The sequence below is a fragment of the Scardinius erythrophthalmus genome (genome assembly GCF_964197995.2).
Source record: "Scardinius erythrophthalmus genome assembly, chromosome: 8".
Classification (NCBI taxonomy): Eukaryota; Metazoa; Chordata; class Actinopteri; order Cypriniformes; family Leuciscidae; genus Scardinius; species Scardinius erythrophthalmus.
In genome coordinates this window covers 45,840,484-45,984,662 of record NC_138228.1, presented here as the reverse complement: position 1 = coordinate 45,984,662, position 144,179 = coordinate 45,840,484, and the positions used below count along the sequence as shown (strand labels likewise).

At 40.1% G+C, this 144,179-nt stretch overlaps 2 protein-coding genes across 15 annotated transcripts in view; one reads left to right on the top strand and one right to left on the bottom strand.

Moving 5' to 3' along the window:
• fli1 (Fli-1 proto-oncogene, ETS transcription factor) overlaps positions 1–25,696 on the bottom strand; it is a 38,664-nt gene extending 12,968 nt beyond the window's left edge. Inside the window, exons 1-5 of one of the 6 annotated variants that reach the window (XM_081371817.1) lie at positions 25,632–25,696; positions 18,303–18,417; positions 9,566–9,777; positions 9,274–9,425; positions 7,770–7,973 (exon numbers count right to left, since the gene is read on the bottom strand). In XM_081371817.1, the coding sequence (XP_081227943.1) occupies positions 7,770–7,973; positions 9,274–9,425; positions 9,566–9,777; positions 18,303–18,417; positions 25,632–25,669 (721 nt within the window). In that variant the 5' untranslated portion in view covers positions 25,670–25,696. Of the gene's footprint in view, positions 1–7,769; positions 7,974–9,273; positions 9,426–9,565; positions 9,778–13,247; positions 13,520–13,592; positions 13,811–18,302; positions 18,418–20,670; positions 20,809–25,631 lie in introns of those variants that run through there. The other 5 variants (XM_081371818.1, XM_081371819.1, XM_081371820.1 and 2 more) reach the window with 5 other exon arrangements.
• A 20,238-nt stretch (positions 25,697–45,934) lies between these two features.
• Positions 45,935–99,593, top strand: ets1 (v-ets avian erythroblastosis virus E26 oncogene homolog 1). 9 transcript variants are annotated; one of them, XM_081371977.1, is made up of 11 exons: positions 45,935–46,050; positions 48,010–48,108; positions 58,712–58,853; positions 85,649–85,768; positions 85,999–86,028; positions 86,793–86,993; positions 87,882–87,956; positions 88,679–88,924; positions 90,503–90,763; positions 95,443–95,561; positions 96,723–99,593. In XM_081371977.1, the coding sequence occupies exons 2-11, from the start codon at positions 48,040–48,042 to the stop codon at positions 96,936–96,938; spliced, it is 1,479 nt and encodes a 492-aa protein (XP_081228103.1). In that variant the 5' UTR covers positions 45,935–46,050; positions 48,010–48,039; the 3' UTR covers positions 96,939–99,593. The 9 variants fall into 9 exon arrangements, with proteins under 9 accessions (XP_081228103.1, XP_081228102.1, XP_081228105.1 ...); XM_081371976.1 differs by having other exon boundaries at positions 87,879–87,956; XM_081371979.1 differs by lacking the exon at positions 85,999–86,028.
• Positions 99,594–144,179: the final 44,586 nt, after the last annotated feature.

Genomic DNA, 144,179 nt, shown 5'->3' with positions numbered 1-144,179 from the left:
ATTCAATTTAGTGAAGTTAAAAAAATCAGCCAACAAAATCAAATTCAGTTACATTCTATGAAAAAAATAAAAAATAAAAATAATAATAATATATATATATGGATGGATGAATAGATGGATTATTGTTTTCACAGGATACTTTTTTTTTTACAAATGCTAATATATATATATATATATATATATATGTGTATGTATGTATGTATGTATGTATATATTTAATGTTCTGCTTTTGCATAAATTTAGCATTTGTAAAAAAATGTTGGCCATGAAAATTGTACCTATTAAGCTTATGTCTTAGTTTTTGAGGTGTATAAACATGTAATAACTATGTAATTACATTGTAACAAGTTATCTAATTGCATATTATATAACAAGGCACTTAATCAAGCGTCAGACATCTATCATTGATTCCTAACATTCATTTCTCTTCACACAAGCTCCTCGGTTTTGTCATTACAATCCAAACACAATCTACACTTCGCACAGAGAGAGGCATTCATGTGCAGTCTGAGAGTGTTTCCAGTGAGCCGTCCCTGAAGCGCTCTCTTAATTTTAGCTGCTTTAACTCATAAATCAGCGCAAAGGAAAACAGAAGGAAAAGTGCACTGGCAAAACACGAGTCTTCCTTCTCCGGACGGAGAGCTGATGGTTCAAGCGCTGGGATTTCAGCAGATGCAAAAGGAGGGATTCATTTTTTTTTCTGAATGAAGAAAAGGAAGGGGTGATATTTGTCGTTCGTCTTTGATCAGCTCAGAGAAGATGGTAGGGTGTTTTAATAAACGTGCGAGTGTGTGTAAGTGTGTTTTTACGGGGGAGGAGAGCGCATTGAAGACATATTTTAACCTCCAGGCCCCTAAACCCCCCTGAGCGCTGCTGTTGGGGCCACAGAACAGGGCAGGCTTTGTGTGGGGTGCGATCCGCACATGGCAATCAAAGACTGCTGTTCCTATACTAAAATAACCCCCCACAAATCCATGAAAGAAAGAGAGAGAAACTTTTATAGGAAAACCAGCATGAAAAATAAAGACAAATCTTTGTTAAGCAGCAGCTGAGTTTTACAAGCACTGTTTTTGTGTTCAGTCTGTTGCAGTATTTATCCATCCCTCCATCCATCCCTCCACCCCTCCATCCATCCATCCATCCATCCATCCATCCATCCATCCATCACTCCAATCCATCCATCCCTCCATCCATCCATCTATGCCTCCATCCATCCCTCCCTCCCTCCCTCCCTCCCTCCATCCATCCATCCATCCATCCATCCATCCATCCATCCCTCCAGCCATTTATCCATCCATCCATCCATCCATCCATCCAACCATCCATCCCTCCCTCCATCCCTCCATCCATCCATCCCTCCATCCGTCCGTCCATCCATCCATCCATCCATCCATCCATCCATCCATCCATCCATCCCTCCATCCATCGCTCCAATCCATCCATCCCTCCATCCATCCATCTATGCCTCCATCCATCCCTCCCTCCCTCCCTCCATCCATCCATCCATCCATCCATCCATCCATCCATCCATCCATCCATCCATCCATCCATCCATCCATCGCTCCAATCCATCCCTCCCTCCCTCCATCCATCCATCCATCCATCCATCCATCCATCCCTCCATCCCTCCATCCCTCCATCCATCCATCCAACCATCCATCCATCCATCCATCGCTCCAATCCATCCATCCCTCCATCCATCCATCTATGCCTCCATTCATCCCTCCCTCCATCCATCCATCCATCCAGCCATCCCTCCAGCCATTTATCCATCCATCCATCCATCCATCCCTCTATCCATCCATCTCTCCAATCCATCCATCCCTTCATCCATCCATCTATGCCTCCATCCATCCATCCCTCCCTCCATCCATCCATCCATCCATCCATTTATCCATCCATCATCCATCCCTCCCTCCCTCCCTCCCTCCCTCCCTCCCTCCCTCCATCCATCCATCCCAATTCACTTTACAACTTTTTTTACATTCACAATCGAATTGCAATCCGGTATCCTCTTTGCTACCTCAATTCAAATTTAAATCAAATTTTAAATTCATTGCATGATCAAAATTAGGATCATTGCATTAGTGTTCATCACACAACACATATAACATAGACCGCAAACTCATCAGCACAGAAAACAGAAGAACAGCCGATGTGAGCCAACAACAGCGCTCAGGTTTAATCCCAGACTTTTGAGCTGCTTTATAAGTTATGACTCAATCTTCCAGAAGCTGTTCAGTAGAAATGAAGATCCAGAGATGCACACAATCCCACGACAGTATTTACGAAGGTGCTGAAACATCCAACATAAGCGATAATCCACCACAAATGGAGGACAGATCAATAAAAGCTTGTGGGAAAGGGAGAGAGAGCTAGAGAGAAACAGAGAGAGAGAGAATAGGCTGTTCATATGTTTATGGTCTGTGTAAACCATCAACGGTCTCTGAATGTCCCACTCTGAATTATCACTGTGACCAGTCTGTCTCATAACTACAGCCAGACCAGCAGCAACTGTGTGTGTGTGTGTGTGAGAGAGAGAGAGAGAGAGAGAGAGAGAGAGAGAGAGAGAGAGAGAGTTAAAACCATTAATTTAATGATTATGAATTTGTGGTATAACCAGTAGGTAAAAACTACTGAAATATTTCCCTTTCACCTTAACTGAGTATCTAATTTTTTCTTTTTTCTTTTTTAAATGGACACATTACATTTACATATACATTTCTGATTCACAAATTCTATCTATCTATCTATCTATCTATCTATCTATCTATCTATCTATCTATCTATCTATCTATCTATCTATCTATCTATCTATCTATCTATCTATCTATCTATCTATCTATCTATCTATCTATCTATCTATCTATCTATCTATCTATCTATCTATCTATCTATCTATCTATCTATCTATCTATCTATCTATCTATCTATCTATCTATCTATCTATCTATGGCAGTGTTTTCTAAATGAAACACAAGAGCTGTTAGTTTTGAATGACGTGTTTAATGTAGAGAACTGTTTAGCATATTGCAAAAAGTTTGTTTTACAATTGCAAACTGAGTATAAAGCAGATATGCTTGCAGTTTTGCAGGCTTGGTCTGAAGATTAGATATATGAGTAAGTGGACCTCAAGTACCACTTTTAGTGTGTAAGCAATAAAAAAAAAAAAAAAAAAAAAAAACTAATAAAATGTAGGAATTGAATTAGAGTTTGAATTAAGCATTCTCAATTCAGTTCTAAATGTCAAACAAGCCTGTGTAAACTGTAGAAGTTTCCATGATATTAAAAACACAATTTTAATTATATTCTTTTTAAAAGATTGTGCTAAACTGCTACTATTTCAGCATTATAATTGATTAGGCTTCTTTCCTTAACACAACTACCAGAAAGTTCCCCTTTTTTATTTTAATTAAACAAAATAAACTGAATTCAGTCACTGAAAACACAGAAGAGCTGCAAGTGATTCAACAAGAGCATCACATCTTTGTGAGCATAAGTGTGTATTTCTGTGCACATACAGTCTTACTCCTGGAAGCGTTCTAACACATGCACACACACACACCTTTCCAGTCTGTACAGTGTGTAAGTTGAGCTAAAGGCAGCAGTTCAGCACCGCTCCCCTCCTGCAATGAAATTCCAACAAATTCTCAAATTGCAGCCAAATTGAAAGCACATTGGTGAGGGGGCGGCGATCGCTAATAAAATCTGAATAACTGACCAACTGCGAAGTCAAAACAAAACCTCCTACAGATATCATCACCATTGAGCTTCAGCATCACCAAACACGTTGCATATTGCATATCAAACACTGAGCATATTCACCAGCTCTGCATCTTCGGCTGGTTATGATGCGTGTGTGTGTGTGTGTGTGTGTTGTATGAGTCAGCGTTTGCCTGCAGTTTGACCAGAGGCGGTGCCCGTCCCTGCCCTGCTCCGCTGTGTATAGACTTAATAACACACAGGAATGTTAATCAGACTCACCACAGCATCTACATACGTGTATGAAACCATTACACTGCGGACTGTCACATTCGCGGACAGCGGACAGCGGAAACACGCAGCAGGCCGAGGCAAGCAGGGTGTGTGTGCGTGCGTTTGCGGATCCAGACCGATCCAGCCCGGCTTTATTGTGGAGGGCTGTGATTGTGTTTGTTTGTGTTACAAGAGGAACATGATCATCTCTGGTTTCTAACCCTGAGCCCCGGGGCTCAAAAGAAAGTTAAACATATGGTCCTACATACATGTACACACATTCCCACATGTAAACTACATAACACATGGCACTCTTAAAGGGATAGGTCACCAAAAAATGAACATTCTGTCATCATTTACTCTCTGCCCTGTATATATTTTGAAGAATGTTTCAACTCTTAATGGTAAAAGACTGTAAAAATGATTTCTGTTAAGTTGCCTTACTCTATACGGAGACAACTGTAATATATCCAATGAGACATACTGTTAAATTAACAGTTTTTGGAAGTGAAAAAGAACAAGTCATCTTATAATTTACAGTGAACAAAAGCACAAATTGACATACATTTTCTGTGTATTTTTACAGTAAAGCAGCCACATCTTCCTTTTTACTATTTACCATGAATATCAGATTATGTGAGTTTTTATTGTTCTTCTCTGGAACACAAAAGGAATATTTTTGACGGGATACTGTTTTTTTTTTTTTCATACAGAATTCAATGGGGTCCAATGGGTTGCTTTGGGAACACTGACATCAATTGTATTTCAAAGTATCTCCTTTTGTGTTCAGGAAAATAAAATAATTATAAAAAAAACAAGTCTGGAATGAAATGAGGGGGAGTAAATGATGACAGAATTTTAAATTTGGGGGATGAACTAACCCTTATAAAGTCACAAACAGGTAAAAGGAACTCAAATATCTTTTGGCGGAGAGCGAGTATAGCCTCTGGTAGATGGGACAAGACCATCTCTCTTATTATTATTTGATTTTCACTCGGGACGCCTTCCAAGGCAATACAAATGGTGGAGTGGAGGATTACGAACTTTTTCTTCTGTTTCCAAAACACACAGGCTAAATCAAAGAAACAGCAGAAGGCAGATCCACAATGCCCGGCGCGTAAGCTCTGGCTCAGTCCCGAGGCAATCGTCCCTAATGAAAACTCAAAAACCCAGTTCTCTTAAAAAAAAAAAAAAACACCTGACAGCTCGCAGACAGGCCGGGATCTGCCCTACGACTCACAATGGCTCTCTGTTAAACTGCGAGTGTGTATGCAGGCCCACAGCCTGGCCACCAGCACAAAACCGTTGACACCCACGGAATAAAGTTCCCATTACCTCACAGCAGAATCCATCACTGTTTTTTAAGGACCGTTTTTAAGCACTCGGCCCTGTTGGGACCCCACCCACCTCAGAGGCGAGCTGCTGTCATAATGTTTGGACGGGCCAGCTGCTCTCACCATCCCAGCAAACTGCATCTAAACGCGGCCCTTCAGAGAACGCGAAGCTTCTGTTTACCGACGCGGTTCTCGTGCAAACAAAGCGACGGTCCACGCACAGATGCGCCGCGTCCTCCCGACATCTCGCTTATAGATGGCACTGAAGTATTCAAGTGGATGAGTGGACTTAGTTTTCGCCAAAGCCACGGGATTCTTGCCAAAGAAACGAAGGGAAATAACATAAGAAATCCCTTGGAAGAGAAATGGGGCAAGATGCCTCTGTTGTAAATTAGGGATAAACTTTACCGTGCAACAGCGTGCATGCATGGGCCTCGTCTCCTGAGGCCATGCACCTGGGCTTCATCTCTCGAAGTCTGAGGCCCAAAGCACTCAGGGGGAGATGCTCGGGATGGGATGCTTGCTGAAATTCATAATCATAGCGACTCTGCCAAACCAAATGCGCCCAGTAAAAGTCGAGCAGGTGGAGCGAGACAGGAGCTCTCCCTACTAAAACGCTCATGTGGAATAAAAGCGAGCGTAATGTGCAAACTATCTTATAAAATATTGTTGTTAACTTGATCTCAGTGCGGTTTGAGTGACTGTGCCACGGCGTGGTCAAAAACAATGACAGCAACCATGTGGAATAAACTAGACCACTTTGGCTCCATCTGTCGCATGGATAGTCATGCATTAAACAGTTACAATCGCTTCCAAACTTTTTACTGTTGTGGTGCAATTAATACAAGCTTTTTCAAACTAGTTTGGAAACAATTTATTGGTCAGTTGCTTGGCACTTCATAAATAGTCATAAACAAATTATAAACGCTACTCTAAAAAAGGCTTTGGAGTGATGTTCAATGAAATTGCAATTAATTTGGTTTGGTTTTGAAGTTATTAATGCAATCTGTCATCAAAGATAGTCAGACCATTTCAACTAGTGTGAGATTTTAAAAATGTACAAAAGCTGTCACTGGGGCAGTATTCTTTCAAAAGGTACAGTTTTGTTCCTTATTTACCCCTAAAGGGTGCATATTAGTACCTTAAAGGCACATGTTAGGGGCACTGGAGGAACAGCAATAAATGGGCCGATGTCAAAGTCACTTCTCAACCTTTACCCTACGGAGGAAGTTCAACGCAACTTTGAAGGGACCAAGCGAAACATGATTATGTATTTCTGCTCAGCTAACGCCATCAATCATCAACCACACGGCAAACGCTATAATACTTTTTTTTTGTATACCGTTTACTTTCTTTGTTTAACAATTCTGTCCAATAGCATATTAGATTAGCCGAGAAATCTAGACGCACCCTAGCGGCAGCAAAATTTATTTTGCAGCCAGTGTGGTCTAGCAACTCTCCGTTGACTTTCGAGCTGGAAAAAACAAACTCCAGGCCAATCACATTGTGTATAGAGTAGGCGGGGCGGGCTTAACATAATGACGACAGAGTTGTGACGGTTCCCTGCTACTTGAAAACAAAGAATGGCTGCTGCTGCTAGCGAACAGCGGCCTTTCGAATCGTCTTTGGCCGCGACTCTGGAGGACTTGGAGTTAAGATTTTCTTTGAGAAAAGAGCACGGCATTTAAGTCATTTTTAAAAAAGGAAGATGTGTTCGCAGTTTTGCCGGCTGGATACGGCAAAAGTTTAATATACCAACTAGCCTTCTTCGTTGCTCTGATTAGTTGTAGCTATCCTATTGCGTGCAGAGGGATTTTGAGAGACAAGCGTTTATCCCGCCCCTCGGATTGAGCCGTGCCAATGGTGAGTTGGTGATCTTGATGTAGGTCTGGCTTGCCAGGCTAATATTAGATCAAAAAACTAATGAAGACGGAGAATGGGAGCATTGTGTGCTCTGGCAATCTCAGCACCGTCAAAATAAAAGTCCCGCACAACATCCAGGGCTGCGTTTTCCAAAAGCATTGTGAGCCTAAGTTGGTCGTAGAGACCAATAGTGGCAATTGCTCTACGATCAACTTAGGCGTATGATACTTTACATCACTTCAGAGATCCTTTTGTCAGTGTGAATGCAACCAGGAAAATGGCACTAGGGGAACATTTAGTTTTCGGGCGAACGGCCTAGTGGTTAGTTCCCATAACGAGAGCAAAATCCCCTATTATTCCCTAAAGTGTACATATTAGTACCTTTTGAAATGGTACAACCATTTTTTTCTGACAACAATATAATAATATTATGGTTGAGATATGTTGCAATATATATATTGACATCATAAAGCAAGCCATAGAATAAAACAAGTTAACACATTTGTAGGCACACAAACCCACTAAGAGAAATGCAGCAAAAGTGAAAGACCCAAACTAGCCAATCTCAATCGAATACAATAAACTGGGTGGACTTACTTTCCCTGAGGTAATTGAGATGTGAGAGCAGGACCTCCGTGTTATAAACGCTGGTAAGTCTCAGGAAGTCCTCTTTGCTCATCTTGCAAAGCTCTTTTCCATCTGTGTTGTGGAACATGGCTGTGTCGATCTCCTGAAGACCATACTCTTTAATGGCCCAGTCTAACCATTGCCGCACATGGTCCGGAGACCAGAGAGAAGGGTCTGAAATGGCAAACACAAAATAAAGCCACAAATTAGCTGGAGACTCAAGGTTTAGATATAGCTTACAAGCAGCTTTCATTGGTTTAAGTGTTTTAAAGCGAGCACTAAAGCAGAGAACAGATCTTTTACTGCCTTGTTGTACAGAAACATTCTCAGATAAACTAAGTAATCATTTCTGCAACATTAGTGGCACCAAACAGAAATGCAAAAGTTATGACTCCAAACATCCAAAGGCCATGCATCATTATCTTATTTTCTCCAGATATAACAAGCATTAGGATTATAAGGGAAAATCAATCACAATCTCAAGAAAACAAGAACATAATAATAATAATAACAATAATGCATGGCCACTGCTGGCTTCCTTATGTTTGGAAACATAATGTCAGTTTGGTGCAGCTCACACACCTTTAATAGAACTGAACATTTGATATTCAACTATTTTATTTTAATATCTTTTTGGTATTTATGTTGTACCACTGTAGCATTCAATATGTTGTATATTTATGCTGACTAGGGGTGTAACAATATATCATGTCACAATGTATTGCAACACAAAAATTGCAACAAAATGTATCATGGACAGTTCTATGGAAGCTTGTTTCCGCCACTGAATAAAACATTTGAAAAGATAATTGCGACTTTTAATCTCACAATTGCGAGTTGACATCTCGCAATTCTGACTTTATTTCTCAGAATTGCGAGATATAAAGTCAGAATTGCGTGAAATAAAGTCAGAATTCTGAGATATAAAGTCAGAATTGCGAGATGTAAACTCGCAATTGTGAGATAAAAAGGCGCAATTATCTTTTATTTTTTTTTTATTTTGTGGCGGAAACAAGCTTCCATACAGTTCACTCAAAAAAAAAAAAGGAAAAAAAAAAGAAGTATAATATTGCAATGGGGGAATATTTGTGGGTCCTGACAATGCCAAATGTCTGATGTTACCAGTAAAAAGTGTCCTACATTATTTTAAATATATCTAGTCAGTGACAGAGTGCAAACATGTTAGTCTAAAATAATTCAGTATTTTCAGCTTCAGAATCATGAATATTGTTACTCTGGTGTCTCTATTGTCCTGTGCTTTGGGTTTCAGCTCCAAGTCCAAGCCTGTTCATTTACACCCACAATGTAAAACCAAATTTAGCATTTTAAATCAACAGTACATGTTTTGTTAACCTTTTATAATAAGTCTAGGAGTCTCGCAATAATATCATATCGTGAGTTCAGTATCGTGATATGTATCGAATCGTGACACGAGGGTGTCGTTACACCCCTAATGCTGACGAACAATGAATACCTGCTGGGACGATAACTCTCCTCTCATTGGTTGTCATGTTTGGAGGCGGAGCACACTTCTCATCCATGTAGCCAGTATAGTTCATCTGAGATGTGTCGGTCCCACCCACCATTTTATTGCATTTACCCACACTACAGTCCACCGGGGACTCTCTGCCAGGGTGAGAGAGAGAGAGACAGAGAGAGAGAGAGAGAGAGAGAGAGAGAGAGAGAGAGGTTATTGCTTACTAATGCTCATCTCAGACAGAACAACTCTCACAAACACAGAATAATGGTCTTAACAAACGAGGTACCTGGATCCGTTGATGTGGTCATATTCTCGTTTGACATTAACTCGCACAGGCTGGCTGATCCACTCCTGCTGAGGAGGAATAGGGTTGATCTTGTGTGTCTGAGCGTAATCCTGTGTGCCGGACGCAGTCATGTCCGTCTTGGGTAAAGGAGCAGCAGAAGCGTATGGAGGCTCAAACAGAGACTGGTCTTCACTCACCACTGACAGCGCCTCCTGGAGGATTGTAGAGCCAAAGCTATATCACTGTTTCTCATTAAAGCACATGACAAATGACTTTCAGTTCATCGTGTGTAATCAAGCAACACAAATTTCTAAATTGTTTCTTGCTGAAGGGCATTAGAAACACAGATGCTGAGTGCAAACGAAGCAGTGCAATTGATTGCTTTCATATATTAAATATGCGAAGTCAACATGAAACACAGTTGTACTTTATTTGACATAAAGTATGACAAATTGACATATTCAATCAATTTTTTTTAATAAAAATGTAAAAAAGGACCACTGGGCATTGATGGGATTGTGAAGAGTAGGAACTACATACCAGACTGAAGTCAGGTGTTTGAAGGGGAGGAGTTAAATAAAAAAGAGGGATTTGTGATGTCATGTTTCAGAGATGGAGAAATGTATTGTGTTTTGATAAAATATTTTTTGTCTTGGAATATTTTGCACCAATGATTTGTGGACACTAAAATCAGGAATGTGCACTGGAAAAGTAAACAAAGTCGCACATTTTGATTTCATGTTGACTTCACAGTTTTATGGGTGAATAGAATTACAAAATAACAACCACAATAATAATAATAATAATAATAAAATTCAACCATTTACTTCAGAGTTATCATAAAAAAAAACACACAAAACCCTTAAACTTAACATTGACTTTTAAACCTTTTGTTTTCGGGAAGAATTTTAAAATGTGACTTTCAATAAGCAGAAGATTTCTTGCTCATGACTCATATGAGAGACGGAACAGAGGCAAGGTCACTTCTACATTTGCTCTCGTTGCAGGCGCTCAGCTGGGGTGATGTAGTTTTATTAAAGAAAACAAACGCGGCAGACAGGCTCCTCTGGAGAGATCCGCGTCTACACGCGCACGTGATCGTCTCCATTCAGCTTTCTTTCGGTTTTATGAAGACTATCTCCAATCGGTCGCCTAGATTTCCCTCTGTTATTTCAGTCACAAACACCTGCAAAACTCTTAACTTTCACTGAACTTTATACTCAATAAATGTGAAAATTCACCATTAAAAAAAACAAACATTTAGGCTAAAAGACTCAGAGGGTGATTTTGGACATTTAGGCTTTGATACTGTTCGATAACAAAATAATGCTTCCTCTTTGGCATTTTTTTAATCGAAACATACATTCCATAAAGCATGTGTGCTTTACAATTAACCATTCATTCTCTGGCTAAGGGGATCTTGTTTTTTCCGAACTTTGCTGACAGTCGTCATCAATTTGATCAGTGTCCCGCGGACAGTATCGGGGCGACCCACAGCAGCAGGCCGGTGGCATGATAAGTATGGCAGAGTTAAGGAATGCCTTCACGCTGCCAGATAAGGCCAGAGCTGCTATTATGACTTACACGTTACTTACACGCAGACATATCAGCCTCCACCATATAATTCATGATTGGCAGTCAGTCTTTCCCAAGATTACAGAGGGCTGTAAAAATAGGAAAATCTAATTCCACACTCACGCTCGTACATACGTACAGACAGGCCTGTCAAAAGGCGAAATTCCTTCATCTCTGTGAAATCGAGTGCTAAGCAATGGTCAGCGCACAAGTGCAAGCTTCTTCTTACAACGAGGTTAAAATACTCACAAAGGTGCCAATTTCCTTGAGCCATAAATTGGCCGTGTCTGCGCGGCTCGCTCAAACCATCCAGAACCACAGGGTTACACTGGTTCGGCGTTGTACATTTATAGAGTGAGCCGTATTATATTAGAAGTTATCTCTAGAAAAAGCTATTTTGAACATTTGCATATGAGAAATTGAATGGCCACAATCACCATTGCTTGTCCCACAAGATGCGTCATTAGGTCGGGATGTGCAGACACATTAAAAGCACAGTGCTATTTTATACAGAGGCCATTCCTGTCTTTTGTTTAAGGAGGAAAAGGAAACCTGACAGGAAACCAGATTGTGTGGAGCAGGAAATACCCATGGATTGAGACACCCTCCTCATTGTCGACTAAAGCGAACAGTTAAAAATCAATCAAGAGAGCTATCGGAGTCAAATTCCAAACACACAAATTCATGCTAAAGAAGATGCAATTATAAAAACGAATAATTGATGACTACATTTCCAGATAATTACGGGTCACACATTATATTAGTTGTATTTTATACACTATGTACTTCATTTAAAGTCGAAAGGATAGGTTTAGTGTTATGGTTAGTGTCACTGCAATATGTTGTATATGTATATATATATATATATATATATTTAATGTTCATGCATTGATTTGACACTGATGACTGGAGTATGGCTGATCAAAATTCTTTGCATCAGATAAATACATTATATTTTTAAGTATATTACAAGAAAAAACATTATTTTAAATCAATAATATTTCACAATATTACTGTTTTTCTGTATTTTTGACCTTGATGAGCATAAGAGACTTCTTTCAAAAACATTAAAAATAGTAATATTTCCAAACATTTGACCAGTGATATAAATATATATATATATATATATATATATATATATATATATATATATATATAACACATGAAATTACTGTTCATCAGAATATATTAGCATGTTATTATTTCCAAAGATAAGTAGCTACAATTGTAAAGTACATAGAAATTAATTATATGTTGGAATTGTTATAATAATAATAATAATAATAATAATATGATATTTTAACAAGTAATGACAACAATTACCATACAATAACATACACTTCTCAATGCTATACAATTTCCAACAATAATTTTATGCCCAGCATTAAAATCATCCTCCATCTGTCCTCAGTCACCCCACTGCAATCGAAACAGTCTATTTAACATGATACAATCTAAAACAAGCATAATGTGTACAGCCCCAAACATATACCACACCCAAAACCACTTATATGACCGCAAAAAAAAAAGGAGTGTTTGAATGTGCAGCCCTCCCCTCCAGAGGAGAGTCCACAATTAATCAGTGATCATTACCTTATTTGATGCTCATACCATTTTAATTCAAATATTGATAGTTGTTTTTAATCAGAGATTGTATATGGGGATTATCCATTTAAAAATAATAAAAATATAAAAAATAATGCAAGATTATTCTAAATATCGAGATGCACAGAGCAGTGGCGTGGACCACACATCACTTATTATTCCAAGTAGAGCGCAAGTTTTTTTTTTTTTTTTTTTTTTTTTTTTTTTTACTTTGTGGACTGTAGTCTTTGTGTAAACAACCCATTCAAGAGCGCATTATATCAATTATTATCAGTTATCAGAAGAAGGGAAAGAACGTGGAGTAATATTTTACTGTGGGTGGGCTCGGCTTTTGAACTATATGAATGGTTGGAAAACCTCGGCACGGTGCCACTCCAATTGCGCAGCCACATCTCCAGCCTAAAGCTTTATGATTTATATAAACCACTGCACTGCATTCACACACACACACACACACACACACACGCGCGCGCGCGCGCGCCACGATATACTGAAAACTCACAGCAGCCTCGTCGAGCACCGGACGTTCGCTATTCTAATCTTTAAAACGAAACGATTTTTTTTTTTCTTGACGAAACATCTTTACTCCATCACAAACAGCCCGTGCGTTTTTACGAGCGTCCAAGAGTGCGCGTCGAGTCCGTCTGAACGCTCGTATCCTCCGCTACAGTTTTCAACTTTCACCAAAGTTTCGACGAAAAGGAAAAGGAAACTTGGAGAGAGAGAGAGAGAGGGAGCGAGAGAGAGAGAGAAGAGGAAAAGCGCAACTCATAGCGGCTGAAAAGTCCCAGACTACAAGCTCCCAAACTCTGTCCATCTCAGAAAGATCCCTCTCCTCCGCTCTTACCTTAATAGTTCCGTCCATTTTGCGCAATTTTCAGTGGAGCCCGACAATATTCCAAACATGACACGCGTCTGAATTAATTCCAGCCCCGATATGTGGCGGAGAGACAGAGACAGTTTCGCCGGATGGTTTTTTTCCTCTAAATTTGGGAAGTGAAGTCACCGCGCTTGAGAAGGAAGCCGTGCGTGCGTGTGTGTGTGTGTGTGTGTGTCACTGGCCCTGCCTTCATTACGGCACCCAAAGCAGGATATTTGTCCCGAGAAGATAAGACACCAAAACAATAGTGTTTCTTTCCTTTACATGTTTTTGCCTGGAAATATTTACAGAATGCATGCCAGCTCTTTACGTTTGTTGCGCTTTTTCCAACATTAAAATAGACATCGATTTGGTAGAATCACTGAATGTTAAATATAATAATTAACAATAAAACTCTAAAAAGAAAAAAAATACAAACACTAAGCTGATAGAAAATATTATAATAATAAAAAAAATAACTTTATAAATCTTTTGACCATTAATGCAGATGGTTATTGTCATACAGGTTTAAGCGAATGCATAACGGGATAATATTATGATCGTTATTCCGCTATAAACGAAAACGCGAGTTGGATGTACCCATGTGAAGTGAAGAATGTGACGAGTCTGTCCGAACTTCTTTCGCTGCTAATATGGGTTTTCATTAATAAAAGCGAAGCCCGCTGCGTCGAGTCTGTCTGCTCCACACGTGTGCGCGCTTCTGAATGCACACGCATAGCATTTCTCCAGAAACACTGGCTGTATATGGATCATATAGAGAGGCTGATACCTCTCGAGTGCTTGCTGTTCAACATTTCTCCAAATCAATAGCACATGGCCTCACATTTTTTTTTTTTCATGTCTTCATATGCATTGAGGGGAACAGTCTCTATTCTAGACAATATTTATACAGTAAATATTTACTTTCGTTCTGGAAAAAGATTGAAATACACATTATTTATCACGATATAAACATATTTTGTGTCAAAAATTCTCATTTTAATAAATATTAGATTCTAAAAAAAATGCTGGGTTGTTTCAACCCATGTTTAGGTCAAATATGGACAAAACCCAATGGTTGGGTTTAAATTGTAAAATATTAAATAAATAAATAAACCAACCGTTGGGTTTAACATATTAAAACATTTAAACCATCCGTTGGGTTAAAAAAAAAAAAGTAAAAAGTTCAAACCAATCGTTGGGTTAAAAAAAAAAAAAAAAAGTAAACCAACGGTTGGGGTTGTTCATATGTGACCCAAACATGTTAAAACAACCCAGCGGGTTTTTTTAATTTTTTTTTTTTTTTTGTATACCATTCTCTAAAAATGCGAGTGAATCTCCACCCCTACGATTTTTATTTTTATTTTCTTATAACGTATTACCGAGCACACTCTACGCGCAGCCAGACCCCCGGATCCTGAGACCCCCTGACCGAGAGGGCCAAGCCTCGGGGAGCGAGACTGAGTCTGCGCCGGCTGACTTGCACTGTTTGCGACATGGGGGTCTGGGAGGGGGTTGGGGGGCGGGGAGGCCCCCTCCAGAGCTCCACATCTGGATCCTGCTAGGGGTCAAGGCTTCTCCTGCCTGAGGCCTGCGCAGTAATTAACGGAGACACCTTGTTTAACCATTTCGAGTCTGTGCCTCTCTCCTGCACAAAACAACCCTGATTTTTATTTTATTCAAATAAACGGTGTTGGCATATATATATATCAATTCCTGTGTTCTGCGTTCTGGATTGAGTGGGGGATATAAGACAACTAGAGGGATCTGACAAAGCAGAAGGAGAGGAATTGGGTTTTAGTCGGAACTAACCGTACATTAGGCTATTATGGTTGAGTAATGCAGATTTGGATCATCATGTCAGGTTTTGGGACATGTGTATGCGCGTTGCAGTGGAAGGGTGGACATCATTTTCACAGAGCGTGGGACTTGATAGCTGAAACATATGTTTCCCTAGAGGGGCCGCTTAGACTCCACAATTCTTTTAATTAAAACACCATTATCTCTGAGCGCATGACGAGACGGAGATCTGGCGGAGAGGGGTCACTAATGACAGTATAATTATGTTTTATGGTCTCTATTTCGATTATTATAAATGAGACGTCTCTTTACTCGAAGCTAAACTATATATCAGATAAATAGCGAACACGGTTTCATTCAAAGTTACGAACCGCGTTTGTAGTGAGCAAACATTTTGTAGATCGTTTGAAGACGAGATTATCTTGCTCTAGAAATCCACAATGTAGACATCATCTGCTTATCTAAACCATGGTTCCTTCCAGATACAGTGTGTTTTCAACTTTCAAGATGTAATGATAACAAGTCCAAAATAAATTATTTTTTATTTATGGAGCAAACATATCCAAGAGGTGCATCATTAAACCAAAAAAAATAAAATCAGTCTCTTTTCCCGCGTGGCACTTGCCCAGGTCATTATGAGTCCAGCGGTAACAAACATTTTGGAAGGCCAATAAACAAATGCATGTTGGTTTATGTAGTGAGCCACAGAACATCTGGCTCGACGCTTGCGCTTGACAGCCAGGCATTTCTCCCAACCACGACCTGTGGGAAGCCAGTGGCCCAACGCTACTGGAAAAACCCTGAAGTGCCTGAGTAAGACTAACCCAAAGTGAGGCCAGAGGCTTCCTCTGGTGGTAAACGGACTTTCGACCATACAATTACATAACTAAAGGTTGATCTACAAGTAGCCAATATCTGTCTATCTATCTATCTATCTATCTATCTATCTTACGATTTTTAGACAAATATTCGACACATATTACTGGTAATGGCGTGGTGCTTCTCAGGTTGCTCGAAACCGTCACGAGCCCATTTTCCTCTCACGCGCTGAGAATGACACGCACATCGAAAAAATAGAGACTGCAGCACACAACACCAAACTGTCTGGCCTCCAGCCCCGGGCCATAATTAATTTGAGATTTATTTTTATTGGAAAGCTCCAGTCTCGCCCGGCCTTAACCAAACAAAAACCTTAACCCATGGCTTCGCCTGAATGAGGCTGAATATTTCTCTGAAACTTGCCTTTCTTGAGGCGTGCTGAGGTAAATACATTTCCCGCTCAAATTCTGCCCGGCAGCAACAACATTCAAATCTGAGCGTTTAACTGGCTGACCCTTTTCACAGACTGTGATGACGCGTTTTAACGGTCATAAATCATAAATCCTGCAACGTTTATATATATATATATATATATATATATATATATATATATATATATATATATATATATATATATATATATATATATATATATTTTTTTTTTTTTTTGTATGTAAGTATGTAGCCTACATTTATAACAATAAAATAGTTAATGCTGCTGTGAGGGTGTTCAGCCTCTCTCTATTTTTTCCCCCTCTTTTTGAAAGTTGTGAAAAGTTTTTATTTTGCTATTTGAGCAAATGGGAACACTTTTCAAGGTAGTCTCTCATTCACTGCTATAGAAGTTTCCCCAACTACGACTTCCGCTTCTGAGAAACCCGGAAATGTGAAGGAAATGGGTTACTTCTGGAACACATTTGTTAAATATTTGTAAATTTTGACCAAAACAAAAACTTAGTTTTGGTTTTGTGAGAAGAATGTCTTAACACAGACACTTGTTTACTTGTTAAAAAAATAAGAATAAATGCAAAATGAAAGAATTACAAGCATAAAATAATAATAATAATAATCTTCTCAAAGACTCTTTCTTGCTGCATTTAATTGTTGTTTGTACGCAGCCCAACTCCACTGCCATGCACTGTACTATTTATTATTCAGTCTGTGGAGAGAAAGCTGGATTTCAAAGAGAAGGTTTTCCCTCAACATTCCTGCGCTGCTAATGTCTCGAAACAAATCGAGGACTGTTCGTGGGACTGTGAAACGCAGCCCTCTGTGGAGGAACACAAACTATAGCGTCTGCATGAAAAGCTCCCTTATGCAGGGGGGCAATAAGTCTCCATAACATAACAACTCGGCTCTGGAAAGTATGCTGATTGTAAAGATATAATGAATGACTTTAGCAGGCACAATACTTCATTTTCATGGCTCTGTCTGTATGCTGTGCACTAAGCCTTCTGATGCATTAAAGTTATTGCTGTGGCACTTTGCCATAAATAACCATCCAAATATGCCAATTTCAGCCTCTAAAACAATGAACAGTGATAATACCTTTCATAGAGAGGTATTTAACCATGTTTGTATCAGAAAGAGAGCAATTCAGTAGAAGTGGCATAATCAATGTCAGTCTGAATGTGTTCAGTGGCTTATACAGTGGACTCAAACCCATCAGAGATTCCTTAAACAGCTCGAGTTTGAATAATAAATGGAAACTTCCCTGCTTGGTCGAACCTAGTTCATGCAAAAACAGATGTCTGCCATTTGCAATGTTTACATTCTTTAAAAGCATGTAGAGAGAGGAAAAAAAGGGCACCATGTCAAATGCAATAATGTACATTATAAGTAACATTTGTGAAGGTCATATGGCCTGTCCCTTCATTCAATGTTCAGATCAAGTTAGAGAGATGTGTTGTAAACAAATGAACCCAGTCGTCAAACTAAACGCTCATTTTGCGGCAAACATGACGAGGGGTGAATCTGCATTTTTACAAACCATTTTACGTCAGTCATCACCAACCACCATGCAACTTGTAAGAGGAAAAAGGCAATTTAGAAGTTCCAGTGTGTTTCCTCCAACATTACCTGCTCGTAGTGACGATGTTGTCTTACCTTGACGTAAGACGAAGTGTCGGGGACGGTCTGAAACATTTTCATTGGACAGAGAGCCCGGAAATGTGTGATGTTCACTTCACGGCCCCTTCAAAAAACAAGTCCACATGTCATCTTAGAGGAAACTAGAGTTTGTCCGGTGCAAAACTAACAAATGAACAAATACAAAACATCTATATAATAATAATTAGACAAAAAGCCAATTTGTGCCTTAATTCTGATCCCCATGCCAATACAATTGTCTTAAGCTCTAAAAATGAACTTGATTCTAGTCTACTGAAATTCATTCATTATATTCATTCATTAATTCCAATCTCTCACAAATCTGCACAAAAAATATTTCATTTATTTCTCTGAATAAAACGAATTCTCCTCCACAAGCATATTTCCCTTAGCTAAGCCATTTCCTCTCAAAATTGATTTGCATCTCAGATTCTAAGAAATACATTTCTTCATCCACTGCAGAGATGTTTTCATAGATAAAACTCATGCATCTGCATTTTCTGTATACTTGCATCGGGTATAAATGGTAAAATCATTTGCAACGCAGCAGTTATTGTGTATATTTGGGCACCTTGCTTTCAAGCCCGTAAAACCACATCCAGCCAATCTAAACAGAGAGGTCAGATCTGGTTCATGAGCTTATGAGAGGCAAGACTGGAGCACAGTGAAACAGAGCTGCATTTATTCCTTTAAGAATTGTAGCTTTTACCTTTCATCCCTCCAGAGGTTCAAAACTTTTTTTTTTTATTAACTACACAAGCCTCTATTTCATGAAGTAGGCAATTTTGGCAAAGGTGGCAGTGAAGCCATCATTAATAATAATAATAATAATAATAATAATAATAATAATAATAATAATAATAATAATAGTGAATTTTTTTTTTTTTTTTTGCATCGTTATGATTATATAAACAATGCATCCGTTTAATCTATATCATGCTTTTTCTTTTCTTTCCCGTTCTTCTTTCGTTTTTGGATGTGTTTATATATGTGTTATATGAGATAAGTCAATTAGTGCAGTATATAGGCCCAGCCCCTTCACTTCCAGACACACATTGAAACACTTTTCGTTTTAATAAGTGTAGCTTACAGAGTCTCGGGTGAAAGGGCACCTCGGGGACGGTGTCTTTTGCCTTTCCCTCGGCGTGCAATTACAGAGCAGACTGGCACTAGAATTATTCAACATTCCTCAGCAGTTCAGCAACACAATCAAAATAACCGATGGCCATATCAGAACACAAGAGAAATAACGCAAACGTTAAAATTAAAAAGAGTGTTTATCCTTCTTTAGAGGCTTTCATTATTTAATGGTGATTTTGTTTGGAGAATAACACGGTGATGAGTTGCATCGGTAGCCTATAATAATAAATAGGCTACAACTTTTTTTTTGTTTAAGCCTTTCTTGATAACCAGGATAGCTCACTTTCCCGAACCATCAGTGTAAAAAACAGGCATTATTTTATATTCATACATTGCGTATCAGCTTTGTTTCAATCCACTACTTATTAAAGTCATTTCTGCATTTCTATTTATTTTTCAGAGCGTCAACGCGACTTTCTTCATCAATCGTAATTTAAAGTAATTTAAATGACTGCAGGTTGTCACGTTGTTAAAAAAAAATGCAGGCGAAAATTCACCTTATTTTCAGTTCTAGTTGTAATTTCATAGCATACATTGCACTTTGAACACATTTCTTTGAAATCAATTTGTGCATAAAGCATCAATGCTATGTCATACGGGTTTACACATTTTACAGTTCAAATGATGCAACGATAAGCAACACGCTAATTATGGAAATTAAAATGCATTCGTCAGTTGCCTGTCATCGCGATAAGGAACGAGATGTTGACGTTTCGATACCTGAACATACTGACCGTAATGAATAAATCAGGAGTCTTATAATTCGCTCGATTTATATTCGCAGCGTCAGACCCCGGGCTCCTGCGGGCGAGGGCTGGGCTCGCCTCATAAACTTTCCCAAATGCATCCAATTTCTAAACGGTAAAAGAGCATAGAATTCCGCATCTGTGGCCAATTAAGTGACTGGAGGCTCAACAGGACTGTTAAGTAACTGCATCGTCTCTCCCCCGAAGAGCGTCTAGTGTTGCATTTAAAGCGTGTGCTTGTTATCCATCAAATAGCTTTTCTCTCGACTGTCAACACATTGGAAAAGAGCAAAGAAGCGACATAACAAAATGCACAAGGATTCAAAATAAAAAGTAGCTCCACGTGCATGTGTTTTTATTCAAGAGCGACTGAACTACTGCGGGTCAAACTAAATACAGAAAGAACACACAAGCTCAGCTTTCTGAACCTCAAACACCGCATACAAACTCACCTGTCTGGACTTTGTCTCTCGGTAACTTTGAACTCGTTTCCAGTCTTAAATAATTAGTCCCGTCTATGAGAAAGTGATTGTCATGGATAAGTGTGTGTAATGTTGAGGAGGAGAGGAGGGATGTATGAATGGGGAAAGAGAGATGGGAAAGAGGCGGCTCGCTGACCAATGAGAAAGCGCGAGCTCACCCCTGTACATCCACTGAACCGTGAAATAAGGGAAATCTGACTGAAATGAGCGCAAGACCATAAAAGAGAAGAAGGAGAGAGAGAGGGGGGAAAACGTGAAGCTTACTGGAGGACATCCGAATATCTTCTGCAGACACTATAGGCCTATTAACATTTAAAAACATTCGAAGTTTTCAAATTTCATTCATTCAGTACATTTGCTGATTCAGTTACGGAGCCCCTAAAGGGACATGGTGAAGGAAAAAACATGAGATGGAGGAAAAAAAAAAAAAAATTATCAATGCTTTTGAGTCCCCTCGCAAATGTTTTGCTTTCCCCGAGAAACTTGAGCTCAAAAGGTTTTTGAACGCAAAACATTTGTGAAAGAACGCAACAGCATTGACTTATCATTTATTTGTGCTTGGTGGTATTTTTACAAGAAAAAAAAATGCATTTAAAAATAATAAATAGCATTTATGTTTTGGCTATTGTGATATGTTTTATTTTTTTAACGATGTCTCCCAGAATCCCCGTCTGTCTCGTGAGGATCATGTCCCATCCACGCGTCACCCGTAAGCGTCTCTTTCCTGTTAGGTTGACCCTGTTCACTTCACTAACTCCATTTCCTCCACCAGAAAACTCCTTCAAAGAACCAGCGGCAGGTTTACAGTGGGGAAATCTACTGATGCGTGACGTCTGAATATCAGCAGGGAACCAAACACTTAATATAGACCCCTCATTGATCTGAACTGAAGGCGGTTCTCACATTATCTGACAGTTTTTAAAAGCTGTTGATTTGAAAGCTTGATGACACTTATCATCGTTACTAGGGTTAGATTTCAGCATATAGGCTACTGAGTAGTTTACAAATTAACAACACTTAATATGTAGCCAAATCTAATTATGCACAATTTACTGTTATTACTATGGTAAGTACATGTAACATGTAACAAGGACACTAAATAAAGTGATACCCTTTATTTTAAGGGGACGTTGTTACATTGTACGTATAAGTAATATTAATTTACTACATGTACTTACAATAGGGTTAGGGTTTGGTTTAGGGTTAGTTAATTATGCATAATTTATTGTTATTACTATAGTAAGTAAATGTAGTAACGTGAAATGTCACCTTACAATAAAGTGTTACCATACAAATTGCTCGCTTTTGTAAACAATTATTACACAATGTAAAATGTATTGCACAAGGATTATATGTGTTGTTGCTAAAGGATTTTTGTAATAATTTAATTTGAGCTCAAAATTGCTATACAAATGTGACAACTAATAATAAAATAGTATTGAAAAAAAAAGAAAAGTTTTTCCCATGAGTCTAAATTCACCTGACTGATTTAGGTAAACCCATAAACTCTGAGATAAACAGCATTTGGAATAGCACGCCACGTTCTCGTAAGATCACATACATTCTTTTGAACAATAGCAGGAAATTGCCACCTTAGCCAGACGGGAAACATGTCTGAAGGCAACCGTCACTTTACTTGCAGTGTTTGACTGTCATTTACAACATGTAAAATGCTAAATCCTTGCAATCTTTAACCAACATAGAAAAGTTTTACTTTCTTCACCTCTATATGCAGTATTATTTTTTATTTATTTATTTATTTCTCAATATATCCTGTCTAAGTAACTCCTGGAATTTTACAGATGTCGGGATTGAGAACACATCAATGGCTGGATGACGCACTTCCATCCAAATGCCTTATGACAGGAGTAAAGAACAATAAACATTGCCAGTTAGTTCTCAGAAAATGTTTCCATTCCATTGTCTTGTTGCTTTAAAACCGTTACTGTAGCTACTCATATCAAGATCAGCAATAAGGAACAGGAGTATAAATGTTAAAGGAATGAAAATACAAAGATATTCAAACAACTGTTCTCAATAGAAATGGCCTATGTCCTCTCTTGACAAACTTAGGGTCCGTTTACACAACACCGTTTTCAACTAAAAACTGAAAACTTTATAGCCTGGCAAGCCAGACTTACATCAAGATGTTAGGTCTGGAAACTCACCATAGTCACGGCTCAATCCGAGGGGCGGGATAAACGGCTGTCTTTCAAATTCCCTCTGCACGCAATAGGACAGCGCTTCAACCAACCAGAGCGTTTTCCCAACAGCGGAGCTTAGTTGATAGATTCAACTTTTGCCATATCTGGCCGGCAAAACGACGAACACATCTTCCTTTTTTTAAGAATGACTTAAGTGCCGTTCTTTGCTCTTTTCTCAAAGAAAAACTTAACTCCAAGTCCTCCAGAGTCGCGGCCAAAGCCGATTCGAAAGACCGTTGTTCTCCATCAGCAGCCGCCATTCTTTGTTTTCAAGTAGCAGCAGCCAGGTAACCGTCGCAACTCTGTCGTGTATGTTAAAGGGGTGGTTCGGGATTTTTGACATCGGACCTCATTTTTAAGTCAGCCTGGTTGTTATTCATCAGTGGAGACATTTTTTAAAAAAAATTATCCAGTCCTTATATTTGGATAGTTAGCCGATGCTAGGCTAGCGCGAGTCAATAGGTATATGTTAGCCAGCCATTAAAAACCGTTTTACCCACTCCACAGTGCACCAAACGCAAATCAATTATAACACTAGACTATCGATGTATATGTCCGTTGAGAGAATAATGTTAGAAATCAAACATTACCTTTCATCTCAATGATCCCAAAGGAACTAGTTTCTCAGCAGCTGCGGAATTTTACTATGCTCCGGTTAGTAATGCGGCAAAAAGTAAACACACAGTGTGCCTGCGGCAGGTAAATGCCGGTACTCTTGCATCATGTGTGGACCGGCTCACTCGGTTGCCTAGGTAATCAATATAACTCCGCTGCTGCTGTAGACAAAGGCTTATGATTACAGGGAACAAATTATAACTAATGCAATGTGATGAAAGGTAAGTTTGATTTCTAACATTATTCTCTCAACGGACTAGGGCTGTTTTCGACTAAGGATTTTCATAGTCGAATCTGATTCGTTAGATTTTGCCGTAGTCGATTGATAGTACAACCTTTTTTTTTTTTTTTTTTTTTAGATAGCAGCTAGATTTTTTCCATTTCAAACAAAAGAGCTAAAAAAAACTAAAAGAAAAACATGGTGTGTAACAAATAGCCTACCTTTTATTCATTTAAAGCCAGATGAACAAAACATATCACACATATATCATAACATTTCATAAACATGAGGAGCAATATGAGAGAGAAATTTGGTGATGGTTGTTTAGGTACATTAAATCACGTAAAGCTTTTTCACGTCCATGAGAACTGTGTGGAGTCAACCCACAACCGCTCCGCTGCCCTGCTGAAAATGTGAAGCAGAAACGCTTAATGTCAGATAACGTCCATAATAATTGGACTCTGGGTTCGATTTTTTGACCATTTTCAGTGGTTATGAGGAGCAATATGAGAGGGAAATTTGGTGATCGTTGTTTAGGGACATTAAACCACGTAAAGCTTTTTCACGCCCATGAGAACCGTGTGGAGTCAACTCAGCCGCTCCGCTGCCCTGCTGAAAATGTGAAGCAGAAACGCTTAATATCAGATAACGTCCATAATAATTGGACTCTGGGTTCGATTTTTTTGACCATTTTCAGTGGTTATGAGGAGCAATATGAGAGGGAAATTTGGTAATCATTATTTAGGTACATTAAACCACGTAAAGCTTTTTTCACGTTAGCCCATGAGAACCGTGTGGAGTCAACTCACAGCCGCTCCGCTGCCCTGCTGAAAATGTGAAGCAGATTTTTGAATACATTTGTATTTATTTACATTAGTAAGCTACAGGACATCATCTTTCAAATCATGACCTGCGCGAAAGCGAAACATTTTTTTTTGTACCCAGCCCTTCTGAAAATGCGAATGCGTCTCTGTCCCCAGCACATTTCAAACCAAATTGACGCCCATGTAAATTCGACTACGAGGTTCATAGTCGAATCAGACCTCTCCGAATCGAATCGTCGAATCCTCGACTATTAGAAGTCAGCCCTACAACGGACATATACATCGATAGTCTTGTGTTATAATTGATTTGCGTTTGGTGCACTGTGGAGTGGGTAAAACAGTTTTTAATGGCTGGCTAACATATACCTATTGACTCGCGCTAGCCTAGCATCGGCTAACTATCCAAATATAAGGACTGGATAATTTTTTTAAAAAAATGTCTCCACTGATGAATAACAACCAGGCTGACTTAAAAATGAGGTCCGATGTCAAAAATCCCGAACCACCCCTTTAAGCCCACCCCCGCCTACTCTATACACAACGTGATTGGCCTGTCCCAATCTGGGTTTTTGCAGCGAGAAGGTTTATTGAGAGTTGCTAGACCCACCTGGCTGCAAAATACATTTTGCTGCCGCTAGGGTGCGTCTAGATTTCTAGGCTAAAAACTTTATGTATTTTGGCCATTTATTTACACAACAACAGCATTTTGGGGGCCTGAAAATGCAAACTTTTGAAAACGGGTTTCAAAGAGTGAGTTTTTGAAGACTATACTTCTGTCAGGACCACTATCGTCAAATACCATTGACAATTAGCGTACAGTTTGGATTGGCTGTATGGTTCTGTTCTGGGCGAGAACTCCCTGCACATCCATGCATGGATAATAGTAGGGAGAACAGCAATAACCCCCCAAAACAAAACCATTTGCCAATATCCCCCAAATCCAACTGCTTTTGCAGTTACCTGAGTGAGCCAAGGCAATAAGCATGTTGCCAATACCTGAAAAGCTTGAGCAACAGCATGTTACCAACAATACCGGAAAGCCTTAAGCAACAAGTATGTTTCCCTTACCTGGATGACCTAAATGAGGATGTTGCCAATGCCCGCATCAGCCATGGCAACTCGCATGTTGTCAATACCCGAGATGCTTAAGCAGTAAACATGCATCTTGCCATGAATGACATGCCGTCTGAAATGAAGAAGTGAAAACTGAGATATCAAAATGAATCAGCTGCCTGCTTGTGGTTGTTTATCTGCAGTCTAAATCCAGTTTCTTTTGAGTGACGACTGTAAGCTAGAGATGAGAGATGGAGATTTCCTTTTCAATTATCCTTTTCATTAGAAATATGTCACAATACTGAGTAATGTTGGTGAAAACTTCCAGTTCACGCAGAATTAAGCAACATGTCATTAATACAGCTGGACGGTTTAATGCAACAAGTGTGATTCTGATACGTAGATATGAAGTGTACAGTAGTACATATGAAAGCGCTATATAAATGCCTCATTCTATTCTATTCTATTCTGAAGAGCTCAGATGCAAAAGCCTCTAAGTGCCATCTGAAATTTTCTTCTAGAATGATCATTTTTATAAAGCTTGTATATTTAAGTTTAGTAATTTCACTTAAATGACAATTCATAGGTAATTTGCATTGCCATTTAAGTGAAATTATTGAACTTAAATACATGAGCTTGATAAAAGTGATCATTCTAGAAGAAAATTTCAGATGGCACTTAGAGGCTTTTGCATCTGAACTCTTCATACATTTAAGCACAAATAGCCTATGTAGGTTTGCAAAAACTGCATACACTGACACCTGTCAATGATGTCCTACACTTGTTATATTTGCTTGTAGTTTATTTCTGTAGAAACCAAGAAGATATTTTTTTTTTCTTTTTTTTTTACACACTACCTCGAACCCGACTTAGGCTGATAGAATGGTTAATACATCCTGATGTTAGCTTATGAGGGAAGCATCACCCCAGCTGGAGCAAGCAAGGACACATTGCAACAAGCGTGTTGCTGTAGCCAATTTATCAATTGTATGGGATCTACTGGGGGAAGCTTACACCCCTAGCGGAAGCAAAATCTGATACATGTTGCATAATCACGGAACTAATGCTAAAACTGGTGTAGTTTGGTTGGGGAAGCATACAGTAGGCCTACACCATGCAGCACTAGCTCAGACTAGCGACAACACAATCTGATACAACCATCATGTTTGTATAACCATAGGACTATTATAAAACTAGTGCAGTTTGGCAGGGCAAGCCTAAACCCTGTAGCTCTGAGTCAGATGCAGTGCGCAGCTAAGCTATGAATACAGTGTGCTTCCTCAGTCATGAGCATGATTTGTGCTCCCTTCGAACTGATTCCATCTACGATGTTGTTAGTGTTGAATAACAGACCTCTGCGGTGAATGTACCTACTGTGTATTTTGCATAAGTATGTTACAGATAATCTAGATAGCTTTAGCCACAAGCATGTGCTAACTTTAACACAGCATGTTGCAATAATCAGATATAATAAAGAACCAGCATGTTTCCAATGCAACCCGGTATGCCTAAAACAACGCTTGATTACCACAGCATGTTGCTTCAGACAGTATGTGCTAGGAAGTTATTGTTATTGTTACTTAGAAGCCTAAGTAACAAGCATATATTCGATAACATTTGCGCTAGCAACTACCATAAAGTACTGATAGCAATGTTGCTGAATGACAGCATATTGCTGATACCTGATAAGCTTAGCACAGTATGTGATAATGACACCAGATATAAGCCTAAAACACAGCTATGTTCCAAATAACAACTGGGCTAAATAACCTTAAAACATGTTCCTAATAGCAACTAACAGCTTTTAGAGCAAGCAGTGACAACAGATAAGTAACACACATTGCCAATATGATCGCATGAACTTAGCAAGAGCATTTTAATGAAAACTACTAGATAAGTCCAAACACACGGATAGCATTAGCAACAAGCATGTTGCCAATACCGTGTTAGCTTTTAGCAATGAGCATTAAAAAGGAACATAGCTTAGCTTCGTGAAGACTTTCAGAGATGAATGGAGAGTGAACCACATCGAGTCCTGTGTCAATAAGCAGCGATGCAGACTGAGGTCACTTCCAAATCAGGGCAGCTTATGATCAATGCGGCGAATCTCGTGTTCAAGTTCACAAACTTAAATGAATCTGAGGTGAAATCCTTGTGGGGAACGAATTCCTCTCGCTAAATTCCCAATTGTACGATTCCTTGTGAGATGATGCGGTTTGCCTACTGAATTTCGCCATTTAATTAGCTCCTGAGAAACGCGATAGCTGCTGGTAATACTGAAGGATCTTATATATGTATACAATGATAGGCGTCATATTCTTATTGGTAGACGTGGATCAGCTGAGAGTCAGCTGATGCGAGCTTGACTAACGTGACCTGCCGCTACGCTTGATCGTTATCATGTAAATGACAAAAACGTGAATTTATGAAAACGGTGACAACATGCTCATGCATATCAAGTGTTCAGTCTATAGATGCGTAGTGTTTCTTTACAAAGTGCCATCTACTGACCTGGCAGAAGAGTACAGCGATTTCCGTCGTTTCTGTGTGATCCGTGTGTACGGGGATCATTTTGACAAAGTTGTCATCTGTACACAAAACTTTTCAAAAATGCAAAGGAAAACCTTTTCCGTTTTAAGTACATCATTGTCATGTAAAAATATATGGCAAGCCGTTTTAGCTTAAATTGTACACAGGTTATTCGTCGTAATTGCAATTTTACTAGTAAGAATTCAATTAGAGAGCTCTACAATTCAGTTCTTACTAGTAGCAATTACAATTAGAGAGCTCTCCAAATAAATTTTTACTAGTCATATGTCTCCATTGACTTCCATTCATTTTTAATTACGGAGCTCGACAATTGAATTGTTACTAGTAAGAATTACAGTTAGAGAGCTCTCTTATTAAATTCTTACTAGTAAGAATGCAATTACAGAGCTCTCTAATTTAATTAGCCTATTCCTAGTAAAAAAAAACAAATTAAAGATATGTACAATTGCAGAGCTCTGTAATTGAATTAAAGAGCTCTGCAATTGCATTCTTACTAGTAACAAATGAATTTGAGAGCTCTCCATTTGGTATTGTTACTAGTAATAATTGCATTAGAGAGCTCTCTATTTAAATTGTTAATAGTAAAAATTGAATTAAAGAGCTCTGCAATTAATTAGCTCCGTAATTAAAAATGAATGGAAGTCAATTGAGACATATGACTAGTAAAAATTAATTTGTAGAGCTCTCTAATTGTAATTGCTACTAGTAAGAATTGAATTGTAGAGCTCTCTAATTGAATTCTTACTAGTAAAAATGCAATTACGATGAGTAACGCTGGGTACAATTTAAGCTAAAACGGCTTGCCATAAACATACCCTAAACGTCCCAAACCTATAGTGTTACATTTTAACTCTTTCCCCGCCATTTACGGAAATTTCTGGCTTTCTGTGTTTTCACTGTTATAGGGTTAGGGGGCGCTATTACACATCTTCTGAAAGAGTACTGAATCTTCTGATAAAAAGAAGTGTGAAGAATAAGCAGAAACAAGCGATATCATAAGCAGATGCATATGTAAAATAACACGATTATCAACATTAAACAGCATATAAATCAAACCTGCCTAATGTTAATGAATGAAATGTTGACCCAGGACGAGCTACAGGACTGTGAAGCTTTGAGGGTGTTGATGGACTCGATCTACTCCATGTGTTTTCTGATAATCGTTCTGAATCTGATCTGCACATAGTTTTTGACAAAATGCGTTTTTATCAGCTTTTTGCTCAAAGTATTGCTTTTTTATGATTTTTTTTTTTTACTTTAAAAAACTGTCAACTTTCGAACATGACAGTTTATATTTTATGAATCACTTGGTATTACTATTCAGAACCGAATGATGTTTAACAATCAAAGGTTGAAAGGGATCAGGATTACACTCAAGAAAAGGGCATATTTGAACCAGATCTGTCTCCATAAAACGGTTAAAAATGTGACTGTCTCTCACAAAGAGACGAATTCCTGCATCCCATCTAGGATCAGCCCCCATGGCTGGTGTTCGCAGTCGAGACTTATCTCAAAGGTCCAACTCCACCTCCTGGGACCTCTCTAATATATGTCTATTTAGAAATATGCAGAAACATACAGACGTGTCTGATTACATCGAGTATGTAGTAATGAAGGCCTGGGTCCTCCAGCGTAATGTCTTATTTATTTAACTGGAGAAGCAAGAGAGCAAAAGAGATGAAGATAGCTCATTTTCCACATCTCTCTATGTTCTCAGGGGGAACGGGAAAATGAGATGCCGGCACCAGTGAAGGCAGGGCAACTCTTTTCACGCTAACCCCGTCAAGGCCCACACGCAACAGGACAAACCCAAGGGCTTTACTAAACTCAAATCAGACTCATTCGTACTTAAATGTCAGTAATTTCAGCTCTGGAGATTGGAAGAAGTTCTGCAAAATCGTGTGACTTAATCTTATTCTCTACTCCCTTAGCCCTCATAAAACTACTAGTTATGAACACCTGGAGAAGGCTGTCCGCTTTTTCCTGTCCTTATTCACAAAGCCTCGCATGGATTTCATGTGTTGAGTCCGAACTCTTTAGATTCATGGTTTGTAATATGAATTTCACAGACAGGTGAAACTGGATCTGGAAATGTGTCTGTATGCAAACAGCAGACCACTCATGCGTGCCATTAGAATTTGCAAAGGGAAATTAAACCGCTGTGGTTGGTTTATAAGAGAGCATTTGTAAAAAGGTAAGACCTTACCAGTGGCAGTGAAAGTGCTGAACTTCCTAATAAGACTCCAATCATCACGACTGTTCCCTCCATCCAAACGAAGAAATAGATGACCTTGCACTAATGTCACACATCTGGTTTAATCGGACCTCAGGTTGTCTTTCATTCAGAAGGATTTTAGTGTATACCTCCAGAATAGCAAACTATAAAGTTAGACAACTCATTTAGTTAATCACAATATTAACACGCCATCTATAAGGACTTCCTGGTACATTTCAGAAATGTTCTCATTAAGACTGTAAATTATACAGTAGCCTATATTGTTTCATAGAGATTTCAAATTCATAAGTTATTTTCGGGAATGTGTCTCGACTGGTCGCGCTGATTCACTAAAAAAAGAATGGACTCATAAGAGTCATTTGTATTCTAATCGCTCACTGTTCGCACTGTGTGTTACGTGCAGTTTGCTAACAACTTAAAATAAATTCTTTTCTTTGATTTATTTCACAGTACACATTATTTGTATTGCATCGTCCTGTTTTACGACACATGGGTGAGTTAAAGGTGTTTTTTTTTATCATATTTTATATTTTTTTATAAAATATTTTTATCACATTTATCTAATCTTTCCTAACGATCCACTAGCTGCCCGCCCCATAAGCATGCCGTCAAAAAAAACGCGTCTCTGTAGGCAGCCTAGGCTCTGAGATCTGCACACAAAAACAAATGGTTTAGCCAAACACTCAAAACCAAAACAAATAGTGTTCCAACCAATCACCGACAGGGGGAGGGTGTTGTGAGGTTTTGAGCCAGCTTCTTCTTCAGCTCTGACTTCGCGTGCAGCCGTGCACGAGCACAAAACCTCACAACACCCTCCCCCTGTCGGTGATTGGCTGGAACACTATTTGTTTTGGTTTTGAGTGTTTGGCTAAACCATTTGTTTTTGTGTGCAGATCTCAGAGCCTAGGCTGCCTACAGAGACGCGTTTTTTTGACGGCATGCTTATGGGGCGGGCAGCTAGCGGATCGTTAGGAAAAAAAAATATATATATTTTTGGGCCTGAAATCACTGATACCACCTTTAAGTCCACTGTATAGGCTGCACTTAGTTTAGACGCGAATGATTAGCATATTCATACAACCGAATCGAATGTATAAAGCAAGTCGCATCTGCGAGCTGAGCGTTCAGTAGAAAGGTGGTATAGCCTACTCCAGTTTCCGAGTTCTGCTCCATATTGCGCAAAGTTGACTGCATGAGCGGAAAGTGGATGTTTTTTATCATCTAAAAAGTGCTGTGACTTATATTCCAAAGTGACTTATATGCAGTAACATTAAATAAGCAAAAAATAGACACTTAAAGGCCCCCTGAAATCAAAATGTAAGTTTTTTTTTAGCTTTTAGTATGAATATGTTAGCCTTAAGGTTATGAATAAGCTGGTGTGTTCCAAAACAATGACAAAATTCGCATTTAGGAAAGAACAGTCTCTCACTTCCACTAAAAATAATCACAGATTTTTATGACATCACCGCCGACTTCAGCTTCTCATTACATCTTCTGTCCAATCAAATGCTCTCTAGAATTTAAAGCTCCGCCCCCTATGCTATAAACTCTACCCGGCCAAAGGGAGCGTTGACACGTCACAGAGCAATATGGGCTGGAGAAGTGTGTTCGGTTGATGTGTGTTCGGTAGCTCAAATGCTCGAGTTTTATTCCGTTTTCCAACTACATGTTGGTTAAGAATTAAATGGCTAGAATTTATTCTCACCTCTACTATTGAATCCAACGTATCATCAGCACTCGGATTCGCTACCATGGTGCTGTCAAGTATGACTTGCAGTCTGTGAGGGAAACTAAACGCTATTGGCTATTTGAAAAGGGGGAGGAGCCATTCAGTATGTCCCGCCTTAGCTTCCTGTTTCAGTGGAAATTACGAGATTAGGCTACAACGCATCCTGTTTGTTTTGTTAGTTTACAAAAGCAAACGTTTTGATGTTATTTTGAATGTACAGTTTTAAACGTTGTCTTACTCTTATGACCATAAATGACAGAGTACTATTTTCAGTTGTTTCAGCTGCTATATGGAAAAAAAATAAAGTGATTGCCCCAGCGGCTCAAGCGTGCACAAATAACATTTCAGTTAGCATCTCTAAATGGATATCACAGCCTATTCATCAAACTAAAAAAAATCTGTCATCTAAATATAGAAAAAGTTATTCGGCTCAATTTAAATAGTCAGGCTGTGCCGGCCATGAGCGTCCTACCATTGCACTGTTACTCCAAACAATTTTTGCGCATGTGAAGTATGCTGTATTACATGCATATTGGGATAAGAGTGATTTATAAAGCCTTGTTTACATAATAAATAATAGTTAAGCATCCAAGTACATGCGAATATGGAAATTTTTGACTTTTGCCGAATAAGAGAGGAGCCCAACACCAGTTTCAGTTTCGCTTTAAATAAATTAGTTTAGGCTGAATGCCACTATCAGGCTATTTATGTTTATTATAAAATAAAATACATGTTTATAATGTGTTCATAATGTGTGTTATATACGTTTTTATGAATGTTTTATTTAACAGGTCACATTTGACTTATTTTCCGGATAATGCTGTATTATTGAAAAGTGCATTTTTTACCGATGGGGACCATTTACGCCAAGGAGTCAAGCATACTCCCATCCATATTTATCACTGTTTCAATTATGAGAGGATCCTGGGACATTTTTCTGCCCCAAAAAACTTAGTTCAGCGGGACGAGATGCGCTGTAAAGGTTTTCAGGGTAAGGTTTGTTCAAATGACGATTGCATTCATCTGAAACCAATATTTTTACCCAGACCTAGCACCAAATCACAGCTATTAATTATATCGGTTCTTATTTAATTCATCGGCCTTCTATGAAACAGCAGGTATTAATATTACCATTTAATACTCGCCAGGGCCATGTAGATGAAAAAAAATACCTTGGTGGAAAACAGCAAGTCAAGGCATATGACTGCACACCTCGTCTAAGAAAATTTAAAGTCATCTCTCCTCAATAAATCCTCTGACCACTCATCATTCAACAGGCTTTTAGCGGGCCCTTAAAGAAAGCAGCAACTGAAATGAATACGCTGTCACCTCTCATTTCTGTCCACAGCCCGGGCCTGTGAGAGAGCGTGTTGTTCCTGGGGAAGCGGGACAGGACTCTCAGGTTTACCGTGCCATGCTCTTTTTCTCAGGCATTTGCTCTCGGGCCCCCCTCTGCTCCCCGAAACCCCCACCAGACGTGTCTGACAGCCTGAACTCCACGTGAGCCGCTCACCAGACTACAAAACTCATTCATCTGTGCCTCCGACGCTCAAATCTGGATCCAATAAAGCAGGATACTATTGATCCCTTGTCTCACTGAAACATGCTGTGGTGGTTCTTCACCACTAGGGGGTTCTTTGAGCTAGTTTTGAGGCAAGAAAGCCAGAACCATGAGACAAAATTGTGCAAAGAAAGGTTGACATAAAATGAGTAAAAAATTGGGCACCATTTAAGTCACTAATCAAATGTGAATAAGTGACATTTACAAGGACATTCAATGAAACTTTCCGCTTAAGTAAATTTGACTTAATCAGCAATGTCAGGGATGCAGGAAAGGACTCATCCGGACAGTGCAACTGCTTGCAGTTGTCCATATCTCAGCCGCTAGACTTTCAGCCTTCATTTCAATCATCTACTATCATTTTTGCAAGTCACTTTAAAGCCTAATGTGTTTGTATGCACAGATAGGCCTTTTTGGGAGGCACAAAGTGGACCCCTCCTTCTCCCATGTTCCCTGGGGCAACAAACAAACAAAAGAAACTGGGAAACAGACCAAGCCACACACAAATGTTACGTTTGCCTGATAAGTGAGGGGGTTTGCTGAGAGAATTACCTAAAGAATAAATGATCAGATGCACAACATGACATGGGATGCCTGTCTCAAAGGATGGAGTTGGAAAGCAAACTTCCCAAAGGAGAGACAGGGAGTTAGCCTAAAAACGGTGCATGTGTGACTGACTGCAGGGGCACTGCTCTAAACGCCCTGGCAAAAACCACAGCATTCTTCCTCATCCTTAAAGAGACAGAACATTTTCCGTGGTTATGTGCCAAACACACACACACACACACACACACACACACACACACACACACACACACACACACACACACACACAGAGAGAGAGAGAGAGAGAGAGAGAGAGACTTCATAATACATAAAGTACTGTAATAATTTCCTTTGACTGATAGAGGGCAGAGTTGAGCTATGGAAGAGACCAAAAAATATATACATAACCATCAGTGTCTATATATATATATATATATTATACACATAGAACACAAATATTTGCTTTTCTAAAACAGAATAAAAAATAATTAAATCATGACTGAAAATGTGAGATGTTGTTGACCATATATTATCCCAAAATTGTGTTTTGTGAATTTGTTGCCGCTCTGATCCAATTAATTACTAAACCTAAATATATATTAAACACTTTATTGTAGCACTAATTAAAAAAGAAAACATGTTTTTTTGTTTTTTTTTTTACCAATAAAGGTCATTAGTGTGACACTGTTATGTTCAGTTCCATGCTATGTTTATCACAAGCTCTGACTCACACTTGTCAACATCTGTAATTGAGGGAGTGGAACTCATAAGCACAAACACACAGACATGTACAGCAAAATTCACAAAAATACATCTAGAGGCAAAGACGAACACAAGCGCTCTGCACCCACACACTGACACACATCCCGCACACAAACACCTGTATCTTCATCCTTACATCTGTGTGTTACAGTATAGATCCACAGAACTTCATGGATCGGCAATACAACGTGTCTCTCTAGTATCAAACGTTCACTCACTGTGGTCTCTGCATATTAGAGTATTTGAACATAAGGACAACAAAAATAACATTCTTTTAATGGAGAATTCTGTCATTATCTACCCACCCTCATATTGTTTGGTAACTTTTTTTCTCATGGAACGCGAAGAAAACGATTAACAAAATGTCACAGCTAAACAAAAATACATGGCGATCACTAGATTTAGTGACAGTTTACTAAAAACCCTGTGACGTCCCTACTGCAATCTTCCTCAGTTATCATGTAAATTTGATCTTATAAGTTTAAAATAAGTGAGCGTACGCAGGCAGACAGAGGCAGATAATGTGGGCAGAGGTGAAGGAGTCTTTGGGACGAGAGGCTTGCATGGGGACGCTGATTTGAGCTCAGATTAAATATAGGACAGGAACAAACCACATTCACTAGACTGCTGATAAGAGCAAATAAGGGTTTTAATCACCAGCAAAGAAAAAAGAAAGAGGGAGTAAAAGAAGTAGAGCTCAATCCATTTCCTCACTGAATATCAGACTACAGGATAGACGCTACTTCCTTAAACCACGTCTAAAAATACTCCTATTGTTTTGTGGTTGGTGTAGTCTAGTTTTGTGTATGTGGTCATACTGTTGTCTGGTTGGCTGTAGATAATAAGCACACTAGCATTAGTGAGTGAGTGTGTGTGTGTGTGTTGTGAGAATCCGGGAGTTGTTCCATTTTAGAGTGAAGTTTGATGGGAACGAGGGCTGATTATTTATGTGTCTGTAATCTAAACCCTTCAGCTGAACCCAGATCTTCTCCATCTCCCAACGGTCAGCCATCAATTTCCATCCGGAAACAGCAAATACAGCCTCAAGATGGTCTGCAGGTTATGACACTCTGCTTACATCCTTACGTAAGCTGGAACACCTGAAAGCCATTGTGGGAACTGTTTTGATGGATGTACTAAATGGACATTGAACATCACAGATATGGGACCAGGTTTGGGCCTAAGGGTGTGTTTACACGATATAGCGATATGCTTAAAACGGAGAAGTTTTTCCTTTGAGTTTTCAGCGTACAGAAGACTCCATTGATACTCCAAAATACTAAAAACGCTGTTTTCTGCTGCCAGGCCATTAGATGGCGATGAAACACTATAGGTTGAACACGTAATACGCATGTGCGTGATGTCATCGTCTTCAGAGATTTGCGTTTTTGTTGTTTACTGTAGCCGCGTTTCCATTACCCTTCAAATTGCGCAAATTGAAATTGCGAATTGAAAATACGCCCATTTATGGAAACACGTCAATTTCGCAAAAAAGTTTTTCCGCTCGCATGAGGAGGTTTTTCAGGCAATTCGAAAAGAAGAAATATTTCGCAAAACTGCAATGGAAACAGTTTTTGCGCATTTACAGGTCAGCTGACGTAGATGACGCGGTGTGTTTGGACAGAATACAAGACTTTCTTTATTAAATTCATGTAAGACAAAAGAATTACAGGAATAATGGATTCTAAACCTCAAATAAATGCCACAATCAAGACCTCGGAGCAGATATGAGGGAGAAACACCCAGAAACTCCTCATATGTGCCGCTCACAAGTATAATAAGGGTCGTTCCTTACCATTAATGCTTGGAAAACACACATACATCTCCTTCAATTAATAATAATGGCCAGTGCAGTGGCCGGGATATAGTACAGAAACCTACCAACGTCCGTTGCCATGGTTTTTGGATTTACTTATCACGAGAAGAAGTTTTAGTCGCATAACATCGGTTAATGGAAACGCCGCCATTTCACAATAGTTTTTTGTCGACATTTAGAAAAAATCACAAAAGTTTGGCGCAAATCTGTAATGGAAACGATTCGTTTTCAAAAACTTGCACTTTGAAACCCGTCTTCAAAGTTTGTGTTTTCCGGCACCCAAAAAGCTGTTGTCGTGTAAACGAACGGCCAAAACGCATAACAACGTTTTTTGTTGAAAACGGTGTCGTGTAAACAGCCCACGGGATTATTATTTAAAAAGGTTATAGCCTCAATACCTCATTATATATGCTGATATATGGTCATAACACACTCTCGTGAGTGGATATTGCTATGCAACAGATATATGGACTTGGACTATATGTAAACAATTAGTGTCCAGACACTGTTGTGTTTGTATGGAACTTCTTTATTGCAAGATCTGCTATTATTAGTTCAAAAGATGTAGGCTTTACAAATCTGCCAACTTCACCAATGAAGGCCAACTTAGGCAGAAACATACAATAGTGGTGTTTTGTTTATGAATGATGCTGTGTTTTTGAACGAATCGGTTGAATGATTCAAAGACTCAATCTTATTAAGCCACTTGTTTCCTTCCTGAATGAATCATTTGAATAAATGAGTCAACGATTCACTTATGAAGTCAGTAAACTGTCGCCACCTACTGGCGTAACAATAACCTGCAGAAGGAGTCGCACATATCCTTGCCCCTAATTTAATCAACAGTCATAATCCCTACAGCCTATTTCTTTTGAAAACTGTACCTTTTACTGTGAGTGATGGGGCTCAAAATAACTGTAATTCGGAGCTGAATTTTAAAGTAATTTTTATTGAAAATTCTGAATGATCATACAGCTTGGCTATCATTATTTTTTTATATGTTCACGAACAACATTACAGTCTGTCTGGAACAAACCAGACAAGCGGAGTGATACAAACCGCGAAAAGTCCCATTGTTGTTGGACGTTTGGAACAATGCTGCTCGACCAATCAGATTTGAGGACCAGAACTAATGGCTCATTCACGTTATGATGGAATTAACATAATAACGAGATGAGAGTTGGAGCTCTAAGTCGAGGACGTGAACGCTTTTTACAAGCACGAATCTCTATGGTAAGTTTCAAAAAAAAAAAAAAAAAAATTATATTAGAAATGTATAGCCTAGCTTATGCCAATTGTGATATTCAGAATTGATATGAATCTGAGTGATCGCTTAAAAACCAGTATATATCAGTTGGAAGTTTTGGAACAGTTTATCCCTTATCCTTTTGGTGGTTTTCTAATTTGCCGTGAAAGCTGTGCTATAAACAGAGACCATGACAGCTGGAGTCACTCAAGTCTTACCATGGCCCATCAGCACACACACGGAACAGGCCATTTTAAGGACATTTCTCTCAAAAGCCACACAAACACACACAGGGGTGCACTAATATTAATCTGTGTTTGGCACTTTTTCTTGTGAAAAGAGGAGTAACAGAGGAAAACTGTGATCCACACAACTTTTCCCTCCTAATTACAGTGTGTGTGTGTGTGTGTGTGCGCGCGCTTTAAATGTCAGATTCCCGAGCACTAATGAAGAGAAGTTCTGTGCTGTTGGATGTGGAGGCTTGTTTGTTTTGGACTGATCCCAGTATCTTATCAAGACTGAGAATTAATTTTTGCTCCATCGTTGGATTGCTCTTATTTTTAGTCTTCTTTTCTTCCTTTCCAAACAGACAATCTGCTCCACTGGCACACATTAAACTGCGCTGTGATCCATCTCCATAAAGACACACTCTGAGGTGAAACACCTGCAATAGCAGACCTAAGAGAAGATTTATTTGGTTTGATATACTCAGTTTGAATAATTAGTTTTTTTTTACACTCTCTCTCTGCTGAGAGAGACACCCCAGAGCTGTGTGGAGCCCTTTTATGACGGATAGATGCACTTTTATGATGGATAGATGCACTTTTATGATGGATAGATGCACTTTTATGATGGATAGATGCACTTTTATGACGGATAGATGCACTTTTATGATGGATAGATGCACTTTTATGACGGATAGATGCACTTTTATGATGGATAGATGCACTTTTATGACGGATAGATGCACTTTTATGATGGATAGATGCACTTTTATGATGGATAGATGCACTTTTATGATGGATAGATGCACTTTTATGACGGATAGATGCACTCTTATGATGGATAGATGCACTTTTATGATGGATAGATGCACTCTTATGATGGATAGATGCACTCTTATGGATAGATGCACTTTTATGATGGATAGATGCACTTTTATGACGGATAGATGCACTCTTATGATGGATAGATGCACTTTTATGATGGATAGATGCACTTTTATGATGGATAGATGCACTTTTATGACGGATAGATGCACTCTTATAATGGATAGATGCACTTTTATGACGGATAGATGCACTCTTATGATGGATAGATGCACTTTTATGATGGATAGATGCACTCTTATGATGGATAGATGCACTTTTATGATGGATAGATGCACTCTTATGATGGATAGATGCACTTTTATGATGATAGATGCACTTTTATGATGGATGGATGCACTTTTAAGATGGACAGATGCACTTTTATGATGGATGGATGCACTTTTATGATGGATAGATGCACTCTTATGATGGATAGATGCACTCTTATGATGGATAGATGCACTTTTATGATGGATAGATGCATTTTCATCATGGATAGATGCACTTTTATGATGGATAGATGCACTTTTATCATGGATAGATGCACTTTTATAATGGATAGATGCACTTTTATCATGGATAGATGCACTTTTATGATGGATAGATGCACTTTTATGGACTGCAAAACAGAAACGACCATCACTGCCATTAAAACGCTTGGAAGATTTTTTTAATATAACTCTGATTGTATTCGTCTGAAAGAAGAATGTCATATAAGACCTAGGATGACTTGAGGTGAGTAAATCATGGGCTAATTTTCATTTTTGGGGGAACTATCCCTTTAAGGGAAATCAATTATTTTATGTAATACAGCAACACATGTCTTCGTAACACCGTACTCAGTCCATGCAGGGTTCTTGAGTCATTTTCTCACTGTTGGCCAAGGTTCACACCTCCATGGAGCAAAACTGTATCCGATTGTGGTCAACAGGGGCCGAGCGACACTCCCTGCTCCCAGGTTGCCTCGGACAAACAAAGCTCCTCAGAATGAGTTCCGGCACAAGTGTCCCGACCAGGGAGCGTATCGGAGGTTATGAGGCCCAGCGAAGCCCGGTGGAAGGGCAGAAGTCCTAGCCTGGCCTTTGTGTTGCTAGAACCTTAGAGAAACTTGAACATCTGGAGAAAGCATTTTCCAAGGCATCAAATACTGGGGATGATTGTATGACTTAGCAGGCCTCGTACAAATGATTGGTGACTTAATTAAAGATAATATCAAGGGCTAAAGCTACTCCTTAAGAATGGGGCTTCTCGAATTATTGGCACCATTGCATTCATCTTTGAGAAATCTCCCGGTCAGCATTAGTAAAAGATCCAGTAACACTTTATTTTGATGGCCCACTAAATAATAACTAAAGTAACTTTGCAACTACATGTCAACTTATTCTACTAACCCAAACCCTAACCTAACAGTCTATTAATACTCTAATGAGAGTTCTTAGTAATAAAAGTTAAGTATAGTAATGAAGCACAGTTACTTAAGAGCTTTACCCCGATGTGGAGGAGTGGAGACTCATATAGCAGCTTGGTTTTGACTTCTGAGTTCTACTAATACTCTAATAAGAGTTAGTTGAAATGTAGCTGCAAAGTTACTTATATTTAGTAGAATGTCTAAAATGGACCATCAAAATAAAAGGTCCACATTTGGTCCAAACATGCGATGTCTTTACAGTACCAACATTTCTTTTTATTCCCATGAGCTCCAGTTGTAGAGCTTTTTTGTTGTTAGGGCTCTATTGGGTTTGGGTGATCAAGAGTCGATACTGTCATGAAGAATTATGCGCTCTCTTTTGTCATCATATCCATGGCTTTTATCTAAAAATACCTCAGCAAGAAATAAAAACAAGGCTTCAGCAGAAAAGATATCAGGCCCGTACCTCTCGGAAACACGGTGGCCTAAAATAGACTCTGTCTTCATAAAGTCCTCCTTCTTTGTAGTCGCTGGAGCAACATCTGTAGGGCAGTTTCTTTAGGGAAAGATCCGGGCAGTGAATCAAAGAACCGAGAGATCTCCTGCGAGAGATGAGTGGGAGGACTTTCTCTCGCTCTTCCCCTCCTCAAATCGCTATAGAAACCTGCAGTAATCGGGATGACCGTAACAAATGCTCATTAATATCACCTGTCTAAACTAAAACTGTGCAAGCAAAATGTTTATTAATCCCCAGGATTGACAGACAGACTCTGATAGATAATAAAGCATTGATGTTGTCGTGATTTATTTTTTTATAAGGTCTAACAGCAACTATTCAATTGACACCATATTCCTTTGCCTCCGGAAGACTTTGCAATCCAATTATGCAACAGTTCAGTGTGTGTGAGGGGTGATTCCAGAGCGATTGAATGTGCAGGACAGTTTCAGATCTGTGAGATTTGGTTTTACACAGAGCTTTGCACTTGCACGCTCCGTGACGACAGCAGAACGGACACGAGCAGTAAAGCAGTCAGACGCAGAGAGTGATGAACGCTTAGAGCTGGTGGCGAGGGAAAAGTGCTCTGTTTAATGTATAGCGTGACCTGGAGAGAGAAAGAGAGCGAGAGCGAGAGACGTACAGAGAGAGCGTGAGAATGGTAACAACAGAACGGGGAAAGTGATAAAGGCATGAGAAAAAAAAAAAAAAAAAAAAAAAACTGCCTTAACAATTTCCTGAAATGATTTCCATGGTACTATCTATAGATCTATGTATATATCTATGGAAAATCCATCCATCCATCCTCTATCTATCTATCTATCTATCTATCTATCTATCTATCTATCTATCTATCTATCTATCTATCTATCTATCTATCTATCTATCTATCTATCTATCCATCCATCCATCCATCCATCCATCCATCCATCCATCCATCCATCCATCCATCCATCCATCCATCCATCCATCCATCCATCCATCCATCCATCCATCCTGTAAGATTTAAATTTGTGCCTCATCTGATTACTTGAAAGCTTGAAAAAACATTTTAGCTTGTAGCTAGCAGTCAATTAACTTTAAAATAAAAAAACAATAAAAAATACAAAAATACAAACAATTATTTATATTAATGTCTCAGATCAAAAATAAAATGTGTTATTTTTACAACTTTTTTAATGTTTTTTCTCTAAAATGCTTAACATGATAGTAATGATTGGGAGCACATTCTCTATCTTAAGTCATCAAAGAAATTTCTGAAGATGTCTCATCCCAATCCTGATTTTAAAACTTTTTATAAATTTGTCATAGAGAGGAAGTTAATAAGTCAGGGAGCGAACGATCACAAATTCAGAAATTCTGCCAAATGTAACTTTAAACAATAACACATTTCCCTTAAATATAACAAAAGCGCCCCCCAAACAGAGGAGGGAGTGCGGAGGGAAAGAGAGGAGGCTGGATGAAAGGTATGGAGTGATAAGGAAGGCGTGAGGCTTGGAAAGCTGGATCGTGTGCAGATCTTTTGAAGCACTCATCATGTTAATTGAAACAGTATTGTGGGCACATGAGGAAGATCTGGATCACATTCACTGCCTTTTTTTCAATTTGGCTCATCAGAAGGGGTGCATCTATTCTCCTGTCTCTCAGCACATGGCCATCAGTCACGCATCTACCCTTTTGCCCCTGATGTGTTGCCCCTTCCTCGGCCCTCTGGGATTGCTCTGCCCCGCAGCTTCAGAGTGATCCCCCCCCGAGACATGCCACTTCTTCACGCTTCTCACCTTGGACTTGAAAGCACCTCCAGATTTACTTTCAAGGAAGATCTTTGACCACGCACTTTCTAATTCAAACAAATGAGCGCGTGGGGCAGCCGTGGAGGTCTTATCACTCATCCGCAAGGTGTTTCAGACGAGATGCGAATGGCCCGCTGATAAAAACTCAGCACTCTCGTGGGCTGTTTGAGTTTGCTGGTGGAAAAAAATAATTGTCTGGAAAATGATTTTACTGAAATGATGCTGTTTATTCACCAGGGTTACAGTTAACTAAAATAAAATAAAGTATTACAATTTTTTGTTATTTTATTTTATTTTAGCTATTATTTTGTCAAGCCAACATACTGAAATCCTATTTAAAGGGGTGGTTGATTATGATTTGACTTTTCTAACTTTAGAATAAACAACATCTGCAAAATTACAACGCTCAAAGTTCAAAGCAAAGGGAGTTATTTTCTTTTAAAGAAATCACTTTTTTAGGACTACAACAAACGGCTGGTAGAGACTACACCACATTCCTCCCGGGTTAGTGACATCACCAACCCTAGAATTTGCATTTATAGATTATCAAGACAGAATATGCTAATCAATGACTGGAAGATAACTACACATAAGCTACATAAACTCATCAACTAACCATTCAGAAATGTCCTGTTGCTTCTACATATTGTCACTTCTTCTCGAGTCTCTCCATCATTGTCTGACTTCGGTTTGAACGTAAAAGGCTAAAAGTTTTTGAAATTTTCAGTGCATGTGTGTGTGAGGTAAAAGGACACCAGCTGTTGAAGCTCCGCCCCCTGGGCCGGGAGCAGCAGCTCATTTGCATTTAAAGGGACAAACACAAAACAGTGCGTTTTTGCTCACCCTCAAAAAGTGACAACTTTAACATGCTATATAAAAATATCTGTGGGGTATTTTGAGCTAAAACTTCACACACACACTCACACATCAGAGACTTATTTTACATCTTGTGAAAAGGGCATTATACCATCCCTTTCAGCACATTCTTCTACTTCTTCTACTTCTTCTGCTTCTTCTGAGACAGAGGGTGATTATACAACAACGATGTTCTAAAAACTGAAAACTTTTTCATTTTCATTTTTCGTGAAACATGAGGACATGAGGGAGGGAAGCACGGTCATTCGAAAATACTACCGGGTTTCTACTGATACAAAGCTTAATGCTAATCGGTGAAGTATCCCTTTAAGCTTCATCCACCAAGTATCTATCTCTAGCAGAGCCTAAACTAGCATTGGACATGCTAGAATTGTGCTAAAACATACTAGCAACTTGCTTAATAATGTTAGCAACGTGTTAAAACATGCAAGAAGCATGCAAAATCAAGCTAACAATGTGTTATTTCATGTAAGCAACATGCTAACAACATGTTAAATCAAGCAAAATAATGTGCTAATTTATGTTAGAAACATGTTAATTCATTCTAGCAATATACTAAAACATGCTAGCAACATGCTAAAACACTATCAATGTGTTAGGGTTAGGGTCAAAACATGACAGGAAAATACAAAATAATGCTAGACACAAGCTAAGACATTCTAACAACATATGTTAGGACTCTTATAAACCTTTCAAACTTAAGCCAACATAAGAGTTTGTCCTGATGACCTAATTCAACTTTACTGAAATAAGTAAAACTCAAACTGAAATAAAACGTTAATAAAAACCATTCAGACAGAAAAAAAGGACAAAAATCACACAACAAAATTACTAAAACTGAAAATAGAAAATGACAAACACATTCAAGCTATTAATAAAACTATAATAGTATCTTAATGATGCTAAAATCACTCTTTATTCAAGCACATAACAAACAGACACAGATGTGCTTACACACTGTCACTTCTGAGTAAATAAGCTGTTGTTTCAAACAAGGCCAGATCCGATCATAAAGAGTACAATCCACGCTTTCTCTCGCACTGTATTCTGTCACACACAGGTGGAGTCTCTCTCCAATACACACATGATTATACAAACACACACACGCACACACACAGGTCACGGCCACCCAGGCCTCATCATTTTTTTGCTCATCTGGTCAAAGTAACGCAGCTGTATTTAGGAACCAGGCACGATAAATAGCCTCTTTTCTCCTATCCAGAACTCATCCTCACTCAGCAGCACATCATCGCTCGGCCTGAAGCTGGCTTCCTCCCACCAGCAGCATAAAGAGGGACCTTGGACAGTGCGTCCAAACAAAACCGCTCCCTAAACCTCTCCCTGCCCTCAACCTGCTGGACAGACGTGACCGACCGGAGGAAATCCACTCATTGTGACCCCCGGCCGTCTCTCTCTTCCTTTTCCTCTCTATATGGACATTTTCCTCCACGCCATAACAGCGCGGGCTGTTGGACACCGTCAGCCACTGGCGTACGAACTGGGAAAAGTCATTCGCTCCACTTCCTCTTGAACCTTTGTTACGCCGTCAAGTCCAGGAAGAGCTTGTGTGAATAACTAATAAACACTAACAGCTCATATCATGTCTGTAAAACAAAAACAGTTGCTGCCTTTAATTTGTAAGTACAATTAACTTGGCTGTTTGTAATTTCAACTTAAAATACATTAAACTGATATATATATATATAAAAAAAGTTGAATCTTGGATAACTTATACATTTATAAAAGTTAAAGCAATGTAATGTTGTCATAACTTATTTGTCATACAAGTTTTTACAGTGCAAGTACAATGTGACTGAAGTTGTTTCTACACTTTGTCAAAAGTATCTTGTAGAGAAATATTAGGACTTTTGCTAACTTAATTTTAAGGTGATGTAGTTGCACGTTATGTTATATATATATATATATATATATATATATGAACTTTTTAGGCAATTGACCCAAAATATGAATTTAAACGTTCATTAATGTCTATTATTGTGATGAATCTGAATATGACAATTTTGTCAAAGGAAAATGTGTTTTAAAGAAAGACAAAAAAAAAACAAAAAAAAACGGAAGAAAATAAATCTAAAGTCAATATCATAAGAATTGTTCTCATCTACAGTCTTGCTCCCCACATCAATCGCTGGACACTTGTTTGATGTGGTAAAGTCCTGAATGTTTTTGGAGAGGAGCGCAGACAGTGATTGGAGAGGGTGGGACTCCAGCAAGTGCGCTTTATCCTTCCTCTCCAAAGACGATCCAGGTACACACCGATCTGACAGCCCACCGCAGACAGCCTTCAGCGAATCCACCGAAGAACGGTAAGACAAAAGTCTGCTTTCATTCCTCTACTGATGTTTTGCTGTAGTAAACGGGTTTATAGTACAGTCTCTGAGCGCGTAAAACCATCAGGCACTCGTGCGCTTCGCTCTCAACTCGCTTTTTGGATCAGGATGAATCGCGCCGTTTTTCACAAAGCTCAAAACTGACACACTGTGAGGAATCTGAATGTGACGTTTTGATAATAACAACAGTCTTTTCATCTGAGAAAAGTTTATTTTTGACTTTTGAAGTCTAATATTTATCTTTGTAAACTTTATGAAGAAAAGGGAAAGATGTTTTTCGATTTTACATTCTGTGTTCTGTCTGTTTAAAGTGCTATTAAAATTACATGAAATTGATATAAAACGACTTTGCATAGTTTATAGGCTACTAACACAGAAAAGTTAAATTCTTTTCTACATTTGCTATTTTGAATAGTGACATTAAATAAGAGACTGTTGTGGTAACCTCGGGAAGATCAATCTGTGACAGTCAACTCAACCTTTGACTGAGAGTCACATCAGTTGCCACGCTCTCTAAGCACTTCAAGATGTTCACTCTCTCTCTTTTACACACACACACACACACACACACACACACACACACACACACACACACACACACACACACACACACACACACACACACACACACACACACACACACACACACACACACACACACACACACACACACACTGCTGTTTTAGGTGAATCTTCAGTTGTTGGCCAGCTTGTCCATGTGTGCATCATGAACTCCCTCCAGAAACTGAATCCTCACAGCTGGGCTCCAGCTCCCGCTCCTGCTAATGCCCAGTTACTCTAGTAAAACAGTGATAACGGGGTGGCAGTGAGAGGACACTGACAGAATGAGAGGGGAGGGGGAAGAAGAGACACACACCAGGCACTGGACTGTCTCTGAAGAGGTCAATCTTTAGCATTGCTCTACAATTTAGCGACTTTGCCATGATAAAAAAGCGACTTTTTTGACTGATCTGTAGCCAGATCACCACATCATACTCCTTCCATTGTCTGACAGAATATATGTAAATGAGAACAGCTTTATTGAGCATTTGGATATACCCTATATTAGAGTAAAATACAGTATGTGAGCGCAGATTAGGAGAGAAAACGAATGCAAAGTGCAGAGAGTAGCGTCTTTTTTGAGCAGATTTCCATTGAAAGTAGTTGGCAAAGTTACTATTATTATTTATTACTACTATATTGAAACCAATTAATCCTTCCATATCTGGCTGTTTTGATATAATCTGCTTGGTGATGAACAAGATCTATTCTGTTTTCAAAAATTTGAGTAAATATTTAGGCTAGTATATACTCATAACTGGTTATATGTGTATATTTTAAATTATTTTAAAATTAAAATATGTATATATGTTTGATATCCAATTTTTTGTTTTGTATGTAAACTAAAACAGATTCCAGGTGTATTCTACAGTTGAGTATACAATAACGTTTTCTGTTAGGGTTAGGTTATAGTACTGCATTTAAACCCTAAAAGAAGATTAAGCAATGTAAGATAGCTAAGCAAACTTCTGTCAGGATCAGCCACTAACCAGCTTACCACTATTTTTATTAATTTATTATTACTTTAAAATGGACAGAGTCACTAAACAATTGCACAATCACTGAGTGTTTTCTTTTGCTGTCATGTAAATCTAAAACGCATGATGACTTTGCTTTGATTCTTCTGATCGCCACCCAGTCCGGTCGCTTAAGCAACATAACATTGCAATAGATTAACGCTCTATCGCTTCACCATCAGTTCCCGCCCTTCTGCTGCGTTCGGGTCGCCTCGTGTCATTTATATGTTTGAGTGGCAGGTTATTACTGATCCAGGTTAACCGCACGCCTGGCGGAGGCTTGTCTCTTGGATAAACAGTGTGTGATGGATTGAGGTCCGTGCCCTCTCGTGTGGTCATGTGTGTGTCTTGTCCGCAGGCCTCCATCACTGCAGCTCCAGCTCGTAGAATGAGTTACTACTTGGATCCAGTTTCCTCCTGTCAGGCTCTTCACCCGCCTGACTGTCTGGGTGTAATGGTAAGACCCCTCAACCTTTCTCCATAAATCAGCCCTGTTTGGCCTGAGCTGCCCACCACACCAGCCGTGTGTAAGAAGCAAGTGAACACACACCTCTGTTTGAAGGATTGCTTGACTCTGCGTTACAGCAAACATACACCCAGAATCTGTTTGCATGATTCAGTTCCAGTTAATCGAATGTATCAAACAGCATTCGTGGCATAGTGTTGGTTAATACAAACATCCATTTCCACTCGTTCCTCTTTTTCTTTAGTTTAGTGATGCACTTACAACGGAAGTGAATTCACACGCATTAAGATACTTCAATAGTATGGCCATAATAAATTAACTTGATGACTTATTTTTGGATAAAATGACGAGCAATTTTAAACCTTGAAACTGTAGAAAATAAAATAAGTAAACAAATATAATTTAAATTGTTTTAGAGCTCAGATAATACGTTTAGTAAGTATTAATTTCATTTTCAAGGTCTGTTTCTCTTCAGTTACCCTCTTTCCTTTGTTCTAGTTTTCCCGCCACTACCAGTTGTCATGGATACTCATTTAACAAGCACACCTGTTTGTAATTAAGTTCGTCACCTTGTGTATTTAAGTTCCTCTTTTCCTCACAGTCATGTCAGTGCATTGGACACTGTTTCATTTGTGGTCGTTGTTATTGCAGTGCCTGAGTTGTCGTTAATAAATCAAATTATATTTGAGTCGACTTCGCAGAGGTAGGGTACGTTTGCACGAAAACGGAGAAGTTTTTCCTTTGAGTTTTCCTTGTACATTCGACACCATTGTCAAAACGATCCCTGTTCACATGGATCCGCGAAAAAGACTAAACACGCTGAATTCTGCTGCCAGGCCATTAGATGGCGATTGAAACACTATAGAGATCTTCAGAGACTCGCGTTTTTGTTGTTTACACGGAGACCGTTTTAAAAAACTTGCACTTTGAAACCCGTTTTCAAATTTTTTTTACGTTTTTAGTTGAAAACTGTGTCGTGTAAACAGACCCTTAGTGTAGTCCCCTTAATTATATCATCCAAAAACTGGCACCATTTCACCATTTTAACTGCATATTTGTAATCTTGATTTTTTTTTTTTAAGAAAAAGAGGGATGGATCATTTTTTTTGGTGTAATCAATGCCACAAATGCTGTCGATTGAGCTTAGCATACAGAAAATCCCTTTAAATGTTCATTTTCAATTAAATCAAAAAGCTAATTTAAAGCATATATTTATTTTATGCATCATGTCACAAGAGTAATATTCTAGCCCTGTCACTTCACGTTTCTTGCATCCACGGCTTTCATATGCATTTATCAGAGCAGATGCAAAAGCAGCAGACAGGTGAATAGCAAAGCTGTTAAATGAATGTGAACCCAGGGGTGACACCAAATCTGCCCCTGAACGCTGAACATTGTTTGAACACAGAACGCTGCGTGTGGCTTCGAGCGCTACGGGCTTTTCTCGATGACAACATTTGAATAAATGCACAATACACAAGGTGCAAGAAGAATTAGTATGGGAATGCTTAAAGGGAAAAAACATTTACCTCCCTTTAACCCCCATCCACCCCGTCTAGGGGTCAGTGGGGTCGAGGTAGTTTGTTGGGCGCTTGTAAAAAGGCAACATTTTAACAGTCCTGGCGAGGAGTCAGACGGGGCATATTGGGATTCTGCGCAGGTGAGCGCAGAATCAAAGGTGTCTAATAAAGATTCAGGGAGGACATTCAGCCATCAGTATGCACAGACAGGGCTGTTAGTCTTTGAGCCGGAAAGGGTCGCATGCTAATCCACAGCGACTCAGCGTTCAGCTAATCTGCTCAGGTGGCCTCGTGGCTTTTGAAATCGAGACGCTTGTCTCCCTCTGTGGTCAAAGGCTATGCGGAGGGGGCTTCCCTCCCGGTTCATTCATTTACATGCGGCGAAGAAGAAAAGACATTCTCTGATCTCCTCTCCCCTCTGAACATCCCCTCCACCCCTCTCTCGCTCATGAAGAACCTGAAGAAGACAGACACATATTGTTGGTGTCATTAGCACTACAGTCTAAAAGAACAAGATTGCCTGGCGTTGTCGTTTCTGCTGAAGTGTCTGTTAACACGACACACTTAATTTGTCTTGAGGGTCGTACAAGAGCATTCTATAAAAATCCACTTCATCACGAAACCCACTCTTCAGTTCAGATGTGTCCAGTGCTTTAAGTGGCCCAAAAGAGGTGCCGGTAATCTGTTTTTTATTTATTTATTTTTTTTTTTTGCTGACTCCCCTCCTCCCCTGAGGTAACTATGGAAGCTTGTTTCCGCCACTGAATAATAAATAAATAATAATAGTTGCGACTTTTTATCTCACAATTGCGATATATCAAGTCAGAATTGTGACTTTTTTTCTCAGACTTGCGAGATATGAAGTCAGAATTGTGAGAAATAAAGTCGCAATTCTGAGATATAAAGTCGCAATTCTGAGATATAAAGGCGCAATTGGGATATATAAAGTCAGAATTGCATAATATAAAGTCGCAAAATACGTGTTATAAAGTCAGAATTGTGAGATATAAACTATTCTGAGAAAGAAAAAAAAAAGTCCGTCTTTTTTTTCCTTAGAATTTGACTTTATAGCCTATCTCACAATTGTGAGTTTATATCTCACATTTCTGAGAAAAGATGTCAGAATTCTGACTTTATAACATGCAATTGCGACTTTATTTCACGCAATTCTGACTTTATATCTCGCAATTCTGAGAGATGTAAACTCGCAATTGTGAGATAAAAAGTAGCAATTATCTTTTAAAATGTTTTATTCTGTGGCGGAAACAAGCTTCCATAGGTAACAACAACTATGAAGGTTTTATATACAGCAGTCAACAGACGACCTTGTAAAAAATAATAAATCCTTTATTAGTTTGTGGATTTGCTTGAGCTAGAAAGAGCTACTGAACATAAATAAAATGTGCAAAAGGGTATTGAAAAAATACCCTTAGAAAGAGCTACTGAAGAAAGAGCTACTGAACATAAATAATATGTGCAAAGGGGTATTGAAAAAACAGAGTCTGAAGCCAGGAGAGCATATTAAGTGTTCATATTTGTATTTTAACCGAGCAGCTATGGTTGCGTGTTTCACACACCCTCTCCGGACGTTGAGTTGTTGACAGCGGCAAAAGCGACGCATGCGCTTTTCACTTGTAAAACTCAAGGGTGTATGGGACGGGTAATGTAGTCTCTGCTCTCGGTGGGTCGAATTAGGAGGATAGGAAGCGGGCATTGTGAAGGGCGCTCTGAAAAGCGGCAGCGCAGCCAGAGGATTAAAACAGATGTGCAAATGAGCGTACCGGTACGCTAAAAGCACGTTCTGGGCGCACAGAGAGGTGGCGGTACGCTCAAGAGCTATATTTGGAAGTGGCGGTACTGAGTACCGGCGCGTACCGGCCCACTTAAAGCACTGGATGTGTCACATTTGCATTCAGGTTCTTTGGGTTGCAAAGCACATTGTACAAATAGTAAGTTACCTCTGGGATACTTGTGAACTGCATCCAAAAAGCGTGCAAAAATCAATCAATCAATCAATCAATCAATCAATCAATAAATAATAATAATACAAATCGAAAATAAAAAGTGTTTCTTTCACTGGCATGTGCCTTCTTTCACTGAAACGGATGGAACACATTATACAAAAATCAATATACATCAATGCTGCCACACCACTACTGCATCTATAGTGCAAAACAGACAGAACAACCACTGGAGTCCGATTCCGATTCAATTCCGATTCAAATGAGTCAGTTCTTTTAAGGCCCCATCCACACTACTGTGTTTTAGTTTAGAAACGGAGAATTAAAACGAATACGATCTCCGTCCACACCAGCGTTTTAGGCCATGTCCACACTAATACGTTTTCGTTTGAAAACGCATCTTTTTCTCTCCGTTAAGGCCTTCCGTCCACACTGAGAACGCACTTTTTGAAAACACACTCCAAAGCGTATACATTTGAAAACGCCGTTTTTGCATTGTAGTGTGGACTGTGAAACCGGAGAGATTTAAAAACGATGACGTAATTTTAGTCATGTGACGCATATTGTACCAATAGGTATTCACGTTTATACCAGTATTGTGCCTGTTATGTGCTATTCACTTTCACACTATTGCTAAAAATATTCTACATTGCACACTCTTCATATCACAGTCCTGCAAAGATGACAGAATTTACTCACATTTGCTGTCCTGCGGTAATACATGAGAACAGTCGCGTTTTAGACCAAACATATGGTGTCTGCGTGCGACCTGGACGCATCAGTGAATGGTGAGATATTTTACTAAATAAAATTATCCTGTCAGAAGAATTGCGCGATAACTTTATTATTTATTTTTCCATCTGAATCATATCAGTGAGCGTTTGTGGGGTTTTACACATGCGCAGTAAAGGTGAATTTAGCGTTTTCAGGCGTTTTTCAAAAGTTTCTCATCCACACTGAAACGTCCGAAAACGCTTGAAAACGCTATGTGGACGGAGAGAGTTTATAAACGAAAACGCCGTTTTCAAATGTATCCGGATTAATGTAGACGTAGCCTTAGCTGCGTATTAGACTTGATCTCCATCCACATTAAAACGACTGAAAACGCGGATCACGTGACCATTCACCAACACTGGGCATGCGCATGCCGGTGTGAACCTAGACACTTTTAAACATAGACTGTAAAAAATGCTTTCAAACATCAAAATGTCATTTATTAATATGTATTTGTGTCAAAATGACATATAAACATCTTTTCCTATTCTATTTTACCTGGAAACGTTTCCAACACACTTGCGTGTCGCATGAAAAATAGGCGTCGGTTCTATTTCTAGCATGTACGCATTTACCGCGTGAGCCGCGCCTGAGACGCGGCAGTTTCTTACTGTAAGAAACTGTTCCAGCGGGTGAAGTTTATTGGTACTGAATATTACCCGTGTATACTCCATCACTGATGACACCCAATCATAGAGCCGAGCGTGAGCCTCTGCGTCATCGTTTCTAAAGTCCTCCGTTTTGACCCGTCCACACTAAAACACCCTCCGGAGATTCAAAACGAAAAACGGGTCGGCAGCGTTTCTAAACTTCTCCGTTTTGGGTCTCCGTTTTTGCCGTTTTAGTGTGGACAGGAGGTGCAAACGTAGCAAAAGGTCTCCGTTTTTAAACGAAAACGCAGTAGTGTGGATGGGGCCTAAGTCTGAATGAAGTTCCTTTCTCACACCAACACTGTAATATAATAGGCTACTCCAACAGAGTTTCCAGCACTACTGCACCTACAGCGCGAAACAGACAGCACAACCTCTGGGATTGTGAACTGCATCCACAAAGTGTGCAAAATCATTATTATCAATCAATAAATTAATAATAATAATAATAAAAAAAAAACGACATTTCTTTCACTTGCATGTGCATTCTTTCACTATAACTCAACGCTCTCTCACAAGCAATTCATACGATTTGTCTAAACCCCAGTGATGGGTGGGTTTAGGGGCGGGGCCAGGGGTAGGTCATTGTATGAATTCATACGATTTAGCCACCTCGTAAAATACGTTCGAATTGCCGTTAGAACGGGTAAATACTCCATCAATGCTGCAACAACACTAGGTTACTGCATCTACAGGACAACCAGTGAAGTCCGACGATTCCCCAACAAATGAGCCAGTTCTCTTAAGTCTGAATGACGATTCTTTTATTATTTTGCCAATGCGGATGGAACACCGAATTAAAATACTATGACAGCGGGAAACAGACATCACAACCCTTGCAGTAAAACTGTCAAAATAATTGGTTTTAATATTACTGTTTAAAAAAGAGTCGTTTTTTCTTATTAGTGAGTCAAAGAACACATACAACACATGGCACTTCCCCGCCATTGACAGAAACTTCCGGCAATCCATGTTTTCACTGTTATATGGTAGGGGGTGCTATTACACATCTTCTGAAAGAGTACTGAATCTCTGGATCAAAACACAGGCGAAGAAAAAGCAGAAACAAGCGGTAGAAACATTGCTTATGCACATGTGATGTAAAATAACACCACCATCAAACAAGGACTGTGAATCTTTGGTGGTGTTAATGGACTCGATCTACTCCATCATCGTTCTAAATCGCAGTCTTTGAAAAAATAATTTCTCAGCTTTTTGTTCAGAATGTTGCTTTTTTATGAAGCTTACCCACATTCAAGTGTTGAAAAAAAAAAAAAACAACAAAAAACAATACAAATGTATTAAGCTAGAATAACAATTATTTATTTATTTTTTAAAGTAGAGGTTCAGATCTTTCTTTTGATATATTGCATGTTCAGATATTCATACAACAAAATAATCTGGGGGCCATGAAACTTTTGTGAAAAAAAATACTGGCAGTGGTTGGAAACGTTTTTTTTATTTTTTATTTTTTATTTTTTTACGCTGGTAGGGAACGAGTTAATGCACAAATAGTTTAATTGTTCCAGAATGAATGATGAGTCCGATCTTTTTAGTGAAGTGCACAAGACCGTAAGTGCATATGAAGTGTGTATTTTGGACTGAGCCAAACAGAGAGAGCAACCAGTGCAGTCCGATTCACGAACAAATGACCCTTATGAGTCGGTTCTTTTAAATGAATCAAAAAACTTAAAGCTCAACCAATGTAGTGATTCCTGAACGACTGAGTCTTACGAAATGCTTATTTTAGCGAATCAAAAAACTTACAGCACAACCAGTATGACTCTTACAAGTTCGTTCTTTTTAGTGAATAAAACACGTCCCAACTAACTAAGATCTAAATTAGTGTAGTTACTGGTTGTTCATATGACAATGTGTCGTTAAATATGCATTTAGTAGACATATTCAAAGATACTTGCATTTTATTAGTTCAGTATTGTTAAGGGACAATTATTAGATTGCGTTCATGCTGCCTCTAAAAAAAAACTGTGAAAAGTTTTGAGTACCAAACTATGCCTTAGAAAGTTCCAAATGAACAGTTAATGGATATGTTAAAGAATCTGAATCATTTTTGGAATCGGAACCACAATCACCAAATTCTTTCCGATTCCCATCCCTAGTTTTCTCTTTCTATAACTTGCGTTATCTTGGCTCCCTGATTTAGCCATGTCAATGGGGGCAGGGCTGGCATTGCCCTTTGCATCCCTCCTGTTCCTCATAAATCCTCCAGCCGTCCTCCCGGCTTCCTCCGTCTCTCCCTCAGCCATCATCTATATCTCTCTCCGCTCTCGACTTCTCGTCTCCAGTCCCCCTGACTCCAGCGGTGGACTCTCAGACACCCAACCATGATCCCCTCCAGCCCCCCGCCAATCCTCCACCGAGCACAGCTCTATAAAGCAGGACTTGGCTGATAACCTCAGTCTTGCCTGAACAGCAGCTTTATCAGATGAGCAGTCAGTCAGGCTGTAGACGCTTCCACGCACTAAACACAGCGCTGGAGACTCAGAGACCAGCGGATTCTGGCACCTCACACATCTCTCATCTGTTGAAGAGCCTTATAATAGTGGACACACTTTCTCTTTATTCTTGTCTTTACATTCTTCAGTATACAGGGACACTTTTATCCATCTCTTATGCCTGAAGATTTAGATATAGTTCACATGAAAATGAACTTATTTTAGGTAAATGCGGACTGGGTCTGTCAAGCTCCAAAAATGACCAGAAAAGCAGCATTAAAGAATCACAGAAGTGGCACATCTGATCTGTGACTCATCCAAATCTTCAATAGTTTCGTGTGATGAAAAGATTGGAATCTTTGTGGTTATTCATTGAAAATCTTGACGTCATGAAAAGTAGCCGAACAAATCATTCTTTTCTTTCTTTTTACTTTTTGTTTTTTTAATCCAGTTCTTCAAATGACTAATTCAAAATTGAGTTAATGGTCCGGTGACTGCATTTAAAAGGACACGATTATTAATGAATATGTCTTAAATGTTGGTCTATCGTATGACTTTAGATGATTTTCAGTATGCTGCAATACTTTTAAAACTCCAGTCTATTTAACACTTTAATTTAAGGTGATATGGTTACACATTGCTACATGTACTTTGTGCATATTTACAAGTAACTAACCCTAAACCAAACTCTGTAACTGTAACTCTAGTTAATTCATATTACTCAGTACTTTCTAAGTACAATGTAACTACGTCAACTTAAAATAAAGTGTTACTTCATTCTCAGATCATTGTGATTTCATGCACTGAAAAAAGTGTAAGAAATTGTTGTAAATTTCACAAATAATTACAAAGAAACAGCAAGTAACACATTTAATTAAATTAACTATTTATAGATTTTGGGTTTTATAAATGTTATGTGTAATTTATAATGTCTGCTATGCTATAAGTTCTGTTATTCAATTTTGAGCTTTAAATGACTACATGCTGTATCTTTAAAGGGGTGGTATAATGCCCTTTTCACAAGATGTAAAATAAGTCTCTGATGTCCCCAGAGTGTGTGTGTGAAGTTTTAGCAAATGAGCTGCTGCTCCCGGCACAGGGGGCGGAGCTTCAACAGCTTGTGTCCTTTTACCTCACACACACATGCACTGAAAATTTCAACAACTTTTACCCTTTTATGTTCAAACCGGAGTCAGACAATGATGGAGAGACTCGAGAAGAAGTGACAACATGTAGAAGCAACAGGACGTTTCTGAATGGTTAGTTGATGAATGTATGTAGCTTATGTGTAGTTATCTTCTAGTCATTGATTAGCATATTCTGTCTTGATAATCTATAAATCGTGTTCAGGGGGCGGGGTTTATGTAAATTTTAGGGTTAGTGATGTCACTAACCCATGTAGTCCCTACCAGCCGTTTGTTGTAGTCCTTAAAAAACAATTTCTTTAAAAGCAAATATCTCCCTTTGCTTTGAACTTTGAGCGTTGCAACTTTGCAGATGTTGTTTATGCTCAAACAGCAACATTACACACTAACTAAAGTTAGAAAAAGGGAAATCATAATCAACCAACCCTTTAATTTTACAGTTCCACACAGATGCTCTAAATGAACTAGCCATGGCATCTGTGGCAGGACACACGTCAAATTACTATTTGCATCGCAACCAGTCATGCTGAACACTTTGGTCTCGATAAATCATATCAAAGAGAGCTCGCAGCTTCTTTGGAATGGAAACCTATCTTATTTGCAGACAGATAACATTTCAGACAGATAAATCTAGAGCAGGCGTATGCGCTTGCCCTGCATTAATGCTGATTTATTCACCACAAAGATGCTTTAGATATGCTGATACCAGTTAACCTGTTCCTGTACCCAGCAGCTCACAACATGAATCAAAACCCCACTGAAAATGGGACATCGTTTTCGAGTCATGCGTGTGCCTCTAGATTGCATATCAGTTTTCTAAAGCAGAGTGAACAAGAATGCACAATAGTTATGCTTTGGCCACAAAAACCGCATTGTTTCGTCAATCTTAAACATTCTTTTCAAGAAGTTGACCGAGACTGTCAACAACCCAAGGACAATGAGTATTTACTGTACACTCACAATCTTCTACACAATTACATGTGATGGCATGTGCTTTAGGCCAAAGGAAGTTGATTCGACTATTTCAATGGACCTTTATGTTACAAATTGATTTGTATGAGGTATTTTCCCTTAGAATAGCCCGTATTCGGAAAACATCCCGCAGATGAAGAACTGTTCGAGGTTGGCTGGATGTTTTAGTGGACAGCGTGAATCAACAATTAGCTTCTCCATGTTTACTGGCTTCTTTATTGGTATATTAAAGGCCAGAGTTGATCCTTGATCAGCATACTTTCTGTAAAAGAGAAAACATTGATTGATATTTTAGTTTAGACTCATAAATAATCAGCCATTTGTTTTGTTTTGAGTATATCATGAGAAATCAAACTTTCCTCTGAGATAAAAGAGCTTGATGTACTATGAAAACATACAAAATGATAGAAATGTGGTTGACTTTGTTTTAGGAAAATGAAATCATTACAATCCGACTTTAACTGTTGATGCGCCAGCACACGCAAAGAGCCTGTTATTGAAGAAAAGGGCGTTTGAACACGACATTGGAGCTGACAGAAAACCCTACAGCCTACATTTACATATGCAAATGTTTCTTAGAAAAGAAAAAAAAACTTCACTAACATTATAAGAGGACTTCAGGAAAATCCAAAACTAAACAAAATGTGGTATGACCCCAATAAGGAACCGGTTGACTCAGCAGTTCTCTAGTGTGTCTCTTTCTTTTCGTCTCTTCTTTGAGTGTCTGACTTCCCCTTCTCCTGGCCTGACGTCAGAGTCCCACCGAGATCAAACGAGCGAAAATGCTTCTCAAGCGCTTTGCCTCAACAGAAACCCAATCTGTCTCGGGCCACACAGGGAATTTCATATGTAAAAATCTTTGCTGATCACCGGTGGCAATCGGTCATGAATGAAACCCCTTGAAAGACAAGAGAACCTTAAGGTTTTTTTTACATATGATTTTTAAATACTTTTTTTTGTGTGTCAATTGATGTGTGTCAATATATATATTTCCATCACGATTCTGTGCTTGAAGTGCTGCAGAATTAACCGACCATCTCTGTGGCTTTCCCAGTAAAAATGAGCATCGCAGCTTTATTGTTTGCAGTAGTTTGTGCGTCTGTTTTGTCTCCGTAGAGGACGAGTGGCGGGATGGCAGTTTCTCTGGTCCCACACACACAGTCTCCCGCAGTTTTCCACCCGGCTCCACCCAGACCGCTGTACGCCCATCACATCACCCTGCAGGAGGTGCCCAACGGACCCGAATACGGCCAGAACGGTGAGAGACTTGTGCTGGGATGAGTGTGTGCATGCAGGATATAAAGGGGGACAAGGGCAACGCTTACCATATATTTTCTGAAAATTATTATCAAATGATGTTTGGACAGTAATCTTCACATCATTTAATATTTTATACTTTGTGTATGATTTACCTGTCCTGGATTATGAAGTCAACAGTATACAGTAGGCCTACCGGTCAAAAGTTTGGAAACATTTCTATTTTCAATGTTTTTAAACCTTTTGTTACAATATTCACTACCGTTCAAAAGTTAGATATTAATACTTTTAGTCAGCAAGGATGTGTTAAATTGATTAAAAAAAAAAGTTGTTAGAAAATATTTTTATTTTGAATAAATGCTGTTCTTTTTAACATTTTATTCATCAATGTATCCTGAAAAAAGCATCACAGGTTTCAAAGAAATATTAAGCCGCAGAACTGTTTCCTACATTGAAAATAACTGAGTTCAATTCATCATATTAGAATTATTTCTGGAGGATCATGTGACACTGAAGACTGGAGTAATGATGCTAAACATTCAGCTTTGCATCACAGATATAAATTGTATTTTAAATTATATTCAGATTTTAAATTGTAATAATATTTCACAATATTACAGTCTTTTTCTCTGCATTTTTGATATAATAAATTCAGGCTTGATGAGCATAAGAGACTTCTTTCAAACATTAAAAATAGTAAGGTTTCCAAACTTTTGACCGGTTCTATGTGTGTGTGTGTGTGTGTGTGTATATATATAAATGTTAAATTAAATATATAATTAAATATATATGTTAAATTATAAAAAATGTTATTAATTATTTAATAATAATTCATTAAACCAAGTATTTAAATGTATTATTTGAATTATTTAAGGTATAAAATATTGAATTTAATTTATTATTATTATTATTTTTTTATCTTCTTCTGTTATGCACAATTCATCGATTCATGTAATTTCCAAATTCCAGGTTTTATTATATACTTGCTCTACTTTTAAAATGACTTTCCTTTTCGGGTGACATCACAAATCTCTTTCTATCGGTCCAGTCATTTCCTGATCGATAAAATCACTCCATCCAACACTTTATCTCATTGAAAATCCCGTTTCACTGCAAAAGTTTCATATTTGAGAAGTGAATTGTGCTGCGAGTTTCACGCCGCTGCACGGCTCAGAACGAGGTCAATACACTCTTGACACAATATAAAGTTGAGGACTGTTTGGCGTAAAACAGATCTTTGTGTGTGCAACTGTGCAACGTGCATGTGCGCGCAAACACACACTTCAGTTTTTGAGGAGGAGGAAACTGTGAGGCATCTGGTAAAAGCATCTCTTTGGGGGTCAATGTCCCTGTCATCCCCCAGAGAACAATGTTTTCTCTGCCACACTCAGTGTGTGTGTGTGTGTGTGTGTGTGTGTGTGTGACGTTAGATGGGGGAGGTGACTGCATGCTCTGGATTTTTTGTCCTGGACATTTTTTTTTTAATGTTTATTCAAAATGAGTACATTCCTCCCAGTGTTTGACATCAGCCTCCCTGCTTTTTAAAATGCTGGAAAAAGTGGCGACATGCACCATCTGTATGTATGTGTGTGTGTGTGTGTGTGTGTGTGTGTGTTGGAGTGGATACAGCAGTGGCACCAACTGTCAGTTGACACCTCCCCAAACGGGACACAAGGCCACAAGGGTGCAAGGGCGCAAGGGCTCAGTCCTTTTCCCAAGCCTCAGGGCCCCTCGGGGAGCTCGAGTGGGATCGGACCGGGTCGGGTTTGATGGGATTTGCTGATGTTTGTTGCTGGAGACACTCACTAAAAGCCTCAAGCTTCGCCTGAGTATGTTGCACCATCATAAACATTGTCAACTGGAAAGAAACGACCTCTTGAACTTTTCCTCGGAGGTGATGCGTGTGAGGGCCGAGCGCTGTGAACGCTCTGATGTTCGGTGTTTTATTTAATCCGACGGCCCCGTGTGTTTAGAGGGTTTTCAGGAGGCAGAAACATGCCAGCAGAATCCAGAAATGCCGTTTCTCGGTTGTTTCTTTAGTCATGGGCGAGGCACAGTTTAGTCAAGACTAAACCAGCGAACGAGCCTGTGTGAGACGGTAACCTCAAAACACACTCTTGAACTGTCATCCAAGCCACCGCATGCAGAAACCGTTGGACTGCGACAGCTGTTAGTCAGACTGAAACCTCGTCTGGAGCCGTTACTCTGACTTCTTACCTGATACTTTCATCTAAAGTCATCAGACAAGCATGAAAACAGTTGGAATAATGCAAACTTTGTTTTTTTTTAAAGAAAGGGTTGTTACTTTAATACACTTTGTGTTGGACCATTAAGCGTGTATTTAAATACATGACATACAGTAGTAATCAGAACATACAGTAAAGTATGTTTTAGTTTCCCAGTCAGTACATTTGTATATTTTAACCATTTTTCAAAGTAGTTTTGTCAAAGTACCAACTTCGATATCAAGTCTGTTCTGAAATGAAAAATAATGTGATGATCCCAGCTCTAGCATTTTGAGCGCTGTTGAGCGGGTTCTTAAAGGTATAGCGGAGGATCTTTCCGAATTTTAGATAAGACCCGCCCTCTCCACTTTTTGAAAAGTTTGATTGATTCACCAGAATGATTGACAATTAGGAGGACCAATAGTATAGGTGATCCACCCGGAAGTAAAAAATCTTTAAACACCTCTGATTGGTCATTGTGTTCACGTGTTCATGTCTGTGATTGGCTACAATGATCAACGCTTCACCGAGCGCTTACACAGATTCACTCGGGAGCGTTTGAAAGCAGGCATCTATCAGCAGATCCCTAATATATCCGCTGATAGACGGAAAAGACTAGGGGTGTAACGATACCCTCATGTCACGATTCGATACATATGACGACAGTACTGAACTCACGATATGGTATTACTGCGATGCTCCAAGACACATGATAAAAGGTTAACAAAAAATGTACTGTTGATTAAAAGGCTAAATTTGGTGCTGAAAAAAAAGCTTGGACTTGGAGCTGAAACCCAAAGCACAGGACAATAGAGACACCAGAATAACAATATTCATGATTCTGAAGCTGAAAATACAGAATTATTTTAGACATGTTTTGCACTCTGTCACTGACTAGATATATTTAAAATAATGTAGGACACTTTTTACTGGTAACATCAGACATTTGGCACTATCAGGATCCACAAATATTCCCCAATTGCATTATTATACATTATATTCAACATTATATAGTAGTTTAATGCAGTACTGACACTAAAACTCTGTAAACTTGTACATTTCTTCTCACACATACATTTTAATTTTGGGTGAACAATAGGATACATATTGATAATTGTTTTTATTGCAATATATTGTGACACGATATTGTTACACTAGCCTAGAAATCTAGACGCACCCTAGCGGCAGCAAAATGTATTTTGCAGCCAGGGCAGTCTAGCAACTCTCCGTTGACTTTCGGAGCTGTATAAACCTAAATTGGGTCAGGCCAATCACATCGCATATAGGCAGGGCGGGCTTAACATAATGACGACAGAGTTGCGATGGTTCCCTGCCACTTGAAAACAAAGACGAGCTGCTGCTGGCAAACAGTCTTTCGAATCGGCTTTGGCCGCGACTCTGGAGGACTTGGAGTTAGGTTTTTCTTTGAGAAAAGAGCAAAGAACGGCACTTAAAGGGTTAGTTCACCCAAAAATGAAAATTCTGTCAGTAATTACTCACCCTCATGTTGTTCCAACCCCGTAAGACCTTCGTTCATCTTCGGAACACAAATTAAGATATTTTTGATGAAATCTGAGAGCTGGCTCACTCCTCCATAGGCTTCTAAGACACTATAACTTGCTGGCCCAGAAAATGTATTAAAGACATTGTTAATATAGTCGAAGTGACTCCAGTGGCTCAATCTTAAGTTTATAAAGCGATGAGAATACTTTTTGTGCACAAAAATAACAACTTTATTCCACTTTTCATGTCCTTCTCTCTGGACCTTGAGTTTTTTTTACGTAGTGTAATAGCGTAGCGCGTCTATGTTGCACGTCACCACGTATCACACATGACCAGAGTCGCCCAATAGTGAGCCTACGTGGTGACGTGCAACACAGACGCGCTACGCTTAAACACTACGTGAAAAGACTCGAGGCCCAGAGAGAAGGAAATGAAAAGTGGAATAAAGTTGTTATTTTTGTTTGTTTTTGTGCACAAAAAGTATTCTCGTCGCTTGATATACTTAAGATTGAGCCACTGGAGTCACTTGGACTATATTAACAATGTCTTTAATACATTTTCTGGGCCAGCAAGTTATAGTGTCCATAAGCCTATGGAGGAGTGAGCCAGCTCTCAGATTTCATCAAAAATATCTTAATTTGTGTTACGAAGATGAACGAAGGTCTTACGGGGTTGGAACAACATGAGGGTGAGTAATTACTGACAGAGTTTTCATTTTTGGGTGAACTAACCCTTTAAGTCATTCTTAAAAAAGGAAGATGTGTTCGTAGTTTTGCCGGCCAGATTCAAAAGTTGAATCTATCAACTAACGTAAGCTCCGCTGTTGGGAAAACGCTCTGGTTGGTTGAAGCGCTGTCCTATTGTGTGCAGAGTGAATTTGAAATACAGCCGTTTATCCCGCCCCTCGGATTGAGCCGTGACTATGGTGAATTGCCAGACCTAACATCTTGATGTAGGTCTGGCTTGCCAGGCTATTGTTACACCCCATCAAAAACGTTGATTTACAACATATTTTTGATGAGTTGATAAATAAATCCTGTAAGAAATCCATACGAGTCGAACGGTTTAATCCAAGACGCGATTGTGAGTTTGTAACACCATGAGGTTGAGTAAATGATGACAGAATTTTCATTGGTAGGGGTGAACTATATTAGTGAAGTATATTATTTCCATTATAAGCACTCTGTTTAAAAGAGTATCCTTCTTTTTCACAAGTAAAATCAGTTTGTTATTTTAATACCCTTTTTAATGGCCTCGCCACACTAAACCGCATTTGATAACTAGATTAAACTCCAGCAGCATCAGTGATTTGGCTTCCAGTTGCTTTTCACCCATCATTTGCTAGAATTGCTAAGCATTTTGCAACTTTTTGACGCTCTCACTGCTGTCCTCCCCCATAGAGAACGAATGTCTCCACTTCTTCCACGCTGTGGTCATGCACGGTTATAACTAAATCGGTGCCTGACGTTATGATGTTAAGCGTTACCTCAGAGCTGACAGGCTGTTGTTGGCTTTTTCATTCCATAGTCATGTCTGTTTTTCCATAATTTTCACAACAGCAAATATCTAGCAAGGCGTGACCAAGTGATGTAATTTCCAATAAGAAAACTGACTAAAATTATTTTGACTACATGACTTGGCTTTCCGGACGTCATTTTTTCCTCTGTCATTGTTTTGTACGATCCATTCACATGCACCGACTTGTGTTTAATGAATCAGTGCCATATTGTTGCATATAAGGTGGAATTTACTGCATGATTGTTGTAACAGCAGTCCGGCCTCTGGTCTCCAGGTGTGCCGTGTAACACACATAGACACGCGCAGACGCCCACATGTGTTCAGTGAGCTTCAGCGCTGCTGTACTTGTCCTGAATCTGCAGGCTTTCAGCGCAGGTGCAGGCAGTTACACCAGACACCAGCTCTAAACGGCTTTTGTGCACTGCACATATGGGTCCTGTACGTGGAGGGAGAAAACTTTCTGTTGCACCTCAAGTCCATCAAGAAGGGAATGTTTTTCTGTACTATATGGTGCTTTAGTAGACTTTATTTAGCATGCAAGCAACCATGTAACACAGTAGAGTAGACTCTTGCTCTGTTCAGACCAGATGTGAATGATGCTTGTCAGAGAACACACATTGTGCTTCCAAAGATAAGATATGCAACCATTATGCAATAACACTTTATTTTGATAGTCCACTTTAGACATTCTACTGACTATAAGTAACTTTGCAACCTAATGTAAACTCTCAGCCATTAGAGTATTAGTCTGCTTAATATCTGCTAACTCTTTATTGTGATACTCCTCAACAGACATTCTACTGACTACAAGTAACTTTGCAACTTCATGTCAACTTATTCTAACCCGAACCCTAATTTGATGTCACATTTAAAGTTAATATTTAAATGTAGTAATTCAACTACATCTATGCAAATAAGTGATTGCAAAAATATTTAAATACATGGCCATGACATACAAGTTTCAATAGAAATGACATTAAAGTGTATTTTTGTTTCCCATTAATACTTGTCAGTGAATTCAGCAGAACACTTTAGTCATATTTCAAAGACAATAGAAATAATTATGAAATGACATATAAAGATGTACTGAAGTGCTGAGCAGAGCATTTAAGACCCTAAATGTGTCTCATAAAATGTATTTTATTTCATATTAGGAAAGAAACAAAGAAAAAGTATTTTATAAAAAAAAAAAAAACTAATTAATTTAGAGTATGCTAAGCTAGTACGCTGAACAGTTGGCTTGCAAATAAAAAAATCAATTTCACACCCGATAGCTTCGGACTGAACTCAGAACGACTGCGTTCGTTTTACAACCACTTCTCTAATTCAGACTTTGTTGATCAAATTACACTGACATACAGAAAGACCTCTGACACAAATGTACACACATATAAATATACTTTCTCACAGTTCCATCCATTAAAACCACACAAGCACAAAAGAGAGAGAGTGTGTGTGTGTGTGAGAGAGAGAGATAGAGAGAGACATTTGGCCACACTGACAGCTGTGTTGTGCAGCTCTGGCACCTCTGGCTTACATTGTATATGATTTGACAACTGGACATTTGAATTTAGGAAAACACTGCAGAACTGAGATTGAGAAGTTTGTGTGTGTGTGGGTGTGTTTGTGTGTGTGTGGGTGTGTTTGTGTGTCTACACGCATTGATGATGTTGTGTGGAAGCACCTTTCAGTGTGTGTGTGCGCGCTGAGCCAGTATCTCTGTATATAGATGTGTGTGTTTGGAGGAGAGAGCTGTCTCTGATGAGGGGCACGTCCTCGTGGGCCAAGGCCCATTTTTTCTGGGTTAAAATAAACAGACGACTGGCGGGGGTCTGGGGGTTATGGGAAAGGAGGAAACCGTGATGCTAATCAGTCCTACACACACTTCCCCCAACTGTAAAACAAAACAAGAGAGACCGAGAGAGAGAGAGAGAGATAGTTTTAGCTATAAGTGCGCATGAGCAAAAGTTTAGGACTACAGCTCCGCTTAGCAAGGCCAAGTGTCGAAACCAACAGAGAACCAGTTCCTCTCCAAATCATTTTATTTCTTCATTATGATTTTCGCAAAGCCGATCCATGTAACATGATGTTACAAAATCAAATGTTTAGGCAACAGTTACACAAGCAGAACATTCAGATTTGCATAATTAAAGGGACAGTTCAGACAAAAATGAACATTTCATCATAGACTCACCTTCGAGTTGTGTTATATGTGGAATATGAAGGATTGTAATGTTAAGTTTTAGCGTGTTTTCTATACAGAGAAAGTCGATGGATATTTATTTATGTTTTTAAAATGTAAAAAGCACCATTACTTCAATGAGGAACAGAGAAAATCTAATTTTGTGGTTGTATTGTTGGGCAGGTGCTAGTGATGTCGAAACTTGTGTGTCATTGATGTTTTAAAGGCAATTTTAAGTGAGCAAAAGAATTGAGTTCAGTCTGCTTTCATTGTATGGGATAAAACAGATCATGCATACTGTGTAGATCTAATGCTTCGCAAGTGAGAGAAAGTCATACAGATGTGGAATAACACAAGGGTGATTTAATGAATACAGTGTTTTAAAGGCACACGGCCTGTGTATCACTGCATTCCTGCAGTATATGATGGATTCAATAAGACAGCCGACCTCTGACCTCTCAGATCAATGGACTGAGGAACGGCAGCACTGCGGCCTGCTGTCAGTCGAGAGTGTGTGTGTGGCAGAATGGGGGGCAGAGACGTCTAGAGAGGGGAGGAGGAGACGGGGCGAGATGGAGGGATGTAATTTAATTTGCCACACAATGGGGTGAATAGCAGACACGTGGTGGAGCTAATGGAGGAGAGAGATGTCCTTTTTAGCCGTGCTAATTGATAAGAAAGAGCTTAGCCTTTGTTCAACCAGTTCCTCATCGGTAAAACCCCCATATGCTTTCCAGGGTCCTCATTAACTGTTCACCACACACACACACACACACACACACACACACACACACACACACACACACACACACACACACACACACACACACACACATACGTTTTATATTTATGTGTGTGTGTGTGGAAGTGTGAATGCCACATTGTTTAATGATCAGTATCACTGTGAGAAAGTCCCAAATGTTGCTTTTATATTGCAGCATTACAGTAAATACAACGGGGTGAACCGTGACAGCTATTTACCAGCTATTTGTTAAATTAAACATTAAATTAAATTAAATTAATTTAATTATTTATGTTTATGGACTATGAATTTAGTTTTGTTATTTATTTTATAAATTATTAAATAAATTAAATTATATAAAAAATATATATAATTTAGTGTTTACTTTTAATTCATATAGAGAAAATTCAATGAAAAAAAATTGTGTAGAAACGATTTTCACTCAGAAATTACTTGTACATTTATTTTCACAAAGAGTTACAAAGAATTGGCAAGTAACATTGAATAAAACGTGAAATTTTGATGTAGAAAAACTTCAAACACACTTCAATAATTTCTGTTCAAAAAATCTTTTTTTTTTTTTACATTGTGATATAGAATTTGAACAATTGCAATTCGTTGGTTCTTTGCCATAAACAAATTACAAAATGTGAAATGTTTTTACATTAGTGCCATTTGCTAGAAATCTCCAAATATAATCAAGCCAGTGCCTCTCATTTTTAAGGTATTTAATGTATTAGTTATTTTTTTATTTTCTTTACATTTTGTATTTAAAAAAAAAAAATACCATAATGCTATGACAGATACAAATTATTCCTAGCATAAAGGCTATTTCATGTCATGCATAAGCTCTCCCTGTTAGCATCTATGGCTTGTTTGTTTCATTATTCTGATGTTGTGCCGCTCAACTCTCACCCGGCCTGATCTGATGCCTCATAACTGTCGAAACCATGACAACAGCACAGTGGAGATCAGAGAAGCTGTGTCTTCCACCAGAGAGGGTGAAGCTCCATGATTGAAGCTTAATGAAGTCCTTAACACAGCCTGACTCTCTCCTCAGGGTAAATTCCCATACAACTATGAAGAGTTGTGAGGCAAAGCACATGCTTCCAGTAAGTGTGACGGGCCAGAGAGAGTTTTTCCTTCGCTGTATCCTGGAGACTGCTTGTTTTGGGGAGTCAACAACTTAAGATGTCTCTTGCGATCCAAGTTGGAGAATGAATGAATTTCAATTTTATGAATCAAAACCAAAACTCCCTCGTGTTCAAGCAGAATGTCTTATAATTCCAGAAGCTTTGGCTACCTACATTGTAAAGAGTGAGAAGCTGTGTTAAAGATCAATTTTTACCTAATTTAACCCATAAAAATTGGTTTCTTTGTTGCTAAATTAATGTATTTAGGTTGATTCCGTGATGCAATTATTATTATTATTTATTTTTTTTATTTTTTTGGACTAAAACCAGTTAATTTACCCTACAGTTCAGAACCAGTTGTTAGCCAAGAACTTATTCTGGTCAGGACCAGTTGGTAAACAATTATTTTTGATTTACAAGATTTTCCATCATATAATTAAGTGCAATGATTTAATGATGGCGAACATTAGGATATCTGACCGCTGAATTAAGCAATTGGCCACTTGACACTACAATTGAAACCTTTGTGGATCAAATACACTACCGGTCAAAAGATTTGGAATAATTATGGTTTATGTTCACCAAGGCTTCTTTCAAAAACAAAATCTTAATTATTCCAAATTAAAAGAATAATGAAAATCTCATAATTTACTTTCCCTCAAGCCATATGACTTTCTTCTTTCAGGCAAATACAATCAGAGTTATATTAAATAATAATCTGGCTCTGTCCAGCTTTGTAATGGCATTGAGTTTTGAAGCTCCAAAAAGCGCATCCATCCATCATAAAAGGGTTTCCCTTTATTTTGATGGTCCCTTTAACACATTCGAATGACTATAAGAAACGTTGCACCTACATGTCAGCTAAATCCCATTAGAGTATTAGTAGACTGGTAGGGTTAGGGTTAGAATAAGTTGACATGTAGTTACTAATAGTCAGTTGAATGTCTGTTGAGGAGCATCAGAATAAAGTGTTAGCAGATATTAAGCAGAGAGTCTACTAATACTCTAATGACTGATAGTTTACATGCAGTTGCAAATAATCAACAGAATGTTCAAAAGGGACCATCAAAATAAACTAAATATCCATATTTAAAAACTTTATAAACTATAATTACTGGCTTCCGCCAATGGCCGTACGCACGTTCAACAGAGAGTCGAGTTCCGGCAGAAGGGTGACCTCTGACCCGACATATGTCGCAGCTCCTCTTCTCTTATATCGAAGTCCTTCGACATTTTTCTTCTTTAAAACTTCTAATTCGTGAACAGCGTTTTGTTTTGCTCTAGTCTCTGAGCTTCCGCTTTTAGCAATTCTCACCTAAGCTGACGCTACACCTACGTCATACATCTATGCCTGTTGCCGGAAGCCAGTGATTATAGTTTATAAAGTTATAAACATATATTTCTTACAAAAACGGATCACTTTGCTTCAGAAGGAACCCCGTTATTAACCCCGTGGAGCCGTACGGATTACATTTATGATGGATGGATGGATGCACTTTTTTGGACACTATTCAATGCCATTGAAAAGCAGGGAAGAGCTAGGATATCATTTAATATAACTCTGATTGTGTTCGGCTGAAAGAAGAAAGTCATATACACCTAGGATGGGCTTGAAGGAGAATTTTCATTTTTGGTCAAACTACTCCTTTAATAGATTCAAAAACAGCCATGACATCCAATCAGAAGTGATACAACAGAATCAAAAGAGATGATTAAACTGGTATCAAAATAGCAGTGACAGACTGCAGGCCGAGAGAATAAGAAGAAAAAGGGCCACTCAGCAACCTCTGGCTCTGATATTAGTCAGCAACCCCATTAGTCTTAATGGCCGCCTCTGGGCGCAAGGGAGCCTGGTCTATCCTTTTAAAACTACATGCAAGGAGCTCATTAAGACTTAAAACAAAGCGGGTAGTAAGAGGGGGTCGAGCGGACGAGTGAGTGAATGAGTGAGTGACAGAAGGGGGAGACGTGAGAGATCCCTCCTTCCATTAAGATCCCTTCCCCCTTCCAGCTCTCATTGACGGGTTCTTGCGACCACAGAAGCCCCATAAAGGCTCAGCCATTTCCATAATCGCTCATATCTGTCGGATGAAACACTATCCAGACGGCTTAATGGACACTCTGTAGAATCCCTGTTTCAAAATCCATACCTAATCAATAACGCTGGCTCCCCGGCCTCTCAGCAGCACTTGCAGATGTGCACCGTCGTACTCGCAGCCTAGTATTGACCTGGCTAATAGGGTTATTCTGAATACAGAGACCTGAGCTGGTCGCATTTCTTACATCAGGTTTCCATCGCTGAAGCTCTTTGTGGAAAATACGGTAGGTCAGAATTAGTTTTACGGAAACGCAGCAATCGGCGATGACGTGGCTAAGTGTTCTAGGCAGCCGTTCCCACAGTTGTCAAAACCGTTGGGCTCCACTTAGGAAACGAGCGGATCAGCACATGAAAATTGCTAAGGCAATCTGTTACCATGGCAACTAATTAAGTAAAAGCAGTCACAGGCCCTCATCCCTCCACCTCCATTCACCTCCTTTTAGACACGAGTCAATCTTTCCTCAAATCCATAAGTAGGGTGATCTGATTAATTAAATTGAATTTCAGCTGTTCACAACGTGAATCAAAACCAACCGTATATACACTCATTGAGATTTGAGCACGGTTTTAAAGGGACACTTCACCGATTTGCATTAAGCTTTGTATCGTTAGAAACCCAGTCATATTTTTGAATGGTCGTGCATTATTCCCTCATTTTCCCCTGAGACGGGAGAAATACGGATTTCAGTGTTGCAGTTCCTGCTTATAATGATGTAAAAATCGCCATTTTGCGTCATTCTAAGCAGGAAGTCCCATATCTTTGTAGAGGGGTTGAGACTACAAACACTTGTTCCTCATTTTTCCAGGGGGTGGGACGCACTCACAATACAGATCTATTACAGATCAGTGGGTGGGACTTCACTTGCAGAAACTAAAAGCAATATACTCCATCTTGTTTGGAAGCTAAGCTAACAGGCGCTGTGGAGCCAGATGTGAAGTTACGACAATGGCGGAAGGTACTCAGTATGATATGGAAGAAGAGGATTTCGAAATTCTGATGCTCGAATCAGATGTTCGTGGCTACCTTTACGAGCTGCAGTATAGCGAAGAGCAGCCGAGGCTGATGGAGGAACAGGAGGCGGAGGCAGAAGACCTGCCTGTGGCGGACGAGGAGCCCGGACTGGCTCAAGCTGGGGCGGACTGGTGGTGCCTGTGCTCTCACTGTGCGCCTACGGACACAGAGATAGAGTCCGACTGCTGCAAAGAATTTCAACGATGCCAATTTCTCCTGGACGAAATCTCTGAATCAGACGAGGACACGGACGTTTGTGTTGTGAAAATTAGTGGGAGTGGCTTGCGGAGCTGTGCAATGTGGTGCGTTGTGGGAGTTGTTGTCCTCCATACAAATGCGCCCTAATGTTACTTTCTGTCTTTCCTCGGTCAAGAAGGCACCAAATTTTAAATTTGTGTTACTTTCGACTACATATATGACCCACTTTCAATAAAGATAATGTTCCCACAGGTGAAATGCCCCTTTAAAGAGCAGCAGTTATGCTTTTCTTGTGTAGGACAGGTGTTTGTGCACGATTAGCAAAGTTACACAAAGTCCATGCCAAAGAGAGTTAATTTCTCCAACAGAAAACATTTGCCTGAAATGTCTCGTTTGTAGGCCTGACATTATTTCCATGACTTATACGTCACCATGTTGTACATTTTTGACCTGCCCAAAAAGAACAGTTGGGTAGATTTCGCTATTTTAAGGAGATGCTGTTTTATCACTGCAAGGGCAGCAAAAGATTGTATGAACTTCCAATACCAAGGCCATAGTTATACACCGTAGATATTATAGTTCACAGCTGCTCATGAAGCATTGGTAGCTGAAATGCACCGGCTATGGTAAGGGGCATTACACAGACTGGACCAGCTAACCAATCAGAGCAGACTGGACCAGCTAACCAATCAGAGCAGACTGGACCAGCCGACCAATCAGAGCATACTGGACCAGCTAACCTATCAGAGCAGACTGGACCAGCTAACCAATCAGAGCAGACTGGACCAGCTAACCAATCAGAGGAGACTGGACCAGCTAACCAATCAGAGCAGACTGGACCAGCTAACCAATCAGAGCAGACTGGGCCAGCTAACCAATCAGAGGAGACTGGACCAGTTAACCAATCAGAGCAGACTGGACCAGCCGACCAATCAGAGCAGACTGGACCAGCTAACCAATCACAACAGACTGGACCAGCTAACCAATCAGAGGAGACCGGACCAGCTAACCAATCAGAGCAGACTGGACCAGCTAACCAATCAGAGCAGACTGGACCAGCTAACCAATCAGAAGAGACTGGACCAGTTAACCAATCAGAGCAGACTGGACAAGCCGACCAATCAGAGCAGACTGGGCCAGCTAACCAATCACAACAGACTGGACCAGCTAACCAATCAGAGCAAACTGGACTAACTAACCAATCAGAGTAGACTGGACCAGCTAACCAATCAGAGCAGACTGGACCAGCTAACCAATCAGAACAGACTGGACCAGTTAACCAATCAGAGCAGACTGGACCAGCCGACCAATCAGAGCAAACTGGACCAGCTGACCAATTACAACAGACTGGACCAGCTGACCAATCAGAGCAAACTGGATCAGCTTACCAATCACAGCAGACTTGACCAGCTTACCAATCAGAGCAGACTGGACCAGCTGACCAATCAGAGCAGACTGGACCAGCTGACCAATCACAGCAGACTGGACCAGCTTACCAATCAGAGCAGACTGGAACAGTCAACCAATAGGAGCAGACTGGACCAGCTGACCAATCAGAGCTGACTGGATCAGCCGACCAATCAGAGCAGACTGGACCAGTTAACCACCCAGAGCAGACTGGACCAGCCGACCAATCAGAGCAGACTGGACCAGTTAACCAATCAGAGCAGACTGGACCAGCTGACTTATCACAACAGACTGGACCAGCTAACCAATCAGAGCAGACTGGACCAGCTGACCAATCAGAGCACACACACACATATATATATATTATTATTATTATTATTTTTTTTTAAGGTTTTTGTTAGAAATGTATGCCTCCAAAAGTTGTCAACGATTCAAATCCCTCTCTGTGGGTGTGGCGAGAAGATCCTCTGTAAAAATCCTGGCTTGGATTTTTACTGATCTAGTCAAGGTGGGCAGGAAATACGCTGAGGTGTTTATGAGGGCAGGGTCGAAGTTATGAGAGCACTCGTTACTTTCAGATCATTTGCAGACTATTAGCCAGACGGGAGACATATCTTTTTATCCTCTTTAGTTCCTTGCATGATTCCCGCGCTCCGGTGAGAGTTCAACCGAGCATAGCATCAGCCATTCACAATGACAAATGAGATACTAAAACACGAGCCAGCGCGGAATACACTGTTTATCAGTGTTTTTAAATAGACTGAATAGTTTTCTTGTCCTTGGCAGCTTTTCCTTGAGAGAGTGAGGTGTGTCGCAGCCATCATTTGGAGGTCAGCTTGTCTTGGCTTTTAAAGAACAGCGCATGCAAGTACATGGACGTTTGTGAACTATTATGGTGATATGACACTTTCAGCGGTAGATTGCATCAGTGGAGTTAGGCAACTGTTTTCATTAAGATGAAGAAATTGCTCAAGACTATTCACACAGAAAATGGACAATATGTGATCTCTGTTTCTTTGTGAAACTGCTCTCTTTGTCAATATCAGCTTCTCTGTGTGTAGCAGTAAGTGAAATTAACAAATGGGAAGTTCCCAGTACTATTTAAGTGGCCATTGTGCCCAAGAAATGAGCAAACTCGATTCCAGGTCAGATGTAATCACAGCTTTGTGATCCAACACACCGTCTCATTGGTGGTGGTGGGGTGGAGTGGGGTGTGGGGTGGAGTGGGGTGGGGGGTGGGGGGTCTTTTTCAAATGCAAAAGCCACATTTGAATATGAAAAGGGTGTTTACACAGATGTTTTTTCATGCACAGTGAAGGCATAACTGTACAGTATTTACAGTTATGCCTATTTACTATGTCCTATTTACACATGACTCACAATCTTGGAAAACCATGTATCATAAGCTGAGTGCTGAGTTTTGTACACAGCCAATGGAAGACAAGATGTGTGCTGATTGTAATGACTGGTAAATGTTCACCTTGCTCTTAAAGATGCAGAGCTAGAAAAAGAGTTGACAGTGCTGGCAGAGACTGAAAAGCAGGAATTCATAATTTTATATATAAAAAAATGACCATCTTTATAATTGTTTTTACTTACCAAATATATTCTTTTTTTTTTCTTTTTTTTTTATTCAGTATGACTGTGTGCCATTGTGTGTGATCGTTTTTGTTATTATAAAATTGTAAGTGGAATCCTTCCGATAGATGATACCTAAATACTTGCATTAATGAAAAATATATAACATATTTAATAAAAATATATATACAGTTAATTTTAAAGTTAAGTTAATTTTATTGGATTTCAGCTACAAATTGATACATATTAAGGCCAGTTATTATTGTTGCTGAACTGTGAGCATTGAGCTCACAGATGATTAGTCTGTTTGGTGAACGTTTTCATATGACGAGCAGCTTCGACGCTTCCAGTGCCGTGGCGTCGCGTGCGTCCCGTGCGTCGCGTCCAGGGAGAGACAGCAGAGAGTGAAGTGTAATTGAATTGAATTGAATCAGCGAGTAACACCGCCCCCTTTACGCGGGGATCAGCCTCTTCCGTGCCGCACACAGAACCGCCCTGACCGGGGTAACTAACAGAGGAGAGGGAGGGAATGAAAGACTGATTGAGATAGAGCGGAGAAAGAGAGAGGGAGGAAGAGAGACACTTCAATACTTCAGAGGTCGGATCTTGTTAAGGGAAAACCTGTGTTATTTCTAAGATACTCCCGGCACATAGACGGACTTTGGAGGAGACGTTTGGGACTAAAAACATACAAACAGACTTTGTACACTGAATGCGTGACCATGACGGCAGCTGTCGATATTAAGCCGTTAACTATAATAAAATCTGAAAAAGTAGACGGTAAGTAGCCTACGCTTTCTCATTGTTATCGTTTTGATTTTGCATTGCAAAACGCGTCTTCGTCACTTGTCCAGTCAGTTATGAATAACTTTTGTGCATGATGTCTTGCCTTTGTGAAATGCATTGGAATCGAGATACAGATTTGATGACATTTCCGAAACTCGTTGCAACATAAAATGTGTTTGATCAGCTAGTGATAGACAGGTATCACAGCCTGCGTGTGGCGCTCCAGATGTGCCAGTCATTGATTTAGTGCTATACAAATACTGTAGTCTTTATTATGTGATGTTGTACTATTAATCAATTTATCGCAGATTTGTACCCAGATAAGTGAGCACATGTAGTTTACTCATTGGAAAGCCTAATTTCAACCAAGTCAGTGAATATATGTTTTATATGTGGTCACAATTATAACCGGTGGGGGAAAAATGCTGAATAAGACCCAATAAAAAGTTGCATATAATAGGCTAACATAATGTTATACTGTCAGGCAGTTGTGGGTAAAAGGTATTGATGATGCAATAATGTTTTGTTTGTTTGTTTGTTTGTTTGTTTTTTTACTTTTTTTATATTTAATGTAAAAATAGTTTTGATTATTTTTTTTATTTTTTTATTATGTGAATCAATTAGTTATTAATTCAGAATGGTGTTTATAGATTATTCATACACTTTTAAAATGTTATAGTAATCAAATATGATTTACATGATGTCCTTTTATGGATATTTCTAATTGCAATTAACAGCGCTGGTCATGTGACTACCTACACCAGTCTTCACTTTTATAGTTGACAACTCTGTAAATGTCACACATGTTATCAGCAGGATTCAAAACTGTGGTGTTGTATTAGGATATTCAGAACATATTTGTGTCTTTTTATTGTCATTTTTGTCTGAATATTGTCATACTGGTTATGTTAAAAACTGGACTCTTTTATTGCTACGTTGCAAGAATGAGAGCAACATTCATTTAGCAAATACTGTACATGAAGAGTCTGACACAAGACTGATGTTGACTGCCACACATGGGCTCTCATGACATGACACACTTTACCGCTTCACGTAGTCGTGTTTCATTTCATGCATGTCCAGCAGGCTTGAATTTTAACTACAAGCGTCATTCATTTTATGTCGAGCTGGCTTTCAGAAAATTGCGTCATCTAATGTGCGTGTGCATTTAGTGTAAGTTCATTATTTGGTCATTGGCTGAGCCCTGGGCTTTCTTCTCTTTGTATGCAGATATTATGGGGATCCTTGTTACTTAGTGATTAAAGTTACTTAGTCTTTCTTTCTTTCTTTCTTTCTTTCTTTCTTTCTTTCTTTCTTTCTTTCTTTCTTTCTTTCTTTCTTTCTTTCTTTCTTTCTTTCTTTCTTTCTTTCTTTCTTTCTTTCTTTCTTTCTTTCTTTCTTTCTTTCTTTGTGTTTTGATGCCTGTGTGCTTGTGCAATCTCATGCATGCTTGTCATGGCAGGGAAATTCCCTCTTGGCTAAAGAGTGGTCAATGTCAACTGAATGAAGTTTGTCATGATGCTGCTTCACTGTCCATTCATACCACATCCATTAACCCCCACCGCTGCTGACCCAGCCTGCCTCAGGAGGGGCCGCATGCCTGACCAGGGCGAACGGAGGGAGAGAGGGAGGGAGGGAAGATGCCATGCTGGTTAAGTAGTCAGCAGTCTCACACTCCCCCTCTGTACTCCTGAGGACTGAAATAAAGTGACGAGTATGCAAGTGGGATGTTAGTGTTAGCACATGCCTTGGCCCGATGTACTTGTGCTCTTTAAGAATACGACCCTCTTCCTTGGCCCGGAAGGGCAGGGTGAGTTCAGTGGCCGCTAGTTTCCCTATGATAAAATGCTGACTGGCTTCAACCACAGCTGATGGCTATACACGCACAATTCTGACTCCCTAACTCTTACACAGACTCACACACCACCAGCTGTTAATACATCATGGAAAAAAAGGCATTCACCTTTGCATGTCAGAACGAAAGCTAAAACATAATGACTTTAGTGTGATGTGCAAGATGTGGTATGAATCATTACCACACTTGCATATTCTCACATGCACACGGACTGGCTCTCTTTTCACACTCAGTCGCAGAGTTTACATTTACAAATGCACTGGCACATGAACATGTGCAAACACTCACCAACACAAAAGCACAAGCTTTCTCCTTGCATGGAAAAACAGTTGCGTGCTGTTAAAAAAAAAGTGCTGATACTTGCAGCGGGGGTTGCCAAAATATCGTGCTATCTTGCAAAACAATTTCTCAAGACAAGCTCCCCCGAGTTCAGTCAACCGTGAGTGTTCAGGCCAGGGTGAACGCATCTCACTGGCAAAGACCGTAAAATCCACGCAAGACATGTTTACTGCTTGTCTGCTACTTTAGTCTTCTGGAAAAATGGATATGTGCACCTTGTGGGTCCCATGTTCTGCACAAAGTGCCTGTATGAGTGTAAAGCTCTGACAGACTGGCACAGATGATAGTTTCTAACGTGTACGCGTCAATAATGCGGAGAGGCCGTAGACATTAAGCACCTGATCCCGGATTGTATTGAGTCTTAAATCAAGATAAGCAAGCTGTGTCTTGAAGACAACGGCTAGTACAAAAACAAGCCCGCCTTCCCTGCCCCCATTTGCTTTTTGACTCTGTTTATACAAAAGTGATGAATGGTTGAATTCAATCAAGAGTCACACAAAAGTTGTTTAGAGTTCAGTCTAGATTATCTGATTTACCCCGGAGACATGTAGTGCATGAAGAGACAATAGGACCAACACAAGAGCAGGACAGCCTCGATAAACACACTTACATTCATTAATTGAATTGCTAAAATAAGACTGCATATATGGAGTTAGCACGAAACGATCTCCAAGTACCCACAGCGAGTCTGGAAGCAAAAGTGTTTACGTAAAAAAATTGACTGTACGAGCTCAAGTCATTCACAGGTATGAATCATGTGTTGTGGAGCAGCACAGATGTTAGAACGGCCTTATGGCCAAAGATAATCTGCTACTAAAACGGCTAATGCTGTTCCAACCCAGCCAGTTTTGCTGTTCCAGAAGTCTTCAGCATCTTCTGAGGGCTCTGCTGAAAGGGGCGTAGTCAAAATGCTTGATAATTGGGTCACTCCTTTCATCTTTGCCCAAAGACTACTTAGCACAGTGAAATGAGTCAGCAACAACACGAGAGAGCCAGGGGTCACCTCCCACTCATTTCGTCCTAGAGAAATAGGCCTTGATGAGGATATTTCGTCTTCCCTTTCTCCTTCATTCTCACTCTTGCCCTGTGTCCGTCTCAAGGTTCAGTGAGTGACAGGAATGTCTGAGGATTGGGTGGGTTGCCTATTGCCCACTTTTATCTGATTAAGACACTGCACTCTCTCATCCCAAACCCCTGCTAGGCCCCGCTCACACACCCTTGCTTTAGATACCAACACACTGGGCACTAGTGCAAAAGAACTTTCCACGCATTATTAGGTGTGTGAAGAGATTATAATTCAAGCAGGCAGTCATGTTTGCAGCCTTTCGAGATAATGTTTTTGAATATGACTTAGATTCCCAAGTTACATAACAGATATGTTTCTTTTGCCAGGCCTAAGCATGCCTTGCTTACCTGACAGCTGTGCAAATACAGACCTAGGCAATCAAGGTTAGTCTGATGTGGGTCTCTGGATGTGGGCCAAACAAATGACTCAGCCTGAACGCAATTTTTATAGTTTGTGTACGAGTGTACGAGTCACTTCAGAAAGAATTTACTAACGTGAAGTGTAGGGCATGCAAAAGCTTTAAGAGGTGACTGGGTTAATATTTGAAACTCAGAATTGATTCATCAGACTCAAGCCTTGAGACAAAGATGAAACACTGTTATATCAGAAAGTCTTTCCTACTGTTCATGAATGACTCCCCCTTCACAGAATGTCCACTGGTTTAATGACTCCCCTGTCAGAAATTCTTTCTGGTGAACACACATTTTTATTGTTCCCTTTAAAGTGTAGTCATCAAAGGGTAAAGGCAGGTCCTAGCCTTTATTCATTCAAGTTATTGGCACAAGGTAACAGCACAAACAAACTCTTTCCGAATCGTTACATGCGTCAGAATGACTGAGCGATACGTCAGAGCCGTTTTCGCTATAGCATACTTGCGAAAGCCGTCCTGACCCACTTCACTGTGTTTCAGTTTGAAGTCTTCCCAACAGTTATCTCTGGCCCTGCTTCTCTGAACTTCAAAAGACCAAAACAAAAGCAAAAGACACAGCATGTCCCAGAGCAGGGAAGAAATAACAACCACAGTGTATTTTTTTCCAACATTTTACAGCACCCATTTTCTCCCCTATGTTCCATGTCTCTCTCTCTCTCTCTCTTTTTTTTTTTTTTCTTGAATTTGTCTCTCTACCGTCTGTGGGCCACATGGGCTCTTGCCTCGTCTCCCTGGCCCCTGATGTGGCGTCTGCCTAGTGCTGTCTTCTCATCCCCGCCGCGTGCTACAGGCTAATTACTGAGTCACAGCCCCTGCCGAGCTGACTCCAGCACCCACCCCTCCTCCCATAACACATTAGCCCTTCCCAGTCCCTCTGACGCTCTCTGGTGGGCTCCAGACCGCCTCCTGGGTGGTGGGAGGCCCTTGAGGTGAGTAAGCCAGCCGGACCGGTGCCTGTCTTTCCATGCCACTCTTGTTTTTTTTTTGATGTGGCTGTTTTGCAGATGTCTACCGAGTACAACGGAGAGACACAGAGTGTGGCGTTGGGTCTGGTTTTGAGATCAGAGCGGCATCCCGACTGGTTCTGGCTACGTGTCTCACAGTTTAGGGAGGCAGAAGAAGACCTGTTCCCAGATTCAGCTCTCCCATCGGTGTATGCTCTTTCACCAAGTCACCTGTTTTAGGGCTCAGTAGTCAGAGCTGGTTTTGTAATTTTCCTACTTTTGTCCCACCTCTTTGAACACATTTCCTACCTTAGAGGCATATTGACGGAACGCTTCTGGCTACCAGTCCGGTTACATATGGGATCTTAAGCTGTTCTCTGAGGTCCAGGTGTTTGGCTGTAGCTAGGTTTACAGTCTCTCTCAGTTTGCGAGTGCTACTTGATGTACAGCTGAATAGAAGGCACATGATCCTTGGCAGTCACAAGAGCCGCCACAGCTGGGACGCTTTCTCGTTCAACCTTCTCCCTGCTATCTACATACTTCTGACAGAGAGGCTCTGCTCGGGTGATTTAGGGATGAGGCAGTTAAAGGCGTTTTGTGTAGGTGTCTGGACCGGTTCCAAGAGGCAGTCATAATGAGGGCTAGTCTTTGACTCTGTTCACTTACACAAGTAGAACATGGTGGAATTCGACAACTCGCCCCTTTCTCATAAAACCACATAGCAGGGTTAGTCTGATTTCTTTTTTTCTTTTCTTTTTTTTACTTCTGAGAGTGTGCAAATGGAACCTGTTTAAGACATTTAACTATTTCTTACACAGTTACAAACTGCTGAAACTTAATTTGTCATGCCACTCTGCTTTTCACTGCTTCCGCTTTCTGACACATTTGATGTTGACATTTGTCACCATAGAGAATTTTACTGAAAAGATGTATCACTTTGATGATGCTTTAGCACACCGTTGTGTTCTGCAGTGTGCTGTGCATTTCAGAACATTGCATCTTCTTTTCCAGCCTTCCATTCATCTATTTTGGGCTTGTGAACTCTCTTCATTGTTGCAGCTGTGGTGCTTTACTCTATGTACAGTTAATTGTGTAATTGGTCCATTTAGAACTGAACTCAAAGGCACATTGGTTTTTAGGTCACAAATACAGAACAAGCTCACAGAAAAATCCCATCCACATTAGCGATTGTAAAACAAGGCAGGAATGTGTGGTTCGATACATAAAAACAATGCGGTCTTTGGGGAATTCATTTACCGAGAATGCATCTGTTGGCCATTGGCTGGATCCACAATGGCAGACAACATTAGCCATTAGCTTGCTAATTGCATGCAGAACTTTCCTTCCTTCATTTCCCTGGTTCTGAGAGCTGCTTGCTCATAAACTTAGCTCAGGCATGACTGACTACTCTAAATGAATTCACTTTGATCAGAAATGCTTTTGGACTTATTTATATCCAGTGCTGGAAACATGTCTTTTTTTTCCCCCTCATGAAGTGCTGCAATTTCAGGTACACTTAGAGGACGTTATTGGAGGTTTCTAGGAAGAATGTCGCTGAAAGTAAACTGTTTGTCAAGATCATCATTTGTTTGTTCAGAAGTCTAAACAGTATGATTCACTGATCCATGTGCTCTTATGGTCTTTTCGAGGTGTTCACTCCTGCAATGCAGTTATGCTCTTTCAATTTGCATGCTGCACACTGCCTCCGCTTTACTCTGCAGTATGCATAGTAGCATTGCTATACGTATCTCTGTAATGCATCGCATGCCAGTTGCGGACAGTTCAAAAGCATGATTGCAGACGGAAAAGAAGTTGATAAGAGCTAGGTTGTGGTAGAGCAAACGGTTATGGCTTGTCAGCAGCAGATCTATAGGTACCAGTAGTGGTATCGTTTCAACCCTACTAGACTTAACAATTAATTGTTTAAAGCAAGAACTTGTTGAAGAATGCCCATTTTACAGTGGCTCCTGTCAGTCATTGTGATTTGAATGCTCACTGTGTGATTGGTGATGATTATGATTGGTGGTGTTGGGTATTTATATGTGTGTGTGAGTGGGTTAGACCATCTAGTGAACCCGGGGCACCCACTGGCTGGGTCTCTAAGAATAGCCACAGTGTTCCAGGGCGGGAAAGCCCCCGACTCGTGACCTCGACAGGGTGGACGGGCTCTGCGTGGCCTTTGGGAGCTCGATCGTGGGCCGCTGCTATTCCTGTCTCGGCCCGGCCCGGTCTGCATGCTTTCAGATGGAAATCTAAACAGTGGGCAGAACAAGCACTTCTCTCACTGGATCCCCCACCCTAGGCCGTGCCTTGTTCAGCACAGACCTGCTGTGTGAATGGCCCTCCTTCATGCGGGCCAGGTTTAACAGTCTTGCTGTCTAACACTCTGTGAAAGATAATGCGAGAGATAAAGAACTGAGGGTGTTTTATGGCCCACCCTGACACCCTGCTGAGACACACATTTGTCAAAGGCCAGAACCTGACTTTTTGCGGGTTGAAATTTTTTTTGTTCTACACCCACGAGCAACCTTATTTTCAGACTGGACTTTGATGGCATATGCATTTCTGAATTGAAACAGAAAGAAAGAAACATGTGGTGAGATATGCTAATTTGGCATACATGCACAAAGACACAAAGCACAAAAAACATTTAGAAGCTTTAATACTGCCCAGACTATTGAAGGACTCAAATGAGCTATTTGGCTTTTATTACACACCCACTCGCTGTCCCTCACACACTTTAGACAGACCCCGGACACACACACAAATGCGGACACACACATAAATGCAGACACATTCTTTGAAGTGTGTCTAATTTTAGAACGAACCATTAACACTGTCATCAATGTGTGATCTGTTAGGCTGAAGACTAGCCCTGGCTAGATGTGTGCAAGTCATTAAACCTCTGAATGTACCATGGAAAACACTGAATGGACTTGATTGGCGGGACCCTGTGGTCATGCCAACAGTGATGTCATCCCTTTGGGGACTCCATTCATGTTGTCTTGGATGCTCTCACATTACAGATAAGTGAATCATCCGACCCCACCCCACCCAACTCCTTGAGACCACCAGGGCCTCATGACCATAATCACAATTTCACAGCCCTCTACTAATGCACAGATGAGACCGGCGGATTTGTACTCAACCCCACCACCCAGTACACACCTGTACCTTTACTGTACGTTAAGAAGGCTTTCAGGCCCAAGATCTATTGGGCCTAATGTGGTTCAGTAGAAAGAATCACCATGGATTCATATTTACAGCTATTAGCGATGTTTAGTTACTCTCTATGGAAATTGATATAATCATCATTTCATTCATTGAACTTCACCTGCTGAGGTATGCATTTGCTTCTTAGACAGATAGTGTTGGTTCCTTCAGTAAAGTGCCATGTGATAGCACGTGGAAAGCTGAATTGAAGATTATCACCATTTATAGTAGTCAAGAAAGTTGGCAAAAAGTAAAACAAGTTTACTACATTTCAAGTATTTAAGTGAACAATATCTTTATATGAATGTAAGTCTTGAAATGGATCATAAATCGAACTAAAAACAAATCACAAAGCAATGTGATGAACATTTAATTCAATATTTGCCTTCAACAAAAAAGACACAGGAGTTAAAATGAATCTGTGATTCATTTATTTAATCAGTTAATTTTATATTTAATCAGTGAATCATGTATTGGCATGAACTACGAGAACTGGATGATTAGTAGATTGACTTCCAATTGTATATAAAAGTGGACAGAGCATGTTTGATTGTTGCCTCAGCGTGATTGGTCAATGATAATTCGAGTTTGCAGAATACCCACAGAATATCTTCCAGCTCTCTGTGCATGCAGATGAGATCTGTTGATGAAAAGCATGGAGATTAGAGTTTTTCTTTGAAAACAACTCACTATCCTTTTGTTTCAGGTTGCCTTGCAGATACATGGTTTTTGCCAAGTTACATTACATTAACAGAAAAATAAACTCTTGATTTGATTTTCATAGCATGCTCAAACTTTATATTTTAATACACAGCTTGTAAAAGCTGTCACTTTTTGTCATCTAAACATATAACCATTTCAAATCACTTTTTTATTGTTCACTAGGCACTTTGCATTTGTCAGTAATATAAAAACCTGTCATTCGTTAAGCTGCTGTGTCATATTTAGTCCAAGTAAAACATGTTTCCTTTACCAGGGTCTTTTTTTGGCAGTTCTGGTCTTGTATCGCCTAATGTGAAAATGGGCCTCTTCTCTAGTGAATGAAGCCTCTGACGTCCAGATGGCTCTAATGCGCAATTAAACACTGTAAATGGAGACTGCAGCATCTCGCTCTAATCCAATCACACAAGAGCACTACATTGTTTTTCTCCATCTAGACACTCTGCATAATGCATCACTGCAAATCCTTCCCTGTTCGAGTCAACCAGGGTAGCAGATCGCGAGAAGGAGAGGGAGTGAGGTTAGGAGGGACAGCTGTTGTGCATTCTTGGCTGGGTTATGTCGTGATGTGGATCGACAACACCGAGTGCAAACCCATACGGCGCCCAGGGCTGGCAGTTTAAAAACCGCGCGGAGATGCCAGAACATCTGGGTGTCAGTAGAAAAGCAGTCGCAGACAGTGAAAAAAAGACACACGAAGTGTTCGCTCTCCACAGTCTGGACTGTGCATTTAGCTCCCAGACGAATTCATTGTGCCTGAGTCACAGTCTGACGTTTTCTGACGGCCACCAGTAATAGAATAATCGCCCCTCACCGTACATCCAGCGTGTCTTTGATCGCATTACGCTCCTTTCGGCGGATTCTTCGCTTGGCTCTTTGGCATTCTTTAGACCCTTAGGGGGTTTTCTAGACCCTTTCTTTCTCTCGAACTGCCACCCCGGCAGTCCTAATTGGATCAGTGGAAGTCATCGGGTACTGTTTAACTCATCAAAGACCTCTCTGTGTCCTGCTGGGTGCCCACGAGCAGAGAGGGCGAGCTTTCCAACACTGCAGTGTCTGTTCGACACCCTGCAGCCTGCTGTGACATCATCACCCTCTGCCACGACCTCTGACCCCTAACTATTGACCCCTGCCAACACAGGCCCCTCTGTCAATGGCTGGACATGGAGATGGGACAGCTTGCTGGGCAGAAGGGATTGTGGGAAGGTGATCATTGATGTAGAATCTGACCCGTGGCACACGCTGTGTGTTAGCAGACCCTTGGCTCTGAGAAGCAGTCTAGGAGGTCAGGTTGGAGGTGGATGGTGTGCATATGGCCAGCAGACATGCAGGACAACTACAGTCAATTGTGTGATGCTGAGGCTGCTGGTTTTCTTGCGGTATATGATTATGTAGCTCTTGCAGTTCTCTGATTGACTAGCATTACCTCCGGAGATGAATTTTGTGGAATTGAAGCTCAGGCTGCAGACGTCTACATGTATGAGATGCTGGGATTTTATTTTATTTTATTTTATTTTATTTTATTTTATTTTATTTTATTTTATTTTATTTTATTTTATTTTATTTTATTTTATTTTATTTTATTTTATTTTATTTTATTTTATTATTTTATATTTAAATATTTTATATATTATATATATTTTATTATTTATTCATTTATTTTTATTTTATTATTTATATGTTTTATATATATTTTATGTTTTCATATAGTTTATGTATTTTATTAGTTTTTTTTAGGAATTATTATTTTTTTTTTTTTTTGTGAAATGTAGTATATCTGCAGTTAATCTGATTTGGGAATGTGTGTGATGGACAATGACACATGTTGTCTGTGTTTGGTCCAACAGATCTGGAGTGTGCGGATGTTCCTTTACTGACTCCAGGAAGTAAAGAAATGATGTCACAGGCTCTTCTGGCCACATTCAGTGGCTTCACCAGGGAGCAACAGCGACTCTCCATCCCTAAAGGTCCTAAACTCTAAAGCACTTATATATATATATATACATGTAAAAAAAAAAAAAAAAAAAAAACACCTCTCTAACTGTTTTTAGAGTAAATCTTATATTAATTTTTCTTATCTTATTTCTGTTGCTCTCTCTCTTAAAGGGAAAGTTCACTTAAAAATGAAAGTACTGTCATTATTTACTCACCCTGTTCCCAACGTGTATAACTTTCTTTCTTCCATGGAACACAAAAGGAGATTATACGGGTTTGGAAAAACATCAGGGTGAGTAAATAATGACAGAAGTTTAATGTTTTAAGTGAACTTTCCCTTTAAAAGACATGCTAAAAACACATTTGAGAACTCACTGATTATATTAATGACATTGGACATACTTTCCTACTTGTTCTTATTTATCGGATTCATAGGAGGAGGAAATAAATGATAGATAGAGAGAAAAGAAGATAGAGGAAACATGGAAAAGTAACGTATTTTCCTCGTTTCTGGCCCAGTATAGGCTGTTTTTGAAATGGCACAATCAGATTGCCTAAAAAGAGATCTTGCTAGATAGACACATTGCACCCTGAAGCAGCAGAGGTTATGAATTATGCTTCCCAAACTATGGCAGACCGCAAGATGGCTTCGCTTGCGGTGTGTAGGGTGGCTGAAGTCTGTGTCAGGTCTGCGTCTGTCTGGAAATAGCTGAATGCAGTGAGCATGTGCACAGTCGAGAGAATGAGACGGACAGAGATAGAGATAGAGTTGGTGTGCAAGCTAAAATTACAGGCGTTTCAGTTCCTCCCATCATGGCATCAAATTTATAGCGAAGTCAGCTGATAATTTCCCATGAGCCACCAGACCTGCGACTAAAATATTGTATGCATCAGCATGACTAGTGCACAATATTAGACCGTTTATAGTTCTGAGGCATAGCAAACTTACTTAACAGACTCTTTCTGTAGATGTTTATGAGCAATAAGTATATAATATATGATGCAGTCTGCATATGCATGTAACTCTGAGTTGTCTTTTCACTTTGACTACTCTAGATCCCCGCGAGTGGACAAACGCCCATGTGAGAGAATGGTTGACCTGGACGGTAAATGAGTTCAGTCTGAAGAATGTGGACTTCCATAAATTCAGCATGGACGGGGCCAATCTCTGTGCGCTGGGAAAAGAGCGATTCCTGGACCTGGCTCCTGACTTCGTGGGTGATATCCTCTGGGAGCATTTAGAGATGCTGCAGAAAGGTAGACATCCTCACCGCCTCCACATCTGCAGGACCGCCAAACACACCAGTCACATTTTATAAATTATATATTTTTTTATATGTCTATATAGTTTTATAAAGTTTTTTTTTTTTTTTTTTTTTTTTTAGTACTTCAACTTTAAATGAGCAACTAGCTGAAATAAAACATATTTTTTATATATTTTATTTTAGTTAATTATTTTGCTTCAAATAATGCATTGTTTATGGTTTTAGTTAATGATAATAACCCTGTCTTCAAGAAATTATTATATTAATGGCAGTAATCTGAATGTTAGATTCAACCAGTAATATCATATTAATATTACATGAATGATTGTTATTTTATTATGATATTATTTTGTATATTAAAAAATATTATAACAATTTAAATTTTTATTTTATATATATATATATATATATATTCATACATTTTATTTTTGTTATACTATAGCTCCACCATTCATTAATTAATCTGACTGTAGGCTGTTTATGGTTGCCAAACAACTTGACACATTAATATGGAGTCCATCTGACGTAGTCACGGGTGTGAGTCTCTCCAAAAGCTCAGAATGCAGTTCATCCTATCAGAATTTTGAGTTTTGTTTTTTATAAAGTGACTTGTACAAAAGAGTAAGCTAAGCAGTACAGTAATTCATCTTCAGCAAAAAAATATAAATGGTAGATTCAGTTTTCTAATCCATGCTGTGATTTGTCAAGAGGTGTAAGAGGTGTCACATTTAGAAAAACCTGTAAAGTAAACGCCACACTGACATGCAGATCAAGGTAGTTTCTGTTGCATTGCCTCGCACAGTCGAATCTGTTGTTTAACAGCTTGGGCTTTCGAAAGTGTTGCATGGTTTCAGTGTGTGTTGTTTTCTTCACACAGAAGACCCGAAGCATTTCCCTGTCAATGGTCTGACCTCCAGTTTCCAGGAATCCCGCTACCCCTCAGACTACTTCTTCAGTGAGTATCTGCCTTTTCTTTCAGTTTGCGTCATCACAGTGCCCGAGTACACGTTCACCGCTTCTGCCATGACTATAATGGGAGATGATCTAATGATCTGTGTGTGAAGGAGATTAAACCGTCCTTAATGCCTTCCTTAAAGGAAGAGTTCATCCATAAACGTAATTTCTACCATTATTAACCCACCCTTATGCCATTCAAACATGTATGATGTTAAGTACACTCAAAAAAGAAATTCACATAAACTTATCCATACAGAAAGAGTTGTTACTGTCAAGCAAGTAAATACTATAAAAGCAGCATGAAAGTGGTTTCAACAAATAAATTCAACACTAAAAACTAAAATCAGTTGTTTTCAATGTTACAAGTGAATTTAGGCATCACAACATTATAATATTTTTTTATTCACTAATATTAGTATCAGCATTTGCAGTATTTTTATATTTAAAAAAATAATTATTGTACTCTAAGTGAGCGTTACATGTAAAACATTATGCAATGAGTACAAACAATTAAATATCTAATATTGAACGATGCAATGAAACAAAAAAAGAATACTGTTTGATAACAAGAATGCTATCTGCTAATTTAATTTTTTTTTTTTTGCATAATAACCCTGGTGCAGACAGCCTTTGGTCACTATGAACTGTCATTTTATGGAAAAGGTCTATGTAAATCCTCTTCTTTTCAAATCTTTAACTCTTCGTCTTCCTTTCCTCCAGACTATGGCATCGAGCATCCTCAGTGCGTGCCTCCCTCCGAATACTCCGAGCCGAGCTTCATAACCGAGTCTTACCAGACCCTTCACCCGATTAGCTCAGAAGACCTGCTGTCACTCAAATACGAGAGCGAGTATCCAAACGTTATTCTGCGAGACGCACCTCTCAATCCACTGCAGGGAGACTATTTTTCAGTCAAACAGGAAGTCGTGTCACCTGACAACATGTGTGTGGGTCGCATTAGCAGAGGTGAGTATGGGCCAAAGGTCATGTGTTTCGATGCTTTTGAAACTGTGAGTTCATGCGAGATAAAGTTCGAGGCATCGTTAAACGGTCTGGGAGACAAAAGCGAATTCCTCTCGTCTTAGATGCATGTTTACGATCTCGCATCGGGGCTTAAATGTATCCCATCAACCCTCGCAGTGATCGGCAGTGAAAACAAACTCTTCTCATCTCGCATTACTGCAGTTAATGCGCCAATTGCCAGGGAATGAAGTAGACCGTTGGGTTTATTTGTGGTCCTATCACACACCATCTCAAGATGCTCTCGACTGCCTGCGGTGGGGAAAAAGGAGAGAAAAACAAAGATGTTTGCTTCAAAGTGAGAGATGTTTGAAGCCACAGAGCGCTGGTAGCAGTCTTTTGTGTCAGCGCGTCCTGGTGAGGTTACGGTACTGGGGTAGGAGGTGTTTTTGTGAACCTTAGGTTCTCGTAAGGAGCGAGAGGTGTAAAGCGTGAAAAGAGCGTTCCGGTTTCTCATGAAGTAACTTTACCTCACGTACGTTTGGTTTCACTCCCACTCGTCGAATAAACAGCCTGCCTCGCTCTTCATGGTCTAAGCGTCACGCAGCTGAACAAATGATCCAGATTTGGATTGGACATTGAGATTTGTCAAAGGCGCTTGTATATTATTGAACAACGCAGAGATTTAGGCTTTCGCCCTCTAGGTACACGCAGGCTTTATGTGCAGTAAATCCCAGCTTTGTGTTTTTTTTCCTGCGTGGGAAAGAATTTGTGGTGCCACCAAACTCGCATGTGGCTTCAATTTTTCAATTGAAGATTTCAGGATCAGGCCCAGCTCTGTATTATCTTTCATTCTGTAATTGACATTCACTCGAGGACTGGGCTTTCATCTCCAGTTTGGCCCAAAATAGAGAGAAGCAATTTGTTTTGATTTTCTTCCAATTAGAGAAAACCCAAATATTTCCACATGGATATTGTGTAAGAGAAACACAGTGTGGTGTGGAGCGGTTCTCGATTTTTCCACGTGGTTGGGTCTAGACCGCTTGTGAACTTCCCTGGCTGGTGTACTCGCGAAAAACTTTACACCCTCTCTTTGGTTAGAAATATAAGACCAGGGTCCTCATTTATTCGAGCCTAAAGTTCAGGAATGCCATCTTTCAGCAAATGAGCACACTGTAAACAACATTGTTGGTTTAGCTTAAAGTACGTTACCTGGTTGCCTTAACATTTTGAGTTCATTGAAATGGTTTAATCAACAGAAAATCGAAATATTATGTTATCTGAACCACATTAATTACCTAAGTTGATTTGACAAAAGAAAAATAATTGTGATGATAAATCATGACAATAATTTTTTACAGTGCAGATGCTTTGTGATTTGACATCACTTAAAGTAATTCATGGATAATTCTGTGTACATCTTTGTAAACTCTTTAAAAGAAAAGTTTGTCATAAGTCACTGTTCTGTGAAGATATTTTGAAGCATGCACATGCTCCTCTTTTCCATGCATTAGGTCTGTTTGAATTTGTGGATTGGAAAATGCCCGTGAATAATGTTTAATGACTCTGAAATCTCCATCTCAGGTAAGCTGGGAGGTCAAGATTCGTTCGAGAGCATCGACAGTTTCGAGAGCTGTGACCGGCTGACGCAGTCCTGGAGTAGCCAGTCGTCGTTCAACAGCTTACAGAGAGTTCCCTCGTACGACAGCTTCGACTCGGAGGACTACCCCACTGCACTGCACGGGCACAAGCCAAAGGGAACCTTCAAAGACTACGTGCGGGAGCGCTCGGACCTCAGCAAGGACAAGCCGGTCATCCCGGCAGCTGCGCTCGCTGGGTACACAGGTCAGCATTAACATCTGCCTCTCACAACCTGCAATTTGGGTTCAGTGCATTAGACAGAGAGATATCCAAGCTAATCAAAGCCGCCAAGAACAACTTTATGGAAGTTAATGTGGTATGTTTCAGTGGTATTATCGCTGCATGGCAATACAGTGGTATTTTGGTCATGTACAATGGTATTTTTGAAGCATGGATTCAAATATGGCACAACTCACTTCTATCATTTATAAATGGTGATCACACAGTCTCACAGTATATATCACCATCTGATGCCATATCATGGTCCTGCCACAGTAATTTAAGGGATAATGCATTATATGGTATAAATCATATCAAAAGCCTTATATGATACATCTATAATATATAGAATATTGCATACCATGTCATATCAAAAACCGTATGTTTTTGTTCATATATCATACCATAAATCATACTGTTTTTCATATCGCATACCATATAATATCAAAAACCATATGATATGATATATGGAATATTGCATACCATATCATATCAAAACCCATATATGTTATTCCAGACGTTATACCATAAATCATACTATTTATCATATCACATATCATATCAACAACCATATAATATGATATATGGAATATCACATACTATATCATATCAAAAACCATATGAAATGATATATAATATGATATATGGATTATTGCATACTATGCCATATACTGTATACCATGTCATATCAAAAAACCATATGTTATTCCATTTATCATACTATAAATCCTACTATTTATCATATCATATCATATCAAAAAACATATGATGTTATTTAATATATTATAATATGTACCATATCATATTTTATACCATATATGTTATTCCATCTATTTTATCATAACCTGAACCCATACCATATACTTACACACGTCAAATAAAATGAAATCTCTTTAATGAAAAACAAAAAAACAAGAAAGAAAACTGCCATTTTGGAATCGCAAGTACGTGTGTGTTTCCTGCTAATCGAGGCGCCTTGTTTTGTCTTTCTGGGACGTAGTTGCTTCTGGATCAGTGACAGGGTTTCGTGCACTAGTTTTGATGCATTGGTGCACTTCGTAACCGCAGAGCCACATTTGTTACAAGACTGTAAGAATGTCATTGCAATCTTTTTCTCTGCACAACTGCTGCAGTGATCAACCTTATGAACCAGCTAACATGCCACACCCAGGCTTTCTTCAAGCTCTCTCTCTCTCTCTCTCTCTCTCTCTCTCTCTCTCTCTCTCTCTCTCTCTCTCTCTCTCTCTCTCTCTCTCTCTCTCTCTCTCTCTCTCTCGTCACTGCCACCAGCTCTCCGTTTCTTTCTCCGCTGTTTTCATCTTGTTCTCCTTATCTGCGGCCCACATCTCAACCCATTTCCCAGGTCGTCTTGGCAACAGCACAAAGTGATAACAGCCCTGTGCACTTAAGATGAGAGCTCCTTTATCGGCCCATCTTCGAGGGGCTTTTTTAACCTTGTGCCTTATGTCTCAAACCTACCTGCTCATGTCATATATCTGAGCAGAAAAAAAAAAACACTCCCCTACCCTAAAAGAAAGAACACAGGGCCCACTTACTATGTGTGGCACATTTCATTTCTATTTTAGGTTCTTTTGAACTTATAAAGAGCTGTGTTGCACACACCTGAGTTGGTTGTCATGTGGAATTTTCTATACTAGATCCGAGCTTAAAAAAAAAGACATATTATGGATATTTTATGCAGCAGACTGTACATTGTGCATTTATTTGTACCTGTCTTGTTGGGGTGTTTCTGTGTATGTGCAAGAAAGAAAGAGAAATAGATATATATAATTTTTTATTTTATTTATTTATTTATTTATTTTTTATATGGACTGAACTACCTGTTTTCACTAGTGTTACCCGCAGTGTCAACAAAACAGGCTTCAGAGTTCAGAGATGAGGTAGATAAAGCCAGCTAGTGACAAAAATGATCCACTTGCTCGCAGAGCTCTGAGGTTTTCGTGTTTGTCATCATTAATCACGTATGTAAGTACAAATCCATCAGATCTGTGAGGAGAGCAACATAACCACAGCACCGCAACACTTTCTTCAGCGACGGCTGATTTTTAACTTTATAGAGCGGCTTCCTCGTACAGACACGCACACATTAAAGGCACAGTTCACCCCCCAAAATTAAAACTTTGTCATCATTTACTCATTGACCACCGAAGGATCTTTAGCAGAACGTTCACCCTGTTTTTTGAAGTGGAGACTGGGGTGGTCAAACTCCAAAAAATGACAGAAAATACACCACAAAAGTGCCATAAAAGTATTTTATTACTACAGACTCTATTTCAGTTCTTCTAAAACAATATGATAGCTTTGTGTGGAAAAATAGACCAGAATTATGTTTTTTAAGACTCTAAAGAACCAATTTAATTTAAAGGCACAATAAGGTTTCATTAGTTAACCTTAGTTATTGCATTAACTAACTATGAGCAATACATGTGTTACAGTACTTATTAATCATTGTTAATGTTAGTTAAAAACACAACTGTTGATTGTTAGTACATGTTAGCTCCGTTCCATTAAATAATATTAACAGATGCAACCTTTGTTTTTAATAATACATTATTAATGTTGCAGTTTACATTAACTAAGATACTTTTGCAATGTTAGTTCTTGTTAACAAATGGATCCTTTTTGAAAAGTGTTTTGATGGTGCTTTTGTTGTGCTTTGGAGCTCACTAGTCACTTTTATTGAATGAAAAAGTGCAGCGCGAACATTCTGCTAAACATCTCATTTTGTGTTCAATGAAAGACAGAACGTCATACGTATTTTGAACGACATGATCATTCACCCACACATATTTATTTTAGTGTGAACTATCCCTTTAAGCCCAATGCTTTAGATCCAAGTTGTTTTCCAAGATCAACTTCATGAAATCCTTGCCTTTGCTTGTAATCATGCTCTCACTTCAGGCAAAGTGGCCTTAATGTACTTTCAAAGCTTTGTTGAAAGTCAGCGCTGGATTTCTGTCAGTCTGAGGGTTTGGTTTAGGCATGTAGAGGACAGACCGATTGCTTTCCATTCCCGGCTCCTTTGGGTCTAATGAGGGTGTGTTACAGTAGCTGTGCTTATGGAATGTGTTTTAATGCATTTACCTACATAAACAGATTACTGCATTGATCCAGATGAGTGATTTTGTGGATTCATATGTTTAGCAGACAAAGAGAGGCAGGCAGACAGAGAGGGAGAGGGTTAGAATGAACTGTTGAATTGTTGATGAGAGAATCTGTTTCAGAATTGCATTAGTGTTTTATTGCATTATCGGCAAGGATATTTTTAGCCGGATGTAACATGCAGTGGGGAATTCACTAAGAATGAGTTGTGCCTGCTGTTATCACCACTTATTTTGCATGTGCGTTGCTTTGATTTAACGCCCAGTTCACCGAAAGAATTACGCTGGTAAACATGTGACATTAATTGTGTGTAAACTTTTGTAAAATAAGCCTAATTTACAAAGAAAGGATGCATTGAAATCAGGGGATGTGCCAGTTTTTAAAATTCTGCTCAATGATAATAATTGCCCTATAAAAATCCTATACTCTGATTAAATAATTGAAAAATAAAATAATTGTAAATGCTACTAGTGAATTTAGTGTTCTAAAGCATGAAAAAAGAACATTCATGTTGAGATTTGCTTGGAGGTGATCTGAATGTAAGCATGCACAATTAAATATCCAATATCGATAGCCTACTGATAAATGTACAAATCTGGTGCTAATAATATAGTGCAGGACTTGATGTTCACAGGAGATTAGACTCTCTCTTCTCTTCACTGTTGTTTTGCAGCAGGTGTGATATGAAGTGACGGTTCATTTTAATGTGCTCAAACCACAAGATGAAGAAAAGCCAAAACTAATCTAGACGGGTACACGAGCTGCTCCGCTGCTGCCTACACACTGTGAAGCTCTTGCAGGATAGATCTCGCTCAATAGGTCAACACGACCACATAAACCCTTCACGCTAGTCCTGAAATCGCTTCTCACAATTAAATGCATTAAGATGCATGCGATTTGCAATATTTCAAATGTCTCCTTAAATATGTCACCGTGCAGAAAGGCTAAAGTCTTTTAAGTTGACCCCATCATAGTTTGGGGCGAATGCAATGTTAAAGCTTGTGAGAAAAACCTCTCGTTTTGCAGATGGCCGCCAAGGGCTTCTCTCTCTCACACCCACACAGCCGTTCACACACATGTAGACATCACACACATGTGTGCTTTCAAATGCACCCGGGCGACATGCAGACATATACATCATGGTTTGCGTGATCAAACACATTTATCCGGCAGATATGTAGCCTTGGGGCAAATCCAAATGATGTCAGTGGTTTGGAATTCACATAAAGAGCCCAAACTCGAGTAGGACATGCGGTCTGGTGCAGTAGCCAGTCAATACTCCATTGTGTCACGCCGGTCTCTGTTTTCGTGCAGCGTGACATAAAGCTAAAGGCATGTGAAACCCTGTTTGGACCGTGATTTGAAATCTAACATTTCTTTTAGACTTAATGCAGTAGAACTGAAGAGTCTAGGAGGGTGATCATATGGTACTTTGACATATGATGCATACATTAAATGGTACTTGAGATCAATGGGCATATTGTTGTGAACATCCTCCATAGGATTGTATTAAGTCGTTGTGGTGTTGTGTGTCCATTCAGGCAGCGGACCCATCCAACTCTGGCAGTTTCTGTTGGAGCTCTTGACGGACAAATCCTGCCAGTCCTTCATCAGCTGGACTGGAGACGGCTGGGAGTTCAAGCTTTCCGACCCTGATGAGGTGAGGGGTTATAGTCAACATGCTCTGTATAGGTGGGGAAGAATAGACTCGAACAAAATAAAAATAAAGGGAAAAATTCAAAAAGTACTAAACAGATTTTTTTTTAATGCTTTGCTCAGATTAAAGGATTTTATATATATGTGTATATATATATATATATATATATATATATATATATATATATATATATATATATATATATATATATATATATATATATAGGGCTATGCCGGGCTATTATAGTTAACTGAATCTAAAACTAAAACCATAAAAAAAAACATTAAAAACTATATTGACATATTTAAAAAATAAAAAAATGACAAAGTACAAAAATTATCAAAAATAAAATTTGTATATTTATAATGTGAATAAGTACTATAATAGTATTTCAAAGATACTAAATATAATAATGGAGTTGGTTAGTTGAAATATCTAGTTCAATCATGAAACTCTAGAAGGTGCAGGCTGATAGATCCTTTACATGCTGTCTACAAGCAATCACTTCATTACTACACGACACAAGCTGATTGGCCTCTGCTGATCCTGCAGCCAATGAGATCGCTTGCTCAACATTTAAATAGTTTGGTTCAGTGTTTGCTGTAAGTTAGTCGTACAGTGTGCTATCAGAGCTCCTCTGAACCCCTCCACCTCCCCAGCTCCACCTGCCTAGATCTGCTACAGGATTTATGTGTGTATTCATGCAGCAGAAGCAGCGTGTCTGTGTATTTATTAGCAGAAGCGAGTGCATAGCAATAATAAAAACCAGGCAGCGTAGCAGGTCCAAATACATTAACATGGCCATATTCAATAGCATGCCAAAACTATTCCGAGAGTTGTCATGATTAAAATGTAGTTGACATAAAATGCTACCAAGTTTAATTTTTTTATGCTTGTATTACCAAAACACAGAGCCTAAAATGGTGTAGCTAGTTAAGTAAATGCATATATTATGTAAGTGTGTTTTGGACTGTTGTTCTTCAGAGACTAACCTCACAGTGCCATTTATCAGTTGAAAACCAATTATTATCTCTAGTGTGTCTGATGCAATCACTATACCACCACTGCAAGAGCGCAGGGTTGAACACACTATAGAATCTCATGAGCAAGCGAATGATTATTCTGTGGGTTGCTCATCCTGACCCGTGTCTCCTTGACCTCTAGGTGGCACGTAGATGGGGCAAGAGGAAAAACAAGCCCAAGATGAATTACGAGAAGTTGAGTCGTGGTCTACGCTACTACTATGACAAAAACATCATCCACAAGACGTCCGGCAAGCGCTACGTCTACCGCTTCGTGTGTGACTTGAAAAGCCTACTGGGATACACTCCCGAAGAGCTCCACACCATGTTAGATGTCAAGCCTGACACGGATGAGTAAAGTTTGGAAAGGGTGGGGGGGAGGCTGAACAAGTCCTTTACAGACCCTGGAAAGAAAAACAAAAACGGGTCGTCCATTTTCGGGTCCAATCACATTCCATCTTAACACTTAGTCGTGGTCCAGTCTTGTTTTGAGCTCATACGGGAGATAAAAGGAAGCATCAAAACATTTACCAAAGTTTAGAATTTGTAGACTTTGTGCGTCTATATTGTTTATAGTTCTGCGGGGAAGGGAAAACTCTAAGTTCAGGTAGAACTGCCGTTTTGTCCCAGTAGCACAAACACCGGGAAGGAACAGAAGACAAAGAGATGGACGTTTCTTGGACTGAATGCTCCTGTTATTAAACGCATTGCCAAAATTAGAGACAAGAGGAATATCACAGAAATATTTACAATTAAGTTACTTACTGTTTCTGTCTCCTTGCTTACCCACCAAGAGGAAGCGAGTTCTCAGCCGGACCAAATTCTTTTCATTTTTTGTTTTATCGTTTCTTAAAGATCTATGCGTCAGTATTAATATGTGGAGAGACCAATCGTATTGAGATGCTGTCCGGACAGAGATTGCACCGTTTTTTTGTACATTTTCATATGCAGAAGATGAAGGTTTATTGAAGTGAAACTGTGCTTAGATATTCTCTCTGCTTCTTTTAAGGTCACGTTCGGTTATATGGGTTGCTCTTACCACAATGTCCATAGCTGAAAACGCTGTTTTTGATCACCAGATCAAAATAGACACCAGAGTCTCGCCCTTTTCAGTTGAAAGAGACGCACCTCAGTCAAACTGAGAGACGCATATGAAAGCGGCCGTTGGCTTCTCAACGGTGACAGTCGCAGCACACGCACACGTTTGTGGTGAGAAGAGTGTGCGTTTATGACACCGCTGGTGTCGCTTCATCACTTGTATTAGGACAAAAGACATTTCAAACATTTCTTGCCTTGGCTTTGTTTGTACGTGAACCATTTTTCATAAAGTCTTGCCTTAATATAGCACACCGTGTTTATGAACTTACTGTGTTCTCTCGAGGTGAACTGAAACATGTGTCGGAAACTGAAATGTCATTCAACCGGGCCTCTTCGCTATCAAACGGTTTGCTGGCAGTGCTAGACTGAACCGAAAGCCATAAACCCGAGACGTTTGAGAACGCGCCATGTGAGGTGTTTTAACCTTGAGAACGGTCTTGTGCGCTTCAGCCATGTTGAAAAGTGCAAACCTCAGCATGCATCTGGATTGTCAAAGTACGTGAGATGGATTTTGCAGCGGCGACGAAAGATCATTTTTTTTGGGGGGGGGGGTTGTTTTATTTTCCAGATGGTTTGTGAAAGTGTCTATTACTGGTAGTAGCTGATATAATGTTAAGATAGGTGGACCACCAGATCATGCTGATACTCTCGGCAGCTTTAAAGGTGATTGCGTGTGCTACAACTGGCTACCAAATATCACAAGATCGAAAATGGGAGTGCGTTTCGTATCGGTTTTTAAAGGTATTTAAATGCAGTATTATAGTCATTGAACTGTTTTAGTCATCGCTGGTTGGGACTTAAGCCAGAGTTACATTGCAGTGTACTTTAAATGCAGTTATTTGGAGAAATTGCACATAAAATGTGCAAACTTGACACTGAAATGCAAAGTACCAGTATTTTCAGTACTTTAAAAGGCTAAGTAGAATCATTTTCAGCGCAGCATTTCGACTGTTTCACTGTGTGGGAAGGGTCTCGTCTCGTACACAAGACCTTGTGGGAAAAGCCAAAGTTAAGAAGGTTCTTCTATGAAAACAAATCGTATTGTTTACAGAGGCAGATGCTACCCATCCTGATTGGTGGAGATTTGGAATTGTCTATTTTTACAGATAACATTTCATAAAATTGCTAGATTGAAAAATAAACCATATTCACAAGCTCAGAGCTCAGAATTGAAGCTCGTTTTAGACACACCGTCCTACCATGAACAACAACAAAAAGTGGTACATCACCTTAACAAGCTTAAAAGTCTCACTGAATTAACAAGAGAACATGTTCTGACGGAAGAAAGCGTGATTTTGTCAAAGCCCACAGTGATGCTACCTGACATATTCTCAAACCACACCGAAAGCCAGCGACATGTTCCATGGAAACAAGTCTTATTTTAATGAGGTTCAGACCATAATGCAGTCTTTGTCCTGATTGTAAGAAGTTATGCATTTGTGTGAAACTCAACACTTTTGACAGATGCATACATACTGAGTGTTGTTTTTATTTCCCCACAATTTTGCCTTATTTTGTATATTTTATATTTCTGTATTTTTTTTTATTTTATTTTTTGTTAAAATGAGAATTTTAATGTATTTAGTTCACAAACATTTTGATATTTTTCAATAATTTATATTTTATAAACTTTGAAATATGAGATGCAGACAGCTGGTGCTTTCGTGGGGAAAAAAATAAATAAAATAAGGTAGCGCAGGACAAAATGTAGCGATTTTTTTTTCCCTTTTATATGAAAAAAAAAGAGACAAAAAAAAGTTGAATTTAAGGAATTTTAAAGACCTGTCTGCTTATACAGTTCTGTATAGATAAGGCTGATGCTGGCCCATCATTATGTTCCGCTGGAGAGTTTTATATACAGTAGCTTCTATTTCTTATTGTACTTTAAATTGTTATGTTATTAAAAATATATGTGAAGAAAATGATCCGTGTGCTGCTTCGTTATTCATTCCAAAATGAATCTATTTGCAATAATGCTGAATCAAAAGTAGCACGAAGGAAGACACACCCATATCAACCGATAACTCTCACAAACACAGGTAGGAAGTTGCTAACGCATGCAGATTATCACCTTTCTCTCCCTCTCTCTCTCTCTCTCTCTCTCTCTCTCTCTCTCTCTCTCTCTCTCTCTCTCTCTCTCTCTCTCTCTCTCTCTCTCTCTCTCTCTCTCTCTCTCTGTGCAGCGCTCTGCAGGCTTTGCGGCAGATTTGTGGTTTTGTTCATTATGAGTCTTGGTTAAATGAGCAGCTCCTTTCTTTCATTGCTAATCATCTTACACACCACAAGCTGCAGTAGTTCATCAAGCAAAAGCCTTCACATCACGGAAAGACAGGCTGTTACCTTTGATTCTCACACTCAAGATTTGCGTGCTGCATCTTTGGCCGTCATACAGGGCTTTTTTATGAGCTATGGGCTCTTCTGAGGAAGGGGACAGGGACTATCTTCATTTGTGGTTGATCGTGTATGCAAAGAAGACCCTAAATAAAGCCCACTGACATAAGAATTAAAGCAGGCAGTCCATTCTGAAGGTACAATGTACAGTAACTTACAAATGGCAAGGGCCGTCTCTTCTTATCATTGCTTTTCCTCTCCATTAAGATTCATAGAAGCTTTCTTGATTGTTTAAACAAAATAAAAAAAGAGGCTACAAAATTTCAGAAATAAACCATTTTATGGAGTTTTAAAATTTCGAACAATGCAAAGAAACTTTGACATAAAATGAAGAAATATTTCAGATTTCTGGGCCGCGTGTGTACATCATGTGACCGAAAGAAACAAACCAAATACTAACTAGACCATTTGAAATGCATGCTAATGTTTCCATTCAACTTTTCACTGATTATGCTGATTATTTGAATTGTTCACATAAATGTCAGGGGATTCACCTCAATCTTTGCACCATTGCTTTTGTGGAAAGAAAGAGTCAGTGGTTTGTGCATAATCAGAGCACAGGTCAAGAAGAGTTTTTACTGTTATTTTGTGTGCACTAGACCAGAGATCTGGAAATGTCCACGTTCTGAGTTGAGAATTAGTCAGGATTTTTCTTAGTCCGTCATGGTGGTCAGATTATTCAGCATTTTCTATTTGGAGATGTATCATATTCCAGTATACTCTGTGTAGATGTAGTTTCTGTCTTTGACATTTGGAAATGAAACGGTCATTGGCAGGTTACATTTTTAACTTTTTCCAGTTGATTAAACAAAACAATTAGGTTACACTTTATTTTAAGGTGATGTAGTTACATTGTACTTACTCAGATAAGTACTGGGAAGTATGAATTAACATGCACTTACTATAGGTGATCTTACTGTTATAGTAAGTAAATGTAGTAACATGTCGCTGTCACCCTACAATAAAGTGTTACCTAATAGGGTTATGATCTGTTACCTAACCCTAACCCTAAGTGTGGACCGAGATTTTTGATAATTTACCATATTTTCAGGAATAACAAAACAGGTGAAATATTCCCATATGTAAATCCCACTGTAAAAACCTTAGACTATATGTGACCCTGGATCTCAAAACGAGATTGCACGAGTTGCACGGGTATATTTGTGGCAATAGCCAACAATACATTGTATGGGTCAAAAATATAGATTTTTTCTTTTATGCCAAAAATCATTAAGATATTAAGTAAAGATCATGTTCCATGAAGATATTTAGTAAATGTTCTACCGTAAATATATAAAACATGTATTTTTTTGAGTGAATTCAGCAAAATCGCCAACACAAATGAACAACTTTAAAGGCGATTTTCTCAATGTTTAATTTGTTTGCACCCTCAGATTCCAGAATAGTTGTATCTCAGCCAAATATTGTCCTATCCTAACAAACCACACATCAATGGAAAGTGTATTTATTCAGCTTTCAGATGATGTATAAATCTCAATTTCAGAAAATTGACCCATGTGACTGGTTTTGTGGTCCAGGGTCACATATGTAGGAATATAATTGAAAAAGCCTGGTGTATGTAAGTGCTGCTGAAGTGGATATTTCTGACTGAAAAAAACAAACAAAAAAAAACTAATTTTAGGGGTTAAAACTTTATTTCGAAGGCCAATTTTAGACATTCTACTAACTATAAGTAACTTTGCAACTACATGTCAACAAACCCTCATTAGAGTATTAGTAGGCTGTCTGCGTAATATCTGCTAACACTTTATTTTATACTCCTCAACAGACATTCAGCTGACTATAAGTAACTTTGCAACTACATGTCAACTTATTCAACTAGCCCAAACCCTAACAGTCTACTAATACTCTAGTGAGAGTGAGTTGACATGTAGTTGCAAAGTTACTTAGTTAGTAGAATGTCTAAAGTGGACTACTGAAACAAAGTGTAATCAGTAACTTTATTTTGATGGTCCCTTTTGAACAATCTGTTGACTATAAGTAACTTTACAACTACATGTCAACTAACTCTCATTACAGTATTAGTAGACTGTCTGCTTAAAGGAGAACTCCAGTCAATTTTAACATTGAGCTCATTTTTTTGTACATTTGGAGTGCTGTCAGTACAGAGAACAACGACAAAAATCGGTGTTGCCTACACCGTGTTATCCTCTTTTTAAAATTTGCACCCTGTTGACTTCAATGGGGCAAGTACTAAACCTGCTTTTAGCCTCTTAACATCCTTGATGTGTCATTACAAGTGCCCAGCCATGTGAGTGATTCCTTCTGGGTGAACACGAGTGAATCTGACTGCAGTAGATGTGAAAGATATGAATAAAAATTATGTTATTTAAGCCAGCGCAAATACCTGTGTTTACATCCTGTTTTCGGTCGAAGTCCATAGTAATCGATTGTCGAGTTCACGCACGTGATAACCTATGCGCGTGAACTCGACAATCGACTACTGTGGACTTAGACCGAAAACAGGATGTAAATACAGGTGTGTGCGCTGGCTGAATTAACATCATTTGTATTCATTTCTTTCACATCTACTGCAGTCAGACTCACCCGTGATCACTCAGAAGGAATCACTCACATGGCTGGGCACTTGTAATGACACATCAAGGATGTAAAGAGGCTAAAAGCAGGTTTAAAACTTGCCCCATTGAAGTCAACAGGGTGCAAATTTTAAAAAGAGGATAACACGGTGTAGACAACACCGATTTTTGTCGTTGTTCTCTGTACTGACAGCACTCCACATTTACAAAAAAATGAGCTCAATGTTAAAATTGACCAGAGTTCTCCTTTAATATCTGCTAACACTTTATTTTGATGCTCCTCAACAGATATTCTACGGACTATAAGTAACTTTACAACTACATGTCAACTTATTCTACTAACCCAAATCCTAAAATAACAGTCTACTAATACTCTAATGAGAGTTAATAGACATGAAGTTGCAACATTACTTATAGTCAACAGAATGTGTTAAAGGGACCATCAAATTAAAGTGAAACCAAATAGTCCTTATTTTTTTGCAATTCTATTTGGTTCTGCTGATGCTGTGTGGAGTTTTTTTTTTTTAACTCGCTATTATTTGACTTTTTGATGCATTTCAGGTGACATTGTGACTTGTTTGTCTGCTTCTAATCTGATGGTAGGATACAGCTGAGGCCAGCCATAGACTTTAGCATAAATATTTGTGCTCAAACTCCACACACTTCTCCATCTCCCGTGTGTGTGTGTGTGTGAGTATGTGTGTGCGCGCTAGAAAGATACAGAAATTCTTCAACAGCATGCAGGCATAGGGCATCACCTAACTTCACCACTTATAACACTTTTGCATTTGCAAAGATTTTTTTTTTTTTTTGGTCTATCTTTCTCTGCCTTTCTTTCTTTTTTTTTCACTTAACCGTAATGGAAAATTACCTCAGTCAGATATGAAAATTACCCCTTTGAAATCCCCAACTGTAGGTGCCTTCAAACCCACAGACACACAGTGTTTGTGTAACCTGACAACCATTTTCAACATTTTTCTACTGCAGTGCAAAAAAACCCCCAGAGATCCGCTTCCCAAACACTCTCATGCAGATCTTCCTCATCAACTTCATGATATATTTATAATTATATGCATATTTAGGGTAACTATTGAAGGAGTTTATTTTAGCAAGATCAGATTCATTATGAACAATTGTGCTGGTGTGTGTTTGGCGACGTGTGTGATCACAGTTGCATGCGGATCTGAAGTAGGCAAAGGTGAAGGTGAGAGAGGAACCACCTGCAAACGTGAACCTAGTGCTGAATGATGTCTATCACACACAGACCTTGAACACTGTGCACTTTTGTGTGGTCAGTTGTGGACATGACAAGATATTAAAAGAATGAAGTACAGACAAAAGTAGAGACAAAACCACTTTTTTCTTACGTTGGTAAATTTTGGTTTCACAACTTCTCTTCATTCAGACCAGTGGAAGGAAAACACCCGAAGTACACTTTAAGTGTTTATGTGATTGCAATTTGTTTCAAGTCCACTAACACATTATTGTAGGGACCAATTTTCACAATTGACTAGTTGCTTATTAGCATGCATATTACTAGGATATTGGCTGTTTATTAGTACTTAAAGCACATTCTAATGCATGATCATTTTCTACATCCCTTAATCCTACCCAATACCAGAACTTAACAACTTCTTTACTAACCATCTTTAAGCAGTCATTAGGAGTTAACTGAGACAAAAGTTGTAGTTAATAGTTAGTTAATAGTGGGAATTGGACACTAATCTAAAGTGTGACCATAAGGTAACTTTGCAGCTACATGTCAACTAACTCTCATTAGACTATTAGTAGACTGATAGGTTAGGGTTAGTAGAATAAGTTGACGTAGTTGCAAAGTTATTTAGAGTTAGTAGAATAAGTTGACGTAGTTGCAAAGTTATTTGTAGAACGTCTAAAGTGGACTATCAAAATAAAGTGTTACCCATGCATGCATCCCACATAATCCTTTTATAATTGGATTGATGGCTCAACAAGACTGAAAAGCCTTCATGTAAACACCTTAACACATCCAATATAGCTTGATCTGAATGAAATTTTGATCGGTTTGAAAGAGGTTGTGTAGACCTGAAATGATCCAATCTACTGTACATGCTTAAATACGACAATCTTCTCAATCAGATTCAGAAATACCTTGCATGCATATGTTTACCAGAGCCCATTTATAATAAGATCTCTGTTTACATCCGTTTTACTTAAGTTTATTTACGTCTTATGAACTGGTCAGGATAAATGCACTGCATAAATGCATCTAAATGAATATGTGAATCTTATTGTAACGTTTATAAACCGAACTGAGTCCATGTAATCATTCTGTGTTGGTGCTTCTTTGTCAATTACTTTAACATCAGAAAACATTATCGTATATTGAGTAGAATCTGACTGAACGGCTGCTTGATTTTCATGTCAGAACTGCCTGGTCCCGTCAGTGGTGTTGTGAGGCTAGCTGTGCTCCTAAAGCTAAATTAGCTCGCAAAAGCGCCATGTATCCCCGTGAGGAGCTGGAGAGAGAGATGGCCCTCATGACGCATGTTAAGCTCCTCTCAGTGGTTCCATTACGCCAGAGCTCGTGAAATACGAGCCCATTCCTGGTTCCCCAATGTCCTCTTCATAACACTGTCTTCTATTCTAGGCTCATTGTCCTGAACGGTCGAATCTGGTCCGGGTCAATATTACCAGGGATCAGTAACACTGTCTTGGGACTTCATTACAGCCCCATAACTGAGCCTATTGGACTATCAGTGTCTGATCTATCTCTATTCTCATGGTTTCTGCGATGACTCATGATCTGCTTGCAAATTACTGTAAGCCGATGTATAAAGGTGCTTGATTTAACATCAAATATTTAAAGCAGACTATTTCAAAGTCCAACTGAAATCAAAATTGACCCTATTTACTTTGTTAGCGCATATTACTAGTCTTGTGGTGAACAATTAATCCGTGCAAGTTAATACACAGAAAAAAAATAGTTTGCCGTCGTAATCTTTAATCAAAGTCTGAAAAGTTACTTCCGGTCTGGAATGGCGTTCCTTCTCTGATGACGTAGGTTTGACGGCTTGGTTTGGGAAACGCTTAACCACTCCCCTCAAACCGCTAGTCTGCTATGAGCGAGAGATGGAGAGGAGGAGCGCTAGAGTAAAACCCTGCCCTCTGTTCAAATTCCTTTTCACTGGGAAATACGTCACAACACTGGAGAAAAGTCGTTTGCAACTTCCGGTTCACGCAGACTTTAATAAAACATTGGAAGTATCTATGCATTACTGGGTTGATCTACTCACAATAAATGTACTAGTTATTCTGTTGTGAACTTACTTTGTACTTAACGTTTAAATAGGAAACAATAATGACCTAATAAATGTAATTTCATTCATTCAGGGTGTTAAATAACTATTTAAAGTTGCACCTAGCAATTTAGGCCCTGTTGACACCTGGTATTAAGATGCGTTTTGGTTGTTTGGATCACAAGTGGACGACGCTAAAATAACAGATGAACAAAACACCTTAATATATCAATATTTGCATATCTTACAACAAATTAACAAAGAATCAAGAAATATCTGGTAAAAAAACATTCATTCATCCATTCATTTATTAATGTATTTATTCATTCATTTATTTATGTTTACAAATATACATATGGATAAAATAAAGCTGAAATAGAATAGAAAATTATATATTTATCGTTATTTAAATATGCAAATGAATCTAATTAAGACATCTCTGCTATAAATAAAATAAACTAAATAAATCTAAAACTAAAATGAAAAATAAACCAAACTAAAATCTGTGCATTAATGGGTTAATCTACTCATTTATGTTCATAATAAATACTTTAATTTTACTATCATAACCCCAATTTGTACTGACAAAGTTATTTATAAGCATTAAAAATGCCTCTGAATCTAATTAAGACATCCCTGGTACAAATCAAATACAGACAAAACAAATATAGACCAAAACAAAAGAAAAAAAGTCTGGGCATTCATGGGTTATTCTACTCATGTGAACCCAATTTGTATTTACTGTTAAATATGATTCAATAGGAAACATCAAAGACCCTTATAAATGTCATTTCATTCATGCGGCGTCATACATTCTCTCTCTCACTTCTCAGTGTCTGCATCTGAGTGAAGACGTCCTGACCCAGATTTAGCCACAGGTGGGGAGTGTATTATGAGTGTGTAGGGGGGTCGGGGCTTGGGCCGCACAAGCTTTGCCTGCAATTTGCATTTTTATTACTCTTGTCCTAGTCCAGGTCTCCCCTAATGTGCTACCGACTCACAAAGACACCTCCACAACCTCCTCGTGTCCCTGCCCAGATGAAAGCACCCTCGCCGGGGCCGCCACGTATTCATGAGGGGCCAAAAGCTGAAGACCTGCCATTCGAGACGGGAAATGGAGATGTCTTCAGATGGTAATGTGGACTTTCCATCAGGAATGCTGATTGATTTTTGTTTCAGAAGGCATGACAGCTTATAAACCAGTAGACAGGTACAATGAAAAGTGAGTGTGTTTGTTGGGGGAAAGCCGACAGGGGCCGAAAAGGTAGACGGAGGGTCAGCGGACGGTCTCCACTGCGTTCAACACCTGACATTTCTGTGCTAAAAGCTCGAATCATGTCAGCGCTCGTGATGAAGTGCACTGAATGCATTTATTATGCTGGTGTTGTAATAAAAAGGCAAGTGGCTGCACCTGCAAAACCCACATCAATAATGTAATATTTGGTATTTGCGAGAAAAATGTGCTTATGTTGTCATTAAATCCTCTTTTTCACCTCCGATCCGGAGTCCATTTCTCCTGGCCGCAGTGTGTGATTCCAGGCACATGTTTGCACAAGTGTGTGTATGTAAGCGCAGCTGGCTGAGAACAGAATCTGCTGCATGTCCAGTTGTAGGTTTGAATGTTTTCACTTCTCTTTTACTGCGCTTCGTTTGGGAGTTTGCACGCCTTTCCCAGGACATCTGCTCCCTGCGCCCACGGTTGGCCTCTCGTCCAATCGGGACGCTCCTAACACCCTTCAAATGATCCGCTGACGTCCTCCGATTGGCCGTCGGAGGCAGGGCCCAGAAAGTGAAGAGTCAGGCCTGAGAATTTTCCGAAACCTCCCCACCTCCTCCATGGCTTTCTCGGGCCAACATCTGCTTCCAATCACAGTTTCTCCAGAGAGAGCCCCCTCCCTTCAGCACGGTCCACTTTTCAAGGGCCCCCACTGGAGAACTGTTCTTGGGATTCTCCTAATGGACTCCGGGCTTGTACTGACTCGAACGCCGATTCTCATCCCAATATGAGGTTTAAGAGGTTTTATAGGAAACGCATCTGGATAAACGTAACACTTGGCCTAGAATGATTCAAACACAGACTCTGCTCTGTCCAACATGGGGGAAACATGGTAAGTACTGTGGGAAAAGGCTTCTTGGTGGGAAATTCATATGTAAACGCTACGTGGCCTTATGAATGATTCAACGGTATGAGGATAACAGTGAATAAATGACATATTAAAGGGATAGTTCACCCACAAACTAAATTTATCCCATAATTTATTCACCCTCAAGCCATCCTAGGTGTATATGGCTTTCTTCTTTCAGCCAAACACAATCAGAGTTATATTATAAAAGTATCCTGGCTCTTTCAAGCTTTATAACGGGAGTAAGTGAGTTTTTGAAGCCCAAAAAAGTGCATCCATCCATCATAAAAGTAATCCATGCGACTCCAGGGGGTTTATAAAGGTGAAGCGATGCGTTTTTGTAAAAGAATTATCAATATTTATAACTTTATATGCTATAATCACTGGCTTCTGGTAGTGGCCGTACGCGAGTCTAATTCCAGCGGAAAAGTGACCTCTGACCCGACGCATAACGTAGGATGTAGGAGTACCGTACGCTTAGGTGAGAGAAGACTCCCTCGTGGCTTAACAAACAGGGCTGGGAAACAAATTCAAGCTCTTATGATACTTCTCCTTAAAAATTCTTAAAAAAGACTTGTGTTTTGTTTTGCATATTCTCTGCGCTTCCGCGTTCATCAACACGTCATGCGTCGGGTCAGAGGTCACTCTTCCACCGGAACTATGACTGACTTTTGTGCAGTCAAAAAATGCAAACACTGCAAGGCCATATAAAGATGGGCCTTCATACTGCAGTTGGAAGAAGATGAGTCTCGCTGCCTCATATATACATGTTTGAAGTGGTTTTGAAAGGGTTTAGTGAGGGCTGCTAGACCACCAAACTACTGCAGTAAGCGTGCTCTCCCACGACATCTAGAGCCACTGAGGCCAAGGTCAGCTCTCTCTCTCTCTCTCTCTCTCTCTCTCTCTCTCTCTCTCTCTCTCTCTCTCTCTCTCTCTCTCTCTCTCTCTCTCTCTCCCTCGATTGTCTCACTGCCCTTCAATACCCATCAAACGCAGTTTTCATGTGTGGTCCCTTTTGCAGTTTTTCTCTGCATGACTTTCAACTGTACTGAGAAAATAAACAGCTGCAAAGGCTAATAATAACAGGTACTTACCGTAAATATTCACAACTCAGATTCGTGGATCACTGTGGGCTAAAACAAACACACAAGAGATGGAGCAGCAGCATGGATTCCCATTACCAGTGGCTCCATGTTTTCCTTCAAGAGCTTCTGTGATGATTGGATGCTGGCATCTGGAAAAGCAACTCATTTTTTTTTTGTGGAAAAAAAGGGGGACATAAACATCCCTCAAAAAGATTAACAACCCAGTTTACTTTCTTTTTACTAGGGTAATGGGAAATAATCCAATTCCTCCAAAACAAAGAACGCTGCAAAAAAATAAAAAATAAATAAAAGTTAATCCACAGGTGCATTTTACGCTACATAACAAACCCTTTTATAATGTGCCTTTTCAGTGAGTTGTATGGAAATAAGGTCTTAGAAAGAAAAACTTAATTTTAAAATGCCAAAAAAGCTCAACAGTCACTGGCAGCTTTTTCAGAAGACAAAATAAGCAGCTTCATAAGCACAGGGATTAAAGTTCTCCGTCGCTACGACGGATTTCCGTTAATTGCAGCAAGTCTATGACGGATTTCCGTCAATTGCAGGGTTTCAGTCTGTCCTTAATGTCTTAAATTCACTTTTCATAATTTTAAGGCCATAAATAGGCTTTCATTTCTCAAATAGTGTAATAAATGTCTTAATTTTAGTTTGAATTAAGGAAAGACGAGGTGTGTTCACCCTGCTGAGGGGGATGTGATCAAAGCCTGGAGTGGAGCAAAAGCACGTTCCTCTCTCCACTCTAAGCACTAATCACTTCCCTTGTGATCCACTCCGGGTTTTCAATTACCGCTCACGGAAAGTGCAGCCGTTTCTCAATATGCGTTCTTGTCTGTACTTGTGTTCTTGTGGACTTGTGAAACGTCATCAGTCGCTGCCCAAGTACTGTGCCAATTCAAAGTTCACATCTAGCCAAGTCCAGTTCGAATCCCCGGATGTGTTCTTGATCCGCCCCTTTTACCGAGGATGCATCAAGAGGTGACTTGTGCGGACTTGACAAGCCAGGTATCCCAGAATGCATCTCACACCACCAACCAGCAAGCGTCAATAGCAGAGGAGAAACCCCGCGTAATTTAAAAATACTGCTATAAATGTGTCACGAAATGTAGTTTTAAGAGTATTTCAGGCGAGAATGTAGTTGTTTAAAGCTCAAATCTTTGGTTTATTTATAAAGATAGCGCCTATTTGAAAATTTGATCTGACGGTTTCGGAGTTGTGAGAACCAGGCAATCGGACGCTCGGCGCTCGCACCCCGCCGAGAACAGCCTTTCCTCGGCTTCTGCTGCTGACTTGCCGTTGGCTCGGATGTCTCTAGTCTAGTGGTATAACCTTTTACAGTCTGGGTATAACATGAGATTTAAATCGTCTTGTGTATATCCAACAGGCGATTTATTTATTTTATTTGTCTCATTTATGTATTATTTGTTCCCTGGCAAAACGTTTTAGCTGAGGGCAAAGTGAAGTTATATCTTTATTTAACGTTAGTCTATTTAACTATGTAGCCTCCTAGAGAGCTGACTTATGTTTGACTGAATCGTTGGCTTTATTATTGTATAGCTTCTTATACCTTTTAGGCTACTTATACTTTTAGAATGGCTATTATTGATCATTAAAACTGACATTTAGCAAAAAAGGTTATGTCATTTTATTTTATATATTTAAAACATATACAATATTTTATTATAATAGCCTACATGTTGCCTACATTATCTTCACTGTATATACATATATGACACAACCCTGTCTCTTTTTGCTAAATGTTCGTTTTAATGATCAATATTATAATGTTTTTTATTCATCATATTTTAAAAATGAAAACAAAAAGAGTCAGGGTTGTGCTTTATATTTCGTGTTGTTGTAAATATGCAGTGAAGATAATCTTGCGTTGCCTGAACCTCATTTGTGTGGCCATTATGTTAAAGATCTTTTTTAAATGAAAATGAAAAGAGGCAAAATGGTGGTTTATAACATATTTTGTTTTATTTGTAGCCTATAAAGAGATAACCGGAGTAGCCAGAGCGAGCTGAGTGACGCTATCAAGTACGCCGCTGTTCCATTTGCAGAATTATCGGACTCGCGTCCTCCCGTCCTCGGGAGTTCGTTCTCCTGAGTCGAACTTGTCAGTCCGAACTACCAAGGACTCCAGTCCGAACTTTGCGTACTTGGTATTGAGAAACGGCTTGCATGTCAGGCTACAGCTGAGCGCTGAGGTAGAACTATATTTCAGTTACCATGGACACACTTATAATGCAGGTAGGGCTGGGCGATATATCGATATAACAAATATATCGATATATTTTTTAAATGCGATATGGAATTAGACCATATCGCATATATCGATATAGTTCAAATTTGCGCTGTGATCCTTGCTCCCCGCGCCCCCGCTCCTATTCCACTCTGCGTGCGTGTTTAGAGCATGTTAGCGGCGCGCGCTGTATCGCCTCACTGATCAAGTGCAAAAGAAACTACGAGCATGCAACGCCGTTACGTTGTAAATTACACGAAATAAAAGTAACGCAGGTATGATTTTCATTCTATTCACCAGGAGTAGTTTCCATGTTTCATTAACAGTTATTGTTAATATTGTGTATTCACCATGGTAACTGTCGTTTCCATATTAACCCCAAAATGCCACTGTTTTTCTTTGTGTTATTTTTTTATATTTTTAAATGACTAGTGTCTCATACCAACATTGTATTAACAAAAACTAGTTTGGGACTGCTATTTAATAGCTTTAGCATAGGCCTAATGTTTATTTATTAGTAGGCCTACTAGTCTTTACAGTCATATTCTTACAATTTATGTTAAGTAAAGGGGAAAAGTACTTGTGTGTGTTAACAAATTTTGTGTAAACGTGTTATAATTTGCCTATATATAATATAGTATGCTACAGTATGCTCCCTGCCTGGTTTTCATAGATTAAAATAGCTTTAAAAATACACCTACGGGCAATATTAAAGCGGTTTAAAACATCTCCCCTTAAAATGCTATTGGTCTCGACTATTTAAAAAGTTAAAGGAATATGTCTTGGCCTAAAATAAAAATTCAGTCAGAATATTTTTTTTTCACTTTAATCCCTGTAAGCATCCATCCATCCATCCATCTTCTACCGCTTATCCGGGGCCGGGTCGCGGGGGCAGCAGTCTAAGCAGGGATGCCCAGACTTCCCTCTCCCTAGACACTTCCTCCAGCTCTTCCGGTGGGACACCGAGGCGTTCCCAGGCCAGCCGGGAGACATAGTCTCTCCAGCGTGTCCTAGGTCTTCCCCGGGGTCTCCTCCCGGTGGGACATGCCCGGAACACCTTCCCGGGAAGGCGTCCAGGAGGCATCCGGAAAAGATGCCCGAGCCACCTCAACTGACCCCTCTCGATGTGGAGGAGCAGCGGCTCTACTCTGAGCTCCTCCCGAGTGACCGAGCTTCTCACCCTATCTCTAAGGGATCGCCCAGCCACCCTGCGGAGAAAGCTCATTTCGGCCGCTTGTATCCGGGATCTTGTCCTTTCGGTCATGACCCACAGCTCATGACCATAGGTGAGAGTAGGAGCGTAGATTGACTGGTAAATCGAGAGCTTCGCCTTGCGGCTCAGCTCCTTCTTTACCACGACAGACCGGTACATGGACCGCATTACTGCAGAAGCTGCACCGATCCGCCTGTCAATCTCCCGTTCCATCCTTCCCTCACTCGTGAACAAGACCCCAAGATACTTGAACTCCTCCACTTGAGGCAGGAGCTCTCCACCAACCTGAAGCGAGCAAGGCACCCTTTTCCGACTGAGAACCATGGCCTCGGACTTGGAGGTGCTGATTTTCATCCCAGCCGCTTCACACTCGGCTGCAAACCGTCCCAGTGCATGCTGGAGGTCCTGGTCTGATGAGGCCAACACGACAACATCATCCGCAAAAAGCAGAGATGAAATCGTGTGGTCCCCAAACCCGACCCCCTCCGGCCCCTGGCTGCGCCTAGCAATTCTGTCCATAAAAATTATGAACAGAACCGGCGACAAAGGGCAGCCCTGCCGGAGTCCAACACGCACCGGGAACAAGTCTGACTTACTGCTGGCAATACGAACCAAGTTCCTGCTCCGGTCATACAGGGACCGGATAGCCCTTAGCAAAGGGCCCCGGACCCCATACTCCCGGAGCACCCTCCACAGGCCGCCGCGAGGGACACAGTCGAATGCCTTCTCCAAATCCACAAAGCACATGTAGATTGGTTGGGCAAACTCCCATGAGCCCTCCAGCACCCTGTAGAGGGTATAGAGCTGGTCCAGTGTTCCACGACCGGGACGAAAACCACACTGTTCCTCCTGAATCCGAGGTTCTACTATCTGCCGGATTCTCCTCTCTAGTACCCTGGCATAGACTTTCCCAGGGAGGCTGAGAAGTGTGATCCCCCTATAGTTGGAGCACACCCTCCGATCCCCCTTCTTGAAAAGAGGGACCACCACCCCGGTCTGCCAGTCCAAAGGTACTGTCCCCAACCGCCACGCGATGTTGCAGAGGCGTGTCAGCCAAGACAGCCCCACAACATCCAGAGACTTGAGGTACTCAGGGCGGATCTCATCCACCCCCGGTGCCTTGCCACCGAGGAGTTTCTTGACTGCCTCGGTGACTTCAGCTTGGGTGATGGACGAGTCCACCTCCGAGCCCTCAGCCTCTGCTTCCTCAATGGAAGACGTGACGGCGGGATTGAGGAGATCCTCGAAGTATTCCTTCCACCGTCCGGTGATATCCCCAGTCGAGGTCAACAGCTGCCCACCTCCACTGTAAACAGCGTTGGTAGGGCACTGCTTCCCCCTCCTGAGGCGCCGGACGGTTTGCCAGAATCTCTTCGAGGCCGACCGATAGTCCTTCTCCATGGCCTCACCGAACTCCTCCCAGGCCCGAGTTTTTGCCTCCACAACCACCCGGGCTGCAGTCCGCTTGGCCCGTCGGTACCCATCAGCTGCCTCAGGAGTCCCACAAGCCAGCCAGGCCCGATAGGACTCCTTCTTCAGCTTGACGGCATCCCTTACTTCCGGTGTCCACCACCGGGTTCGGGGATTGCCGCCTCGACAGGCACCGGAGACCTTACGGCCACAGCTCCGAGTGGCCGCGTTGACAATGGAGGTGGAGAACATGGTCCACTCGGACTCAATATCTCCAGACTCCCTCGGGATCTGGTCGAAGCTCTGCCGGAGGTGGGAGTTGAAGATCTCTCTGACAGGAGATTCGGCCAAACGTTCCCAACAGACCCTCACAGTACGTTTGGGTCTGCCGAGTCTGTCCAGCTTCCTCCCCCGCCATCGGATCCAACTCACCACCAGGTGGTGATCAGTTGACAGCTCCGCCCCTCTCTTCGCCCGAGTGTCCAAGACATACGGCCGGAGGTCGGATGAAACGACCACAAAGTCGATCATCGACCTCCGGCCTAGGGTGTCCTGGTGCCATGTGCACTGATGGACACCCTTATGCTTGAACATGGTGTTCGTTTTGGACAAGCTGTAACTAGCACAGAAGTCCAATAACAGAACACCACTCGGGTTCAGATCAGGGGGGCCGTTCCTCCCAATCACGCCCCTCCAGGTGTCACTGTCGCTGCCCACGTGGGCGTTGAAGTCCCCCAGTAAAACGATGGAGTCCCCAGTCGGAGCACTTTCCAGCACCCCAGAGACTCCAAGAAGGCCGGGTACTCTGCACTGCCGTTCGGCCCGTAAGCACAAACGACAGTGAGAGACCTATCCCCGACCCGAAGGCGTAGGGAAGCGACCCTCTCGTTCACCGGGGTGAACTCCAACACATGGCGGCTGAGCTGGGGGGCTATAAGCAAACCCACACCAGCCCGCCGCCTCTCACCATGGGCAACTCCAGAGTGGTGAAGAGTCCATCCTCTCTCGAGGAGTGTGGTTCCAGAGCCCAAGCCGTGCGTAGAGGTGATCCCAACTATCTCTAGTCGGAATCTCTGAACCTCACGCACAAGCTCAGGCTCCTTCCCCGCCAGAGAGGTGACATTCCATGTCCCTAGAGCTAGATTCCGCGTCCAGGGATCGGGTTGTCTAGGCTCCCGCCTTCGACTGCCGCCCGATCCACTTAGCACCGGCCCCTTACGGTCCCTCCTGCAGGTGGTGGGTCCACGGGAGGGTGGCCCCACGTCACTCCTTCGGGCTGAGCCCGGCCGGACCCCATGGGGGGAGGCCCGACCACCAGGCGCTCGCATACGAGACCCAAACCCCGGGCCTGGCTCCAGGGTGGGGCCCCGGCTGCGCCATACCGGGCGACGTCACGGTCCTCCTTTTTTGGGCATCATAAGGGGTTTTGAACCTCTCTTAGTCTGACCCGTCGCCTAGGACCTGTTTGCCTTGGGAGACCCTACCAGGGGCATATAGCCCCAGACAACATAGCTCCTAGGTTCATTCGGGTACTCAAACCCCTCCACCACGGTAAGGTGGCAGTTCAAGGAGGGGCTCCCTGTAAGCAGTTAAAAATAATCAAAAATAATAAAGATTTGTTAACCAAGCTTCTCAGAGAAAGATAAAAACACATGACTCCATGCAAATAATATATTTGAAAATCTAAAAGAGGGAGAAAAGTAACTTTAATAAAATCATAAATTGAAGCAGTACAAATGATGTAATCTAATCAGTAATGGCAATGCAATATAAAACGATTGACTACAAATGATTGATTATAAATGAGATACCATATATTTGACATACATACTAAAAAAAGTTGCTGGCTTAAATTTGTAAGCACAATCATCTTGGATATTTAAGTCATTTCAACTTAAATTACATTAAATTGGCTTAATAAAAGAGTTGAATCTTGCATAACAAAAAAAAGTTGAGAATTGCTTAACTTACTTTTATGAGTAACTTTACCTTCTTTACCTCCTTTACCTTTATTGCTTAACTTACCTCCCATGTTGTGATACGTTTGAGTAACTTTGCAACTACGTCAACCAACTCTCATTAGAGTATTAGTAGAGTGTCTGATTAATATCTGCTATCTCTTTATTTTTATACTCCTCAACAGACATTTAACTGACTATAAATAACTTTGCAAATACGTCAACTTATTCTACTCAAACCTAACAGTACTAATACTCTAATGAGAGTTTGTTGACAAGTTGTTACTTATAACTAGTCGAATGTCTAAAGTGGACCATCAAAATAAAGTTGAACCAACTTATTTAATGGAGAAAATCAGTTTTACTTTCACAATCAGCTGTTGCGCTATATATCAAAAGTAAGCAGTGTATAGAAATAATGCTAGTCCAGTTTAGGCATATATTTAGGTATATGTTTAGGCATACATATTTGAGCTTCCTTCCTGTTAAACCCTGAGCACTTATGCCATAACAATTGATCTTGATCTGATTTATTGACCAGTGTGCTGACCGAGCTTCCTTTATACAGTAACTTGACATGCAAGGAAGATATTCTATTTAACTCCATAGGCTTTTTTTTTTACTTTAAACCAGCAAAATAACTTATCTCATTAGATCTGTGGTATGGTAATGTTAATATTACTCAGTATGCATGTTAGCGGTCTGAACTGCCAGTTTCTGTTGCGTTGGGCAGTGAATAATGGTGAAAGATGACATTTATGTTCTCATCTCAAATTTGCTGTTCAAATCATGTTCTCCTCCTAGCTGCCCACATCTGGCTTTTTATAGAAAAGAAATGCACACAAATAGTGACTAGTACCAAAAGAAAATCAGCCTCATCAAGTAAAACATGAGCAAAGCAAGATAAAGATACGAGGGAGGAAAAATAGTACTAGCCACTTTGACATTTTCCATAATGAATCATCTTAACTTACTTCTCATGCACTCATCAGATTCTCTGTTAGGCTAAAACCACCATCATCTTATTCCAAAGCTGATATCGCAAAAGCCATCTTACGAGGTCGTACACTCATTTAAAGGACTGTGATTAATTCAGTTTCGTTTAAAGAGCCTGCATTTTTGTTAAAAGAAGACAACAATGTTGTCAGGGCGTTATAAACAGTCATAAATGATGTGATGAGATCTTGCATCATTCAGTGGTATCACGTCTAGCTCGGGATGGCGAGTTAACAGAAACACTGATAAAAGCGAAAAAAAGATAAGACTGATAAAAGTTGAACTCGGAATTAAATATATTCTCTCGGAGATCCCATGCAGTTCTGTGCTTCAGGCTTTAACCCTTGTATTTTGTACAGTACGTCGGGGGGAACGGATGTTATTTCCTGGTCAGATTTACTTTTTGGATTGAATACAATTAAATATAAATCAAACTATGAAACAAAGGTAAAACAGTAATAAACCTTACACATTAATACTTCTCACACAATAAAAAAATAAATATGAGAACATTATTTTTAAAACAGTATTTATCAACTATTATACCATGGGCTGTTTAAATACTCGATTCTGATTGACTGGAAGGTGTGCAGTAAAACCGTTTAATGCACAGGTAGTTCCAGTCAGTTTGATTACAGTTCGAAATTAATCCGCTACATTGGTAACCATAGTAACACAGATACACTTGCAAGCAGAGTGAGAGACGCATATGGAAACGTTTAGGTAGGCTAAATGGATGATTTTTGAATATCGTTTAATTTGTATCAGTGTTGCCTGTCATTCATAAATAATTGTAATAAATCCATTAAAGAATCATTAAGTTAGCTGTGTGCTTAAGCAACGAGGGGACTGTAGCTGCTAGACTTTAAAGAAGAGATCGACGCACACAGTAACTCGCGCACGCATCTCTCTCTCTCTCTGTTCCTTCTCCTTCAGTTCTCTGTCTATCTCTTTTAATAATGAATTTAAATAAATGTGAATTCATTCAAATAAAAGCAATCTGATGGCTCTACTTTATTTAAAGCGGACGGAGTGCAAGAACTGACGAGCCTTAACTTAAGAATTAACCGTCATTTTTACACGTCTGTTAAAAATATACACTGTAAACATCAGTTACAGCTTTAACTTATTTTTAACTTGGCAAATAACCAAGGTATAAGCGGGATAATCCACTGCTAGCCATGCATTAAAGGATTTTAATGCACTTCGTAGAGGCAACCACCCTCCGCTTCGCGTCGGGTGGTTCTTCGCCTCTACGTCGTGCATTAAAATCCTTTAATGCATGGCTAGCCGTGGATTATCCCTTACTTATCAACAGTATGTGCGTGTGCTTTTTTTCCTGAAGCTCAAACAGTAGAGCATGGCGCCAAGATCATGGGTTTGATTCCCAGTAAAAATCACACACATAAGCTGATAGAAATTTGACACCATTATACCAGAACTGAACTGAGCTGGACGATGACATCACGGTTTTCTCCAGAGCGGCTTATAAATGAACTAAATTAATAACTTTTTTTTACAACAAAAATGAACCATCACTAAACTTACTTAAGCTGGACTGTGACGTTATTTTCTTCTAGATCTGCTGTACAGCTGAAGCAAACTGTGTTGCATTATTTTCCTGTTATCAACGTAAAGCTGCTTTGAAACAATCTGTATAGTAAAAAGCGCTATATAGATAAAGGTGACTTGTCTTGACTTGGGGTCTGTGTCTTTGAACTCTCTTATCGTCACTTGTTTTGCAAAAATGTTGCCTCAGGTACGTTTTTCCAATGAGCTAGCATGTGTTGCAATATAAGGCTCAGTATGATCTAATCACATGATAGATCCCTTATTCATTTCTTCCAGGAGTGTGTGTGTGTGTGTGTGTGTGTGTGTGTGTGTGTGAACTGACTCATACTACAGTGGAATTGGCATTTGGCACAGCAGATCACAGCTCTGGAGGAGTCAGTCGGGAACCTCCGTAAACGTATTCCACTCCAGTGACGTGAACAAGCCCATTAACTGTGAGAAAGAGTGGAGTCACTAGATGAGCCAACACATCTGTAAACAAACGCATAGACATTTACATCTTAGCACATCCCACTGGTCCTCACGGGGATATGAATAAACCAAAAAAGAGTGGGAATATGAATGAAAATGGGAGTGATTCTCAAACACTGAGCACAAACAACAGTGATATGAATCAGAGAACATGGGCGCCGTGCCAGAGACACCACCCTATACTGGGTCAACCGTGTCATTTCCAGTAGCCTCACCAAAGAGAAATCCCGAAAATTATGACGACAACAAAGTTTCCCAAACACTCTTTACATGGGTATTAGCGCGTAACATAACTTTTTTGAATGTTTGGATAGACACTGAAACATTCTCCATGTCATACACATACTAGCTACTACAACTACATGTCAACTTGTTCTTCTACACTGAAAAAAATGATTCGTTGAAATTAATAAAAAACATTATCGTAAGTGGTTGCATTCAATTAATTTGATCTACATTTAAACAAATGCATTAACTAAAACTGATTAAGTTCAACTTAATGCATTTGTTTAAATGTAGATAAAATCAGTTGAATGCAACCACTTACGATAAAAAAATGGATTCATTTCAACGAATAATTTTTTTCAGTGTATCCACAACCCATCCAGTCTACTAATACTCTAATGAGAGTTAATGACATGTAGTTGCAACATTATTTATAGTCAACAGAATGTTCAAAAGAGAGCATTAAAATAAATTGAAACTTAGAAACCTACATCTAAACCTTCCCCTAACCATGTCTACCGTTTAATTTTTTAATTTTTTTTACAGATTATCACAGTTATGTTCGGTTTGTTTTAGTATTCATGGACTTTTATTCAAGGCTTAGTATTCAAGGCTTGGTTAGGCTCTAAACTATTAATAAGCAGGAGTTAGGAGTTTATGGAGTCAAAAGTTGTAGTTAATAGTTGGTAAACAGTGAGAATTGGACCCTAATCTAAAGTGTGACTGAATACTATTCCGTCATTAAAAAATAACTACACAGGAACAAATGAGTAATGCACTATTAACATTCATTAACTATCAATAAACTCTGATTAAGGAATTAGTCATTTATAGCGCTTAGTTGAATGAGGTAGTTCACTATTAGCTAATCAATAACCTCCCAGATGACTACTAAGAACAACTATATACAAGTTTATAATTAATGTTAATAATGCATAATGTATAATTAATTTTAAAGTGAAGATCATGGTAACCCACTAGTAATGACTCAAGTGTTACTACATCCTTCTAAAGGAATTACTAATTATGTGGATCAGTATTCCATTAGTATTCCATTCCCAGATATATTGCATTATAAGTAATGGTAAAATGATTACAGAAATGTTATTAATTTTAAGATTTTAAAATAGTCTTGTTTATTGAAAAAAATAAAAAAATAAATAGAGAATATGGAGAAACAAGGTTTCTGCCCGATATTTAAAATTTAGTAAATTTAGAGTAATTGTCTTACATTGTTCTACCACTAGATTGAAATAATAATAATAATAATAATAATAATAATAATAATAAAATATATTATTTCTCCTCACTGTAATTGGGTCCCCCTGTACATGCGAGCATAGGCACGTGCATGTAATGCATCTGCATAAATCCGCCCCATGGCTACGACCTCAATCTCTGGACTCTAATAACGTCTAGACTGATATGTTCCTCCTATCATGCCCTGACTCATTCTGTGTGCAGTTTTGTCATGGGTGGCCCAGCTCAGTGCCAGACAGAGAGATTGTTGGAGGTTTGATTGCCCTTGTCGGAGACTAAACAGATTGCTGTGCGTTTTATCTATTAAATGTGTCTCCTACAGACTGCATTATCACAACCGTGCCAAAATCTGGAACACGTTTGGTGTTTATTAAACAAACCAATCAAAACTTGATGTACCAGCATCCTTTCCATGAAATCAATCCAGATCAGTTGCTCATCCCTGTATGCAGTGATCAGCTGATGTCTCCCTGCAGGTTTGTGTATCTGCTCAGTGATTGGCTGTGCTGCTCTGAACTAATCTGAGCTGGTTTGGTGGTCTATTCTTCATCCACACATCTGGCCAATGTACAAGCGGCCTGGACCGAATGTGAGAACACAGGCTTCTGCCTTTCCCAGCCTGCCGGCCCTGGAGAGCAGCGTGGACACTGCTAATGTGGGAATAGTCCAGGAGGGACAGAGGAGATAAACCCACTTTTCTGAGCTCTGAATCTGTCTGAATATAAAGACTTTGCCACATGTGTTTAGTACACCCGGAATCTCTTTTATAAGTCGCCCATTTTATTTAGGTGAAGGAATGATCTTTTTGTCCACTTGTAGCCTCAGTTCTCGTAATTGTTTGTAATTATCTATTAAACTCTTTTAAAGTCAGCATGAAATGAAAATTCACCCTATTTATTTTCCGATTGCTTATTATAGATTTTATTGGGAAAATTAATCCGTGCATATATATTAAAAAAACCTCGAAATGTTTAATCAAACTATCATAACTGGATCTTCCAGTGAAAACCTCAGACTGAAGTATGCAAGATTCTCCAATCATTTAGTCGTTTAAACCCGTCCCTGCAAACTCACGTTTATCTGACTCCGCTTTTGAGTGTCACGCCCACATCTCAGCATCCAATCAACAACCAATGAGTATAACCAAGTCCGGCCCTACATTTTTTTCTTTTTCAATAATCCATTACACTCGGATGTACGTCACAATATGGAAGAAAATGTATTGCATTCCATCGCAACTTTAAAGCATGTGCAAAGGTATTTAAAATAAATTACCAGTGCAAAATGAAAACTTGGACCCAACTGTGGAATGGATACTGTTTTGTTGCAGCTCAATTGTGAGCTGGAACAAATATAATAGACTTAAAAAATATATATATATATATATATATAATGCAGTTAAACATTTCCTTTCTTTAACACCTTAATCAAAGTACAAGGTTTGGTTTTAACCTTTTCATTCCACAAATGGTTATTTATAGTGAAAAAAATATTTTTAAAATGTTCTTCATACTAATAAGTATGAACTCTTACTATTGTCACATCCTCAGTCACCAGTCTATCACCTATGCACACTACATCTCCCACAATCCTCCTTGGCCATCACCTGCACTCACTTCTCAATCACCACACCTGTCTGCGATTGCCCTAATCAGCACCTCTCACCTCACCCTTCATAAGCAGCAACCTTCCATACCACACGTGTCTGGTCTCGTAGTTCTATACTGAACCACTACCTGACCACTTGCCTCCAGGTCCTTGCCTCCAGGGACTTGCCTCCGGATACTGATAATCATGGTCATATTTGCCTCCGGGTACTTGCCTCCGGATACTGATAATCATGGTCATATTTGCCTCCGGATACTTGCCTCCGGATACTGATAATCATGGTCATAATTGCCTCCGGGTACTTGCCTCCGGATACTGATAATCATGGTCATAATTGCCTCCGGGTACTTGCCTCCGGGTACTGATAATCATGGTCATATTTACCTTCGGGTACTTGCCTCTGGATACTTGCCTCCGGATACTGATAATCATGGTCATATTTGCCTTCGGGTACTTTCCTCTGGGTACTGATAATCATGGTCATATTTGCCTCTGGGTACTTGCCTCCGGATACTGATAATCATGGTAATTTTTGCCTTTGGGTACTTGCCTCCGGATACTTAGGTGAAACACTCAGTTTCACATCGATCTCATGTTAATCTTGAGTACCTATAGAGTAGTATTGCATCCTTCATATCTCCAAAAAGTCTTTAGTTTTATTATATTTATAAAAGAAAGATAGGCTGTACCGAGTCTTTCCGGAAAAAAACGAGCGGCTGGAGGCGTGCACACAGACATTTGAAGCAGTTTTTCTCACCGCCTGCGGTTCCAACGCACGACCGTGAACCTTTATCGTTGGGACTGCTCCATCCTTAAGCATTAGACGATCTGCAAATCCGGCGTCGAACTGGGCTTTGTTTATAAAACGATCATCGTCGAAATGCAGGGAACAAACAAAAACACTTGCACATCTCCGTTGATGCTCTGGAAAAACACACTCCATCCACTGGCCCCTTAACGCTGGGTTCTTTGGGAATCTGTGCAGGGTTGTCTTGAACTGGCAACCAAAAACCCACTTCTTTGGTGACATTGACTTCCCTAAAGCCGAGCACAGCGCTTTGATGGGCGTACTGCTTTTGCTCTCTCGCTCTGGTCTACGCGCGCGCCCACGCCCTTCCGGGAGAAGTTCCCTTAGGACCCGTATAAGGAAATTCCGCCCCATCTGATGTCACACAGGCCCATACTCGGAAAAAAACTTTCCGAAACTTGTGACAAACCGGAAGGAGTATTTTTGCCCAAGAAATACTCCATCAAACATACAACTTTATTTTTGAAACTTTGTCCATGTTTATTTAGCATGGGAATCCAACTCTTTAACAGTGTAAAAAACTCATTATGCATGAAATAGCATTTCACCCCCCCCTTAAATAAATAATAATAACCCCCCCCCCCCAACATAAATAAATAAATAAAAAATAGCATGTAAAAATCAGTTGTTCAAATAAGTATGATGTTCAAAAGCACATCAAGCCTGAACCGCGCATCTGTTGAGATTCAGAAGTGAGCACCCACTGGAAACTTAACTATCCCATAATGCCAATGGAGCCAGGGATCCGCCCGATTTAAACAGTTAAAAATGAAAAATGGCAGACACTGTGAGCTGAGCGGTTCTCTCAAAGTGTGATTGCTATAAAGTTGTTACAAGTGGTTTAAGCACATATGGGTCAAAGGACAATGGCAACATGTAGTATGTTTCAGAATACAGTATAAATATACTACATAAATCCTTATGGTGCTATACTACACATGGACATGAACTACTGCACATCAAGCACCTTGTTAAACTGGCTTGATGAATAAGATAATTTAATAAATAAGATGCAGGTTTTGCAATAAAATACAATGGCACAAAAGCGGGTTAAGTGCATTCACCCCTGAATCGACGTAAAAACGTACAATTTATAACTACTATTTCTAATTAGTCATGCTGCATTTTCCTTTATCTTTAAAGAGGACAAACATGAAATAAAAAGAAGACAGACAGATAAATATGGGCTGGTGAGGCTTAACAAACTGCAGACTTGCAAACCGCAGCTTGTACTGTGATAGAACACCTTTTCTTCCCCCACACTGTGAACGAGTGAAAGATGAGTAGGCGGAAGCACACCAGATAAGAAAGAGGGAGAGAGATAGAGACAGAGCGTTTCAGGTCACTGACACTGCAGCCGCAACACTCTCCAAGACTACAACCAAAGGCCAGTCGTGCGGACTGACTGGAGGAACCCGACCTCGTGAACCGGTTCTGTGTCGACACCTTCCCTTTCAGCTGTCAATGCACTTTCACAATCTCCACGAGCAAAGTGGAGCATCGACAGGAAACCACTTTATCGGGAGCGCAGACTTTCTCAGAAAGCCATCCATCACAAATCAGACACAGTTACAAGGGACGAAAAAATAGTTCGATTGGTAGAGCTAAACACAAGCCCATAGGTTTGACTGCCAGGGAACACACTTACATATACATGCAATGCACTGCAAGTCACTTCGCATAGCCTAAATGTAGAGTTTGGCCACAAAAATCTGTAGTCAGTGAGTCGTGATTACTCTCAAATGGTGGTTTTGATGTTTTTGATTGCTGTATAGGAACATGCTGATATCAGCATGAAAGAAGTGCTAGTATCTTGTATTATAAACCAAGACTGCTGCTAATAAACTCCCACATACTTCTCTGATCTGGCATATGAATAAAAAAAAAAAGAGGAAGAAATGAAAAAGGGTAGTTTTGTGGTCGTCTTAACTGGAGCCCAATATAACAAAAACAGAAAAACACCTAAGCAAGCAACTGAAAACAGTGCAGACCGCACTCCTGGACTTCTTAATCTATACTAAATCTATACTCAACGCGAAAGTATGGTTACATTTTTCTATTTGCCGATATGTTTACCACACAGTATGCATGATGTCAATTTTTCCATTAGCAGGGTCCACGTGAACATGCATGTGCCTAACCACTTAAATCGTGATGTAAGAATACTATTTCCGAGTCCAAGCCTCTACTTGTTTCATTTGAGATTATATATCGACAGATGTTTATAAGCATTATTTATTCATATTACACAATTAAGCTTTTAAAAACTTACACTATACATTCTATGAACTCACGGCGTCCCGGACACCAATATTTTAATGATTTACATTTACATTTATTCATTTAGCTGACGCTTTTATCCAAAGCGACTTACAATTGCTATATATGTCAGAGGTCGCACGCCTCTGGAGCAACTAGGGGTTAAGTGTCTTTGCTCAAGGACACATTGCTGTCTCACAGTGGATTCGAACCCGGGTCTCTCACACCAAAGGCATGTGTCTTATCCACTGCGCCATCACCACGATTCATAAAAGGTCAATTACTGTCTGGCCATCTGGGATTTCAGTACTGAGAAAAAGGTTAGGATCATGCATTTTCGGTTGTATTACATCACATCAGGATTGTATAGAGAGGTGTCAACAGTCTGCACATTCATTACTCAAGTAGAAGTATAGATACTAGTGTTTCAAAAGACTTCTGTAGAAGTTGAAGTATCAACTTTTTACTCAAGTAAAAGTGTAAAAGTTCTGGTTTCAGAACTACTTAAAGTATAAAAGGAAAAGTAATGAAAAAAAATAAAGAAAAGCTTAAGCTACGCCACAGAGGCCTATAGTGCACTACCACACCTCCTCAAAAAAACAAACAAAAAAAAATGCTAAAGGCCATAATGACTATAATTTTATATTAAAATGTTAATGTTGAAAAAATTGGGATGCACTAGGCTACCTGTTTCAGCCGCATATATGCCCATTGAAAATGAACACATTATAGTACAATGCAAATACATTAAAGAACCATGTGTACTACTGAGTATTTACGTGTTTCGTGGAGCAGAAGATATGATGACTTGTTGCCTAGATAAGTACTGTAATGGTGCACAGTGTTGCCAGATTGGGACGGTGATTTCCCAAAAGCTCACCAAAACCTGCCCACTCCAAAAAAAAAAAAAAAAAAAACGCCTAAAATTTTACTGGCAAAATAATGTGATATCATTTTATTACCATGTAATTAAAGGTTGATGATCACATTTTTTAACCCCTTAAAACAAAATAACGATGATAAAATAAAATAAAAAATAAATACATTTTCCTGGAAAACGGATCAAAACAAGGCAATAATTAATTAGAAAATATGACTAAAATGTCCAGGTGGACACTGTCAAAAAGGCAATCAAGAAATGAACCGATGACTTTAACCCTCGGAAGTGCACAATGCAGAACATAACGCAGAATTTAGCAGTCAAAACTGATTCATCGTTGATTCAAACCTTTTCCAACAAGTAGAGCGCATGCAGTCTGGACGGTGTAAAAGTTGCAGATGTCAAGCTAGGCTAGTGTGCACATGACCATGGACAGGAGTCGTCGTCCCATTTTCGATTTCAATTCTAGTCATTAAACTGTGCTCTCCTCTCAGAGTTATATTCACCATCGAGTCATCTCCCACCACATGTGTACGTGTTTAGAGTTGCTCACTATCTCACTCTTTACTGTAGAAACTGTGTAGCATGTCACTTTGGCATTAGCGATCACTTGAACATACAGCTACAACTTATCGCGCCTGCCTGCTGATCACTGATTGGCTAAAAGTGAACCAATAGGGTGTCGGAATTGTATTTGTTTATACTTCTCATCCAACCACAATCAAATTCACTCTATCCGGATAGATAGTTTTTTTTTTTTTTGAATGATGGTAAGCCGGAATGAAAACAAGCCGAAATGATAGTAACGAGGCTATTTTTAAAATGTAAGGAGTAGAAAGTACAGATAATTGCGTGAAAATGTTAGGAGTAGAGGTAAAAAGTCGGCTGAAAAATAATTACTCCAGTAAAGTATAAATAGTTTTAAATGTACCCAAAATTTCTACTTAAGTAAGGTAACAAAGTATTTGTAGGCCTACTTCGTTATACTTGACACCTTTGATTGTATATTAGCACCATTTGTTGTTTGCTTTTTGCATCTGATAGAGAGTTTCCAATTACTATTCCAATACTTTAAAGAGCTAGTCGAAGTAAAAATGTCAATACAAAACTTTTACTTACTTTTGTGTTTATTGTCATTATTCAGTGATTTTCCTACATGCTGATTACAACTGAGCTCTGAATAACTTAATGTAATTTATGTGTATGAAAATGTCAAATTAATTTATATCTCTCTGAAAAATAAAATGGTAAAATGTTTTCAAAGTGAACCAGTCAAACTATATCCAGTATATTTTTATTAGAATTTCTGATATTAAAGAAATGTACATTTCAGAATTGCTCTCAAAACTTATTTCCAGGTAAAAAAAGGATATAGATAGCTGGATATGTCAGAGAAACCGATTCACTGATTGAGTAAGCTGAAGTCAACATGAAATTAAAGTTCACTCAATATGTTTTCTAAATGCGTGTTAGAATTGGTGAGGGCTGCATATCTCGAAAACATTGCTGCAGTAGGGTTAGGGTTAGAAAAGTTGATCGCAGCGATCATTGGTACCAATGTTTGTTCGACCTACTTAGGCATACAATGCTTTCGAGAAATGCAGTCAGTCCGATTTGGGGAAACCAGTTCAAAAGAAAGATTCCTTCACAAACTAGATCTGACTTTGCAGAAGCTTAACATCCCACAGAACATCCCAATGTTTCAATAACAACAACAACAATATCCTATGATAAAAACACAAAAACAAAACTTTCTGTCCTGAACTTGTTGTGAAACTCTTATACATAAGCTGGTTTTATTGAGCTTCCAGACTATATATAGCCTCAATGGATATGACCTCTGCGAATGAGGAAGAAGTTGAGTGAAGACACGAACCAGTCTGTGCTCAGGAAGACATTAATGTGAAGCATCTGTGTGCAGCGGGGCTGGAGAGAATCCTTGTGTTTTTATCTGAGGATGTGCCTCTCATTTACCTGCAGACGGATAAAGCAATGATTTATTGATCCCGCCGTTTTGCTGACCGCTCCTAAGCTGAATTAATCAGGTGCGAGACACATGGAGCCTTCAGACAGACAGAAAAAAAGAAGGAGGGACAACGAGGAGAAAAGAAGAGAGATTGCAGACAAGGGAGGGGCAGAATGAGTCAAATTGGAAACATGTCTTTTCAACATGTCCAATCTGGCTGAGCGTATCTTATCTTTAGGTGAGAGATGATGACCCGGGGTGACGAGGCCAAACTCTGGGAGGAGCTTCTCTTTCTCTCTCTCCACCTCTCTCTCTCTCTCTCTCTCTCTCTCTCTCTCTCTCTCTCTCTCTCGCTCTCTCTCTCTCTCTCTGTCTCTGTCTCTGTCTCTGTCTCTCTCTATCTCTATCTCTATCTCTATCTCTCTCTCCCTCTCCCTCTCCCTCTCTCTCTCTCTCTCTCTCTCTCTCTCTCTCTCTCTCTATCTCTATCTCTATCTCTCTCTCCCTCTCCCTCTCCCTCTCTCTCTCTCTCTCTCTCTCTCTCTCTCTCTCTCTCTCTCTCTCTCTCTCTCTCTCTTTCTCTGTCTCTGTCTCTGTCTCTGTCTCTGTCTCTCTCTATCTCTATCTCTATCTCTATCTCTATCTCTATCTCTGTCTGTCTCTCTCACTCTCTGTCTCTCTCTCTCTGTCTCTCTCTTAGTGGCTTTGATGTACAACTGGTGCATTTTAGGCATGCTCTGTCACCAAAGCACTTTTTTTATCTGCTCTCAGGTGGGATTGGGTCCAGATGGGACACTTACTCTCATATGGGCGTGGATTTCAACGTGGGCGTTTAACCCTTTCAGAAAAAGTAGGATAGTTGATCAAAAACAGAAAATTATGTCAAACCTGATGACGGTGGGAACACAAAAGAATATACTTTGAAAATTATTTGAATCTATACAATGGAAGTAAAAGGGTCCAAACCTTTTTTTGGACCTCCACAAAAACAGTTTTGTTGGAAGTTTTTTGGTTTTAGAAAAAACAAAACAAATTAGCATACGTTTATTATTTCTTCAGTATATGGTGAGAAAATTGTCTGTACGCATGGAAATCCACAAAGGTCTGCTAGTTCCCTTTCAAGGGAACTCCCGTTGCGTCGAGAATGACGCTATGGGGAACGCTTTGCGTGATGACGTCTTGAAGCACATGTAAAATCAGTCCAATGGTGTGGCGGAACGTCAGAGGCGGGTGACGTCACGTACCAGGAAACTATAAAAGCCGGCCCGAAACAGAAAACGAAAGCTTTCTGAGTCTTCAGTCGCGCTCTGTGTTGAAATCTGTCCTTGTTATTTGGTGTTGTCTGTCTATATATATATATATTTATTCAGATATGGCGAGCAAACAGCAGTATCGAGTGTGTGTCCATCCCTGCCCGCGTTATTTAACGGGAGGTGACACACACACTCTTTGTGTTGTTTGTTTGGGAGAGGAGCATGCCCAGTCAGCACTCGAGGGTGGTGACTGTGTGCATTGCTGTGCGCTTCCATTGCGGACGCTCCGATCCCGGTTGGCTCGGTTCAATCCCGACCACGTTCCCCAGGGCTCGGGTCCCGCCGCGGCTGAGGCTCGGCGGCGATCTCAGACCTGGGGTTCGCAAATGGATCTGTCAGTGGATGTTGAGACGGGCTCTGCCTTATCTCAGCCTCTTACTGACAGATCCAGTGCCTCTCATCAGGGTGTGGAAGCACGCGCTGCGGTTTCTTCCCCCCCGATAGAGGCACCAATACTGCAACTATCCAGCTCTGAGGAGTTGGATGTTGTGAGTATTGAAGCTGAGTCTGAGGATTCGCCACCTCAGTCTCATGCATTCGAAGAACTGCTCGATGTAGTTACAAGAGCAGTTGACAGACTTTCTCTTGAGTGGCCAGAGGATAGGCAGGACGTTCGTTCGAAAAGCAAGCTCGACGAACGCTTCCTGCCATCTCGTACACAGCCTCAGCGTAGGAGTCTTCCGTTTTTCCCTGATCTCCACACCGAGGTGTCGAGATCGTGGGGAAAACCTATGTCATACAGAGTATATACACCTCAAACATCACATTACTCTTCCATCTACAAATATAAAGAGTATGGTTATGGGGAGATGCCGAAGGTGGAAGAGACGCTTGCGAGCTATCTCTCTCCAGCAACGGCATCTTCCCTGAAGGCTCCTACACTTCCCACCAAACCAGTTAAATTCACTTCCTCCCTGATTCATAAATCGTATGCAGCCGCTGGTCAAGCTGCAGCGTGTCTGCATACGATGTCCCTTATGCAAGCATATCAGGCAGAATTACTGGGTGATTTAGAGGAGGGCGGGGGTATTGGTCCCGACACAGTAGCCGAACTGCGTAGAGCCACAGATTTGTCTCTCAGGGCCACCAAGGAGACCGCTAAATCAATCGGGCGGTCTATGGCAGCCCTGGTGGCCACTGAGAGGCATCTGTGGCTCAATCTGAGTGACATCAAAGATAGAGAAAAACATGTTCTTTTAGATGCTCCGGTTTCTACTGTTGGGCTATTTGGAGATGCAGTGAACAGTGCAGTAGCTAAATTGCAAGAAGCTTCAAAACAGGCTGCTGCACTCCAGAAACTTCTCCCCCGCCGCTCATTCATTGAGGCTGCTGAGCGGGAGCAGCCTCACTCCTCTAAAAAGAGCGCTGATCATCGTGCCACTCAAAAGCAGAGTGTGTCCTCCCGTGCTCCCCCACAAAAATCTCGGGGACACGGAGGGCGCGCTCAAACCCAGCAGTCTTCGAGGGGTAGAGCGGATCTGCGGACCGTTATTACCGCCAAGAAGGCTGCTGGGAAGAAATCCTGATGTCCGAGGGCTCAGGATTAATGAGGGTAGTTCCCCCCGGAGCAGAGCGGTTAACACCTCTTTTTACGGTGCCCGTCTCTCTTCGGTACCCTCAGGGGACCGTTCTGCCAACCCTGCCGCCATCGGTGTTACAGGGCGCAGCGGTCTCCGGCGAGCACATATCTCAAGGACCACCCGGAAACGTAGTGGCCTCGGGATGCCCGCCCCCTCCGAGGAGGGTGTTAGAGCAGTCTGTTCGGTCGCTCCCTGCCGGTGCGCCGTTACAGGGCGTCGAATTGACTGCTCAACAACAACAAAATCCAGAAACCAGTCTCGAGAGGCTGGTACCTCTAGTAGAATCTTTGACAGCGTGGAAGCTACTGTCAAATGTTTCTCGTTGGGTCCTGCAGACCGTAGAAAAAGGGTATCAGATACAATTCAAGAAACGCCCACCTCGGTTTATGGGGGTCCTGCCCACAGTGGTGGGCCCCGAGCAGGTTCTGGTTATGGAACAGGAAGTAAACACTTTGTTAGAGAAGGGGCCATAGAATATGTACCTCCCTCCGACAGGGAAACCGGGTTTTACAGCCGGTACTTCATAGTTCCAAAAAAGGACGGGGGATTGCGTCCCATTTTGGATCTTCGAGTTCTGAACGAGTCAGTCATGCAGCTCAAGTTCAAAATGTTGACATTGAGACAGATCGTGCCACAGATCAGGTCCGAGGACTGGTTTGTCACGATAGATCTCAAGGACGCATATTTCCATATTTCCATCCGTCCGTGTCATTGGAAGTTCCTGAGGTTTGCTTTCGGGGGCAAAGCATACCAATATCGTGTTCTTCCATTCGGCCTAGCTTTATCACCCCGCACTTTCACCAAATGCATGGATGCAGCTCTGGCGCCACTGCGCCTCCAGGGCATTCGCATTATGAACTACATCGACGATTGGTTGATTTTAGCTCAGTCGCAGCAGATGGCGGTTCAACATCGAGATGTTGTTCTCGCCCATATGAAAGAGCTGGGGTTACGGCTGAACGCCAAGAAGAGTGTGCTTTCTCCACTACAGAGGACCACTTTTTTAGGCGTGGTGTGGGATTCAGTGTCGATGCAGGCGCGCCTGTCACCGCCACGTATAGAGTCCATTCTTGCAGCTGTGAAAAGTGTAAAGCTAGGCCAGCTACTCACTGTCAAACAGTTCCAGAGACTGTTGGGTCTCATGGCAGCAGCTTCCAACGTGATACCTTTTGGACTGCTGCACATGAGGCCCCTGCAGTGGTGGCTCAGGACCAGGGGGTTTTCCCCGAGGGGCAACCCATTTCGCACAATCAGGGTCACGCGGCGATGCTTACGTGCCCTGGTTATGTGGAAGAAACCTTGGTTCCTGTCCCAGGGCCCAGTGTTGGGAGCTCCTTGTCGTCGCAAACTGCTAACGACGGATGCTTCCCTCACGGGTTGGGGAGCGATCCTGGAGGGTCGCTCATCTCAAGGTCTGTGGGAAGACCATCATCGTTCCTGGCATATCAATCGCCTAGAGATGTTAGCTGTCTTCCGGGCTCTGAGGAGCTTTATCACAGATCTCAGGGGACACCATGTGCTAGTACATACGGACAACACTTCGGTAGTCGCCTATATCAACCACCAAGGGGGTTTGCGCTCGCGCCCGTTATCCAACTTGGCACGCCATATCCTCTTGTGGTCCCAGGGGAAGTTACTGTCACTCAGGGCAGCTTACATCCCCGGGGTCCAGAATATAGGAGCAGACACTCTGTCGAGGCAGGGGCCGAGGCCCGGGGAATGGAGGCTCCACCCCGAGGTGGTGGAGCTGATATGGAGGGAGTTCGGCCAAGCACAAGTGGATCTGTTTGCGTCTCGAGAGACTTCTCACTGTCCACTTTGGTTCTCCCTCACGCATCCAGCTCCTCTGGGACTGGATGCTATGGTTCAGACGTGGCCGAGGCTACGTCTGTACGCCTTTCCCCCAGTTGCTCTGCTCCCGGGAGTTCTGGAGAGAGTTCGCAGGGACCGGGTTTGCCTGCTTCTTATAGCCCCGCGTTGGCCGGGCAGAGTATGGTTTCCCGATCTGGTCTCCCTCCTCGACGGGCATCCTCTGGAGTTACCCGTCAGGAGAGACCTTCTGTCCCAGGCAGGGGGCTCAATATTTCACCCCCGCCCAGAACTGTGGAACCTGTGGGCTTGGCCTCTGAGGGGGCCCAGCTCATAGAGTCAGGTCTCTCAACTGAGGTTGTTGAGACCATTCTACAGTCCAGAGCTCCCTCCACGAGGAAACTTTATGCCCTGAAGTGGAGAGTATTCACTTCTTGGTGTAGTGACCGTCGGTTGGACCCAGTCCACTGCCCAATTGGTACAGTGCTGGAGTTCCTGCAGGACCGGTTCACTGCAGGTCTGACCCTGTCCACTTTAAAGGTCTATGTGGCGGCCATAGGTGCTTACCACATTCCTTTGGGTGGAATGTCTGTGGGGAAGGACCCTCTGGTATCTCGTTTCCTTCGTGGCACTTGGAGGCTGAGGCCTGCAGTCCGCTCTAGGGTGCCGCCATGGGACTTGTCCATTGCTCTACAAGGCCTGTCCCTGGCCCCCTTTGAGCCCATTGAGGAGGTTTCGGAAAAGTTTCTGACTTTGAAAGCTATTTTCCTTCTTGCCATTTCTTCTCTTAAGAGAATTGGGGATATTCAAGCATTGTCGGTTGCTCCGTCCTGCTTAGAGTTTGCTCCGGGTATGGTGAAAGCTTTTCTCCATCCCAGACCGGGTTATGTCCCCAAGGTCCCCACTAATGTGGCCAGACCTATTGTTCTGCAGGCCTTCTGTCCTCCTCCCTTCCAGAATGCGGACCAGGAGGCTAATAATTTGCTTTGCCCAGTTCGGGCGTTAGACGCCTACGTCCACAGAGCTGCCCTGTGGCGCAGAAGTGATCAGTTGTTTGTTTGCTTTGGCTCCCCTAACAAGGGAGGGCCGGTGTCTAAGCAAAGAATGAGCAAGTGGGTGGTCGAGGCTATCTCACTTGCTTATGAGGCGGCTGGGCAGCCTTCTCCTTTGGCTGTCCGGTCGCACTCTACAAGGAGTATGGCGGCCTCTAAGGCCCTTATTTCAGGAGTTTCACTACAGGATGTCTGTGATGCGGCAGGCTGGTCCTCACCGCACACTTTCGTCAGGTTTTACTCTTTGGATCTAGACTCTGCTCCAGGGTCTCATGTTTTGTCATCCTAGTGCTGCTCTATTAGATTACACACAGGACAGACATTCGTAGCTATGGAGGCGTTGGTATAGACGTTCCCCATAGCGTCATTCTCGACGCAACGGGAGTTCCCTTGAAAGGGAACGCCTCGGTTACGACTGTAACCTCGGTTCCCTGAAGAGGGAACGAGCGTTGCGTCGCCTTGCCATATCTCCTTCATGCCTGTCAGCTCGACTTCAGACTTTTACGAAGCTTTCGTTTTCTGTTTCGGGCCGGCTTTTATAGTTTCCTGGTACGTGACGTCACCCGCCTCTGACGTTCCGCCACACCATTGGACTGATTTTACATGTGCTTCAAGACGTCATCACGCAAAGCGTTCCCCATAGCGTCATTCTCGACGCAACGCTCGTTCCCTCTTCAGGGAACCGAGGTTACAGTCGTAACCGAGGCGTTTTCCAAAATGTGCTGTGTTTGCAACTCAGAAGTAAGCTATTTTATGCAAATCTGTGAATTTTTTCTGTATCAAGCGACAGAATGGGCTGTTTTTGTAGATAAAATAACAGAAAGCTGATGACACTGGAAGCATCGCACATTCAATTTGCTAATGTCTGCGCTCATTTTTAGGTTTAAAAATAAGGTAGATAACATTGCACACAATACGTGTCCCACCATGCATTGCACTCGACATCATCTTCCATTTCAGTTTGACAAATGAGTTGATGATAATATCAGCTGCAGTTTGTTCCCTCCAAATGAAGTTCTAAATATCGTAATAACGAGTTCCGAGAACATGAGTGACCAAGCAAAGTGGTATTTAAGTAGAATTATATCTAGATGATACACGAGTTGCGTCAATACAGTATATAATCAATATGGCGATCAGTGAGTGAAAATAATGATGTTAACCACTCAACTTTCACGCTTGCTTCACGTATAGTTGTGAGACCATGTCAAAGTAAGAGATAGAAACTAATATTTCTTCATCATTTTAGATTTGGATTATTTGGCTTTTTGTTCAATTATGTTTCTGACTTGAACGCATGATGTCTTTATAACAAATGCCCAACGTAGAGGCGCAAGCTTCCCAGATGCACTTATATAAGCCAAAACAATCTCTGTTACTTTATTATCCTGTTATCAATGCAAAGCCGCTTTGGAACAATCTACATTGTTAAAAGCGTTATATAAATGAAGATGACTTGACTTAAATAGTCATGTGACAATAAATGCACTGCGGGCATATGACAACAATGTTGCATACTACGATTTTCCATTTCAAAATACATTCTGCTTTACATACTATTGTGAAGTATAATGTACAGTATTCAGCATGCAGATCCATTTAGAATACTAGCCACTATCGCCATTCTCTTGTTCACTTTGTGGAATGGATCACAAACCTCCAGCATTCATTCATAGAACTCTGAGAACGTTTGCCATATGATGTGATATTTATCATGCTGAATTAATTCAACAAAAACACAATAACAACCCTAAACAAAGTCATGGCGTCGATCTGTGGTCCCAGTTGTTGGCAGTTCTGATGTGGGGGTCAGATGTGTGGAAGTCTGCAGGATGCTCCTTAAAAGGCCTTCACTTCCTCAGGCTTTGAAGAGGCCAGAGCTTCTGCGAGGAGGGCAGGGTGCCATACTCAGATCTGACGGATTTCCTTTTTCCTCAAAGTTTCAGCTGAGTCTCCTCTTTTAAAACAGAGAGAGATAAAGAAAGAGAGGGTGGAGGAACTAAAAGGTGAATTAAAAGAGAGCATCTGTCGGGCATTCTCTAAATCTTGAGCCAAAACGTCTGGAGAGAATCTCATCTTGGCATTGCTATAAATATCGTTATATCCGTGTAACTCTTATGAAAAACAGGAGGATATGAAATGAATCTAGTGGCTTAAATGTCCTTAAATTCATCTGACTGACGGCAGTAGCCAGGAGCCATTCATGATATATAATACTGCATTATTTATGGTAAAAACAGCAGATCTGTCTTTAGGTTATTGAAGGGGTAATATTTAATTGTCAGGAAAATCTTTGAAAAGTCTGGAAGTGATATCAAGTCAACCAAAGCTGATTTTTTTACAGATTTACTGTCATCAAGATGGCCCGTGGGAAAAAGAAACACACTTTAGCATATTTTTAAAAAGAGTGCTTAAGGGTTGAAATGATATACTTATAACGAATATACTTAGATGCATTGCGAAAATGCATTATAGTTTAAATTTAATTACATGTAATCCTTCAACTTTATCAACAATACATGTTGATGAAGATATTGCACACGTGCACTCACATGCACATCCCAATAACTGTAGCATTTTAAAAATAAATGAAGTACTAGTATCAGTTTCAAATGGATCTGTCTTTCAGACACACACATGCACACGTCTGCACGCTCATAAAGTGTGTGTGGGTGTGGAAGTGAAAGGAGTGGTGGGCGGCAGAAACCACACACACGTCTTTATGTGTGCCTCAGGTGCAAGGGAAGATGAAACGGGAGAGTATGACATCACTCAAACGAAGCCTGTAGCATGTACTGTCTGTACCACTATCCTGAGTTTTGTGATTGGCCTCTTAACAGCTCTCCATTATTCTGCAAACAAAGGGCAAACATTTCCACTAATACATTTTCCACTAATACAAATGGCCTGTGTGTGACTGTGTTGCTGTAATCCATGCTGTTGTACAGTAGTTGTAGCTATGGAAGCTTGCCTTTAATGCCACTGTTCTCTGTGTGGACGTGTAGAGATTAATTTGGCTTCCATTCAAGAGCGTGTTCAATACCTCTTCATTTAAAAACAAAAGCAGCAGGACAGCGAGGTGCAGCCGGTCACGTAGGCTCCTGGATGACTCCAATAACCACTCTGACCTCCCTGTAAAGGGCTCTAAGATTTCCACAATGAAGCAAACACGGACAAAATCATGGAATTTAGTCAGAAACATTGAAATTTTGGATTGAGTAAATCAAAAGTAGGGCTGTACCATTAATCAATTTATGATATGGACTAGAGTCTGTGAATATTAACTCTTTCCCCACCAGCGTTTTTAAAAACGGCACTAACATGTTTGACCATTTTCACAAAAATGTCATGATCCCAAGAATATTGTGTTGCATAAATATCTGAACTTTTTTTTTTTTTGCTTTAACATACAGCATTTCAAAAGTCTTCACGACAACCCATCAAAATAAAAGCTTGGTTTAGATTGCAGAAATTGCGACTGAAGTATCTTACTATTGTACAGTATTTACTTCTGAAAGTAATGATAATAAACAAATATTAAAACCTTTTTTTTTTAGGAATACAACACAATTGTTTGTCCATGTTTTATTTTTAACAGTAAAACTTTGTTGTGCAGCACTTTGATTTTTTTTATTAGATTTTAATATATATATATTTTTTTAAATATATATAAAAATTAAACCATTAAAATGGAGTCCAGAATTTGAGAAAAAATACATGGAATTCATAGGGCCCTAAAAAGGGCCCCTTTTTTTTAAAGTTATATCGTATAAGTTTTATAATTTGAATTAATTAGACATGCTTTTTGGTTACTAAAATTGTAATTTAACTATTAAAACAGAATCCAGAAAAACTAAACAAAACAGAGCTTTGGAAAAATAAAAATGATTTCATAGGTCCCACTACATATAAAGACTTTATATGATGACATATAGCAACACTTAAACTATATTTGAACTGACCAAGTTCTTCAGAAATAATGCACACCACGGTCATATAAATATTTTATGCTTAAACAAATTCTTTCTACACAGTTTACACATAAATCAGTGTAAATGACTGTCATGTTCCACATTCCCAGCTGCCGGATTGTTTAGTCTTGTTGTTGAGTTCCTGCTGTGATACGGAGCAGGGTAAACACTGCGAGCGGGACCCGGGCGTGGGGCTCTTAAACTGGGCTGACGGGCCGGGCGAGAGCGCAGGCTGTGGCCTCGCACAAACCACAGCGAGGTGAGGAAACATCTGGCTCACTGAAAGCAACAGATGTCGTAGCCTGATAAGGGAACGACTCGCTCCACCTCACTGAATCAGTCTCTCGTGTCCAGGTGGGTCCTAACCTTGGCTAAGACTCTATGAAGGACTAAATAATCACATCAAGTGCTTCTTTTCAACAGAATGGACAAACACCTGGTCAGACTGAGTGAATATGACTCGAAGCTATTGTTTGGAAATTATTGTTCGCTTGCTGGTTTGATCCATTGTCTGGCGGGGGTCTCTGGAGGATCCGTCAAAAAGCGATTGAGCCGCTGCGTGTCTCTGCCTGCGTCATCTCCTGTTTCGCTTGGGATAGTTTGAAGTTACAAGAAGTCCAGACTCTGACTCAATGGTCGGACATTTTTGTGTGTCTCCGGTTGGAGACGATCAGCTTTGAACTGATTTAATTCACATCAAGACTTATTGCTTGACTTGGTGTGAAGTGCTTAAAGGAGAAGTTCACCCCAAAATTTACATTTTTGGAATCATTTCCGTTGTTCAACACCTGTATGATTTTCTGTCTCCTGCATAACACAAAATAACGTATTTTGAAGATAGTTTCAATTTTTTTTTGTCCGTACAATGAAAGTCAATGGGGTCCAAAACAACATTGCACCCCAGTGTTTTTCATGGAATGGACAGATAAGCACTGAAATATTTTTGAAAATGGCTTTCAGGTTCTAGAGAAGACAGAATGTCTTTCAGGTTTGGAATTTCATTTTTTGGGTGAACTGTCCTCTTAAAAACAACATAAAACAGAAATTTCTACAGCCTTTTCTTCCCTACTGTGATGTACATCCAAGTGAAACGGCTACTCAAATGAGAAAAAGAATTGGGCAGGACTTGACTTTGTCCATCAGGAATTGAATTCATAAAATTAGTCAATTTATGAATAATCAATCAATCAATGCAAAATAAATAGTGATGTGACTGTAGAAAAAGATATTGTGTTTATCAGGGGATGTTTAATTCTAATCCATGCATTCTGACTTATTTACATTGTTAAAGAGTTGGATTCTCATGCTAAACATGGCCAAAGTTTCAAAAAACGAGTTGGACTTGGACGAGTATTTCTGAGACAAATACACTCCTTCAGGATTCGTATAAGTTTCGGAAAGTTTTTTTCTTTTGCGCACACATCAACCAGAGCGAGAGCAAGAGCACTCCTATCAATCGTTGCTCAACAAGTGTGTTTGTTTGTTCCTGGTATATCAGTGATGAATGTTTTATAAACAAGGCCCATTTCGACGTTGGATCTGCAGATCGTTTGAAACTGAAAGATGGAGCGGTCTCAGCGATAAAAGATCTCGGTCATGAGTCGGAACCACAGGCGGTGAGTAAAACTGCATCAGATGTCTGTGTTTTGTTGGCAATCGGAGCGTAAGTGCATATAACGTAAACAACACAAACGTATTGTGACTCAAAAGTTATCCAGGGATAATGTGATGATGTATTGTGTGTGTTTAAATACATTTGTTTATCTGACCACCATAAGTGTCCATTTGTTTATTCTGAAACCACTCTGTGCTCGTGACTCTTTAGCTCCGCCCACGCCACGCCTCCAGGAGATCGGCTGCTGTCGCAAAGAATCGGTTCCTGTCTGTATCCATCTTTTATAAATCTGATAAAACTGAACACAGATATCAAGGAAATAATACTACTCTATAGGTACTCAAGATTAACACGAGATTGGCAGAAACTGTGTGGGTTGTGTACCCTTTAAAAAGCGATAAAAAATAAAATAAAAAAAAATCCAGGTTTGCTCTGCTTGTTTGTAGGGCTGCACAATTTGTCCAAAATTGTTAAAAAAAAAAAAAGTCTATAAAATCATTAATAAGAACTATTACTATTACTATATTTTACATAAAAAAGAGTAATAATATGATTATTATACATTTATTTTACATTACAATTAAAATTTTATACTAATCTTAATTTCTTCATTTTCCAACATGAAACCATCAAACTTTTATTTTGACGGAAAACCGCAGGGAGCCCGTAAAGCTTCCCTTTTGTTGATAATTGTCATTACAGTTATGTTAAGATGGTTGATGCATATTCTGTTTCAAATAGGGATGCACTGATATTAAAATGTTGGCTGGTACCGATAACCGATAATTCTTTATATCTGAAAGCCGATAACCGATATATTGGCCGATAAATCTAAATCCAAATTTTTCTATAATTTTTGAGAGCCTGATTACAAAACCAAAAGTCTCACCATTAAAAGCCATGTCCTAGGCACACAGTTATTATAATTTTATGCTGCCTATATGACCAGAGCCGGATTAACGCAAAGGCAAACTAGGCACGTGCCTAGGGCCCGATTGGTTGGATGGGGCCCAGACAGAGGGACAAAAAAAAAAAAAAAAAATGTACAAATGTCCTATCTACAATTTATTTCAATATTTATTTATTAACTAAAAATAGTGACGATGTTTATCTTAACCATAGACTGTTACATTACTACAGTTAAACCAATTAATGTGTCCGTTACAAAGCGGGTGCCGGCTTCTGAAAGTATGTGTAAAGAACGCATCCATCAGGTGCTGCGAGGCAAAAGCCTAATAAGCACACAAAGAAGCACATCTCATAATGCAGGTGTGTGAGTTGTCGTCATCTATTTTGGAGTGATTGCAATGTATTCTAAATATAAACTTGTACTGTAGATCAGCGTCATTTCTGGAAAAATCATTCACCGCTTTATTACGAGTTTAAAAGAGCGCGAGCGTAACGTGCCCAAGACGCGACGCTTTGAATTTGCGCGTACAATGAATAACATCGCGTCGGGAGCTGACTAGTAAAAAAGCTACACAATTAAAAGACAAGACGTCTGTATTCTAAGTTAAAAAGCCAACACACTACAACATTTTTAAATGTTTCAAATAAAGGATCTCATATCTATGGGTCTATCTTCTAAATTCTGCTGATGATTAGATTCCTGACATTACGCCAATAATATCACTTTATATATTTTTTTCTGCTCAGTAGCGATCGTGTCTTTCTCTTCCACTTGATTTGTGTATAGCATATTTAAGGTAGCAATGCAATATAAAATCACTTATGCTCATCTACTGAAGTGGGATTCTGGAACTGTGAATAAATTGAATAAAACAGCAAAATAACAACAACAACAACAATAACATCTTCATTAAACAAAAAAGAGATTACCTCTACAAGCCTGCATTTATTTGATCAAAAATACAGAGAAAAAAAAACAGGAATATTCAGCAAGGATGTGTTAAATATATAAAAAGTGACAGTGAAGACTTTTTTAAAACAACTTTTTAATAATCAAAGATCCTGAAAAAAAGTATCACAGGTTATAAAATAAATATTAAGCACCATTTCTAACATAATAAATCAGAATGATCACGTGGCACTAAATTCAGCTTTGCATCACAGAAATATAAAGTATAGTAAAATAGAAAACCATTATTTTAAATTTTAACTATTTTCACTATATTATTTTTCTGTATTTTTGATCAAATAAATCCAGGCTTGATGAGCATAAGAGACTTCTTTCAAAAACATTAAAAATAGTAATGTGTCCAAACTTATGTACTGTGTAAGTAAAAATATACTGCTTTTAAAATTAAATGTTGTATAAATAAAAAGGTTAGGAATCATATTTGTTTCAAGTGTTTTTTTATTGGGGGTGGGGGGCCTCCAACATGAATTTTGCCTAGGGCCTCCTAATGTCTAGAACCGGCCCTGTATATGACAGACTTACTGTGCGTTCACACCGGACGCGAATAGCGCGTCAAATTCGCGCCTGCCGTATCTAGTTATACGCTTGACCACTTTGTGTGCATTCGCGCGTCAAGAGCGAAATTGACGCGCGTAAAATAAAAAGTTTGAATCGAAATTTACGCGCGTCAGAGGCGAAAGTTTCGAAACCTGTTGGCGGCCATCTTTTTTTAGATATTTATTGAGCATTAGCATTAGCATTAATCGAGAGAGTCACCGCTCGTATATGCTCTGGAGAGCAGAAACAGCAGCGTAGGGGACATCGTCGCTGTACTCGGGTCCACCAAACCCTCCGGAGGGTTTCAGGAGTTTCACAATTTGCTCCAGGAGGTAGGTTTGGTGGACCTAACGGTGAGGACGCTGACGAGGACAGCGTAGGCCGTATAAAGCCTCGGCCTTGAGTGGTGGTCGCTGCCTGACGAGCCCGCGATGTACAGCCCGGCGTGAGGTTCACCCTCGCCCGCACCCACCTAATTTTTGTTTTGATAATAAATGGAGCCAGCCTCCAAAAGTGAAACCTGTCCTGTGATTTTTTTTTTTAAAGTTTTTATACACTAAATTGTGTTTGTTGTCTTTACATTAGATTAATAAAGTTTCATATAATCTAGAATAGATATGGAATAAATAGCATTCAATAAAAAAATAGTATTTCTCATATTGAAATCGAGTTTTTATGTGAAAGATTTGCTTTGTTGTGCATTTTAGTCATATTACAAAATAATTTATTGAGGCCAAACATAAAATAACATTATAAACTGTCAGTTCACCACGTGACAGCAGCAAGCAGGCTCCTGATTGGTTAACGCGGCGCGAATTGACGCAGAAGTTCAGATTTTTCAACTCGGGCGGCAGACGCGAATTCGCGTCAAACGCGTGAATGCACAAAAAGCACTAATAAAATCATTTGCGCGTAACGCGCTTAACGCGCCAGACGCTCAATTCGCGCGAACTACCGCGCCGCGCTAAACGCCTCATTCGCGCCGCAGGAATTTTTACGCGCGTAACGCGTCTTTGCATTGACTTAACATTGAAATCACTCGCGCCTGACGTGCTATTCGCGTCTGGTGTGAACGCACCATTATGCTTTACATGTTGCATTTTCTTTTTTGACTTGATTCCAATCATATTTCAAGCAATTCAAAGCCATCATGGTGAACAGTGCACATCTGAAGTGTCTCAGCTGAAGGATATAATCCATTATTTATCGGCTTTAACGATAACGATAACTTTAAAAATGAACATATAATCGTATGATACCGATATATCATGCATCCCTAGTCTCGAATGCACATTATAAGCGACACATTATAAGAGCAGATGCCTAGACAGAGGTCATGTTCGAGCATTATTTATTTTGAACCGAGCGGATAATGAGATGCTCACATGGAAATGAACACAGTTCTGCACTTTGATTTCATGGTGACTATTTTGTGCGGTATTTAAGACTAGTGTTTAAGTGGAGAAACTAAAGTAACGCATCTTTCAGCCGTTAAAACAATACTGAAGAAAAGAGACAACATTTGCTAACAGTTTCAGAAACTTTGTTGTGCTCTCAGACATCACTGGCCTCATGGGACCAACTGCATCTGTTCCTCCTCAGTTTTAAGAAAACCCTCATGGGATCCACCTATCAAACACATGTCTCTTTTCAGCCCGATAGTCCTTTTCAAATCATAGAGTAAATGAAGACTTCGGGTGCCAAAAGTTCTGTTTCACTTCTATGTCTTTTCGTAAATGCACATTTTCCACTTTAGTTTTAACGCCAAATATTTCTGTGTCTTATAATCAAGTAGATGGACATCATGGATCGGGATTTAGAAAAACATGTGACAAAAATGACAGAAATGAAATTGATGATGTGGTCCATGACTAATTCTCCTGAAAAAAAAGGTAGTCATCATGTTAGTTAGTCTTGACTGACGTCGACATAAACCCCAGCTCTACTCGTGGTAATTAGCCACACAACCATCTACACGAGTCCCAGAGGAGCTGCACTGGGGGTGGGGTGGGGCGGGGGGGCAGTCGCACAAACAGGAAGTGCAGGAAACAGCAGTGAATGTAAGAGGAAATGAGGACGTAGGGAGAGGTGTACGGCCACAATGCTGGTGGAGGAAATGGACGATTATAAATAGCCGAACGGCCTTCCCCACGCTGAGTGCCGGGTCATGGCCCAAACCTCAGACAATAGAGAAGCCGTCCTTGAGATCAGGACTGGGAAAGCTATGTAAGCCAGTGACAGTGACTGGAATATTTATATGGACAACTGAGTCACTAGCTTTAGTCATGGTTACATTCCTCCTACATCCAATTACCATTATCAACAAAAACAGAGATTTATGAACTATTAGAAGAGCAGGAGAAGAGTAAAAGTTGTTGTATGTATATTAAACAATTCATGACTATGTGAAGATTTCATCTGAGA

Excerpts from the sequence above, each read along its gene's own strand:
- ets1 (XM_081371976.1), top strand. The coding sequence starts at position 48,040 with ATGAGTTACTACTTGGATCCAGTTTCCTCCTGTCAGGCTCTTCACCCG. Across the intron at positions 86,029-86,792 it reads GGGTTTGGAAAAACATCAGG|ATCCCCGCGAGTGGACAAAC; the intron begins GTGAGTAAATAA and ends TGACTACTCTAG. Across the intron at positions 90,764-95,442 it reads TGCGCTCGCTGGGTACACAG|GCAGCGGACCCATCCAACTC; the intron begins GTCAGCATTAAC and ends GTGTCCATTCAG.